Source organism: Ostrea edulis, chromosome 5, assembly GCF_947568905.1.
Source record: "Ostrea edulis chromosome 5, xbOstEdul1.1, whole genome shotgun sequence".
NCBI classification, from domain to species: Eukaryota; Metazoa; Mollusca; class Bivalvia; order Ostreida; family Ostreidae; genus Ostrea; species Ostrea edulis.
The window spans coordinates 17,849,679-17,993,857 of NC_079168.1; the positions used below are offsets into that span (position 1 = coordinate 17,849,679).

The 144,179-nt window shown below is 34.5% G+C and overlaps 5 protein-coding genes, 2 long non-coding RNA genes and 3 pseudogenes across 11 annotated transcripts in view; 2 read left to right on the forward strand and 8 right to left on the reverse strand.

The window, feature by feature from the left end:
- Positions 1–4,617: 4,617 nt before the first annotated feature.
- Positions 4,618–16,423, reverse strand: LOC125649264 (calmodulin-like). 4 transcript variants are annotated; one of them, XM_056166840.1, is made up of 6 exons: positions 16,191–16,423; positions 15,843–15,876; positions 13,444–13,590; positions 11,281–11,307; positions 7,112–7,351; positions 4,618–6,434 (listed from the first exon to the last, which is right to left on the reverse strand). In XM_056166840.1, the coding sequence occupies exons 2-6, from the start codon at positions 15,871–15,873 to the stop codon at positions 6,286–6,288; spliced, it is 594 nt and encodes a 197-aa protein (XP_056022815.1). In that variant the 5' UTR covers positions 15,874–15,876; positions 16,191–16,423; the 3' UTR covers positions 4,618–6,285. The 4 variants fall into 4 exon arrangements, with proteins under 4 accessions (XP_056022815.1, XP_048732600.1, XP_056022817.1 ...); XM_048876643.2 differs by having other exon boundaries at positions 5,712–6,031; positions 16,191–16,402; XM_056166842.1 differs by lacking the exon at positions 11,281–11,307 and having other exon boundaries at positions 5,712–6,031; positions 16,191–16,395.
- A 616-nt stretch (positions 16,424–17,039) lies between these two features.
- On the reverse strand, positions 17,040–50,145 carry LOC125649267 (uncharacterized). The gene is made up of 9 exons (XM_048876649.2): positions 50,019–50,145; positions 49,817–49,844; positions 49,453–49,596; positions 48,978–49,226; positions 33,040–33,183; positions 29,932–30,174; positions 27,125–27,268; positions 24,090–24,335; positions 17,040–17,406 (listed from the first exon to the last, which is right to left on the reverse strand). The coding sequence occupies exons 1-9, from the start codon at positions 50,022–50,024 to the stop codon at positions 17,357–17,359; spliced, it is 1,254 nt and encodes a 417-aa protein (XP_048732606.1). The 5' UTR covers positions 50,025–50,145; the 3' UTR covers positions 17,040–17,356.
- On the reverse strand, positions 35,694–40,789 carry LOC125649262 (calmodulin-beta-like; annotated as a pseudogene).
- A 3,306-nt stretch (positions 50,146–53,451) lies between the features above and the next one.
- Positions 53,452–66,425, reverse strand: LOC125651291 (uncharacterized; annotated as a pseudogene).
- Positions 66,426–71,223: 4,798 nt separating this feature from the next.
- Positions 71,224–91,834, reverse strand: LOC125651290 (uncharacterized; annotated as a pseudogene).
- A 5,488-nt stretch (positions 91,835–97,322) lies between these two features.
- Positions 97,323–98,261, reverse strand: LOC130055167 (uncharacterized). Its single transcript, XR_008803441.1, has 2 exons — positions 98,069–98,261; positions 97,323–97,682 (listed from the first exon to the last, which is right to left on the reverse strand). It is a non-coding gene; the product is annotated as an uncharacterized LOC130055167 (long non-coding RNA).
- Positions 98,262–104,933: 6,672 nt separating this feature from the next.
- Positions 104,934–117,051, forward strand: LOC125651726 (ataxin-3-like). The gene is made up of 7 exons (XM_048880454.2): positions 104,934–105,091; positions 107,820–107,984; positions 110,076–110,212; positions 111,110–111,264; positions 113,071–113,307; positions 113,630–113,881; positions 115,028–117,051. The coding sequence occupies exons 1-7, from the start codon at positions 105,068–105,070 to the stop codon at positions 115,126–115,128; spliced, it is 1,071 nt and encodes a 356-aa protein (XP_048736411.1). The 5' UTR covers positions 104,934–105,067; the 3' UTR covers positions 115,129–117,051.
- A 953-nt stretch (positions 117,052–118,004) lies between these two features.
- LOC130055168 (uncharacterized) lies at positions 118,005–120,844 on the reverse strand. The gene is made up of 3 exons (XR_008803442.1): positions 120,461–120,844; positions 119,499–119,584; positions 118,005–119,393 (listed from the first exon to the last, which is right to left on the reverse strand). It is a non-coding gene; the product is annotated as an uncharacterized LOC130055168 (long non-coding RNA).
- A 4,150-nt stretch (positions 120,845–124,994) lies between these two features.
- Positions 124,995–141,534, forward strand: LOC125650425 (ubiquitin-associated protein 1-like). 2 transcript variants are annotated; one of them, XM_048878727.2, is made up of 9 exons: positions 124,995–125,138; positions 126,104–126,152; positions 126,380–126,453; positions 126,889–126,945; positions 128,784–129,959; positions 130,315–130,338; positions 135,025–135,252; positions 136,282–136,383; positions 136,888–141,534. In XM_048878727.2, the coding sequence occupies exons 2-9, from the start codon at positions 126,119–126,121 to the stop codon at positions 137,011–137,013; spliced, it is 1,821 nt and encodes a 606-aa protein (XP_048734684.2). In that variant the 5' UTR covers positions 124,995–125,138; positions 126,104–126,118; the 3' UTR covers positions 137,014–141,534. The 2 variants fall into 2 exon arrangements, with proteins under 2 accessions (XP_048734684.2, XP_048734685.2); XM_048878728.2 differs by lacking the exon at positions 130,315–130,338.
- Positions 141,535–143,664: 2,130 nt separating this feature from the next.
- The window catches only part of LOC125651768 (uncharacterized), a 4,653-nt gene continuing 4,138 nt past the window's right edge, over positions 143,665–144,179 (reverse strand). Inside the window, exon 10 of the mRNA XM_048880523.2 lies at positions 143,665–144,179. This exon is cut by the window's right edge and continues 213 nt beyond it. The gene's annotated coding sequence lies outside the window, so the exon portion shown is untranslated.

A 144,179-nucleotide genomic window follows, 5' to 3' on the forward strand; every position in this document is an offset into this window, starting at 1 on the left:
GCGCCCGAAACATTCCGAGTATGAGCGTTCAATATTGACGTTACCGTAACGACGTAAACAAGCCAAAATGGCAGACGGCGTTCCTCCGAATCTGACAGAGCCGGTATTCGATATTTACTTTAGCAAATTTTTACTGTACATAAATTATAATGTCCCCATTCACAAAATCACTTTGCTTCATGCATTAATGACGGGTTAAATATTGAACAGTTAAGAAATGCATGCCGATATTGCACACCTTCACCTTAGATGCCAATATTGATAGAATTCTCGTCTATTTTGAGTGAAAAGGGATATAATTAAACAACTAAATACTGTAGCTATATAATAAAAGGATTATTGAAATTATATAGGTGAATATTGGCACTCGTTGGCTGTCAAAATGCACTCGCAAGCTCGTTCATTTTCACAGCCAACTCGTGCTAATATTCACCAATATAAATTCAATAACACTATGATATACATTGCATATAGTATTTGCAGTTGTAGCATACCCAAACCAAAATAACTTTCTTTTTTATGAATTAATTTACATGTATTTTATTGATACCTAAGAAAAATGAAATGTATTTATTTAATGAAAGACTTTTTTTTTTTTTAATTAAAATCTGCTTTTCAGGACTTTTAAACATGTATGTTATCAATAAAGAATTATTCTACCGAAACAATGTTCCCTATACGCACGTTCTAACACAATCGTAAACAGATAGACCGCTCCTATGGCCAAAAATAATACCTGATGTAATGGAAAAAACATTGTAATCATATCGAAAAGGCTTGGGGTAATTTATGGAGTGGAGCCGTGGAGTCATAGAGAGGAGTCTCTGCATTATTATTAGTATTACATGTATCCCCCAACCGCCACTCTTTAGTTTAGAGTAATGTAACTCTCAACATCCTCATCCGGTACAAATGGGTGTGCTGGAAGTTTGTTCTACTTTAGTTGCACACACATCTGTCAAAGCCCCTTCATCCCCTTAGGTGTGAGGATTATTTTCCTGTCACAAGCGTTAACAATGAGGTCAGATTTATGACCTGCAATGCCAGATAATCCCTTCATCATTTTAGGTATCACACCGGTAATTATTTTCACTATATATTACTATAGAGGGGGGAAAATCATTAAAAATCAGTTTACAAAATTGATGCCGAATAACGCAGTCAGACACGTTCTATGTTACCTATCTCGTCTGCCGACACCAGAAAAACAACACCCTACGCGGCATTTTCGAAAAAAAATTACCCGCAAACAAGACTACCCTCAAATCCACGTGTTTTTCACATGTGTGTAAACAGCCGGAGTGCACCTCAGGAAGTAGCCTCAGCTACCAACAGCAAATAGTTCCTTTGTATACACTTGATTATTTCTACAAATTACACAAAATTTCCTAATCAGGGGTACAAAAATTAAGAGAAAAGAAGAAGAGGAAATGAGAAAAATCGCGCAAGGAAAAAAAAAAAATTCTTTAAATATATGGAACTACAATTGACTAAGTTCATTTTGATTGGACAATTACCGGTGTGATACCTTTAATACTGTGCACTGCATGGCTTTGGCAATGGCATTTCCTATTCATGTGTTTTTATTAAAATAAGTGAGTATATTTTTATGAATTATAGATTGATATATTGACAGAAGTAAATCTAGTATTTTATTGGGTAGCACATGAGACAGATTAAAATGGAAGTGGTTTAACCTCTCTCCACTGCAGTGTAAGAGAGGCTAAGACATTACATGATTTTTTTAACTTATCTTATTTGTTTGGCTATAGTTATGTTGCATAATTAGCAGGGCCATAATTCAAGTGCAAATATTTTATGCTAATAGTCAAATTACGCTAATGCTATATTAATTTCTGGTTAAGAGTTGCAAAATCATGGTCAGTTAATTCCTTCAGTAATGCATGTAATTCTTTTATTTTATTTGTAAGCAATTCTATCAAAGTCCTGTGTTGTGGTTTGTAAATGTTTATCCTATATATGATAAACATGAATTTTATTCATGGTTTCCTACGAGTAATTTTGGAAGAATGGCCCATCGCAAATCATAAACCAGGATGCAGTTGATTACAAAGCGCTTTATACACTTACGTAAAATGTGTGTAGGCCCTGGTCATTAAATCTATGATTAGTGAATTGTTGCAATGTAATAAATGCTTATCTCTTGCAACAAAATAAAGTCCTGTGACTCGTAAAGATGTACTTACATCCTCGATTAATATGCAGCTATAAACACAGACCAGATTTTACATTTCAAAGTTGAAGGATATATACATCATACACACCCCTACGTTTAATCAGTAGAAAGCTAGATCATATACGTGTAAATGTGGTATAACTAGGAAGGCTATTTAACTCATGGCCTTTATAAAAAATCATCTTTTTTATGATAATGTTGCTCATCTTTATGGAAAATTTAAGAGACGTTAGATAGATACGAATCCACTTTATCCACAAATCGAATACCATATGCCGCGTGTCTTCACAACGTTTTCTATTACCATGCTACATTCATGTGCATTTTAATCATTACAAATATTTACAATCAAATATCAATTCATATCCCCAAGGATAAAATTTGGCAATAAAAATAAGAAAACATTTAAGATTGAAAATAATCAACTATTTGATAAACTTATGATTTTCCAGGAATTAAATATTTTTTATTCATGTATTACTCTAATATGAAATACATGTAATTCTAGTTTCCGTCATTTTGAAAGATTTTCAAAATTCACATCAAATAAAAACTTTTAGAAAATAATTTTATACTTACATTGGTTACTTTGAAGACATTGCATGCATAATATTGCATCTACCTCGGTATCTTTTCAGAGCGGCTGCAGCATCTCGAGCCAGTTGACAATGAAGTGGTCACAATGTAAAACGCCGGTACTGCTATATGTATATCGCATTGTACAGCTCTATTGATTTTCTTTTATAGTGAGCTCTGATGGCTTAAGTTTCTCAAAGCATTACGAATTGATTTCATTTTAAAAGATATGATAATATATAATAAGTATATATTCCTAAAAGGCAAAAAAATATACAAATTTGGATAAAAACATGATTTTCAACACATATGAATAAAAGACTCTGGAGGATTTGAACTCGAGATCTGCGGTTCACCAGCCCAATGCACATAGTACAGCCCCACCAGAAATATCTTCATGAAAGGTGAATATAACGAACAGTGATCAATCTCATAACTCACAAGGAATACAAAATAAAACGTTGGGCAAACATGGACCCCGTGACAAACACCAGAGGTGGGATTAGGTACCTAGGAGGAGTAACCATCCCCTGTCGACCGGTCACACCCGCCGTGAGCCCTGTATCTTGATTAGATAAACAGGCTGTATTTGCAAACAAGATCGTCATAACGACCAAATGCTGACTTTAACCCAGATTGTTTTTTAAATCCCTGTAATGTCAAGTGGTTTGTTAGTAGCCTGTCTTGATCATACGCAGAACAAGCTCTTGTATAATGAATCAGTTGCTATATAAACACCACATACAGGTGATAATGGAATGTTACTACATAAATATGGGAAGTTGACGATGGAGAATCTGAAATCATCCCGTTTGTCATAATGCTCATATATAGGCGATTTCATTGGTCAAACCTAGGAGCTTCCAGGGGCTTCGCCCCCTCGACCCCCAACAGGACTTTGCCTTGAACCCACTGGGGGCCTTGCCATACTTTGCGACCCTTCATTTTCTTTCTGGCTACGTGTCTGACAACTGTGATGATGTTTCCCATTCATCAAATGTTTAGACGACCTCATATAATGGAATTACTCAACACCCCTTTTGTAAACTAATATAGACTCTTCTAAGTGCATATAAAGCGGCATCTGAGCATTTCACTCAGTCTTAGGCACTCGGTCATCGCGAGAAGTACTATAGAAAAGGGTAACTGACTTTGATAGTACACCTTTTGTATCCAAGACAGACCGGAGTAATATACCATTCAGCGCACAGGCACTTGTGTCTGTAAACAAGTTAAGACATCTGTATACTAATAATAACAAGGCACTTAGCTTCAAATCATACACCTCTGAGAATGTCGACCAGTAAAAAGCACTACGTGATATAAAACGGAAAATCGAGCTGTAGCCCATGTTTTGTTGCAGTTTTCGGAGATAAGAGGCAATGAATGCAGTCATGTCATACATGTTTTTAGTTGATCGTAAAAGAGAACGGTGGATAATACATTTGCATCGCATATTCCCTGGAAGCTCAACAGGCCGACATTCTCAGGGGGTATCATTCGGTGCTATTTGAAGCTAAGTACTTTTTGTTATTATTAGTATACAGAGGTCACAACTTATTTACAGAAATATGTGCCTCTGATTCAGCGGCCCGAATATACATGTACATGTGACTCGGCTGTTTATTCTCTTGACTTGCCTTGCCATTCCTGGTGGTCAACCAAGACCATACTACTGACTTTGTCAGGGGATAGGTGTTCTGACAGAGACAATGATCCGAATAGAGCCGACCTGTCTCTGTTGCTTGCCTGTTAGTTAGGACGCTAAGTTGTTGGTTTTGTATTTTGTACTCAGATTAAACCACAGATAGGGAAACATATTGAATAAAAAAATATAAGTCTAATTACTGATTGAGAATAATTTTTATTGCTGAAAGATCTCTTTGTACTTGTATGACGACGGGATATAGTCGTTACACAACCTAAAATACTAGCTAGGTTAATCAAATCAAAGTACTGAAAAGCGCTAAGCTGACTTCATGAATTCTAAAATACTAGCTAGATTAATCAAAAAATGATTCGCTATCAATCATAATGTTTTTTAAGGAGGTATGCTACACCAGAGGAATCTGATATGAATGAAAAGTGGAGGATATGTGCAACAATATTTTGAAATTGAAAACTCAAATTTACTTTATTTAATCAAAAAATGCAGTTTTAGTAGAAAGAAATCTGAGAAAAATTAAAACCCCTACTGGACTCGAACCCACGACCTACAATTCAGCAGTCGACGTGCTAACCTACTCAGTTAGGAAAAGATATTTGAAATGAATAGACAAATATTTCTGATATTTATATTTTCATCTGTTTTAAAAGGAAGTCAGCCATTATGACGATGCAGAGTACCTCCATAATTGTGAATCTGAGGAAGATGCCTACAAAAACAGGAAACTTTATACTTGGACCAGTATGGATGATTTTCGAAAGGTTGTACGGGTATAAGTTACATTGAAAAAACAACTCAAACCAATGGGAACCTTATAGATGCTAACAATGTCGGATAAACATGCACGACATCGTGTCGGAGACAAACGCCCTACAATCCAAATAGAACTGTACATCATTTATTGGGCTCGAGAAATCGTGTTTCTAAGTAAACTTGCATTAATGTATGGTATATCTAAAATAGACAAAACAGTATTCTGGTGTACTTGGCATGTGACTAAGAGGATCCGAGAGGTGTGTGTACTGCAGTAACGACTACATAAAGAAATATTTATGCTACTTATACAGTGTATTACTAAATTGTGGTTAGCATGAAAGGTGAAGATAACGAACAGTGATCAATCTCATAAGTATAGGCAATACAAAACAGAGAGTTGTGCAAACACGGACCCCTGGATATACCACAGGTGGGATCAGGTGCCTAGGAGGAGTAAACATTCCCTGTCGACCAGTCACACCCGCCATGAGCCCTATATCTTGATCAGCATGTGTATTAACATTTGTTTGTTTTATTGATAATAACATTGAGGAACAAGATTACACTCGTTTTGAACTACCCTCGTAGTAATAAAGAACGACGTGTTATTCTGGTCAAACTGTCGGAATAATCAGGTGAATATACAAGAACTCCATTTCATGCAATCCTTCCCGAATGATGTACTTCGCCACAGAGCCTGACAAGTAAAACTGTATTCCACATAATATCACAGACATATTACATCTAGCGATCACATTGTCACCAAACAAACTTTGAAGTAAAGACAAAAATCCCATTGACTGCTCTTTACTTGCTGAGGATCAACTTTACAAAATCTGAAATATAAATCAAAAGTGATTTTAAAAAGCAGGGAAACTATGCTTTGTGAAGAGAAATACATTTTTAAATATAACATCGAGAAAATACTTTCATTTTTAAATTCTTCCAAGCGTAGATTAGAAGAGTATGATGAACATGCTTTTATAAAACATCCAGTTGTAGAACCCCACCCAACAAAACAAACTTATGCATGCATTTTTATTTGACTTAAAATGATTAATGTCAGGGTAAAACATTAAAGCTCCATATCTTATTTGATTTGTACAGAGGTTGACACGGGATCTTTTGAGTGGGAGGAGACGGAGTCCTTGGACGCATCATACCCTCTCACATTCAACAACCGCCGATTGCGAGAAATGAACCCAGGTCTCATTGTTAAAGCGACTGTGCTCCACTGCACTATAACATACATCAACACAAATGGCTATCTATTTTTAGAATAGTATAAAAGTAAGTAAATTAGATGGTGTGTTTGTCAGATGCTTTGACCAAAACGTAAATTAAAAAACACACCATGATTGCAGATAGATTTCCTCGTAAAAGCATACATTCAAAATAAAAAATATCTACAATGAAATTTGAATCTGCCAATTTAGATTTTTAAAAAAACAAAAAAACTTTAAACACGTTTCCTTATGATTCATATTTGTAGTTAACCTACCCTACAAGTATATGTCCTTGTATAAAGAAACAAGTGCATTATGTATCGAAGATTTTTCTGATGATGCAAACATACATTATCATACAATATACTTTTTATAGTTTTAATGGACCTTGTTCATTTTTCTAGTTACTCCATAACGAAATGAAAATTGGAATTTCTTGTTGCCCAGAGACATCAACAGCTGTTGATGAAATGCCAGATAATTTTAGTAAAAGGCTTTTATCGAAAGTTTTCTTAACTCTCGGCAATTTCCTGAACGTGACGTAAAGTACAAAACTAAAATCTCGCAAAAAGAATGAGTTTGTATTCTGTATTATATGCATTGTTTGTGAATAATTTCATTGTATATAAGTATACATATTTAAGAAATTCCAAACAGGATAGGAAATAGGAAATTATGAGCCTTGTTCACCTTCATAATGAACCTCTCCCTTGCCATCATCTGCTTCTTGAATCATTTCTGCTACTTCTTCATCTGTAAGTTTTTCTCCATGATTAGTCATAATTTGTCTGAGTTCTATCATCGTAATGTTCCCACTCCCGTCCTTATCAAACGCTCGGAACGCCTCGCGTAGATACTCCTCCGTCTCCGGGGGCTCCTTGGATTTGATTGCTAAAATTTTCATGACTTCTGAGAAGTTTAGTTTCCCATCTGTCAAAATAACAACCACATGAATGCCTGAACAACAACATGGAACACGAAATAGACATTTTGATTAATTTGAGACTAGCGCATACTAGTAGGTTTTTTGTTTTTTTGTTTTGTTTTTTAAATGATCAAACCATAAAGAATGGTGTAGTTAACATTGACATATGTGTATTTACTGAAAACCAATACCAATTTACTTCAATGTATATGATACTAAAGGTATGCAATCCTGGGTATTGTAACTTACATGTATCTACTTCTAAGTACTCTTGGCAATCCACAAAACTGACCCGTAATACATATTATACATGTACATGTAGTTACCAAGTGCTGTCATTAACAGGGGGAAACCAACTAAATCGTAAACTTGTGCCACCTGTGGTTAGTATGTTTAACAGTTGTGCAGGCGCGAATACAGAGCCACCTCCCTGTGAGATTGATAAAAATACATAATTCTATATTTGCCTATTTTGAGGCACTTTCGGTTGTAACTACTAGTAAGTGGTAATCCTTGGTATAGACTGGGCCCCCATGTAAAAGGTGTACCTCTACGGTACATGATACACCCGTCTGGAACTACATGTACATGGTGTGTTATATACATGTATAAAAGGTCAAGGTAACGAGCAATGATAAATCTCTTAACTCCTATAAGAAATGCAAAGTAAAGAATTGGGCAAACACGGACCCCTGGACATTCTAGAGGTGGGATCAGGTGCCTATGTTTGCGTACTCTGAGATCCATCTGCAGCTTACAGATTTCATGGAGCTAGGCAAGATATGATCCAAACAGAACTCGGAGCTCGATATAATTGATGGTTCCTCTGGGGCCAGTAAATTACATATTTGGGTTAGTGTTTTGTCAAAAGCACGTGCCCTTGACACTAGTTAATTTGAATTAAATAAATAAATAGATTTATGATTGTTTCTAACTTTTCTAGCATGCGTTGTCTCACGCGGATTAGCATGTTTCTTGAATAAGCTGTCTGACTGTAACGCTTACGTAATCATGAAAAGTTGAAGATAACGAAAAGTGATCGATCTCACAACTCCTATAAGGAATACAATATTAAGAGTTGGGCGAAGATAGACCCCTGGGTATAACAGAGGTGGAATCAGGTGCCTAGGAGTATGCATTCCCTGTCGTCCGGTCACACCCGCCGTGAGCCCTATATCTTGATCAGGTAAACGGAGTAATACGTAGTCATAATCAGTGTGTAAAGAACGGCCTAACAATTGGCATGAAACACGTCAGACAGCATTTGACCCAATGACAGGTTGTATTGGCAAACTAGATCGTTATAACGACCATAGAATTTGCGAAACGATGAAATTTAAACGAGACTGTTGAAACCATGAAGTCATCCAGTTGTCATAAAGTTGAAGTTGTTAGTATGCCATTAACATCTATGTTCAATAAAATATCTAAGTACGAAGCAGATGTGGAAGACACTGTGGTGTATTTTATTTCGAGTTCACCTAGATATATCGAAGCGACATATAAATGAAAATGATTATTGTTAATCGATAGATCGTCGCCTATATACCGTACCTAAATGTCGAGTAAAAGGCCACAAGAGATTTTTTCTCACAGAGAAGCTTCTGAATAAATTTTGCCTCATCAGAATATAATAACAGGTCAGTACGTTTCCATAGACGTCAAAAAGATGATTGGCTGGTTGTGTATTGTTAAACTAATTAGTGATCTACACAATGGTTAGAAGCGTCCAATGAATGTATACATCCGTGGCGCCTTTCAAGAGCTTGCCGGAAAGACCTGGGTCAGTCGTCTGGTCCAGATGGCCAGTAAAAGTCCTCGGTTGGCTAGTAAATGTAAAAATGTTATGTTCACGGTGCTACCGTTCGGGCATGCATAGATTTATCCATAACAGGCACGTAGAATAGGGAAATCTCGAAGTTATTCCAACGTATACGGACAGTTGTAAGTTAATATTTTAACACGACTATAAACATTCAATCCAAGTATTGATTGATTACGGGTTTACGGCGTTTTGGCAATATTTCAGCCATTTTACTGCGGTTAACTAATTGAAATACTTCACGGGGGAACCGGGTTAGAATAGGTCCTCAGTACTCCTTGCTTGTCGTAAGAGGTGACTAAATGGGGCGGTCCTTCGGATGAGACCGCAAAACCCGAGGTCCCGTGTCACAGCAGGTGTGGCACGATAAAGAACCCTCACTGCTCAAAGGCCTCTTTTTCGAAAATCAGGGGAACGATATTTTGCGTGCCAAGGGGGTTGTGATCTTTGACACGGGGCACTCTTTAACCTCCCATCCGAGGGACATACATGTATCCATCTATTCATTGAACGCGGGAAATATAATGCATATAATGTAAGTAGTGCATTGTGACGTCATATTTAGCTTCGCTGATTCACAAATAAAAATTTAGATTTGTTTTCGTTCTTTATGGTAAATCATATATTTAGATTTCACATTTAAAGTCAAATAAAATAATTGTGAGCTTGATCATAGTCATCAGAGCTCTTGGGGGAAAGTGCGCGAAGGTTACAACCTGCAAAGACATTGTTTGAAGGGGTCTTATAAGATGGCGGCGCCCAGGATGGGACGAAGAAACTTTTCGTTATAGTAAGTCAACTGTTATTGCTTACTTTGACTAATTCTCTCTTATATATGTGTTACAATTAGAGTTCGCTGCTCTCTCTAATACACTGTATGTATATACGGAGTGATCGTTGGACCGAGCGAAACATGACATGGTCATTGGCGTGCCCCAAGTGATTTTCCTAATTCAGTTAAGTACGGTAAATTTGAAATAGAAATATCCATTCACTTGAAAATATATATTATTTATGAAATTCCTCCTTGATAAACGTCCAGTAACATCGTAATATTAAAGGATAAGTTTGCAATTTAAAAGACAGCCGAAAATAAACAAAATTAACCAACAAAATCAAATTGATAAAACAAATAAGCGTACATGTATGTAATATCATATATTTTTACTTTAAAGAACGCATGAACTCGTTCATCTACTTAGTCATATTTCTGTTTTTCTGCCTGTTACAATGATAATCACACCATTTATTTTGAACAAATTCAGTGTTTAAATTATAAATTGCACATCAGAGTCTTGTATTTGTGACAGGACAGTAAAATTCAAAACTCGAATAATTGTTGAAGCAACTAAAGAACAAACAAAAAACATGGCGCGTCCATACGGCTCACAACATTTTCAGTGAAGGTATGTAGAGATAATCTCTTTTCTTTTGCTAATTTTGACTTTGCTCGGTATAAGTCGATAACTCAAGTGACCAGTCAATAAAAATAATAATTTCTAGCTCTGGACAATGTATAGTCAAATTCCAAACTGCGGACACAGTGACCTATCTATGGGTCACAACCCACTTTCTCCTCTAGATGGATAAACTGACCCAAGTTCGGTGGTCCTGCTTCTTGCAGTGCTCACGATATGATCCAATCACGACTTGAATATGGATTCCAAAATGAGGCCACAGTGACCTACTTTTGGGTCGCGGCACACCCATCAACTAACAAAGTTTGATGGTCCTAAACGTCAAAATGTTAAGATATCATCCGGGCACAATTTGAATATGTATAACCTTAAAACTCCAGAGGGAGTGCAAAGTAATCTATTTTTGGACCAGGATACACATTTCCGCCAAGATGCAAAAGCTGACCAGATTTGATAGTCTTCGGCCTCACAGTGTGAAAGATATACTTATACATGAAAAAAGTAACAGACGGACGGACAGGAAACCCCATACTATAATACCATCAGTTAAAAGACGGGCGAATAAGTATCATTACAAAAGATGGAACCCTTCCCTCCCAATATTTCTGGATCCGCGCATGCATGTTTTTATCCTGAAAACCTGCCCTATGTCCACCACCTGTAAAAAGGGTCAATCGAGATACAAGAAGGTTACCTTCAAGGTCGTCTTGAGTCGTGTTTTCTGAATATATACAATGTATATGCATGTAACAAAATCATAATATAGCTTATGTGTAGGTAGCATTTAACAGTTTTCAAGTGTTAATTGTAGTACGTAAAAGGACATAGTTCAGATATTAAATGGAAACGATACCGACCGTCACTTCTAACTATTCACTCATGAAACTCTCAAAAGATACTGACAACATTCTCACTGGTAGTCTTAAAAAAATTCCTAAGCTATGTACTGTATTTAAATTGCAATTCATATAAGAATGGTGCAGGCGAGAATTCTTCGATAAAACATTTTTTTAAATTTTTATATAGAGCCATTTCATAAAGCAAGTCGTGAAAAGCACGTTTTTACTCCGGATTCCTACAAAGGACATACCGGCTATTTTGAACACACTGTGTTTCAGAACATACAAAGCAGATAATGTCTCTCATACACCTTTTTGGACCCCTTTCAACAAATGAATGAAAGAACATTGCTTACTTTAACACACGTAATAACAGTGGTGGGAAATATAACTTCGTTATTTTGTCATCAGAATATTGCTTTGTTGACGCTTAGAATGAAAAACCACTTCTTTAGACAGTCATCTTCATAAGATTAATATCAATACGATATACCGTACAAACGAACACATTATCGGTATCTTATCATTGCTTGGTTTACATTTGCTTGGATATCAACTAGTCTGAACTATGCCCCAAATATACATGTACATAGTCTATAGAATGTTTCAAAATGTGTGGATTTTTCAAGTTAGATAAATTAATGAAAAACTAGTATACTAAATGCAATTAAATAAAAAGTTTTACACATTTGTTTCCCCTACACATTAGATCAAGGTGACCTTTCAAATTATCTGTGAAGGTACAGCGTGTAGCAGGGGATAGTTTCGCAAGATAGGCATCAACTTTCTTAAAAATGGAAATACCCCATATTTGAAATAATATTACATGTGTAAATATGTGTAAAATAATTTCAGGATACATGTCAAGTGTAACTTAATGAAAAAAATTGATATGCAACATGTAGGTGTCACCATGATTCATAGCATATAGATGGGTGGAAATATGAATGTAAGACACGTGGTCAGTTGCTGAAGAAATTCAGATGAAAACCTACATGGTCCAGGAAAATATTTGTAGCTGAGAGGAAAGATGGATGGCCAAAGATGAAGGGAAGGCAGATTTGCTGATTTTTGCAGTGTCTAGATCCCCTCGCACAGTACTCTGATGGGGTTTGGGTGGTGCTAAGAAAGGGATACCTGTTTAAAGCATGTTTCGTGCACCAGCATCAGTATGAATGGATGACATGCAATTCAGGGTCTTTTATTAGCTACACCAATATGAAATACAAGTATTGACATCAAAAGGAAATATGAATTTTCAATAGTCTGTCACAACCTGACTTTTATGTATACCCCCTACCCACGTGTTTCAGACCCCCCCCCCCCTCCCAATGATTCTGAAACATGTGGGTAGGGGGTATACATCAAAGTCAGATTATAACAGACTAATGAAAAATCATATTTCCCTTTTATATCAATACTTGTATTTCACATTGGTGTAGTTAATAAATTATTACCATAAATTACATGTAATCTATACATACTAGTGCTGGTGCACAAAACATGCTCTGAGCAGGTGCCCCATTTTTCCTTTGATTTTCTCATTTGGGCTAATCCGCACCACCCCCACACCATCACAGTACCAAGCGTGGGGATTTAGACACTGTGCACAATCAAGAACCCTATCTGTTCTTCTTAAAAATCTCCCTTTCATATGGGGCCATCCATCTTCCCTCTCAGCTACAGACCTTTTGCTGGACCATGCATGTTTTCACCGGAATTTCTTCAGCAACTGAACACTTGTCTTAGTTTCGTATTTGCACCCATCTATATGCTAGGAATCATGGTGACACCTTCATGTTGTATATCAACATTTGTATTAAGCACTCAGCTACATTTGACATGTATCCTAAAATTATCCTATACATTTTTACACATGTAATATCACTTCAATTATGGGGTATTTCCATTTATTAAAAAAATTGACCGGGCCGGGCCTATAGTGCGAAACTGTCCCCTGCTACCTGAGGCAATTGCAAACAAAATTAATTCGTACGCTTTTGCTTCCATTGTCTTACCGTCTATATCCCTGTACTGGTTGATAAGGTCTTCTATTTCCATTTCCGTGGGATTCATTCCCATAGATCTCAAAACCTTTCCCAGTTCTCTGACGTCAATGTAACCATCACAGTCCTTGTCAAAGAGACTGAAGATTTCTCTCATTTCTGAAGAGAAAAGGGACATAATTATTTGAAAGAGGTGGTAAAACGGTACAACCGCCCATGTACAAACCATAATGCGACTATTAAAAGATGCATTACGCCTAATTTAAGATATTTCACGTTGTACTACTTTATATACAGTATAAGATAAACTTCCATTCACAGGACTGCTACGAAATAGCCAATCAACACTGAGACAGAATAAGGAGTATATATCTTAGTAGTGTCTCTGGACACATGTTATCTCTATTTTTAAAAATAGTTCATATTAGTGAAAGCGGGGAGGGGCGGCTCTGGATTCGCAACTGGAATAATTATTTACTTTTTATCATTTAGCTTGATATCCTATTCTTGAGGTTAATCTTCCTTTTAAAAACATGTTTGATTCTTTAACAAATTACACTACATAAATGTCTATCAACTGTGTACATTGCGGGAAATTGTGCTTATATTCTAGCGACAGGAGTGTCTTTACCTCGAGATATTGAAACCCATCTAAACTTTCCCCCCATCTAGGTAAATCATATACCATTGTTTTGTTCTTTTTATTTTAAGAATAATGGAGACACTCTTCCTTTCAAGGTTACATCATATGAAAATTTGCAAAACAATATAAATTATAAACATTTCAGCACAAACGTTGAACCACGTAGATTAGATACAGGTACTTGGGCTTTCATTTCATTTAGTATTTACATTGTATTTGTACAACGTATCCCTAGAAAGCCACCATGCCCTATTCGCTTAACGATTGATCTTGTAGTATCCCCTCATTTCGGTGATGGAAAGTTTTATCAAATGACACAATATTTGTTTAATTCTTAGATGCATGCAGCAAGGTAATTTTCACTGCGAGTCTTCTTTATCGAAGTCAGATGAATTCTAGTACATGTATATTATTTTAAGGCCCTGGAATCTCTCGCAGAAACAAGTAATAAATAGAATTGTGAAGACTATTGACAAAATTGTTTACGTTAACGGGATATGTATACATCTATCGTTCCATAACAGCCAATTCCTTCCATATCAGTTTTAATAATAGATACTCCTTTTCAAATGTGACAATCCAGTTCTTTGATTTATTTTCCTGTTATAGGGTAACCCCATACCCATAATATTTGATATACCTTGAATCTACATGAAATAGTGTGTAGCATTACACCAGTATTGTGATTGTTTATTCATGTCATTGATTAGGCTACTTTGCTCATTTGAGGCCATGAGAAATGTTTTAAAGGAAAAAAAAGCTGAACCAATGACCCCATAGAGACAAAGAAACGAGTATGTGGATTGTTGAATATATTTTAGACTGTTTTATAAATATTAGAAGTTAATCTTTCCTGTTCTTAATAAAATATCATAAATACACAACACTATACAAACGAATGATATAAGGAAGTAATACTGTATCATATATAAGGAAACTTTCATATCATAGGTTTACTTTTCTGAGAGTTTGAAAGATATTTCTACATGAAAATTTACACCATGGTAGATTTTTGAAAATATTGTTCAATTCTGATTCATAGGAAGCTCATCATTTGAGCAAACACAAATCTGCATTAAGGACCCGGTCTATATACACTGGTCACTTAAGAGTTCAAAGTTCATGATTTTATACAATAATAAATATGATTGATTAAATATTGTTTAACGTCCCTCTCGAGAATATTTCACTCATATGGAGACGTCACCACTGCCGGTGAAGGGTTGCAAAATTTAGGCCTATGCTTGGCGCTTAATATATGACCTTTGAGCAGGGAGAGACTTTATCGTGCCACACCTGCTGTGACACGGGACCTCGGTTTTTGCGGTCTCATCCGAAGGACCGCCCCATTTAGTCGCCTTCTACGACAAGCAAGGGGTATATACTGAGGACTTATTCTAACCCAGATCCCCACGGGACATAATGAATATGAATTTACACAACCAGTTGAATAGTTCTAATCATTATATCAGACCACGATCTAACGTAACGTACTGTACAACAGTTTATTAAGTGAATCTGTTACATCAACTTCACTAATTATATGGAATTGTAAAACAAATGATATATATTTTTTATTTATCAAACTAAATAGATTATTTCAAAATTAAAAGCACGCGGATTGATCAGCAGTTGTGAATAAACTAATAACTTTACATTCGTCGGCTTTAACTCTATGATGTAAATGAAAAGGTTCTAATTTCAAAATGTATGGAGCAGTCAGACTTTCCAGTAACATATGTATATTTCTAGTTTGAATCGTAAATACCTGCAATTTGTTCCTCCGATAAGTTGTCCATATCCTGAAAAACAATGGAACACTAAGAAAATATGCATTACCAGAGCTGGTGAATTTCAACACACAACCCTAGTATCTTACAACGCGGATATAAGCTAATTTCAAATTGATTTAAAGTGTTCTTATTTGTTGAACAAACTTGCAATATCAATAATGCATGTAACGCATTTGAATAGCTTGTTATTTGTTTATTGATGTTTTCTAGTGAGACCTTATACCATTCGCTTGAAATAAATCAATTAGTCGAGAAAAATTGATAACCAATACAAATATTGTTGTTATGAGCACATAATGACATAGTGAAAAATTTATACCTACCACGTATCGTGTACTGTTAATATTTCTCTCTCTTGTAAAATCTTGTGTTGAAGTCCGGCATTGCTCTTTCCAATGAAAGGAAATATTGCAGCAAAGCGTGAAATTACAAAAACTGCAAATTATATGTTGTCATTGTTTGGGCCTTTTCTAAAAGAAGACAATTAAACCATTGTTTTCCTCGCTGTCGATTTGTGAAAAAATCATTCGCTACCAATTACTTTCCTTCTGTAGTCAAATACCCGGCATAATACGGTGTGCAATCATGCAATGTTTCCAAATATTGACACAAGAGCACTACCAGAATGCATCTCATTGTGATAGTAATTTCCCATAAACGTTTGTGTGTTTTTATTACAGCTCTCCGTCAACAATAGGGGGTTCGTGGCTGTCCTTTTTATGGTTAATTAATTCCAAAAATATCTATTACACTTCAAAAATTTTAGTATTCATTGATCAAAAGAAAAGATTTCATGTCAGCAATCTTTACTAAATCATGAAACGCATCCTCCCGAGTTTTATTGTGTAGTCAGGAAATTAAGATTTAAATTAAAACACTAATACTAATTAAATACCCGGACTATAGAGGTTAGTTGGTCAACTATGGAATGTATCTATTAAACTTAATCTCACCCATTTTTAAAATAGTTTCCGTGTGTATTTAATGATTTCGTTGATATGTCCATTGTCTCATTCCTCTTCAAATGAAATGATTCGAAAAAGGCGGCCCTGATGTTAGATCAATAGAACTGCTAAGACATTGGTAATGCTAATACATGTATATTTCTGAACTGGATCATAGCAGACAGGACGATTCCAACTTTCTATAAATCAATCAAAATGTACACAATATTCATGTTAGATAATTTATTGAGAAAAACCAAACATCTGGAATGTGCCAAATACATCTTTAAGCTGATTCATTAGAATAAAAAGTGAAAATACAAACAAACCAAACACTTGCATCTACACACCTTAAAACCACATGATCCGCGCCTTAATAACATTATAATTATTAATTTAAAAATAGAATAACATGATTAGTGAAGCCAGCACTCGTGTAGTGTTTCGCTCTCCGTCTAACAGAACGAAGCCCTATAGAAATTGCTAGCTCGGTGTTAACCATCAATAGCAGCGATACTTCCTCTGTTGCCTTTGAAATTTATATATCATGTACTGGCGGAAAGGTTGGAAGGTTTCTCCATCATACTGACAAATTCTACAACAGAATAAATATCGACGTGTAATATCACATTATGCCTAGTGTTAGGTGATGTTCCATGAAAGACCAAACTCCATTCAAAATATGAGAACATGTAATTTAACTTCTTCTGTATAAGACATTGCTAGCACTGTTGATAGAATCTAAGGAAATTGAAAGGAAAACAAAGAATTCAGACGTACTGTAAAGAAAACATTGTTTTTAATTCGGGTATAAAAATGATAGCTGTGTTGTAGACTTTCATAATGAATTTGGTAGATTGAGTCATGGTTTTATTTTCTATGCAGAATTTTATTCAAACTTATTAGCTTTTCCAAACATCTACATTATGGTTATAAAGTAAAGGATCAAATGAAATATGCATGTCATCTTCCACAGATTTATCACTTAAAGTATCCAAGCTTCCGTGGTATTCCTCCATGCAAAAAGATTCTTAATTGAAACAACGCATAACATTCGTAAATTATTATGTAATAAAGCCTATAAATTTGTATGATATCTTTTTCGAATTGTATAACTTGTACTTTCCCCCTTTTTTTGTCCAATTTGTCACATTTGTGTAAACTAAATCTGATAAGCAAAAGTACACGAAAGTCAACCATCAGCTGATGTCAGTTTACTACAGCAGATTAGCACTGCTATCAGTCAATACAAAGCATACATATAATCTATACAAGATTGAAAAGTCGTTAATATATTTTACATTATCATCATCATATGATGGTTGAAAAATATTTACTGTCAATATACCGCGTAGATATTGCCATTAAAATCGGCACATTCACGTCGTAGACATATTTCATCCGAGTAAATGACCAACAAAATGCATTCAATTAAAACAGAAGACCAGACATCAGCAGGACCTAAATCGGTTAAGTTTTTAGTGTCAATAATAAGCCGATGTTGATTTCATCTGTCAAGATAATCTCTTGTAGATGAGGGTGTTATTTTTTCTTTTTCTTTTTTCTTTAGACGTCAATGCCAAGAGTATCGAGTTTCGCCGGAACAGTTTTTCCCAGACTTTTATTTACGCCTCTGCAATCTTGGAAGGTTATTTTAAGAGGAAGAAAAATGAACATGTGACAAATTTTTACACTTTAACTGTTTGGATGTACCAAAGCTTAACTGATATTTAGAAACACGGGTGTTACGTGTACCTTAGTTTACAACTCGATTAAATACCAGCCGACGACCGGGGGATGGGGGAGGGGGCAGACTGTTGGGCTACAATGTAGTTGTATTCGGCGCGTCACGAGTAAACCGTGCGCTGATCGATGTTGAGGCACTCAGGAAGTGGGTTAGTTGTATTCGACGCGTCTGCGCGGGTCAGTCATAGTCAATGTTTCCCAGTGTTTGATGTGGTAATAAGCACTCAGATGAGCTTGATTTTCTTTACTTTTTAGCTTTATCGCTTGTTTTTTACGGAAGTACATTTAGCTTACGCGAATATCAAGCCCAATTAAAAGTTCGAGAAATATTTCAAGCACCAAGCTTTTTTTTTCAAAGTCAACAAACTAATGATGCTTTGTATATTTTAGCAGGTTGGGAACACTTCCCCTATAGCGAGATATTTTCGCAAAAACGCGATTATCCCTCTTTAGCGAGAAATAAACATTACCATAAACAGGTGTTTTGGCGTCTTTATTGAAAATAATGGCAAATCCCGTGCAACGCTGAATAAGTGCGACACGCACTCAACATGATGCGAATTGTTTCTATGATATTGACAACATAGTCATGAAATTGCATATCAAAGTTGCTGCTTAAGAGGGAAGCAGTCTGAAATCCAATACACATCGTGAGTGTTTTTGTTTTGATTCATATATTTGCAGAAGTATCAGACATTTTAGCACTTTTTCTTCTTTTCACGTGAATCACGAAAAGATGTACTCCGCGGGTGTTTTTCTCGGTTGTACGGGATATATTTATTCTCGCTAGAGAGGGATAATCGCGTTTTAGCGAGAATATCTCGCTATTGGGGAAGTGTTCCCTACCTGTTTAGCTATCAGTATATATTTTGCCTTCAACTGTTTATATTCATGTGCAAAATAACAATTTTAGGTGAGAGGATACATCACAGTGGCTTCTACTTTTATGACAAATATTTATTTGCTAAATAAATAAGAGTCCCTCACCTGTGTCTTCAATTTATCAGCCGTCAGACTTTTTAAATATATCAATTGTTATGTACATAATTCATACTCATATTGTTAATATAATGTTTTTTAAATATATTTACTTAACCTTTCACCTAGGCCCACGTGAAGCCAGAGCCTTCCCCCCCCCCCCCCCCCCTTTCACTCTGCTCCTTTAACAACTTTCGAATTTTTTCCAAATGCTATGTTAAACTGAAACCCTGCATAAAAGATTCTAGCTGGTACTTAATGTATTCGGAAGGGTGTGTTAAAATTCCAGATAAACTGGCCAGTATTTGTACTACATGAGAATGGTTTTGAATTATACAATACGTACATTTCTTAAGAGTAAATCCATGTCAAACCACGAACAGGCCTTGGGGCATGGATCATGCAACCACTGCCCCATCCCTTTTTTCTGATCTGGAATCAACACCTTTTTTTTTTTTACTTATGCTTTGTAAATATACATTTAAGATTTTCGTCTCTGTTGGGTATTAGTAAGGATCTCGTTATCAGTGTTTGCCATTTCTTCCTACAACCATACGTACATGTAACAGTGACAAAAGATACATTTTTAGATCATCTCTAATGCATATCTATAATTTCAAAAGTAAGAAAAGAGTGTAGACCCCAGCTCAGAAAAGGTTAGGTAGGGAGGGGGTGTTGCATGATACATGCCCTAAGTGCCTGTGTATATATTAAACTCATATTGTAACCCCACCACGTGCGACTTCTAGTGAGACGTACGATTAAAAAGAAAAATTGTGACGCTCAGACGTCACAATTAGCCGACTATTGTGAATACACTTAGTTTACATATTACAGAAATTATTGTTCTGAATATTTCAAAAGTACGAGAAACTACAGACCTATTGTGTGCTTCAACATGATTTAAATTACCGGTAGTATATGGAGATCGAGACGAGAGGAGCGGGTGTCAACATCTTGATAATTCTTTTTCTGAGGGGCAAAAACTGTTAAAACTTGACAAATTTTCAAAAGTCTTCCTTTTTATCGCACATTTATAAGAAAAACTAAATGTATAGTTATGTAGAGCATGAAGGCCTCTACCAAAATGTAGATTTCATGGAGTGGAGGTTCTGACTCGAGGGCGGGGCCAAACTTGGCATAAAGTGTGTAGGTGTAGAACATTTAAATACATCTGCTACCAATACTAAATTGAAACTAAATGAATAGTTAGAAGGAACAGGTGCCCCTTTACCAAAATTGAACATATTTCATGATCCCTGGGGCCAGGGGGAGGTGTTTTGGTTTCAGGATGGGATCAAAATTATCATTGTAATATAATTGTCTTTATCTCATACGTGTGGTGTATATTGAAAGTGAGATAAAGCATTAGCTTTATCACACGCCCGTTTGATAAAGCACTTCCGGTCCGAACTACTTTTGACACTGTCCCCGCTTGGATGACATATTTTTTATTTTCATGCATATCCATGCATGAAATAAAGCGTAAAACATATTATTTTGTATTTATTTAGAATTTCTTTAATAGCAAAATTAAAATGTTGCCCCCACTGACATATAATGCAAGTTACCGGCCACCAAAATGCCAACTCGGTCTGTAACTAGAAAATTACGATCAGAAAACAAAAATATGTGCACACTATTATCATCGACGAGGAATCGACCGCCTACTGGACAAGCCTAATCGAAAGTACCTCGACATGCTGCGGTACCAAGTATTCACAAGCACAGTTTCTTTTTTCTGGAGCTTGTTAAATGTAACAAATCTCAACAGCTTTACTTACTAGGCTAGGCCTATTTTAGATGCCTCAGGATTTCCTCTCGCCCGAAACTACGTAAATAAAATCCAAATTCACAAACACTTCTACTTTTCATTGTAAACTGTTGAACATTCTAATAACGCTGCATTAAAATATTACTTTCATCGATCGTTAATTCGTTATTACAATTGTTTATTTCAAAACGACGATGACATCAAACTTTTATCAGAAGGTCAGGCCTATGTCAAAAAATTGATATGGTTTATTTATTCGCTCGGCAAGCCTCGCGAATAAATACACCATATCAACTCGTTGGATAAACCAAATAGCAAAACACGCAATATAGATATCCTCTATTTATCATTTGAAAGTCTTATTCAATTTTGCTGATACTGTTTAAAAAATAATGCATATTTACGAAAAGCAGAAAAGAAAAAACACAAATTGTAAATTTCGCAACTCTTGAGCTCTGGCTGTATGGCGAGTCCAAAATAGTCATATATATATATATATATATATATATATATATAATATTCATTATTCTATGTAAAGTCTTTCATCAGTATGGTCACTTTCGGGGGAATTTGTGTTTTAAGAACATGTTTTATCTTATACTGCTCCTGAATATTAGAATTTAGCTTAGATTTACAGAACATGAAAATTATTATAGATTTCATAGCCCTTGGGGCTAGTGATACTTTTAACTATTACTCGGTTGACCGATTCCTTTTACGCATAAAATACCGTAGTATTGACACTTACATCTCTAAGATATAGCCCTTTGTCATTAAGATATGGTCAGTGCACTAATTTTAATGCTCCTACCAGTGATCTTGACCTTTTCCAAATGATCTTTTGACAGGGAAATAAACAGCTTCGGGTCACAAGCAAAATTTGGGTCCGGTCACAATATCATTACACAAGAAACTATTCGCTGCTGTGAATGAGAAATCCATACGTATTGTGCAGATTTTGTGTCACAATACATGCGACAAATGTGGATTCTCAACAAATTCAAAAGAACTTTTAATAAATTGGAAATCACAAAACTTTTTCCAAAAATCAACAGCATTAAACCGTACGACTTTTCAATACTTTGCACCGCCATTCCTCATCATAAATTAAATTTTGGACTTTACGACATCATAGGCAGCTGATCCTTCAATAAAAATGTAGCTTGGAAATATTCATGTTTTTTATTAGTCATCCAAAAAAAAACCACCACTCTGATTTTACACATGAATCCTCTGGATATTTAAAAAGTACCAGTCTGGACTTCCTCATTGAAAATATCTATGTTGTCTCTGATGATCAGGTCTTGCCAGAGACTGTTGAAATTCCCATGGGCACATATTGTGCTTCTTTGTTTACTGACCTGTTCTTATAATTTTATGAAGCAGAGTTTATTCAAAAGCTTCTACACGAGAAGAAAAAATATCTTGCCGTGAACTTCAACTCGACATTTAGATATATCGACGACGTTTTATCAATCAAAAATAATCATTTTCATTCATATGTCGGTTCGATATATTCCTGTAAATTCGAGAAAAAAGACACCACAGAGTCCTCCACTTCTGTTTCGTACTTAAATATTTTATCGAAAATGGATATTAACGGCAAACTAACAACTCAACTTTATGACAAACGGGATGATTTCAGCTTCTCTATCGTCAAATTCCGATATTTATGTATTAATATTCCGTTATCACCTGCATATGGTGTTTATATCCCTCAACTGATTGATATGCAAGAGCTTGTTCTGCGTATGATCAGTTTTTAAATCGTGATGGTTACTGACAAACAAGTTGATGTTACAGGGGTTTCAACAGTCTCATTTAAAGTTAGCATTTCACAAATTATATGGTTCTATGGTCCTTATAATGACCTAGTTTGCCCATATAACCTATCATTGGGTCAAATGCTGTTTGACGTATTTCATACCGATTGTTAAGCCGTTCTTGGCACGCTGATTTTGACTACGGATTACTCTGTTTAGCTTATCAAGACATTGGGCTCACGGCGGGTTTGACCGGTCGACAGGGGATGCTTACTTCGTCTGGGCACCTGGTACATTTACCACCTTTACGGCTGAAAGTAGGTCAAACAGTTTTCCGGACTTTATTCATAACGAATACATATATTGCCATGAAATTAAGTCACAAGCTTCCTCTCTGAAGAATACAAGTTTAGTTTGCAATTCAGCTGGATTGGCATGACCTACTTTAGGGCTAAAAGAAAGTCAACAGTTTTCCATTTTTAAAATTCTGTCTTCTAAATTAGTGCATTTCTTCAGCATGTATTATTATGCTCTTGGGATTTTATTCTGTGAATCTATCAAGGCCATCAAACAGAGCCTATTTTCAACAGAATCATAAAAGAAACGGTCAAGCATTAATTGTTCGTTGGCTGTCAAACCGCCTTGGGTACCTTTCCAAACTTTCACTGAAATTCGTTGATAACCGTTAAAAATATCTAAGAGTAAAATAGATGAATACATGTTGTTTCTAACGTATTTGAGGGTGACTAATCTTAGTATACATTGAAAACCGTGACACAATACCAGCGTAATAGTATACGGTAGGTATGTTCAAGGATTAAAGTAAGTGTGACATGAAAAGATTTTGATATAAAAAGCCAATATATGTGCAAAACAAAACATCTACGGAGTCCGCAAAATTGGGATATTGGTACTTTACTCGCACGCACATTGAGTAGCGTGAAAGAGAAATTGATTACAATAGATGTAAATATCTAAATAATAACATTCTCTCCTTTCCGTCTCTCTCTCTCTTACCCCGGTAATTGACCTGTCCATCGCCGTCTACATCCGCCTCCCTAATCATGTCAGCTATCTCCTCGTCCGTCAGCTTCTCGCCCAGATTGTTCATTACTTGATGAAGCTCCTCTTTGCTAATATAACCGTTCCCATCCTTGTCAAACACTTGGAACGCCTCTCTCAACTCCTCTTCCGGATCTGGACATTCTGCTTGCTTCTTCGCCATCATGTGTAAAAATTCATCGAAATCTATGGCACCATTTCCTATAAAAAGACAAAAGACATTATAGGTATATCAAGGTTTTAATAACCTTGGTTTATTTCAAAACGCAAGAATCCCGTTGGGATCCAGGTTAGAATAGGTCCTTGGTACTCCTTGATTGTCGTAAGAGGCGACTAAATGGGGTGGTCCTTCGGATGAAACCGCAAAAACCAAGGCCCCGTGTCACAGCAGGTGTGGCACTATAAAGATGCCTCTCTGCTCAAAGGCGGTAAGCACCGAGCATGGGCCTAAATTTTACAGCCCTTCACCGGCAATGATGACGTCTCCATATGATTGAAACATTCTCGAGAGGGATGTTAAACAATATACAATCAATCAAAACGCAAGATATTAAATGGACGATATAATTTGTGATCTAGAAAAAGTGCTTGATCTCCGAAATTATATATGTACAACAACGCTTTTGATTCCCCGCATTTATAATACACTGTATATAGTGAAAACTAGGTAAAACCTAAGATATGTTGATAATTTACGACGAAGAATTGGATTGCCCCACCCCACTCTTCTTCTAGTGACGGAGTAAGCTACCATCGCAACTTTATGTATCTATATACAAAAATCCAGCTAGGATTCCTCTTTAATTTCTTGCCATTAAGTATATGAATGCTAGGAAATTAAATTTTAGATATGTATATGTATTATGGTCAGTCAATAATCATAACTAGAACTTTGCATAAATGATTGTGAGTAGAAATGGGAGGGGTCATACTGTAGACACATGCATTAGTATTTTGGTGAAATCTCCGTTCAGTGTCATCTTACGAGAACGTAAAAATCGCTAAAATTAATTACTCAAGCATATGTACAACGGTAAAGGCAGAAAAATATGGTTGCAACATATTTTGTGACAATGTAGGTATAGCCAATGATTATGATAATATTTATTAAAATCACAATTGCTTGTTCTTATCAGTATTATTCTACAGTATTAACATAGCTGGTAAATTTCTGTTATAGCTAGATATAAGCGTCTTTTCTTCCGTAGTAGTATTCTGATTTAATTCGAATAGAGATCGTGTTATACTTCAACATGAATAGGGTGCGCTGCTAAATCCAGCTTAGCTTACACTATATTAAAAATCGTGACTTTTAACTTCCCCATCAACCTCGTTAGTATCATGTACATTGAAATTGCCAAATTCTTCCATTTTCTTCCGTAAACCACAAATCTGGAATTAGTTTGTATTATATATAATATAGTTATTTGTGCAATGGCAATCACATTGGTGGATAGCAGATGTAATTTTAACACCCTATTGTCTGGCTCTGAGAGAGAGAGGGAGAGAGAGAGAGAGAGAGAGCGACTTACAGAGAGAGAGAGCGACAGAGAGAGAGAGAGTAGTTGATGATTTGAAGGTGCTTAAAGACAACTGTTAGGTTGTTACCCATAAAAATTAGTCCATTTTAAAATAACACACCAATGTAAAATAGTCCTTAATCTACGAAATATATGATATACACGTATTTCTACCATGGCGTTCAACCGCGAGATCATTTCAACATTTCAATTGAGAATAATTACGATAGTTAAGGTGTACTGTATATCACGTTTCGGTTGAAAACAGTCCTGAGAGTTTAGACATAGATCGCCAGTTTCAGTTGAGAATGATCATGATAGTTTAGGTATAGATCGCTTGTTTGAGTTGAGAATAATCATGATAGTTTAGGTATAGATCGCTTGTTTGAGTTGAGAATGATCATGATAGTTTAGGTATAGATCGCTTGTTTGAGTTGAGAATGATCATGATAGTTTAGGTATAGATCGTTTGTTTGAGTTGAGAATAATCATGATAGTTTAGGTATAGATCGCTGGTTTGAGTTGAGAATAATCATGATAGTTTAGGTATAAATCGCTTGTTTGAGTTGAGAATAATCATGATAGTTTAGGTATAGATCGCTTGTTTGAGTTGAGAATAATCATGATAGTTTAGGTATAAATCTCTTGTTTCAGTTGAGAATAATCATGATAGTTTAGGTACATATCTCTTGTTTCAAATCGTCATATTCGGATATGAAATGCTTATGTATGTGACATGACAATCACTACGTAACAAGATCCTGTAATTACTACGTAACATGACACTTTAATTACTATGTAGCATATCAAGTTAATTACTACCTGGAATTATTACATAATTATTATATAACATGACAATGTAATTACTACGTAACATGACACTTTAAGTACTATGTAGCATATCAAGTTAATTACTACCTGGAGTTATTACATAATTATTACATAACATGACAATGTAATTACTACGTAACATGACACTTTAATTACTACGTAACATGTAATATACCTAACTACATGTAATTAAAATTAGCGACAAGAAACCTTTGTTAAACATGCATGGTTGCTTAATGTGAATTTATTTTTTTCTCTCTTGCTTTTGAAAGAAATAACAACACAATGAAATGTATTTACATGTATATGTAAATTTTATAATAGCATGGCCAACGATGACTGCGAGCATTTTTGTGCAGCCACAAGTGCTGACTTTTGATTGGCTAATAAGCCAGGAAAATGGATTGAAATTTCAGAACTGTCGGTATTTATACATATAATAAATGTATGCCGAATGATGCATAGTGGTTGCGCATGCGAGTGCGCTGAATTCGGACTGGGTAATGCTTTTAAAATATTTCAAAGTAATGTGCAATAAACTACTACATATAGGTATAATATTGTTAGAATAATAATGCAAGCATGAGCAGAGGACATGTGGGGGATGGGCTGTCTGTTTACTTTGAAATTAACACATACCATCCTCGTCGATTTCTTTAATCATGTTCTCTAGCTCTTTGACGGTAGGTTCCTGACCCAGAGATCTCATGACCACGCCCAGCTCACTAGTTGTGATGCTCCCGTCGCCATCTTTGTCGAATAAATTAAAAGCTTCTCGATATTCTGTGGGTAAGAAAATCAGAGACATGTCGCCTTGTTACTTAGCACAGACCAAGCGAGATAACCTTACTATAGTCTAAAACACTTTGGGCTTGAACGTCTCAACCATACATGCGTTACATTATTTTTTTTTTTTTTTTTTTTTTTTTTTTTTTTGCAATAAGTATTTAACAAATAAATAGATGCGTCACAGAGTATAAAGAAGTATTTACAGAGTGCATTAACAGGGATGTGAGTCAGCTTACCTTCAACTTGCTCCGACGAGAATATATGTGTCTGCAGGAAAATAAACAAGAAAACAGAATTGGTACAGAGTAATGTATACGGGCACTATGACTGATGCTACATAAAACGTGTGCTGAGGTACACGTACCTGTTTGTGCTCGTTTGGACTATATGATTATAGCCTATAGAGGAAATTCCCATTTTTAGGTCATGTGCGTCATAAGCACTTGATGGACAGGAAATGGGGTTTTGAATGCAATAGTAACATAAAAATCCCTGTCATATAAAGACAAAACTGTTGAGAAACTGAAAGGATAACGACTCCGAATTTGTAAGGATGACCGAATTTCAATTACCCTTAGCTAATGATATAAGTAAAGAGGTTCAACTGCACTTACCGCATCATTGATACCAACACAAATCTTGTACTTACCATGATGAATCTGTCCCGTATATAGGAAAAGGAAGTCGGCCTTTAGTTTATGAGGTATTCGAGTCCCGTGTTGTTAAAAAAGTCATTTCACACTGCATGCCCGATTATTCACAAAACTATTTTACAAGAGCAAATCGTAGGAAATAACATATCTAGAAACCGGAAATGTGTATATATCCGCTGCCCGTCTTAATTTATACTTCCATGTACATAGATATGATACAAAGCATTCCAGATTTCACTAGGGGTACATTTCAGCGATAAAACATTCTACTGCGGCCCTGGACGACTGATGTTTGTTTTCATGGGTAATAGTGGGTCATAAATCAAGCGAAAATATCCCTAGTTGCCATGATCTGGCGATTATCAACTTTTCAGTGTTATCTGGAAAAGCTAAATGGAGGAAGTGTTTACATCACTGCCATATATGTAGTGTATGTGTTTTAAAGCCGTTATATTATGCATGCCTGCATGCCTCTACCCAACACATTTTCAAAAGGAAATATTTTCGCAAACAGGTGTTATGTTGCATGATTAGTGGCGTCAGTTGCATAATTTAAATATTGAAACTGAAAATTGATCTACATTGAAGTGTGAATACGCATAAAAGGGTTTTTTTCTGTCACGCTGCCCTGTTTTGAAATTTGAATGAATCTAATACATTCTGATAAAATAAATCACAACAGTACATGTAATAAATCGAATGTATTGTATGTTTAATTCAAGCAAAAGATATTGTGAATGTCCTTCCTACTCTTAAGAAAAACTATGTGCAGATCTACAATATGTACATATACCGTTCAATCCCTCGATAAAATTGCAATCACGATAGAATATATAATACAATGATGCATTGATAGCATGTAAAGCACACTTATGAATGCAAATATGAACAGGAACTTCCTCTACAATCTCTTAAACTTTCTTTCTCTTTCACACACAAAAAACACACACATACACACGCACAAACGCGGCATGTTTACTAAAGATTAAGAATCAATTATAGGTAAAACAACATTTGACATTTTTATTGATACCAAATGACATTTTGAAGTGATACCATTTAAGATCGTCAAGTTTTCTACGAGAGAAGGAAAATTGATGTACCGTAAGGACATATCTATATTATCCAATTACGACAAACACCTGGAGATATCACTGTAAACATTGCGAACATTTGATGTGATTTCACTCAGACTTTGCTACACTGAATATCAAGAAATCTTTACAGAGTGTCAGCGTCCACCAAGAAGGAATAGTAATTCCAATCTTCTGTGTTTGGCCAAGGAAAGATTACTGTAGTCTCTTGGTGGGGCTCAGCCGAGATTTGAAGAGCTATTTTGGTTTACCACATCATGAATAGATAATTTTACTCAAGAAATAAATTTCATATTTGAGAATACAAGTACATAAAGGTATGAAATACAACGGTTCGTGCTGACATATTTTTCTTGATGCGCAATAGCGTGAGGCATTGCAGTTCATATTTCTTATATTCTACTTTCATTTCTGTCGGATAACAGACGTACTAAATTTACCAAGATTCATACGCGCATCGTTTACAACTCCAGCGCGTTCATGAGGACATGTCTTTCATTGTCAAAGGTTAAACACTGGAAATGTAAATATATCGTAATTAACACTAAGCTATCGATGGAACATATCAAAGTATACTCTCTGCTCTGATGCATGTCGATTAACAATTGTTATGTCTTCAGTATAAATAGATATCGGAGATTTGATAAAGCTGCAACCATTTATTTCTTTCCTGTCATCATCGCCACAAACTCTAAAAAATAAAGCAAATAAAAACATTATACCTCAATAAATCGAAAACCAGAGAGAACTGTTCCAAAGCACATGTGTCGCATGCGATGGCATTATTGATCAATTACATTATCGTCAAATTTGTTATGTACTTTATTATCATTTTTGTCTTCAGAAATAAATTCAGGAACTCCATTAGAACTGGAAATTCTCTCTTACAGTCTTATGCACACGCCCTTGCCTTGATAATTTATCAAGCCATCCCCGTCCAGATCCGCCTCACGAATCATCTCATCCACTTCTTCATCTGTCAGTTTCTCTCCCAGATTTGTCATTACGTTGCGTAAGTTTTGCCCGTTGATAAACCCTACATTGTCTCTGTCAAACACTTTGAAGGCTGATTTTAGTTCCTCCTCCGAATCTGTGTCTTTCATTTTCTTCGCCATCATTTGTAGAAATTCATCGAAATCTATTGTTCCGTCACCTGAAAGTATTTTTGTGAAGTAAAACAACGTTTTTCACACTCACACATATGTACATGTATATCGGACGCGCTTTATTAAACTCGATCTTCAGGTTAATTTGAATGGTGTAGTATAGAAGTAATGCGTAGTGCTGTTGGGTGTTTTACATGTAAGCAACTTCTTTGTCTCTGGTAAGCAACTGGTCGTCCCGAAAAATTGACAACTGTTTGTGTTATCGGGTCATTTTAGTGCTTCATATACGAACACAGAAAGTGTCAAATTTTTGGGATAACCCGCACCTTCCTCGGACCAAGAGTTAACCCTCTGTGGCAAACATCAAAACAATGAAAAACCAAGGGTCCTACTAAACCGAGAACCGTGGGAATTTTTATTCATTACTTGTGTGTAATAGTATACATAGTAATCGTACTAACGAATACATCTATAACCCGTTCTATTCATTGTCTCCCTTCGCCGCTCGTCAACTTCTGCAATATTTCCGATCTAATATCAATATCAAGAACTCAAAGTTTTGCGACAATTTTGAATAACTAAAATCATTCGTCGTATTTGTTTATTTTGAACATACATGTATGAAAAAATTAGTATCTTGACAAATTGCGATGTTCAATAGATTCCGGTTTTATATATATATATATATATATATATATATATATATATATACAGTGTCTACAGAAGATGGCAGAAATTAACGAGCAGCGAAAGGAGGGCGTATTGCTTCAGTAATTTGAATAAAAATAGGTTACAGGGGGATGGCAATTGTTACATGTAGTTTAATTACTATTTGCATTGTCATCAATGATCAATTTAGTCAAAACAGTTTACACACTTGATTCTCTAGAGTTCTTTGTTTAGTAGGACCGAAAAGCAGCAGTTCTCTACATCAACCTACACGTGATGTTTTTCATTGTAATTGTATGCTGACTCTAATTTATTAATCCGACGTAATTTAATCTCCCTCTCTCTACATTTCTCTCCTAGTAATTTGTTTTGTGTATTTTCGGAATCAAACAATGTAACACGCTTGCTGTACAGACATGTAAGTTCAGATATTAAAGATACATGAAGACACACAGACTTTTTAAAAACATATACACCCTGGCAGTCTAATTTCTTTAAAATTGCAATTCACCATTCAAATCATACTGTATTTTAATTTTAGGTGACGAAAGGCTGTACACACAAAAACACCTGGCTGCGTTCAAGATCGTAGCGGCTAGTCTAGCTGCTACGCTAGATATCTAGGTATATTGAACGCACTGTATGAATTAACGCTTGTTATCCCTATGTAGGACTAGCCTAGCATATCGTTCAAGATCGTAGCACTACCGAGCCCTACGTAGCCGCTACGATCTTGAACGCAGCCCAGACACTGCCTTTAACATAGGGGTGACACGTGATGGGTCATAAAACACCATCTATTTATCTCGCTCCCCAGTTTTCCATGGGTACCATGTATATTTACAACAGTAATGATTTTCTTTAATCACAAATGATTTGATTTTAATGCAAATTCTATACATTTCAGTACATTAATAAGAGTTATCTGCCCTATATAATAATTTTCACGGGGTCAATTAAATATATTTTTTTATGCTCCCCGAAATTTTTTTGGAGAGCAAATAGTTTTCGGTGGAGCAAATAGTCGCCGTTGTATCTGTCCGTCGTCCAAGCTCCTATCCCCTGAACCTGTCAATAGAAACTTATCATAAATAGTTTTTGGGATGGGGACTTTTTCACCAAGGTCATTTTGGAAAGGTCAAGGTAACTCAGAACATATACCTTATATAAGGATATGAGGGGAAAGTTCCTTATTTGAACAGGTATATCACACAAATAGATAACAGGCAGATGACTTTCAGACAAAGGACACTAGTTAATAAAGGGAACGATCACTTAGAACATATTCCTTATTTATGAAAAACCTTCATTTCAACAATATCTCAACAGTTATTGATCACTTAACTGTTGTTAAAGTATATGTACCCAATAAAGTATAGAGAGTATATACTAAAGTATTTTTACCCATAAAAAAACACGGAAGCGAAATAAATAGATGGTGTTTACTGACCCATCACGTGTCACCTATTCTTACCCGGATCCCGAAGGTATCCTTATATAAGGAAAACGTTATCTGACTCAGTTATCGAGTGGGACATTAAACATTATAAGATCAATCAATCCTTATATAAGGCATTATCTTCTGAGTAACCTTGACCTTTCCAAAATGACCTTGAGAGGCCTTGGTCAAAAAGATCAATAACAGTTGAAATATTGATATAAGCAAAAAGTCCTCTAATTCAGCAGTTCTTGAACAGGTATTGATCATATATTATTTAAATACATAATAGGCAAATGGATTTCAGACAAAGGTTACTCAAGGTCATTTTGCAACGGTAAACGTCACTCAACATACACATTATATAATATGAAAGCAAACTTCATTTCAGCAATACTTTAACAGTTATTGATCACTGTGCGAGTCATTCATCTTAGGTTATAGATGCAGTTCGGGTAATATACATCAGTTTTACGGGTGTGACCGCTCAACAGGGGATGCTTACTCCTCCTTGGCACCTGATCCCACTTCTGGAATGTTCAGGGGCCCGCCTTTGTCTTACTCTCTATTTTATATTCTTTATGGGAGTTATGAGATTGATCACTGTTCGTTATCTTCACCTTTTCGTTCCTGTTTAACATTATATGGGTATTATGTAGTTCCAGATTCATTCAAATTTGCTGATCCCAGAAAAATCGATACGCTAATTCTACCCTTATTTTCCTTACAAACATCCACTGAAGATGAAAAATATATCATTGATTCACATTCGATATATAGTTGTGCAATGAAGCCTAATTCTTACCATCCACGTCCACTTCCAGGATCATTTCCTGCAGTTCCGCTTCCGTTGGATTCTGACCGAGCGATCTCATGACCGTTCCCAGTTCTTTAGTCGTAATGGTCTCGTCACCATCCTTGTCAAAAAGACTGAAAGCTTCCCTAAACTCTAAAGGAACATGATGAAAGGGGCTGGCTTATTGTTTGAATACGGTGTCTCATTCCCCATGAATTAAATGGTAATTCACAGAATGTATACTTACCTAAAATTTGTTCCTCAGATAGCTCAGCCACCAGGTCCTATCAAAAGGAGAGACGAGCTTGTATTTGATGTGCACATGCGTATTGCCTTTTAAATTGATAAATCACACTTACACTAATATATTATTCAAATTAAACTGAAATATCGTAGAAATAAACTCCTTGTCTGACAACAATAGGCTTCATGTTTACCAAACTCAAAGGAATGACATCTCCAAGAATGTCTGACAACAATAGGCTTCATGTTTACCAAACTCAAAGGAATGACATCTCCAAGAATGTCTGACAACAATAGGCTTCATGTTTACCAAACTCAAAGGAATGACATCTCCAACAATGTCATCTCTAATATACTAGCAGTTCAATATTAGGACACAGTCAGAGAATTATGTAAAACGTACTCTTAAATTAAAAGTATGGCATCACAGTATGTGAATAAGTGTAGAACATACCATAATTCTCATCACAGTATGTGAACAAGTGTATAACATACCATAATTCTCATCACAGTATGTGAATAAGTGTAGAACATACCATAATTCTCATCACAGTATGTGAATAAGTGTAGAACATACCATAATTGGCAAAGACCGTGACACATAAACGTCATTTACTTTTTTAAAATCCACTTGAAAGAACATTCATTGATCCTAAGATTATTATGACGTAATATTCGAAAGTTCTCTGAGGTGTCGACGCCAATTTGGCATTAACATCCAATCAAGGAGACATGTATTGCCGGCGCAATGGAGTTTGTGTACATAAGTATTCACACACGTGGTGTGTGTGATGTTCAATTATATAAACATAACTGCCCTAAGTGAAGAAATATTTAATATAAAGCACAAAAAATTTCACTTTATTTTATTTGGATACCCACTTCCACCCTTACCCGGGGTTAAACTCCTGACCTACGCGGAACCAAATCTCCTACTAGCATGTAACCAGCGCGCTAGACCGCTCGACCATCTAGGCAAGTCTAAAAAAAAAACTTGATTTCGATGACCCATAGGGGTGGAAGTGGGTATCCAAATAAAATAATGTGAAATTTTCTGTGCTTTATATTACATATTTCTTCACTTAGGGCAGTTATGTTTATTTAAGAGTTCAATGCTATTTCCGTGCTTCACATCAAACATTTCAAATGCAATTCGTATCTCGAATGATCCTCTTAAAAGTACGTTAAATAACGGTATCCCATTTCCATTTTCAATGACCATGTAGCGTGTGACAGCGTGGCGAGAATTCCATCGTCATCGAAAGTAAGTTTTTTTTTAGACTTGCCTAGATGGTCGAGCGGTCTAGCGCGCTGGTTACATGTTGCTAGGAGATTTGGTTCCGCAGAGAGAGAGAGTGAGAGAGATTACTGAAGACTTTAATTATGTATTGACAATATGTAACCCCGATTCAGATCTGTAGGGGTATGTTTATTTAGTAACCTCGGGGGTTTTGTTGTGGTTTTTGTTTTGGTTGGTTGTTGTACATTTACGTAGTTATATGAAAATAGAATGTGACCATTGTAAACACAATTCTGCAAGTTCTGTTAATAACAATACTTAGAAAATAACACAAAACACGCTAGATACTTACAGCCATTATTGTTTAATCCAAATTAGTTACAATCACCTGCAAGGATCCTAAGATTGTATCTTTGGTTACAACCCTCATTCAGCACTAAATTAATTCTTGACTTATTAGGTAGTTCGTTCGGTTCATTTAATGCGAAACCTATACATTTAAATCAAGAGCATGCAATCTGTGGACAATCCAAGTTTGCAACGGGCTCATCAATTGAAAATCAATACGCTAAGTAACCACAAAGCACTGTATTTTAAATTCAGGATAACATATGACCCCTTTAAGGCAACGGATTGCTATACTGCTGGTTTGGTAATGATTATTTGGGGGGAATCATCAAGACTATTTGGACTTCAATACGAGTATTATATGGGGGAAAGTCCGATATCCTACTGGTAAAGTAAACACAGATTTATTTCATCTGACATATTTGTCAAATACCGATATCATGGTTTTAGTATGTGTCTGTGTGTGTGTGAAAAATGATGTATTAATGGCAATAGCCAATACACTATACCTCGGTGACTGACAAATCGGTAGTAAAATACCAGAAATTCGGGCTATCTATGCCATTATAGGTTCGTAATGATATCCGTCAAAAGATTTAGGTGGGCAACAAAGAGTTTGAGAAAAAATGTGTCTAGTACTTCATTTACTTTCCTAGCAGGATCTCATAAGCACACGGTCTTTAAACGCATAACTGACTTGTGACAACATTTTACAAATAGCACCTCAAATGGTTGCAGTTGTTGAGGGTTAATTTTCTCTGTTGTCATTGTTTGTTATTGAAAGTGTGAAGGGGAGATGTAATTGCAGACAATTGTGAGGAAACAATGAAGATTAGATATGGAATCATTTATTCACATGTAGAATACATTCATAAAACGACATATATCAGGTATCACAGTTCTTGATTTCTTAAAATCCCGTTCGTCTTCGACATCACAAAGGCGTGTATGAAAGATGATGAAATGTTTGAAGAATCCGGACTCATGGATTAGCATCATTCATCATGGCTACAAATTCTGAATAGACAAAAATCACGTTATTGAATTATGATATGAAACAATGTATATTTATTGAACTGATCAGGGTTTGTTTTGGGGTTTTTTTCCGTATGTAATGAATAGCATGACCGGTTCGGAGAATCAAGGTTAATATCTTTGAATTTAACATCGTATGTTTCCATCTTAAGATTCTGCAATATTTAGCGCTGTTCATTCTAGAACTGCATTATTGTACCCAATAAAATGTGATACATTTGGTTTGGAATTCTCAATGAATGTAAAATATTCCACATACATAATTATTTTGACAAGGCTTTCCTTATACATGTACATACTGCTGTTTTTCAAATTCACGCAGGGCAATGTCAAATTCATTCATGTTGGCAGTATCGAAACAGAAGTGAATATATCACAAAACAATTGACAACAGTAAAACAATCCTCCTAAAAATTTTGAACTTAATCACATTGGTTTTATAATACTCAGAGCATGATGTAACAATTTACTGAGTGACTGACCTTCAAAGTCAATCTCTCCATCGCCGTCCAAATCTGCTTTATCGATCATCGCTTCAATCTCTTCTTCGGTGTAGTCGTTGGACATCATCGACATCATCATCTCCTTTAGTTCAGGTCGGTCGATAGATCCGCTCCCGTCTGCATCAATCTCTTTGAAGGCATCTCGGAGTTGTTCAATTGGATCACTAGATCGCATTTTATGTGTCATAATTTGTAGGAAGCTTTCTAGACTTAGCCGATCACTACCTAAAAAAATCAACAAGAAACCGACTGAACAATTGATTATTCAAATGATCTGGCAGCCTAACATGGGTGATACAGAGATACAATACCGTGACGTACGTGGATATTTACATACCCACACCCTGGAGTCTGGACATGAATTTGTTCGTAAATTGCTTATTGTATATATATATGTGTGTGTGTGTGTGTGTGTGTGTGTGTGTGTGTGTGTGTGTGTGTGTGTGTGTGTTCTTGTTGGGTTTTTGTGCATATAGACAGATAGATATATATAGCTATGATTATGGATCTAAAACAACCACAGTACACATGTATAATAAATTTTTCAAATCTGAACTATTCCTAAAAGTTACACAGTTCTGAACAATCTGGTAGCAGATGTAAGGGGGGAAATTGAACAAAGCAAACTGACATAGATGATTGAACTTCCTGCATCCTTTTATATATATACCGGTTATGTTGCTAACTTGCCGAGTTATCCAAATTGACCTTGAATTCAACAGTATTACACAGAAAATGATTGTGAGCGGCGGCCGGGGATGATTGTGTCCTTATCAATGTAATCACCATCATTTAGATGAAGTCATAACACTTGTTATGTTGTAGATAAATATGTGTCAGTATTTCAATATTCTATTGTGAGTGGTAACATCGTACAATACTTACACTGACATAGTCTTAACATTTAGCACTGCTAATTCATCTTATCAAACTTGTCAAGTTAATGAATTTGTCTGGATTAGAGTAATGTTCGTTGTATGTAGCTGCAGAACTGTAGCTCTCTGGGAAAATATTGGGGCAGATCAGAAGTATGTCCCGCGATATTTTCTCAGAGAGCTACAGTTCTGCATCTACGTTGTATGTCACTCTGGATGGAGTACCTTTGCACATGGTTTCTATGATGTCCTTAATTTCATCCTCGGGCATGGGTTGTTCTACAAGTTCTAGTAGTTCCTGCAGGATATCTTGGTGTATATACCCCCGTCCTTTAGCGTACATTTCAAAGGCCTCGGAGAAATCTGTACCAATTATAGTAAGTATAGGTAAGCGAAATGGATATTTCATAGTAAGGTGCAGAAAAGTCATCTGTTCAATTTCTCACATTAATTTTGTAAAGAAAACTCGCCATTTACCTGCGGCCATATCATCTTTCAAATGGTAAGTCTGCAAATGTGAGATTTGTATTAATAATTTGTCACATGGTTTGAAATCAAGATGGCATGGATATTTTTTTTCTTTCAAAAGATGTAAAACTTGTTTCATGAATCAGACATTGTTACTACATAGCGACGTCAGACATATTTAAATTCAAATGTTACGTACATGTATGTGTACACAATGAAAGAAGGGTATACATTATGGCGCGATGTTACAAATTTATCAAAACTGAGCAATGCAAATGATATAATATAAAGGCTTGCAAAAAGCGGTCAATATTTCTTGTTAAAAACAAGCGAGAATATGTCATCAATATTGATGGGATATATAAGCCATTTAAATAAGCCTCTCCGTGACGTGAGCACAATCATTTTTTTAATAATTTGAAATACGTGTTATCAATACCATGGATCGAATTTTGAAATATTTTGCGGAGCAGTACGAGCACACTCGCACATCACTGCTACAAAAGTTAGACTTTCACAGTGAGACATACATAAAGATAGGATTTTAAGCCTGTTTTATTTCTTATAATGATGTGTGAATAATTTACTATGTGCATAACAGCAACACGCAAACAAACAAACCATGTTAACTGTGCATAGCAAGCAATCCAACTTTGTGTCAAATAATTTATATATGTTGTTCGATAAGATTAAACAGTGATCGATGTTGAAGGTGAATATCCTTTCATAGTGTGATAATTTTAAAAGAAATAATACTTTCACCAATCAACTCACGGTTTTGTCTCATGGGAGCTAATGATGAGAGCTGACAATTTATTATTCATAAGAATTTTGTATGGCAGGTTATATGTATGTTTTCGATGAATCAAATGTGCATATTGTATACAGAATCTGAATGATTTCCTTTCAAAAGTAAAGTTCTTGACAAAAATTAATTTCATTTTTTTTTTAGCAAACTTTCTTCAACTGGTATCAGAAGTTACCCATTTATGCACTAATTGTATGCCTGGGTTAATTTTATGCCTGGGTTTGCTTCTAAATCACTTTGTGCACCTTTCTGTGCAGCTTTTATTTTTGCAAGAAGAAATCGTATCAAAAGAAGTGTTTCATGAAAAATTGGATATCCATGGAAACTACAACTTTATGTCATAACGTAGAATTACGATATATCCATGGAAACCCCAACTTTATGTCATAACGTAGAATTACGATCTACATTTTACTATGATTAACAAATATTGGCGCAAAGATGCCGAATACAGGTTGTTTTTCAAAGAAGTATTAACCAAAGGCAGCTTCGTTCCTAGTCCTGTGTTTTTGAAGGGTTATCTGGTGATGGTGGTGGTGTGGGTAGGTGTGGGTGTGATAGTTTCTTTCTAAACTAATATCGATGAATATTCCGTATCAGTAAAGCAGTTTGAAATGTACATCATATACGATTACATTTTGATATTTTCACAATTAAGAGAGCAATGATGAATATGAGCAATGATACATGTAAGTACTCCGTTGTCGTGATTTAACATACAGTTAACATACATTGTATGGAAAGACAGAGTGATGTAGATAGGATATGATGTGCGTTTTTATGACATCATAAATGAACTGAAAACACAATCGTGGATTCTAAGTCTACATGTATATATTTAATGAAATTAAAATTATATATCATACATGAATATATACATATGAAAAAATACCTATCGCAACACCACCATTTTCCCCTCTTAGTATTAGATTAACTTCACACTATAAGACGAATAACAGGTTTCTGTGACAATATTTTTAAGCCTGATCTCTGAAAACGTGAAAATAAATAATAGTGATAATAACAACATCTGTAAATGTATTGATAAAAAGACGTATTTATCTGTATCGATATGTATTCGTCGTGGGACTCTATGTAGACTTTTCTACAACGGCAGAGAGCAAGCCAATTGTGACATCATTGACGCTGGCTCTCTAAGGTGACCTTGAAGGCCTCTTCATAGTCGACAACACCACAATGCATCTATGAAATTACTGTGTTCACCACTCCCCCTCCAAAAATCCGAGTATTTATACTGCAGTGTTTCGGTTAGTATCACTATGTCTGCACATACATGTGACTTTTTTATGATGTGGGTGCTTATGTGGTCCGTGATTTTTTTTTCCTTTCGCTTTTGAAAGTCAATAAAATTCGAAACTGGTAAAGTCCCCATCCCCTTAAAATGAGTCTAAGACTGTTTCTCCTTTCTTACAGGGATCTTATTTCATTTTCCTGATGTTCCCTGATATTTTGAGGAAAATTTTTAGCAAATGATTATGCCACTGTCCATCGCTTCAACTGTCTATTATGAATTAGATAACGTTAGATGAGGTCGACATGTTGTATGCACCACATCTTTTTAATATCTAGAGTACAACATGGAGTAACTTCTGTTCACACGAATGACGGACTCTAGTCGTCTTCTTAAGCGTATGATCAATCCCTGTGGGAAAGCCTGTCCTTCCTGATGCAGTCAATGTGCATCTAATGTTTGAATTGGTAGTGTTCTTTGACAAACTCGGGGATCAATGGTGTCCTAAATCTGTTCAATTGGGTTCAAATCTGGACTTAGAGGCTTACGAAGACGCCTAGAGTCAGTCATACGTGTGAATGGAAGTTACACTAAATATCGAAAAAAAAAAACCTGGTGAACAATCAATATATGTAAATCACTATAAACTCACGTAAAATTTATAGAGATCGAGTGATGCTATGGAATAGTAACGTCAAAAGAAAACTGTTATTCATATTGTGGTATGATATTAATCATATCATACTAAGGCTGCGAGAAAAAAGCTGGTATTGCGATCTTTTTGTTTTATATAAACACATTTATGAAATATGTAAAGTGCAAGTAAATAACTCTTTGAAAAAAAAAACCACATCTAGAATAAGGAAAGAAAATAGAAACAAAATAATTACACGCCGTATGTATATAAAGAAAACTAAGTAAAAACAGTTCTTGTGCTCTGAAATAATGTACCTGTTCCCCAAATGGATTTGGATTCTATAAAGACATAATTTATCGATAGAAATGGATTTCAATACACGTTTCTTGCAACAACAAACATGGTATCGATGTTTTTAAAACGGATTGCAATGTGTTTATATTATGCCATAGAAAACAAGAAATAAACTTACCGATGACGACATGTTGGTCTCCACAAAACTCAGAAAACCGTGACCATCCACTTATAGCTGCGGGTTATATAGTAGCACTAAAACGAGATGGATAATGAATGATGAATTCAGTTTCAAAGAACCACAAACCGGAATGAAAACAAATCAATGTTCTGGTTGATTGCACACGGTTCAAACTTGGTCGCAAACCAGAGATAATTGGGTATGTTTATCTCTTGTGATCGGGTTAGGGTTTACTTCGTTAAGTACAACCATTTAAAGTTGTGAAATTGGGTTATCAAATTGCCTTTTGAACAATAAAGTAAAGAATATTATTCATTAAATGCGGCATTAAGTAAGATCGATAAAAAAGCACTATGACTTACGAGTTCTGTTTTTCTACATCCAGCATGGTCCAAATATCCGTTTCTATGTATGTTTCCAAACAAAAGTGTTGTATTTGTTAATGTGTCGATGGTTCAAAATCACTGGCCTTTAAATTTATCGGCCATTCACTATCAATATATCAAGCGTGCAGGTTTAAATTTTTATTGTGAAGTTTGTAGGATGCGATTCTATTCAGAATTTGTGTTGACAACTTTACATGTCCTTTTATTCTTTACCTATTCAAAGAGTGGAATTCAGTTCGTCGACAATACACCTTTACCTGCTTGGCTTATTTGCGATCTGGCAATGTTTTCTGATCAGTCACGTAGAACCGTTATAGAAGGGAAAAAAAACGTAGAATGTTTTGATAATTTCATTTTCTGTTATTTTTATATGCAAAGGCAAAGTAAATTATTTTCACATGGAAAGTAAAATATATTGGTTGATTCCCCCACTTTTTTTATGGTATTGAATAGTACGAGGCTATGGGACTACTGAGTCAATATCACTGTGACAGAGGAACTTTTTATCAACTAATACACACTGTTGACGAATTTGAAATAAGAAACTTCTTTTTTTTTTAAAGTAATGGCTCAAAATTTCGGCTCAGTTTCGATTCATACATGACCTCTAGTACCAAACATCCTGAAACTAACAAAGGCAAGATTCAATGGACATTTAGATAGAAAGAAAATCGAAACTGAAACGTTTAAAAGCTCTTGTCTAAAATGAGGGAGACTGATGAGGGCAAACAGAAGAGGATATAGAGCCACAAGTTGTTTTCGAGATGTTAATTGGTGGAATGGTCATACTTACGGCATACGTAATGCAGCCGAGGATGTATACACTGGCATAGTTCCTTGGGGATCCGGGTTAGAAAGGCCCTCAGTTGAGTCGTAAGAGACAACTAAATGGGGCGGTCCTTCAGATGAGACCGCAAAAACAGAGGCCCCGTGTCACAGCAGGTGTGGCACAATAAAGATCCCTCCCTGCTCAAAGGCCATAAGCGCCGAGCATAGGCCTAAATTTTACAGCCTTTCACCGGCAATGACGATGTCTCCATATCAGTGAAAAATAATCTCGAGAGACGTTAACACATATACAATTAGTGACATAATTGTTGAAAAAGAATTCCTCTCTCTCTCTCTCTCTCTCTCTCTCTCTCTCTCTCTCTCAACATATTTTGTTGAATAAACAAGCGGATTGGAGACAAGTTTTTCAATTTACTGATTGTCATGCGCATTGGATTCAACAGATAAATAGCAAGTGAAGCATAATACATGTGCATAATAATTACTTAAATCTACAGGATTCATATATAAATTTATGAAATCAGGCAAAAATACTGGTATTGGTTTGCAATGAAAAATTTGCATTGCCACATAATATCAGGTTGATACCTATATTGACCATATCAATTCTAAAAAGTCGATTAAAAAGAATATTTCTAGCATTAGTATAATTTTTACAAGCAAAACAGAAATGATACAAGAACAAAGAGGACTATTGATAATGTTACGCTTGTGTAAATCATAGTGGAGTAAACAGTTATATCTTAGTTTAGTGTGTATGCCATTGATACAACGTTTACCAAATTAAAAGTCCAGTGGTGGATTGGAAACATGAGAAGTTATGTATTTGCGAAACGAGTTGATTGAGGTGACTATCCTTGCTTCTACATTTAATAAATTCCATTGTTTTACAACATCTGGTACAATAATTCGAGATTACATCTTGGAACAATAAGCTGATCTTTGTTTTGGATAATGTGTCCATGCTTTTTTGGGGACGATATCGGTAAATATTCAGCTACGTTTCCAATGTCAATTTTGAACATCGTAGTCATTTTTGCAACATAATGCCTCTTTTTATAAAGTTTCCCAGCGAGTTTCCAAGTACAGTGATTCTTTGGACACAAAAATAGGAAGACCAGTAACAATTCTAGTTGCAGATAGTTGTACTTTTTCAAGAGGTTTTTTTTTCAGCGTCTTGTATAGAGCAGCCATCCCAAACAGTTGAAACATCCCAAACAGTTCAAGTGCAGGTCTAATAAATGAAGTGTACAATTTAGACAGATTTACTCTCTCTCTCTCTCTCTCTCTCTCTCTCTCTCTCTCTCTCTCTCTCTCTCGTTTAATAATGATTTTTTTTAAAATTGCATTCAGATATATTAATGAAAAGAATTGTTATATTTGTATCTGAAAGAGCAGATGTAAAAAAGAAAAGTAATGTTTGCGTTTTGATGTGATCAGCTTATGTTCTGATCTCCAACACCTAAAATGTATCAATTTTTCTTGTCAGTACGTTATGAAACTTATTGTGATGTTGATTGATTGTTGTTTTATGTGTATCTACAATAACTCAATCAATAAATATATCATGCTTGTAGTGAATGTATTGACAGAAAATGAAAAAATTCCCAGAATTTCCCAGTATGTTTTTTATACCTTCTTTTTCATTATTGATATTTTAGCGACAAATGATGTCTATTTTATTTTTATTTTGTTTAATTTGTTTCATTCATCTATTTGCATCTCTCAGAGAGATCATTCACCAAGTACTGGATATAAAGACTAGAACCTGGGGATACACGTAATTTCCTTTTTACTACCACGTGTAATGCTCGTTAATTTCACTTTTGGTTTTTGGCGCTTTTCCAACAAAATCGATCGCTGAATGATGTTGCTTCAAAGTGAACAAGCTTTAATGCCTATTAACTTCTTAATCCGAGATGCGGAGCCTGCTTAAACAATACAAAGACTGGAAAAGGGTGTGGTGTTCGAGTGTCTTCTCTTGTTGTGTCATTGTACATGAAAATAAATTGACAAATCCCAGGAAAAATGAAAAAAATGTAGCGTTTTGATGATAATGTTTAAAGTGATGTATTCATCCTTATTATATACTTTCAATTTCATCTCTTCTTTTTTTCTTTAATAGTTTGCGGGCCCGCAAACATTACGTTACAATCAATACACAAGCAAACTACTACGTCGTTAATTTTCAAAGTTTTCGTGTTTTTCATCTTTTACTCAGTTAAATCAATAAAGAAATTGTTAAAAATAAATTATTGATAGTTTCTAAATGAAATTGAAAGTATATAATAAAAAGGTTATAGACTTTGTGTGGGGAAATATGACGACCTCGATTTTTGTTGCGGACAGACCTCGCAAGCTCGGTCCGTCTACGCGCCAAAAAACTCGGTCGTCATATTTTCCCATACAAAGTCTATAACCTATAATTATTTTTCTCTTCTACATCGCTATATCTAATCAATAACAATTACATAATACAAACCGTGGTCATAACTTTCCTCAGCATGCTTACTTTTTTATATCCACAAATTTTCAATAACGCTTCTAGCACTTGTACATTTGTAGCTAATTTTATCGAAGAGAGCATTGTCAGAGATTTACACAAGATTGAAGAATTCTTTGTATTTTACAGAACCGCAGGTGTTCAGCAGAAGTACTGATATGAATTACAAGTCCTCTTTAGTATCTTTCAATTTTGTTGAGCAATAGTGTACATGTATTACGTAGACAACACATCTTCATACAAAGACTATACACATAACTCCTTGATACATGTATGATGGTGTCGATGTGGACAGCATCACATGTCAACTTTGCTCAATTTTTTTTTTTAACTTCCATGAGATACAAGTGTAACAAATATGACAGACTCATATTATACATGTATATTGTATAATATGATGGGTATATGTATAAAGAATCGGTTCATTGAATAAAATGCTTAGGCAAGGTAATGTAATTTAAACATGCAGTCAAGCATATAAATTTGGTCACTTTCCCAGTGAAATGGCCTGGGGTATATAATTATATTTTGGCCAAATGTCCCTTGTGTCTTTTAATTTCATTGGTGTTTTAGTTTGTCTTATGTCATTGGATTGGTCTTGGAGATTTTCCCTCCAAGAGTTCTGTTCTTTGTGGTCAGTCTTTATTCAGTTTTGAAGAAGAGAGTTGATTTCAGTAGATCTGACATATTTTGACAATTAGACATAGACCGACATTTTTCCTCTTGAATGGTAAGTTAATAATTTATTACTAATACTAAACTATTCTATAATTCCTTTACTAAATGTTAAATCTGTAATTTTGCATAAAATTCCTTTTGTTGCCACATTCCTGGAATAAATGATCAGTGAGAGTGAGACTTATATAATGTAAATATCTGTGATAGTAATGTATATGATTCGTCTCACTGTGATATTATTTTAAAGTAAAAGTATGTTTTATGACTTACAAGATATTGTAGATATCATAATTAATTTATAGATCAGACCAGTTTGGTGTCATCTGTAAATATTGTTCACTCGAGCCTATTCCCATAGAATGGTATGCTCACCATATGGTTTTTATTTAATTCAATAATTAATAATGTTAATACATATTATAATGATAATTATTGTAAAGTTTTATGATGAAGTTAAAGTCTATAGGACTTGAGAGATTTAATATGTGATGTATACAGGTATAGTTATCTCCCTTGATATAGATCACCCATGTAATGCTATAATCGTATATTGGTTGTACATCAGTAATTATGTGAAATTATAGTATTCATGTTTTATATAGCATATTACTTAAAATTGTTAAACATTGTTGTTATAGGGTTTCATCATTGGACAATTCGTGCATTGCATGGTAACTCCTGAATAAACGTCTTGTCGAGAACCCAAACAGGTGTTCCTGTTATTACTTTAAGGGATCGAGAAACCTGTTACACAAACGCTCGAATGACTGGTATGAAGTGTGTCCGTGCTCGACTCACAATATCATGTACAAGAAATGTTACCTTTAGTTTACTGGTATACAACCTAAAGTTATTGCAGAAAAAATAAATAAATGTTTTAAAAACCCATAATATTTCACTTATTATAGTCTCGGTTCTACGATATAAAGGAACCCACTATTCATGTATTGCATAAGAACGGATTTTACTAGTGTTCCAAGGGACACATCAGATTGACACACAGACAGACATCAAACATTTGCAAGTGGCACAACAGAAGATGCGCTATTTTTCACACAACACAAATAAGTTTGAAGACACCCAAATATATTTACAGGCCGAGCGAGAACGCTGTATATCCTGATACGGGTTTTCAAACTGTGCATGCGTTTCTGTGGAATTAATGTTTTCGTTTCTGTGGGAGTGATGTAAATGTATTTTTAAAAACTATTTCTAAAATTAATGTAATACCTACTTCATTTGGGATTGAAGTTGCTGTTATATTAAACTTCGAGTTGTATAAAGTTTAGAAATAATTCAAATAAGAGGCCCACCGACCACATCGCTCATCTGAGCAGCAGTTCCTAGCAATAAACAAGCTTGAGCAAAACTATCATTACATGTATATACAAGCAGCTTAGTTCAGAAAAAAAAACTTTTCAAAGGTAACAACTTTTAACTCATTGATTATCAAACTTGACTACAAATCCATTAATTATCATGTGCCCTTGTAGAGGGGTATGACCTTTCATATTAAGGCTTTGTGTCAAGTTTGGTTCCCTATACATTCGCATGTAAAACATTTGATCCCCTATTGTGGCCCCACCATAACCCCAGGGGTCCTAATTTTTTCAAACTGGAATCTCCACTTTGTCAGAAAGCTATCATGTACATTTCAGCTTTTCTGGCTCTGTGGTTCTTGAGAAGATTTTTGAATAGCCCACCATAGTTTTGCATTTTATTTTATTATTTCCCTTTTGAAAGGGGCATGACCCTTCATTTCAACAAACTTGAATTTCCTTCACCCAAGGATGACTTGTTCCAAGTTTCATTGAAGTTGGTCCAGTGTTTCTGGAGATTCTCTGAAGATTTTCCTCTATACACTGTACATGTATCTCTATGTAAAACTTTGATTCCCTATTGTGGTCCTACTATACCTCCGGGGGCCATGATCCGAACAAAATTGAATTTATTCCATATCAGGAAGCTTTCAGGTAAATCTCCACTCTTCTGGCCTAGTGGATCTTCAGAAGATTTTTTTAAAAATTTCTTTGCATATTCGCATTTATGAATTTGATCCCCTATTGTGACCCCAACATTCCCCAGGGGTCGTAATTCTAACATACTGGAATATCCACTATATCAGAAGGCTTCTATGTAACTCTCAACTTTTCTGACCCAATGGTTCTTGAGAAGAAAATTTTAAAATGACCCCACCTTATTTTTGCATTTTTTGTGATTATGTCCCCTTTGAAGGGGGCATGGCTTTTCATTTGCACAAAGTTGAATCCCCTTCACCACAGGATCTTTCGTTCGAAGTTTGGTTAGATTGGGTCAGTGGTTTTGGAGAAGAAGGTGAAAATGTGAAAAGTTTACGCCGACGACGACAGACAACGGACAAATTTTGATCAGAAAAGCTCACTTGAGCCTTCGGCTCAGGTAAGCTAAAATTTAATAAACATTTGAGTTGTCAATTTGCACTGCGTTTAAAATTTGTGTTGGGTTCAAGTTTTTTTCAATTATTATTTTATATTTATATATTCATTCATGAAATATCAAAAAAGAGTATGCAGTGTTTTATGGATGCAAGACTAGTTTTGCGGATTCACACAACTAGTAATAAATTCAAGCGGTCTTGAGGTGATAAAGGGAGTTGAGTTCATACACGGGAAAGCTCCAAACATATATACATGTACATGTACTATGCCTTTTAAAATAGTTATCCCTCTGTGTAAAATTATCTCTACTAACTAATTGTCTTACTACAGCAATTACGATATCTTGATTAAATAATGACTTCACAATTAAAACTTCGTCCTGATGGGATGTACAAAATGCATGTCGTCAGTGTGGCCCGATCCCAAAAAATTATGATAAATTTGACGCTAGCGTCGAGCTGTTTTCTTGTGGAATGTGAATACGAAGACATGATGATGAAATACAACCTCTGTACAACATTGAAGTGATCAACGTTTTAGTTCTAATCATTAACAAAACATTCAATAGCTAAAGAGATTTGAAACGAAACAAGTTTACATGTACCTCTTAAACTAAAACAGGTGCCCGGTATAATAATAATAATCATCATAAATTCAAAACACAATTCATTATAACTAACCACTGTTCATAACTCAAAACATAATAGTAAACGTACATGTATACGCTAAAAATCGTAGAGCAAAATCTATACCAGAGGGAATTTCCATGATATAAATCAATTATATAAAAAAAAGTATATCATTTTTCACTGGATGTCAACATAAATATAACGTATCAGCTTTAGCCCAGAATGCAAGCATAAGAATGCGTGCAGGAGAACATTCATGATAGCCCTGCGTTTTAACAATTAAGGTTTTGCAAGAAAATAGAGAAAAATAGAATCAGTGTCATTCATAATCCGGAAAACGTTTGTGTTTTCTCTGCTTCATAGCTCCGTCATCACTTTGATAAACTCTGCAAAGGTTGATCAAGAATTGAGTTGAAATAGCGAATGAAACATTAAAACTTGTTTTATTTATAAAGTACCATACAGTAATAGAAAGAAACATTTCAAACTCTGAAAATCCTGCATAATTTCAATAATATCCCAGTTGCCTTACGTGGAACATTTTTAAAGATAACTTACTCTAAAACTTCGCGAATAGAATATATATTTTGACGGCAATAGCCTAGTGTTTAAACTTATATTGGAGTAAATTTTGCTCTAAGTAAACTGCATAATAACTCACCAATGTAATTAATATCCCCATCCCCGTCTATATCGGCCACTTTGACAGCCTCTTTTGCCTCTTCTTCTGTCAGTCTCGGCTTGTCACCCATGGTTGTTAGGATAAGTAACAGCTGGTTGGAGCTAATGGATCCACTTCCGCCATCATCAAACACTCGGAACGCCTCACGAATTTCATCTTCTGTATCCGTCTCTTTCATCTTCTTCGACATCATCTGAAGGAATTCGTTGAAGTCGATTTCCCCATTGCCTGAAACAAGATAATTAGGAATAAAGGAAGAGTTTCAATAACATTAATTCTATTATTGTGCATCCATGTGTAAGGCCGATTGAAAACAAGAAAAGAAATAGTAAATTGTGAAGTTCAGCAATCATTATAAAGGATCTCTTCAAATACAAGTCAAAATAGCTGCCGTATTGATGCCCTGACTTCAGTTACACGATACAGTAGAATTTCAAAGCATATCTTTTTTTACCATCTTGATCCACTTCGTTGATGAGTTCGTCCAGCTCAGCGGCGGTAGGGTTTTGACCCAAAGATTTCATCACTGACGCAAGCTCACCCCCAGAAATATTTCCAGAACCATCCTTGTCAAAAAGACTGAAGGCTTCGCGGAATTCTGTGTGTCAAAATAAAACAAAGTTTGTGGAAATAATTACACATAAACACATCCGCTTAACATATGAATGCAAGTATTACAACAATTTACCCATAGTTCTCAGTACAGATAATATGTAATTATGTGATATGTTTTACAATTATCCAATTTCACACAATTCCCCACGATAATAGACGCCCAATATCTGAATGTACACAACACAGGGTAAATATGTACTTACCCAAAATTTCCTCGTCCGTCAATGCATCCTAGAATAATTTTAAAATCATAATCATGCACTTATTCATTGAAGTTTAACAGTACTATTCAATGCATATCTTAAAGATTTTTTTATCAGAGCAATAAACTTCGAAAATTCTTCTTTAACATTATTTAACCAACTTTGAGCTAATTACGATTTCTTTCGTTAACAGAACACTTACCACCATGTTTTCCCCAGCAGAGTATTCAGACAATATTGAACATATGAATAGGTATATCAGTACCGATTCGGCGTGACCCACTATTGGTTTGACAAAGGATGGATTGTTTTCAGAATTCTTAAGTAACCCCATACATGATGTTTATCTTATCCAACTGTGTATTGTAATGGTTCTTTTGTTTAATGTATTATGTTATTATTTCATCGGGTTGACTAATCTCTGTCTTTATTATTCTCTACGGTAGAGGGGGATTCTTGTAATTAATATTTTAAGAGAATATTAAATGAACTTCACTGAATATAATAAATCATTTTCAAAACCAAAAACCCTCTTTTGCCTCATGGTTGTCTTTTTCGTCAGTGTTTTTTTTTTTTTTTGGTTTTTTTTTTTTTTTTTTTTTTTTTGGTTTTTTTTTTGTGGTCACTTTGTACATTGTAGGTGCATTTCTACAAATATATGTGTATGGTTACGTGCCGTAAAAGATTATTGATATATTTACTAATTATATTAAATGAAATGAAATAGTTTGATGCTTTACAGCGTTATACAGTGGAGAAATTAGTTACACATACACAATGGTATGCAACAAACTAGTCAGATAGAGATTCGATATAAAGTCTTATAAATTGATTTTAATTATAATTATAGTACTGTATTACTATTTCTATACTGAAGTGCTTTGTCTTGAATTAATTAACTTTCATGACAAAACAATACAGCCACGAATATGGAATCAACTATTAAAGAGAATTATGATTTTTTTTTTTTATGACGCGGAGAAATATTGTCGTAACAACAAAATATGGGAAAGAGGAGCCAAATGTATTGTGACGTCAATCTTAGGACGTCATATGACACCTTTGTTTATGCGATATACAACATAATTATTCAATTTGATATAAATATTAGAATGACCAAATATGACTACAGATTTATTTAATCATTAATTTGTAATGTATCATGACAGAACACACTAGAATTCGTTTTAAGACATATTCCGTGCTTTGCATGTGATATGCATTGGATTTTGGAAAACTCGGTATTCTAACGTTGTCTCTGATGGCCGTAATACAAATTGTACTCGCATATCTCTGTTAGGGTTTGACACAATAAAGAGACAGCACTCCCCTGATGCATATTGTAATTCTTGAAATCGGTAATGATTTTTCCAAAGTGTAGTCAAGACTATGATAGTGAGCCAGCGTTTCGCGATGGCTCTTACTGCGAAAATGTCCGTGCTAAAACTGAACATTCGTCTTGAATTTTTTTATTTTATTTTATTTTTTTTTTTTAACTGCAAATAAATCTCGTATGTAGATCGACGCCATCAGTTTTACTAGTCAAGCTTTGGGGCTAAAACAAATGCAGCTAGGATATCATTATATCATATAGCAAATATATTATACCACTATCAACTTCCACTTACATGTTTAGAGTGGATAAGGCTTTAATGATACCAAAACTGATTAATCTTAGAAATAATAAATTATACGGAGATTCGGTTGTAGCCTTTTAACCTCATCCACATGCGTGCATACTGCGAGTAATTGCATCTTTTGCGCTCGATCTACGGAAAAGGACGAGTGTGATCCGAATGCATCCCGACCTAGTCTCGTGCAACCAGACTTTCTGCTTTTCCCGTAAGTATCCGTCGGAGATATACGGAGAGAGCCGAGTGTCTGGTTGAACGAGACTAATCCCGACCCAGGAGTCCCTCATCAAAAACTGGCGGAGATGTCGCAAAAGTAATATTTCCTGATCTCAAATTACGGACTTACGTAAATTATCTCTTAGTTCCGTACTGATCTTGTGGTTCCCTAAACAATACAGTGTGCCACATTAGGCCTGATATAATGCATAGAGAATGCAATACCGTGGCACCACAATAAATGTGTGACGCCACAGTCTACGCTTCGACGCCAAAAACAACTGAAGAAGTGGTGGATCTAAATCAGAAGCCGAAGGGTGAATTTACCATGCACATAATAATCGAAATGAACCTTGCCACAGAGGAATTCATTATTGTACACATGTCTATGAAACATTTGACATCAAATCATCGTGATGTAGGCTTGATAATGGATTTCAATTACAACGAAAAAAGGTGTAATGCGAATGCTTATTGACATGTATTGTGTTAAATCTAAAATACATGTACGCCATTGCTTATTGATGATTTTTATTATCTAATTCTCCGTACACTACCTATTTTCCCGTTTACTTTTAAAATGATTGAACATAAGTTATTCAACTATGGGACACAATGTAGTTATTTCAGGACTAGACATTAGTTCCACTGGTAGAGGCTATGTCAGGCACGTATATCGGGGGGGGGGGGGGGGGGGTGGAGGGCCCGAACTTACCATCCGTGAGCTAGGTAGAAATGTGTAAGCACTTCCAGTTATAAAATACTATATATTAATCCATAGTTTGAATTTGACCCCTAAAGAATGCATGGGGTGGAACCCACTCCCATGGGGAAAATTTCTGAATCCGCTCATGTATACATGTGGTAGTGCTCGTTCTAACGGTAGCTCCGTCAGCATAATTATTATGATACAAAATTTGACTGTTTTTCCTTGAAAATTTTCTAACACAACACTAGTTTCCTGAATTATTGGTAGATTATTTTTCTACATTTCTGTCACGATTTAGTTACCTCGAATCGAATAAGAAAAGAGCATCTTACATCGAAATTTCAAGAACGATACCAACTATTGTAAGTCACCGTTTCCTATTAGCATAAAAATAAGACGTCACGATCAATGCCGATATTATCTACCCACTTAAGATATTTTAATCACTGGATCTTGGATCCTATGATATTACAAATTTAATAATTAGTAGAGAAAGAGTCGATATAAGAGTCAGGCCTGACTCAAGAATTATCCAATAACGTTCCAAATATAAAAATAACATGCATGTGTATTTGTTACTTATAAAGTAGTTGTGGTGAATATTTTACGAATGAAACTTTGGTATAACATAGATAGTGACGATACCTTCATATGGCACCTCTCCCCCATGTCTCTTTTATGTCACTAGTTAAGCCAAATGCATTAAATGCCTAGTTTGCACGAGATCTGGATTGAAATTACTCACAATATTTGTTGAACCGAGAGATCTAACGCGTATATGTAAAGTGTTATTTTTCATTACATAAATAACATTTACTTTTAAAATAGAAAATTATAAGCGCACATTGTATTGTTGTACATGAAAAATTAAAGGCTTTTACTCTTTAGGGTGGTGGATACTGAAAACGGAACCCAAAATAATTTTTTAGTTACAAAGATAGTACTGAAGTATCGAGTGAGAATTTACCTTCATATATAGACGGCTGTCAAATGTTTATTTCATTTCATATAAGAAAGGTCTTAAAAGGAAGAAATCTCGTTCCCTTTGTGCTTAGGTTCAATATGAAACACCACTATAAACGATCTATAAATTTATAAGTCAGAAGTAAACAAAAAGGTTGAGAGCTTTCCATTTGAAGTTTAAATATCCCCTGTAGAGAATGCATTTCTCTGTGAACGGCATTTTCAATAGCTTTGCTTGTTATAGAAAAATTATAATCAAAAGCAAAAACAGCTGTATGAACTAAATAAATTCACAATTCAATCAAGATAAGTATACATACTTAATGAATTATAATTCATGTTTGAGCCCCCTGCATCTAAATCCGCAGTCTTCTGCACAAACATATTATCAACACAAGTTGGGTATACCAAGGAAATAGAATTCATGGACATAATCAAAATTTCAAACACTTAGTAGACATATATGTAGACAGATGAAATTAAGCGTAAAGTCAGTTTAATTGTAGTAGTTGAAATCCATACATACATCCATTATAGGTATGTAGTCTGTTTTATTCGCACTTTGTACAAGGTATTCAAAATAAACATTCGAAACTTCAACAATCACAAACAACTGCCGAACATGTTCAATTTTCACATTGCTATTTTCCATTATATCTCCACATCTATTTTTTCTTGGCTGTTGTGCTGGGTTTGTGATCATGTTTTGTCTCCGTCTTGGTTTCCTGTTTAGGTGCCGTCACCGTACTTCCTGTTGCACCACTTTTCTGTGCATTCTCTGCAGCCTGTTTTTGTGCCTCTTTTTCCTCTTGTCCAGCACCAGCCAACATTTTAACAAACTCTACAATGACGTTGCATCTCTTTGTTATTGTTGCATATTGAAATTATTACCAAAATCTGTATTCTTTTATTTACCTATCCCTGAATCGTCATTTCAAACACATTTAACTTATATTCACTAATAAGTTACATAATCTCTGTATCACTGTCTAACAAAATCTCAAAACGATTATATTGATTTATCAACCCCAAAAAAATCAGTGTTTCACCAAACACACAAATATTTCACAGGTGAGCTTACCGTCATAATCAATGTCTCCATCCCCGTCCATATCCGCTTCCTGGATCATCTCGTCCACCTCATCGTCTGATAATTTATCCCCCATCGTCGTCATGATGTGTCGTAAGTACGCTGAACTTATAGACCCTGTCCCTTCTTTGTCGAACACTTTGAAAGCCTCTCGTATTTCTTGCTCAGAGTCAACGGCATTCATCTTTTTTGCCATCATCAGGAGAAACTCCTGAAAGTCGATTTCTCCATTTCCTGAAATATTCATGGATATATCCATAAAACTTGGAAAAGTTGAATTCATTCTGTCTTCTTTGACAATATATATTATCCCTAAATTATAGACGAACACAGAATTCACTCATCTGCTGTCGTTAGAAATACCGTCCCCTGGACACTTAGTGGCAAAAAAGAAGTTCATGCCCAAATACCAGACAACCGCGACAGACGTCAGACATCTTTAATCAAAGACATCATCCACAGACAGAGAAGATGCGTGTAGTTCACACTCATTATGTCAATGGTTCGTCGAGGCCTAGATTCTTAAATGTTGAACAATGTAGATCTCTGTCATCTAGCTTGAGGTGCATCTACCAGTATCAGTTGGCTTATGGTGAGGATCTTATTCGTTTAATAGCAACCACATTCAAAGTTTTAAAATAGTTTCTAATTATTAACTTTTATTCTGGGCGAAGCTAAACGAGAACGATTTCTCAGATCATTTCACATAGAATACAAATGCTGATGTTGGACACTTGGCTCTAGAAATGCCATAATCATTCACTAATTTCACCTACCATCAATGTCGACTTCCTCTATGAGCTCTGTGAGCTCTTGGTCCGAGGGATTTTGACCCAGGGACCTCATCACCGTTCCTAGCTCATCGTTTGATATCGTCCCCGATCCATCTTTGTCGAACAGTCGGAACGCCTCTTTAAATTCTACAGGAAGAAGAAAAATAAATGATATTGAAAATGTTTCTTAGATATTTGTATTAGAGTTGATTTATGCATGCTTATTTCGAACTGGTAATTTCGACAGAAACAATGTAGGTAATTTAAGAAATGAGAAATTCAACAAGACTAGGGTATTGAAAATTCCTTGTCCAGATGAAATATGTAAAAAGATCTAACCAAATCCAAATCTGATTATCACGATTTCGTATATTTAAAGCATGTACAATTAAACGAGTAATTCACTCGACGATAGTAGTACAGTGTTTTTTTTTAAACGTCACAAACAAACAATGTCATAAACAAACAATTTTACAAACGAAGAAACTATAAACGAACAATCGCACAAAAAAATTCACAAACAAGCAATCTCACAAACGATGAACAGTACAATTATATGATTTTATACTTTAATGTTCCTGAAAGCGTATTACATGTACATTAGAAAGCAATGTATATGTAAATATACTTTAAATTGTGAAAACTTGATTAGGAAAAAATCGAAACATTACCAACAAGACCTTTTTCTAAGTTATCGGAAATGTTACAAGTTTGCCTGTAGTCGATTTGTTCTTTGTACATATATTTACAATAGTTGTGTGCTCCAGATTGGTTTATGAGACTACATGGAGGTAATCGTTCTTTGTTTTAGATATCATAAATCTGGTGATCTAGTGCTTACAGGGCTCTTACTGCCCGGGTTCAATTCCCGATCCCGACACCGAGTCAACACTTAGGCGTTTGTTATAGCCTACGCCAATTCTAGTGCTCGGCTTTACCAGTGGTAGTTGGTTGGCTGTATATTGTTTAACATCCGACTCGAGATTCTTTCACTCATATGAAGACGTCACCATTGCCGGTGAGGCTGCAAAATTTTGTCCTATGTTCGGCGTGTACGGTCTTTAAGAAGGGAAGGGCCTTTATCATGCCACACTTGCTGTGATACAGGGCCTTGGTTTTGCAGTCTCCTCGGAAGGACCACCCCATTTACATGTAGTTGTCTCTTACGACAAGCAAGGGGTACCTATTCTAACTTTCCGCGGAAAAATCACAGATCTGTCGGATATGGCCTTAAAAATTGAGTTCTAGTTTGTGCAGTTTAAGCGCCCTGCATTGGTCAAAATTTGTGGCACTTGGAGTAAACTATTGATGATTCTATATGAGTAAAATAAAAATGGAACGTAAAACAACACACTTATCAACATGACTTGGTTATAATGTATGTTTGATCTTCAAAAATGCTATTTCACAATTTACGACAAATTAGAATGGCTACTTATGCACAACACTATGTTTTAAATGACTAAAGGTATTATCAAATACATATACACTATCACATATTCTTTTTCTTATGTCTCTATTCCATTCTTAAACTGTTATTGTAACACGAATGGCATAAATTGATAGTCGACAACAAGTATGATTTGAGAAATGCAGACACGGTGATAGTATCTTATTATGAAATATCTCACAACTGATACTCTAGATTTAAACCATCTGACAACTGATCCTCTACATCTGAATAGAGTGATAAGATATAGGGTTTACGGCGGGTGTGACCGGTCGACAGAGGATGCTTACTCCTCCTAGGCATCTGATCCCACCTCAGGTATATCTAGAGGTCCGTGTTTGCCCAACTCTTAGTTTTGTATTACTTGTAAGAGTTATAAGATTGATCACTGTTCGTTATTTTCACTTTTTAGCAGGGGAGTCAACACCAATTGGCATGTCATTAGAAAAATAAAGCCGTGAAGAAATAACATCTTCATATTAGAGTGCAGAAATTTTGTATACGTTATGCAAGGATATCCACAAATACTGGCAATTAATCTACTAAAGTCAAGGAAAGTGCGAGCTTTTGTTTCCCTCTGTGTTGCACTGATCATAGTGAACCTTTTGTACTTTTGTATGTCGATCTGATCCATACTTATCGCGAATACATTTACCGTAAGCTTATCATGAATGTATTTATAAAACATTAAGACCATTCAATTATGGTCTTTTCTCCTTGTCTGCCAACTTCACTATACAATGTTAAATCTGTTTCATTGCATTAGAAGAATTCTTTAAACACATAGCCATATAATCACGTATGAATTTTACACAATAGATATACACTACCTTCAATTTGCTCCTCAGTAAGATTTTCCAAAATCTCAGTATCTTCGGCGTTCTGAGAAAAAGAATTTGGATTTTATTTATCTGTTTCTTTGATTGTATTAGTATCTATAAGAATCAGTCACCACAGTTTTGTTTTACACAAGTATGTAAGAATATAGAATATGTATCCTCGTTCTAAAATAGTTTGGGCGAAACTTGATTATGGCATAAACACTTTGTTTAAAGGCCGTATTTGTTATTCAGTATAGATATAGTTGTAAGCATATTGATACGTGTATAGTGTACAGTATCTAATTTAACGGGGAAAAAACATAGTTTGTCTTCTCTTCGTGGTATCCCCTCATATTTTCTTTTACTAGTGGCGATAGAATATCATTCATATCATTTTATGCATCGTTAATATTAATTAGATGAATTTCTATTGATTACTATCAATACCTGAAGTATAGTATTACTAAATTGATATCTTACAAAAATGGGTAACCCATATATAACTCAAAGAGTACAAATTAGAACCCTAGGGGGATTATTAGAGAGTAAGAGAGAGAAATTTCTAGTATGAGAGAGTAAGAGAGAAAGCGGTATCGAATCTACACCTGGACGAATGCTTACGGCCATACTGCCCACGGGTAGAAATCTAATCAACATGCAAAGAGCCATGCATCAGCAGTAAACGATAGATATTCGTATGAATATTATACTGAAAAGAATTATTGAATATCTATCAGAAACCACCTACCAACTTTATCGTTAAACTAAATGGCACACAATAAAAAAGAAATAGTCATTGAAGTACCGACATAGACAATGTAAAGATGACGTTCTATAAACACTGCTTAATTTTAACCTAATTGCAAAATAAAGAGATTTCTATTTCAAACAACTTCGGCAAAATTTGCAGTTTCATTGTCATAACTACTGATACTGCATGGACTTCCAAAGTAGCAAGTCTTTCAAATAGTTGTCCTTAACATTTTCAGATATGAAGCTCTCTTACCGCTACATCGGGATCTTCCATTTGCAGGAGAAGAGTGAAAAACCAAGAATGACGAGGAATTACACATATAAAAACATGATTATGATTGAGTGGTATTCCTCATCGTCACTTGCATTTTTGTATGCATAGTACACTTAAAGGTGCTTTCTTTTCCTTAACAAACATACATTGATATGTTGTACAAAGAAATGGTTTTAAGCTGTTGAGTTAAATGAATTTTACTTGTGAAAAAAAAAATCCATTCCTTTTAATCAATAATGAAAGATGTGTTTACCGTGCCCGCCGCGTGAATGGTTGTACATGAGCCGTTTCACAAGTATAGATTTTTAGAGAATAATAGACAATATACATGTATACAAACCATGTTTGGTGAATTATCCACAAGAGTAATTGCATTAAAGATGGTTTCCGGACATTAAGTCATGTTTACATATGGAGAATAGTTGGGTCTTAGTATGTACTAATTCGACGAATTTTAAATTTTGGTCAGACTACCAGCAAACAATGCATGACGCGTTAGGATAGAATACAAGCATTAGGGAGTTGACCTCTTTTGAAATCAGGATCAATATTAAACCGTACAGAGTCTATTGTCCTCCATGCCAAATAGATATTTAAACATTACTAATTAATTAAGTATAGAAACTTTAGCGTGTGTAACGCGATACCTCTAGTTGGGTTTCAACATCCTCGTATTTCTGTCGAAATGATTTCCCCAAGACGATAAATTTATTTACCAAAATTGTGGCAGAAAATTTGAAAAATGTCACATGGATTCTGCATTCAATTTCCTTCGGTGAGCAATGCAATCGTTACAAATGATTAGATATAGAGACAGAGTGCCCTCTGTTCTATTTAGAGGGCCCCATGTGCACTGATCAGTAATAATACTCTGACTAACAAAATGGTATCATCTTTAAAGTTACGTGATATGAAAAGCTAATTCAAAATACCCCACTCCTAAGTCTGAGAAATTTTGATATTATCATAAACCAAACATTGTATTATAAAATGAGGAAATACTATTTTCTGATACTGTGTTACATTACAAAAAATCAACAAAATAACTAATAATATGATAGTAAACTTTTATTAAAGTCATTTCAGAGTAATGATCAAAGGTTAGATCACATAAAGAACCAACAAGTAGAGTAGTCATATTTCACCTTTCCTTTTATTTTTTTGTTTTTTGTTTTTTTGTTTATTCCGGTATCAGGTCGGCCTTTCCTTTGACAAGAATCAACGTTCTTGTTGATGTTACAGTAATTTTAAAACAATCTTCACTAAATTACAAGCATTTCTTGAGAAAGTTAGCTCCTGAGCTTTTGTATCAGAACTGCGCAAGATACTACAACTAAGTATCTACTGGTTCAATACTAATCCCATTGGTGCAAACATATTACACATCTATACTGAACCCTATCTAGTTGAAAAAATTGTGTCACTTCAAATTTTGATAGGGTTTTACAGGGACTATATTTTGTAGCGGAAGGATTGGTTAATCAAAAAGTTCTATTTCTGTGTGATATTACAGTTTCTGTTTCATCCAATATATCTTCTATTTTTATACTCCTATACCTGTATTTCAGTTTTATAACCAGAGATGGGATCAGGTACCTAGGAGCAGTAAGCATCCCCTGTCGACCGGTCACACCAGCCGTGAGCCCTATATCCTGATCAGGTAAACGGAGTTGTCTGTACTCAAAATCAATGTGCAAAGAACGGCCTAACAATCGGTATGAAACATGTCAAACAGCATTTGACCCAATGATAGGTTGTATTGACGAACTAGATCGCTATAACAACCATGGACTTTGCGAATTGCTGACTTCAATCGAAACGGTTAACACCCCTGTACCATCAACTTCTGTGTCAGTAGCTTGCCCAGATTTAAAATCTGACTATACGCAGAACAAGCTCTTGCGTATCGAATCATATATGTTTAAGAACTTTTCAATGTGCAATGTATAAAGGTTTATTAAAGATGTCCGCTCCTGAGATATGTGTAACTACTAAGATATACGTAACTACTTGTGCGGTTTTCATGAATCAAAAGATGAAGATAACGAACACTGATCAATCTCACAATTTTGATAAAGAATACAAAATTAGAAGTAGGGCAAACACAAATTCATGGGCACACCAGATGTAGGACCAGGTGTCTATGAGGAGTGAGCATTCCCTGTCGACCGGTCACATCCGCCGTGAGCCCTATACCTTGACCAGGTAAACGAAGTAATCCGTAGTCAAAATCAGCGCGTAAAAAACGGTCTAACAATTGGTATGAAACACATCAGACACCATTTGACCCAGTGACAGGTTGTATTGAACGGAGTGTGAACTATTTTTTAATTTGTCCAATCTATTTTTTTTTATTTCAATGACGCATTTGAAGGCTTATATTGTAAATATCCTATTGATACAATTGTAAAAAAAAAAAAAATTAGTGCAATGTGCAAAATTGTAATAATTTTTTTCAGCAATGTAAATATGAGTAAAATATAGACGATTTGATAAAATGATTAACTTTTAAATACAAAGTGGCAAACTAGATCGTTATAACGACCATAGAATTTGTGTAATGCTGACTTTAAACGAGACTGCTGAGACCCCTGTAACATCAACAGTACCCTGCCTCGAGTTTTAAAGAAATCATTGTATTTATCATAATTCCATTTCACCTTTTCATAAAAAGCACATATTTAGTAACATGTCAATGTACAGTGCATAAAGCTTCACCAATGATGTTCGCTCTCGAGATACAAGGGCCTACCGAAATATACATGTACGTAACTAATTGCCCAGATCTAATGAATTCCAATGTATTTATCAGAATTCCACTTTAAAACCATAGTTGATTTACGTATTTAAAAGAACAAGAGTTTCGGCTCCTTGACAGGTACACTAAGGAATGTAAATTTCTTAACTCCTTGCTGTATTATTTCAAATATTTACATTTCTAACTATTTTCTCTGTGATAATCCTTTTGAAGCTCCAATTCGTTAATTTCCCCATATGCGCAAATGGATCTGAATTTCTCACTTCCATGCAAACAAATGAACTGTGGAAATGGGCGGAAACTATGGAACATGGATGGCCAAGTGCATTTCAATTTCTATTGGACAGTATTTTTGATACTTCGATTCTATATTTTCATTTTTATTTCAGTTATAGATAATAAGAAATCACTGTCTAGTTTGTTGAATACTGGGATGATTAACTACATTGGAAATTCACATTTTCCACTGTAGTTAATCATCTCACATTCCAAACAAATTATATAGAAATTCCTTAGATAAATAAAGTTTAAGTATGATATAAAATAAACATTGTTTGGCTGATGATTTTTGTTTAATGTGGAGGTTTTTCAAACGACAAAGCTGGAAATTAATACAATTTCTTCTTTCAAGGTTGTACATTAGAGGCAATAAAGAAACATGTTGTTCCTACATTAGTCAACCTTGCCAATGAGACTTTGTTTTGTTTTTACTTGAGGCAGGCTCAACCCAACACCAATAGAAATGAAAATTGTTATTCATTATGTATATGACGCAATAAAAATATACATTGGTATATACAAAATACATAATTTCGGTGAAGGGCAAACAGGCCCCCTGGACATACCAGAAGTAGGATCAGGTGCTTAGGAGATATAACCATCCCTTGTTGACCTGTCACACCCGACGTGACCCCTATATCTTGATCAGGTAAACGGAATAATCCGTAGTCAAAATCAATATGTATAGAACGGCCTAACAATGGGTATGAAACACGCCAGACAGCATTCAGCATAATGTTTGTAATGCGACCATAGGATTTGCGAAATGCTGATTTTCAACGAAACTGCTGAAACCCATGTAACATCAACTTATTTGTCACTAGCCTTCAGCGATGTAAAAACAGAATCTGATCTTGTATCGAATCAGTTGAATGACAGAAACACCAGCAGGTGATAATGGAATACTGCTACTTACATATGAGAAGTTGACGATCGCAATGGAATACTGAAGTCATTCCGTTTGTCATCAAGTTGAGTTGTTAGTTTGCCGTTGACATCTATGTTCAATAAGATATTCAAGTACGAAGCATAAGTGGAAGACTGTGGTGTGTTTTATTTCGAGTTCACTCGAATCGACATATGATAATAAAGAAGCACATTCGTGCCCATAGAATAAATAAAATACAATATATATTTAAATTAGGCATTTCATTTTTGGTTTAGGACTATTCTCGGCGAACATTCCAGTTTGCATACGTCACGTGATCCACTTGCAGCCGCTGATCCGCTCTACTTACATAGTGTACGTCCATGTTAGTCCCTATGTTGGAACCTTGTGCGTAAATTGAAACAAGTAATTCGAGTAGTCATTTAGACTTAACGAGTTCATGACCGACTGAATTTCTGATTGATTGGATCTAATAAACTAGACAAAATAGAACAATATGTTTTCCTCTACATTCCTCCAAGGTGAATTTAACATTTTAATTTTCCAACATCGTCAACTTCCCATATTTATGTAACAATATTCCATCATCATATGGTGTTTATATATCTCAACTGACTCGATACACAAGAGCTTGTTCTGCGTATGATCAGATTTTAAATCGAAACAGGCTACTGACAAACAATATGATGTTACAGGGGTTTCAACAGTCTCGCGTAAGGCAGTGATTGCAAGGCATCACGTAGTTTATTCATGTAGTATCTAAAAAAAAAAAAAAGAAGAAGACTATTTTCGTTTCCGATTCCGGAATACGTCAAGCGCTTAAGCATCAGTAATAATGACAGACGATGGAAACAAATCCTTGTCAACTCTAACCAGACACAGCCTAGGGTAAAGTGAAAATATGTTTAGAAATATACAAATAAAATACAATACAAATGAAAAAATCCTTTATGTTTTAATTATCTATTAAATAAGTCATTAGGCCCTAAGTCTCTATGATACATATACCCCTCCCCCCTCCTGTTAATTTTCAGTCTTACAGCACGTAAATGTAATTCACAAACCACTAGGCCTATTAATATCACAATATATAATGCTATGAATTCCATAACTTGTAGACATATATGGTGTTAGTGCACATAAATGTAAAATGCTACTATGTAACGTGGATGTTAAGAGAAATCAAAAAGTGTGTATTCTGAAAAGCAACACTTACCGTTAATATCATTTTCTCAATTAGTTCAGTTATTTCTTATAATATAAAAAAAGACAGTTTTGTTGTTGTTTTTATAATCGCTTGGTTTGAAAGGAGAGAAAAAATAAAGACGTTGCATGTATCGACAACAAAATCATAGATTCATTAATTTTCAATGACCCAAGCAATCACTACCTTAAAGTCAGCATTTTGCAAACTCTATGGTCGTTATGATGATGTAGTTTGCCCATATAACCTATCATTGGGTCAAATGCTGTCTGACGTGTTTCATATCGATTGTTAGGTCGTTCTTGTCACACAGATTTTGACTACGTATTACTCTGTTTACCTAATCAAGACATAGGTCTCACGGCAGTGGGCCGGTCGATAGGGGATGCTTACTGCTCCTAGACACCAGATTCTACCTCTGCTATATCCAGGGGTCCGTATTTGCTCAACTTTTTATTTTGCATTCCTTATAGAAGTTTTGAGATTGGTCATTGTTGGTTATCTTTGCCTGTCATCGGACCAAAAATAAATTGGGTATTTCTAAATTGATATCAATGTCTTACGATGACCGCTTAGATTAGATATCATGCTTGTAGCCGATTTTGATGTTTCAAATAAATCAATCATATGATAAATAAAGCCTCTCGTCTCTTCTTACTTTCGACTAGGTCTTGTACTCCAGTTGTATACAAAGATAACCGATGAGGTATCATTTCGTAGGTCCTGGTAGCCGCTTTCGATGTTTTGAATTACGTATTCATATGATAATAGAATTATTGATATGTTCTTGGTAAATATCATGCTTTAGCTATCATTCTCAGGTAGCTACATGTAAATCATCGTATTGACCTTAGAAATGTCAATATTTGTGTAATGTTTAAATACATGTAATTCCTATAAAGAACAAAAGGAAAGAAATCAATGACGATCTGAAAAATATGTTTACTTCATATCTTCATACCTACAACGCATGCATACAGACAATGGTCATATCTTAACTTTAAAGGGTTGTCCCTCTTTAAATACTGAGTAAATCTTTAGGTAACACCACATTCTTGAATTACTAAGATTAAATTGGCCAGTGATGTGTTAAAGTATTTACTTGTAAATGATATTACAGGGTAATTAATGTACCGGTATTCAATGAACATATTTTGTATAAAGACATTTCGGATTTAAAACAGATAACATCAACGAAAAGCATATTTTTTCATCTACCAATATGTCAAGACTCCTCACCGAATAAAACATTATAAATTTCATTTACACAATGTCAGAGGTTTTTCGAACGTATCTTTTGCTATTTTGCCAACATCATTTGAACAAATTCTGCAAAAGAAAAAAGTATAGCATTTGATCATAATATTGATAAAGTTTAATTCGACATATGCGCGTCAGATTTGTTTTATGCTAGAATTAAAATCGATGTATACTACTTCTGCCCGATAAACTGTGCCCAAAGTTCGTACCTTCATAATTTATATTTCCATCGCCGTTTACATCTGCTTCTCGGATCATTTCATCAACTTCTTCATCTGTCAATTTTTCTCCGAGACTAGTCATAACGTGACGTAACTCAGCAGCACTGATTTGACCATTTCCGTCTTTGTCAAACACCTTAAAAGCTTCTCGCATTTCTTCATCCGAGTCCTCGTCCTTCATTTTCTTTGACATCATTGTTAAGAATTCCGGAAAGTCTATCGTACCATTGCCTGATGAGAGAATAATCTTTTTATTTCATAACAATGGTTTGAATTCCATCATTCATGGAATTGCAATCATTATTTTAATGATAAACCTTTTGTTGTTGCTTTTTTTCCTTCATTATGTGTTACATATATTTCCTGAATACATTGGGGTTTTTTTCATTATAACTTATCATATTGAAAAATATTTATACGAGGAATGAAAATATTGTTTATATTATGGAGTATATATGAACAATGGAAACATGTGGATAATGTCTGTACAATCGCCATCTTCCATCTTCCAAACTACCGTTGGTTTTATACCCAGGATAAATAGTCTTACACATTTTTTCCTCGATTAAAATGCAACCTAAATATGTTTATCAAGATGTAAATATTAGATTATACACATGATCATTTCAAAACTATTACCATCAGCGTCCACTTCGTTGACCATGTCTTGTAGTTCGGCTTCAGTAGGGTTTTGACCTAAAGATCGCATTACAGTGCCCAATTCTTTGGAGCTGATCGTTCCGTCTCCATCTTTATCAAACAAACTAAAAGCTTCCTTGAATTCTACAATTTAAAGACATCATTGCTGCATGTTTGTTTTTACGAATAAGAATCATTTGTCGAAGTAAGATTTACTTTAGAATTTGATTTACTTTAAAAGTAATTTCTAGCACCATAATTTTTCCGTTGTTGAAATGCTTTCTTCGAAAATGTTGGTTGTCTGTTGCCAAAGGCATAGTGGCGCAGTGTTAAAATGGAGTCATACTGTTTTCTATAGCATTCAATGTTGACAAACTGGTTAAAAAACTTTTCACGTTCTTTACTTTCAAGGTTGATTCATGTGATACATCTTTGGATTTATCGCATTCTGTTATTACAGGTATACACTCGGAATGCATACATTTCTGGACTTTATCATAACAGAATTGACATTAAGAACAATGCACATGACCTCACTTATCAGAATATGTATGCATCAACTTTGGCTATCGGCATTCATTTTCATGAACTTTGAATAAGTAGTTGTAAAGTTTTCTGGGAAACACAAACCTGCGATCTGCTCTTCTGTGAGTTGTGCCTCCTAAGACATAAACATAGACGAATAAAATCATCTGGGAGAAGTACACATATATATTAAACCTAAAAGTATGTTAAATAATACAATAGATGGCATTGAAGTTTAAGAATCTTTAGAAGAATATATGATGTGTAAATCACTAAGATATATAGTGTATGATAATGCAAACGTTCATAAGAAATTGGATGGATAGTTTTCTAAATTTGACAACATTACGTATTAAATCCTTATGAAAAGCTACCATGCAGAATCCCTTGTTTCTTGGTACATGTCTATGCACAGGGACGCATAATGTAAAACTTATACGGTACCAATGTTGATGCACCAGATGCACATTCCGACAAATAATGTCTCTTCAGTGATGCTCAACCGAAATGTTTGAAATCCGAAATGACAATGAAGTTTTAGTTTAAGTGAACTTATACATAAAAACCAATTCTAAATACTATTTTGGTCACACATATAAAGAATAAATGTATGGTAGTGGATATAAACCAATGGAAACATGGGATAATTTCTGCATAATTAGCTCACCTGATGCTTCTATTTGTATTATATCAATGTCCTTACATAACAGAGAATATACAATATTTATAACACTTATTCATGTGTCGAAACAACGAATACATGAAACGAGTTTAGATTATAACAGTGTTTGAAAAATATTACTTACCATGTTAAGGTTGTTCTAACTACTAAAACCGTATCAGCAGGAGAATCAACACGCTTTTGTCTGGTTTGTGGGTTTTAAATTTGGAGGTGATCCACCCAAATTTGTCATTTTGTAACAAAGAGGCCATCTCTTGACGTTTGTTTCAGAATATTTAATTTGTTTGATATCAGTTAACTTTAAAAATTGTATTATAGTATGGGGAGTTTGGGTCACATTATCAGATGTTCTAGTATTTGTTAAAGGACTCTGTAATCAATGACGTGAACACCGTTACAGATTTAATTATCATTCTTATTTGTATTGGTTGTTACGTAACAAACGCGTGCAATCATTGATGCAATGTACTGTAACGGCGACAAAGTTTTGAAATTCCAAACTATATATGTGTGTGTATCAGTTACTGATATTCGTTTTGAATCTTTGCTTATATTAATGGCAAACAATACATATCTTATACAGTTAGAAGATTTCATCTTTTTTCGAGGTGAGGTCAACTATTGAGATACTTAAATTTTCGATTAGATTTACTTTTATGCTTATTTCTATGATATCTTGAATGAAGCGTTTCGTATGTAACTCTTAAAGCGTAGAATAGGTCTAACTTTGTGTAACTTCGTCTGAAACTGGTGTTGTCTAAACTCTCGAGGGAACGTAAAACTTCAAAAAATCAAAGTACTGAAAGTACTGAAAAGTTCTAAGCTGACTTCATAAATTCTGTTTGTGCTGTTAATGAGCAGGAACAACAGGAGAAGAAGTTCATGCATTATTCTTTACTTTTGCACAACTAAATGATACATTTTCTGTAAGGAAATAACAAATATGGATGGCAAACAATGTTCCTGAAACTTTTCACCACATTGAAATATAAACTTTATATGATGTTGTTAAGATAATGGTCACTATGATAATTTGGTCCCACCCGGAACTAAAACCATGTCCCTGGATCATGAAATTTTCAATTTTAGTAAAGGACATCTGCTCCTTTTAAATATTTATTTAATTAGAATTTAGTATCGATAGCATTACCACCGCCGCGGTGGTCTAGATGTGGAGCGTTCGCCCCGCTAGCGGAAGATCGGGGTTCGAATCCCAGACGCGACAAATCTAAGTCGTTAGAACATGTAGTGACAGTTCCCTCGCCAAACGCTCGGCATCAGGTGTGAATGTCACGGGTCCTCGGAGATTTCCTTAAAACGGATGTCCCATGTCACAGTAGGTGTATATGTGGCATGCTTAATGACCGCAAGCGCCAAGCATAGGCCTAAATTTGAATCCCTTCACCGGTCTTGATGACGTCTACATATGAGTGAAAAAATCTCGAAAGGGACGTTAAATAAGGTACAATCAATCAATACAATAATAGCATTAAAGGCAATGTTATTGAAATATTTTACACTTAAACAGTTTGGCCCCACCCTGGATCATGAAATTTACAATGCTCTACATGAATATGCAATGCTTTTTTCTTACAGCTATGATATTGCAGAGAAGAATATTTTTGGAAATTGGTCAAGTTTTGGTTGACAATTTGAAAGCAATGGTAAAGGTGGTTTTCGGTTAAAAGTGTTCAATTATTATCACACAACGGACGCTGATCAATTACTATAGAAATGAATGGAAACTTTCAAGCCTATCATCATTCACAACAACTAATATCTAATAAATAACTTACTACTGTGTTCGAGTTTAATAGTGTATGAAACATTTTTAGAATACAACTAAAATAAAACAAATCAATAGTTTGATACATAGATGTATGTCAAACAAGAAAGAAAGGAATAAACAAACAACTGGACGAAAAGGAAAAATACACATACATGTAACTACATATACTAAGTAACAAGTGCCACAGATATTCATGTCAAAACACACCGACATAATTATGCAGGTCTATGAAACACTTTACATCTATTTCATCACCTTACCAGAAATCCTTTTAATGTATACATAAATATTCGAGATGGCAACGGTTAACCGATTAATTCGCAATCATATACAAATTTCATAAGCGGTAAGTCGATGCTTTTTAAAATATTTGTAATTTTTTTTTTTACATTTGTAATATTATTTTTCTTTTCAAAAAGGAAACTAGATAACGTCTTTAAATCTGCAGGACTGAGAGCTAATTAGCAAGACACGCCCACTATCAAAACAAATGTCCATAGTGTAGTCATTGTCACCAGAATACTCATCAAAATTTAAGTGTCCTCAAGATTATGAAAGTTCCAATTCATGCTGAGCAATGTTATTCAGCTTAATTGTTCTCATGTTATCAATCGCTTCGGAAATTTGCAATTCATTCAGCAAAATTGCCATCAAAAACATCGGCAGCTTGGCGATATTCTAAGAGAAAGCGGGACAACAAAGCACTTAAAAGTTACAAAAGTAATTTTCATACGGTATTATTGAAACCACTCTGTTATACGCAACAAAGCTTGACAGTGGTTCCCTAAGAAAAAGATGCAAGGTGAAGATAACGAATAGTGATCAATCTCATAACTCCTTTAAGCAATACAAAATAGATAGTTGGGCAAACACGGACCCCTGGACACACCAGAGGTGGGATCAGGTGCCTAGGAGGAGTAAGCATCCCCTGTTGACCGGTCACACCCGCCGTGAGCCCTATATCCTGATCAGGTAAACGGAGTTATCCGCAGTCAAAATCAGTGTGCCAAGAACGGCTTAACAATCGGTATGAAACACGTCAGACAGCATTTGACCCAATGCGAGGTTGTATTGACGAACTAAATCGTTATAACGACCATAGAATTTGCGAAATGCTGACCTCAATTGAGACTGTTGAAACCCCTGAGATCTTGTTTACGATTATGTTTAGAATCGGGGTCTCAGAAGGGCGATATTGCGTAACTGATTACACCTACCCCGATACTATAGACGATACATATACATGTATATGTAAGTAGGTCAGGAATATAGAGCATGCAACGGTGTTAGGCTTACCTTACCATTTCTAAACGACCAAGATATCGTCAACACAATCAAATTTGATTTCGTCATTTTTAGTTTCAAAGATGAGAATGACATTATAATCACACGAATCAATAAACAGCGATCAAGTTTAGGTATACACAGTTTCTTTTTCCGCTAGTATATTTACATTTTCAACAGATTTCTCTGTGATAACCCTTTGAAGCTCGAATTTATTAATTTCCCCATAAACGCAATGGGATGTAAACTTCTTACTTGCATGCAAATGAATGAACTATGAAAATGGGCGGAAACTATGGAAATTAACTTGGAATACCACGTGTGTTTCAATTTCTATTAGGCAGTATTTCCGACAAGTCGCCTCTGTATTTTCATTTTCATTTCAAATATAGATATACGAAATCACCGTCTAGATTGTTAGCTACGTGAGATGATTTACTACATTGGAAAACGGAATGCGAATGATTACGCTTTCCACTAATGTTAATCACGCCACATACCCATAAAACTAAATTGTGACTCTTTAAATAAATGAAGTTCGATTATGGTGTACTATAAACATTGTTTGGATGGAGACTTTTGTTTAATGTGGAGGTTTAAAAACATTTTAAAAACGCAAAGCTGGAAATTAATACAATTTCTTTTCTTTTTTCGCAGTGCTTTCATTTCTTCGATTTAGAGGCAGTAAATAAACATTTTGTTCCTACTTTAGTTGACCTTGCCAAGGAGACTTTGCTTTGTTTTTACCGGAGGCAGGCAAAACCCAACACCAATTGAATTGAAACTTGTTAATCATTATGTAAATGACGTTATGAAAATAAACAATGGTATATACAAACTACTTAAAACATATATGGGGAGCAGAGGACTAGTAAACATTTCACATATCAATGTTACATTATAATCTATAAGCTGGTCCCTTATTTCACCAAAATACAAAAATATTGATAATAATACGGTAATAAAACATGTAAAATGCTATAGAATAGCTGCCTGTCCTAAACAAAATATGGAAAGCAACCAACCAAAGGCTATACAAACATATATATATACGGCAGAGGTGATGGATCGATGTTTTAGCTATCATTCTCATGAACATGAAGCTAAATCGTCGCATTGCCTTTAGACATGTCAATACGTTTGTTATGATTAAATACATGTAATTCCTATAAAGAACAAAAAGAAAGAAATCAATCACGATCTGAAAAATATGTTTACTTCATACCTTCATACTTACAACGCATGCATACAGACAATGGCCATATCTTAACTTTAAAGGGTTGTCCCTCTTTAAATGTTGAGTAAATCTTTAAGTACCACTACATTAATCAATTATTAAGATTTGATCGGACAGTGATGTGTTAAAGTATTTACTTGTAAATGATATTACAGAGTAATTAATATACCGGTATTCAATGCAAATATTTGGTATAAAGAAATTTAAAACAGACGACATCAGTTAAAACCATATTATTTCATGTACAAATATGACAAGACTTCATAGAATGGAAGGTTATGAATTTTATACACTCAATGTCAGAGGTTCTTCGTACGTATCTTTTGTTATTTTTGAGTCATCATTCTAACAAATTCTGCAAAAGGAGAAAATGAAACATTTGATTATAAGTTTGATAATGGTTAATTCGACATATTATAAATTACACGTCTGATTTGTGTCATAGTAAAATTAAAATAGATAAATATAGTGTACTTCATAATACGAATCTGTTGTATCTTTGGTTAAACTGTGTCCAACGCTCGTACCTTCATAATCTACTTTTCCATTGCCGTCAACGTCTGCTTCTCGGATCATTTCATCAACTTCTTCATCTGTCAATGTTTCTCCAAGACTCGTCATAACGTGACGTAACTCGGCAGCACTGATGTCACCACTTCCGTCTTTGTCAAACACCCTAAAAGCCTCCCGTAGTTCTTCTTCCGCGTCCTCGTCTTTCATTTTCTTTGCCATCATTGTTAAGAATTCAGGGAAGTCTATTGTACCATTACCTGATGAGAGAATAATCTTTTTATTTCATAAAATGGTTTGAATTCCACCATTCATGCAATTGCAATCATTTTACCAATGATAAGCCTTCTTTTTTTCTTCAGTATGCAAGGTGAAGATAACGAACAGTGATCAATCTCATAACTCCTATAAGCAATACAAAATAGATAGTTGGGCAAACACGGACCCCTGGACACACCAGAGGTGGGATCAGGTTCCTAGGAGGAGTAAGCATCCCCTGTTAATTCCTGAAAACATTGGTTTTATCATTAGAACTTATTATATTGTTTGCTCAGCTCTCTATTTTGTATTGCTTATAGGTGTTACGAGATTGATCACTGTTCGTTATCTTCGCCTTTCATGATGAATAAAAATATTTCTTATATCATGGAGTATACCGGGATAGGAACCATGGAAGCATAGAGGCAACCCTCAATCATGAAAATTATCATTGATTTTATACCCAAGACAAATCGTCTTATCCCTCGATACAATTTCAACCTAATTATATTAATTTATCATGATGTAACTATAAAATGATATCAATGATCATTTCAAAATCATTACCATCAGCGTCCACTTCGTTGATCATGTCGTGTAGTTCGGCTTCAGTGGGGTTTTGACCTAAAGATCGCATTACAGTGCCCAGTTCTTTAGAGCTGATCGTTCCGTCTCCATCTTTATCAAACAAACTAAAAGCTTCCTTGAATTCTACAATTTAAAGACATCATTGCTGCATGTTTTACGAATAAGAATCATTTGTCGAAATAAGATTTACATTAGAATTTGAATTACTTTAAAAGTAATTTCTAACAACATAATTTTCCCATTGTTGCAATGAAGGGCCTCCCTCCGTGGCTGAGTGGTTAGAGCATAGCGCTCAAAATCACACGGACTCTCACCTCTGTCGGCGCGGGTTCGAATCCCGCTCGCGCTGATAAGTGAGAAAGTTTCCCAGTTTACTTTCGGAAGGTCGGTGGTCTCTCCGCAGGTACATTGTATCTGGGTTCTCTCTTTCACCAATAAAAACTGGGCGCCACCAGATAATTGAAAAATTGTTGAGTGTGGCGGAAAACATCAATAAATCAATCAAATCAAATCATTGTTGAAATGCTTTCTTTGTAAATGTTGATTATCTGTCTTCAATGACATGGTGGTGCAGTGCTTTAAAGGAGTGATATTGTTTTCTATAGCATTCAATGTTGACACTTTTCACGTTTTCTACTTTCAAGGTTGATTCATGAGACAAATCTTTGGATTTATCGCGTTCTGTTATACCAGTTATACAACTTCGAATGTATAACGTTTTGGACTTTATCATAACAGAATTGACAAGTGATAGAATATTTAAAACAATGTGCATTACTTCACTTATTAAAATATGTATGCATAATGGTTAACTATCGCATTGATTTTCATGAACTTTGAATATTTTTTTTTTTTTGAAACACCAACCTGCGATCTGCTCTTCTGTGAGTTGTGCCTCCTAAGACATAAACATAGACGAATAAAATCATCTGGGAGAATTATACAGATATGTTAAACCTAAAAGTATGTTAAATAATACAATACATGGCAGTTAAGTTTAAGAATCTTTAGAATAATATATAATGTGTAAATCATTAAGGGCACGATATAGGGTATGATAATGTAAGTTGACAAGAAATTGGATGGATAGTTTTGTAAACTTGAAAATATTACGTACTAAATCCTTATAAAAAGCTACCATGCAGAATCTCTTGTTTCTTGGTACATGTATATGCACAGTGACGCATAAGTTAACTTATACATAAAAACCAATAATAAATACTATTTTGGTCACACATATAAAGCATAAATGTATGGTGGTGAATATAAACCAATGGAAACATGGGATAATTTCTGCATAATTAGCTCACCTGGTACCTCTATTTGTATTATATCAATGTCCTTACATAACAGAGATATACAATACATGTATTTACATCACTTATTCGTGTGCCGAAACTACGAATACATGAAACGAGTTTAGATTATAATAGTGTTTGAAAAAACATGCCTTACCATGTTGAGGTTGTTCTAACTACTAAAACCGTATCAGTTGGAGAATCAACACGCTTTTGTCTGGTTTGTGGGTTTTAAATTTGGAGGTGGTCCACCCAAATTTGTCATTTGTAACAAAGAGGCCATCTCTTGACGTTTGTTTCAGAGTATTTGATTCGTTTGATATCAGTTAACTTTAAAAAGACATTATAACACAAGGAGTTACATTATCAGATTTTGTAGTATTTGTCAAAGGACTGCATATTAACGGGAAATTAACAACTCCATTTTATGATCAACGAGATGATTTCAGCTTCTCCGTCGTCAAATTCCCATATTTATGTAACAATATGTAAAACTTGTACGGTACCAATTTTGATGCACCAGATGCGCATTTCGACAAATAATGTCTCTTCAGTGATGCTCAACCTAAATGTTTGAAATCCGAAATAACTATGAAGTCTTAGAGCTGAATATAGCCAAAAACAGCGTGCCAAAAAAGTGGAGCCAAATTCGTCCAAGGATAAGAGCTACCATTATCACCTGCATATCGTGTTATATCTCTCAACTAATTCGATACGCAAGAGTTTGTTCTGCGTATGATCAGTGTTTGAAACGAAGCAGGCTACTAACAAACAAGTTGATGGTGCAGGGGTTTCAACAATCTCGTTTAAAGTCAACATTTCGCAAATTCTATGGTCGTTATCAAAATCTAGTTTGCCATTACAACCTATCATTGGGTCAAATGCTGTCTGACTTGTTTCATACCGATTGTTGGGCTGTTCCTGACACACTAATTTTGACTACGGATTACACCGTTTACATCTCAAGAAATAGGGCTCATGACGGGTGTGACCGGTTAACAGGGGATGCTTACTCCTCCTAAGCACCACCTATCTCTGATATATCCTGTTGCCCGTGTTTGCCCAACTCTATTTTGTATTGCAAATAGGAGTTATGAGATTGATCCCTGTTATCTTCACCTTTTCTTCAATGGCGTGTACACCGTTACAAATCTAATCATCATTCTTATTTGTTTTGGTTTCTACGTAACAAACGCGAGCAATCATTGATGCAATGTACTGTAACCATGAAAAAGCTTTGAAATTTCAAACTACATATGTATCAGTTACTGATATTCTTTGTGAATCTTAGGTTATATTTATACTGGCAAACAATATATCATGCAGTCAAAAGATTCCATTTTTTTTTTTTGGAGTTGAGGTCAATCCATCGTCCATGGGTTTATGCATCTGCTTACTTGATGTGAGCTTATCAATTTTACTCTCGATCCAAGTTTTTCTTTGGTTATTATATCTATTGGGATTACAATATGGCCAACGGTTGATAACATTAAATGATATGCTAAATATACTTTCCATGATGCAGACACTCACAAATAGCACTCCCGTGGGGATCCGGGTTAGAATAGGTCTTACCCCTTGTTTGTCGTAAGAGGCGACTAAATGGGGCGGTTCTTCGGATGAGACTGCAGAAACCGAAGCCCCGTGTCACAGCAGGTTTGGAACGATAAAGATCCCTTTCTGCTTAAAGGCCGTAAGCAACAAGCACAGGCCTAAATTTTGTAGCCCTTCCCTGGCAATGGTGACGTCTCCATGCAAGTGAAAAGTTCTCCGTCGGGACGTTAGACAATAAACAACAACACGAACAACATGTACACTATTCCACCTTAGTGTGAATTTGAAGTAAAAATAAAGCAGAGGTACTAAACTATTTAATGCAACGTTCATGTCAAGTTCACGACAACGAACGTGTGTATATATATTGTTATTTTTTATAGTGTGAAATTAATCATCATACGTGTACATGTACGTAGGCTTTGAGAAAAGAGGCTTGTGATGCGGTATTTTTTTTCCATATCTATATAAAGCTCAATTAGCCGAGTTAGAAAGAATCAAGGGATATTAATCTGAGAAGGAATGAAACATAGCATGTTTCAGTGAAGTCTGTCAAGATGAATGTTGCTCACATTTGTGTCTTAATGAGCGATAAAAACACAACGGAGTTTTAGGAGATAAGTGTAAACAATATCTTTCTTTTTAACTGTGATTGTCCTTCCACCAGGTTGTCTCAAAGTGAATGCCATGAAGTCGTTCAAAAGATAAAGAAGGGAATAACTATTTTGATGACATCATTCCAACGAATTCTGAAAGAAAATAAAACAGAATTAAATGTTTAATGCATTTTAGAATTACTTAGTTACAATAAACAGCGCATTTGAAATAATAAAAGAATAGATATACCAAGATATTGTTTACTTACTTACAAACCTAAATATTGAGTCTAAAGTATATTTGTAGATAAAATGAGAATCAGGAGTTCACATTTTACTTGATATATAAATTTTCATATGATTGTTTTGGAATCCGAAAAAAACATTGAGGAGTGTAAATAATATTCCGTTATTTGAGGTTTCAAAAACTCCATATAGTTTTATAGTTTTGCTAAGTTTGTTATCGATCTTCGGCTGATTTAAATTGTTAAATTTTCATGAATAGGAAAAATTTAGAATTCCTTGTCATGTTATCATTAAATCTTGGAAATCATACTGAATTTATCGAACGGATGATGAATGGTTTTCATTATATATCAATACAGTTCCGATGGCAGAAATACATTATTATTTTGCATGGCTAAAAGCCGACTTTATGGACATTTCTACATGTGTTTTAATTTTAAAGCAATTTCAAAGTTCATCATCTCAGAATACATTAGTCCTTTTGAAATTCTATATTCCGATAAATTTGATTATCCTTCATTATTGTCAAAGATAAACATTGCTTGATTTACCTTCGTAATTAACTTGTCCATCTCCATCTACATCTGCTTCTCTGATCATTTCATCAACTTCTTCATCAGTGAGCCTTTCTCCGAGATTTGTCATAACGTGACGTAATTCTGCGGCGCTTATGAATCCGTTTCCGTCTTTGTCAAACACTCTGAAGGCTTCTCGTAATTCCTCTTCTGAATCTGTGTCTTTCATTTTCCGTGACATCATTGTTAGAAACTCTGGGAAATCTATTGTTCCATTGCCTATCATTAATAAATTACTATAATGTATTACATTTCTGTGTATACCGATTAATATGGTTATCTAGAAATGGGTGTTTTAAAATATCATATACTAACATTAAATGTTCATGGTATTTTTAACTATATCTGAGGTCTGGAACAAAGATATTTTTCTAATGAAGTTAATTGATTTTCTTAATTCACATGTTAATCAAAACAACAAACTTACAGTCGACAGACAATTTAAATCACAGATAAAAAAAAAAAGAAAACATGACCATATCTTTTTTACGAAATCAATAGACCTCACTCAATATTTTAGGTGTCATTAATCAATTCTGTAAGAGATAGTGTTGTTCCTTTGGACTTAATTTGGTTTTTGCTGTCGAAAAGAGTAATAAAGCTTTCATTTCTGAGATACTTTCACGACTTTTCCGGAAACCTCAGACGAAAACTATATTTGTTATGACGTTCATATTTGGGAAATGATTACTCAATTATCTTACATGATCAGAATATCTACGGTTAATCCTTGTTTTTTTCTCAGTATTGCATAATCGGGACTGTTTGATTTAATATCAAATAGTCTATATTTATTTTGAGACACCCCGTATATTAGGTTTATGTGATTGAACCTGCATACTACGTCATCTACATCACAATTTATGCTCCCTGGGAAAGACCCCAATCATTAAGCAGATTCAATCCGGGCACAAGGAAATATGAACCAAGATGTTTATCTTATAATCATAATCAAAGGAACAAGTATTTATTTGCTTACTGAAAAATCTTTATGTAGTGCATAAGATGTATACATGTGTATATATGCTCTTTAAAGTCAAAATTCAAGTTCCGGTGGTCGGTAAATACATGTACCAATCATTGTGGGCATCTTCGGTTCACACCCGAGTTGAAACGGAACGGAAAATTCCAACTCTTATATGGCGTATTGTGACCTTTGAACTATACCCAACTAACTCTGCCTTCTAAGAGTGTCAGTGTGTTACATGTAGCAATACCGCGCATGTGTCAGTTTTGAAATGATGGATGTGATTGGTTGGACTATTATACATGGGAGTAAGAGAGAACATTGGAATTTCTGCTTTACTAACTCGGGTAGGATCAGATTACGTTTTATAAACCGCTATGTAGTAAGTAAGGGAAGTTTGTATTTCATAAACCACGAAATTGTTTATTGAAACATTGTACTGCTCCAACTATCCCTGTGAACTCGAAGTCCTCCACATCTGCTTCGTAAATAGATATTTTAATGGGGATGGATATTAACGGCAAACAAAAAGCTCAACTTTATGACAAATGGGATCATTTCAGCTTCTCCATCATCAACTTCCCATATTCATGTAGCAATATTCCATTATTACCTGCATAAGGTATTACATCTCTCAACTGATTCAATGCATAAGAGCTTGTTCTTTGAATGATCAGCTTTTAAATCGAGGCAGGCTACTGACAAACAAAATGATGTTACAGGGTTTTCAGCAATTTCTTTTTTTAAAGCTAGCATTTCGCAAATTCTATAGTCGTTATAATGATCTAGTTTCCCAATACAACCTATCTTTGGGTCAATTGTTGTCCAACTTGTTTCATACCGGCTGTTAGGCTGTTCTTGGCACACTGATTTTGACTACGGATTACTCCGTTTACCTGATCAACAAGAAGGGCTCACGGCGGAAATGACCAGTTGACAGGGGATGCTTACTCCTCGTAGGCACCTGACCCCACCTCTGGTATATCCAGGTGTCCGTGTTTGCCCAATTCTTTGGTTTGTTTTTCTTATAGAAATTATTAGATTGATCACTGTTCGTTATCTTCACTTTTTCATTCTATGTAATTTAACAGATAATTATCAAGAAAATCCTAATTTATATGAACTTTCATTTTCTGTCGAAGGGTGCCTCTAGTCTTTCCATTATAATGTTCCCCGCAGCCACAACACATAATTGCCTATACTAAATTGGAACCGATGCAGGTTAGATAGATATAAATATATTCCATTATTGGGTGTATACACCATCCGGTGGTGCTATTTTATGTTCGCAATTAACTGAATAATCGAATCTTATCCATAATGACGTATGTCAAATATTGATGAGATTTTGATAACATTGCCTCTGTACCAATAACAGGATTTCAGCAAACGTTTGCCGTCGTGAGCATCTGAGTTAGTACTATTTAGTGTTTACTACTAGTATGATTGTTTTTCCAATGGGCGGCTGAGTGAGAACAGTATTTCTACTCTAGTTGTACTGCTACTGTTTACGTTTGAGAATCAATATTGTTTAATTCTGAAGTTATTTCAGTATCCCCGGAGCATCATAAAACATCTACAACATCTGAAGTCAGAATGCCTTATTCTCAAACTCTTTATTCTCTAGTATATTCTATCATTCTATATCTCAATATGGAATTACTGCTTCATATGACAATGAATGTAGTCGGTGTCTAGATCCTTTTTGTATGCATGAAAGGTGAAGATAACGAACAGTGATCAATCTCAAAACTCCTTTAAAGAATACAATATGGAGAGTTTGGCAAACACGGGCCCTGGATATACCAGAGGTGGGATCAAGTACCTAGGAGGAGTAAGCATCCTCTGTCGACCGGCCACTTCCGCCGTGAGCCCTATATCTTGATCAGTTAAATGGAGAAATCCATAGTCAAAATCAGTGTGCCAAGAACTGTCTATCCATCGGTATGAAACAGGTCGGACAACATTTGACCCAGGGATAAGCTGTATTGGCAAACTAGATCATTTAACGACCATATAAAAAATTTCCGAAATGCTAACTACGCGAGCCTGTTGAAATCACTGTAACATCAACTTGTCAGTAACCTGCCTCGGTTTAAAAATTAATCATATGTAGAACAAGCTCTTGCATTCGAATCAGTTTAGAGAAAAAGTTAATTCCACCTACCATCGGCGTCCACTTCGTTGATCATGTCTTGGAGTTCCGCCTCTGTTGGGTTCTGGCCAAGGGACCGCATTACAGTTCCCAGTTCTTTGGAACATATGGTTCCATCTCCGTCTTTATCAAAAAGACTGAAAGCTTCCTTGAATTCTGCAGTTAATAAAGTAATTAAAAAATGACTTGCAAAACTCATTGAAAAACGATGGTCAGTATAGTCTTTCTGACTATATTTCAAATATGTTGATAAGTATGTTTTTTAAGAGACGGGTAGTTTTTAAAGATAGAACAAGGATATCAAAATTATACCAGGTTTGCGTGGAATCAATGTTTCATATAGAACTTACGATCAATACGGCAAATCAATTCTGTCAAATGTAGACATCAGGTCATATAATAACATTGTTACCGGTTGTTAGCTCAGCAAATAAGAAATGCAAAATTAATTCTTTGGCAAATGGTAACAGGAAAATACAAACAGGGGGATTTCTGAGATCAAACGGAACTCCACATCATTTATGAACGGATTTGCTAGTAGGTCATAGCTGTAATTCTCTGTCTTAGATTGGTAGTACTGTAGTAACAGGACGGCTATTATTTGAGAATATTCATAAGGAGGTACAGAACAAAGCTTCTTACTACATGGTTCATCCTTCCTCTATTTGTGTAATGAGTTTTAAATTTTTCCACACGTCTTGGGTGATTTTCGGATATTACTTCAGCTTATACCAGTCATACACAGCTGACACTAATTTTCTTCATGACATTAACATGGTCCAAATCAATCAAGTTACATTTACATTATACACATTTCTCTGCAGCTGTAGCTATATAAAATCGAAATATAAGTTTATAAGCCAAAAGTATGCAAATATGTTCTGGGACGTTTGTTAATTTTACGCATTTCAGGAAATATAGTTTATGCTTTCTCATTACTATACTGCAAAAATTACAACCACGAAAGGCAAAAACGTTACAAATGGATATTACAATATAAACAGTTATAACACGTCTCATGGTATCTTTTGTCATTTCTAACTTTGCCAAATTGTACGTGAATATGGTAATATTTGCGTGCTGCGATCAGGAGAGATCCATCGTTTGATCGACTGCCCTTTTCTTAATCGTCATCTTTTCGTGTAGTCCGTCATTAGTTCACGGACAATGAAAAGGGTTTTTTCTTATATTGTCAGTATTGAAATTCAATGAATATCTCAAATTTTCCGGAACTTCGACTCCAGGTCCATTGAAACTCCGGAAGTGTATGACAATAATTTTCTTTTACTGCTGTTGAAATAACAAACCTGCTATCTGTTCCTCTGACAGTTCATCGGCCTATGGAACAAAAATGATATAATTAAGTATTGATCACAAAAAAAATGTCTGATATATTGTAATCTGGAGAGAAAATGACGGTAGTTTACAAAAATATTAATTACAAATAAATTAAGTCTTAATCCATATTGCGATCAATATCGTCTTGATTACTCTAACAATATAGAATTCGTGGAGGCTATTCTATTTAAATTGAATTTTCTCTACATTTTATGAATGTTTCTTAAAGGGTCCACAGTGAAAAGCAAAAAAAAAAAAAAAAAAACCATAGCCTCAATGGATAATTCTCAAATTTTCCAATGAGTACATAGATCTTTTAAAACCTGTCAAGCATAAAATTCTTAACATCGTCTGCTGTCTCTCACTAAAACAATATATCGATATTGTAGAATTCAATACTAGATAAAAGTATTACTCAAACGAACAAAAAATGATGTGCTCTATAAAGAATTGTCATTACGAGTTTGATGTATAGTATGCTTGAAAATATAGGATAACGGTCACTTAAATTTCAAAACAACTTAAAACCGTGAACATAATATGAACAACTTCTTTCAAGATGATGTCTTAGTAAAAATATATAACCACGACCATAAATGTAACTGTCTAAAGCCACACGACTGTCACGGATTCCTGCAGATTCATGGTTTCAGAAAAGATGACATATCTTTGTTTTAAGTTTACATACATTTTGCTTAGAAGCACACATTTGTATATGTACCATATTTTGGTGTACAAGTTTGATAGGTAGGCAAGGGTCATTTTCCCGCGTCAGGGGTTTCTGATCCGCTTCGCTTCATATATATGCTTCAAATTCGGAATTTTCATTAATTTTGTGATTTTCCTGTGAGCTTGGAATGTTAGAAATATGTTAAAATTAATATCTATTTAGAGGTAGGCATTATCTAATTACTGAATAATGGTTTACAATTTTGTCCATAATTAATTCTCAAAATGAGTCTGTACATGTATATGACCCTTGCTCTACCGTCTGCTTTCGTACATAGCTACATTTTTAAATGATAGTAATGATATCCCCTACAGTTTAAAGGATGCGTTACCAAAGTAACTAAAACCTGTCAGCTACTGTTTTGTTTGCAGGCCCCTTCTGAAACAATTCGCTGTCATGGTGATAATAGTAGATAGAGGAAGTCATGTTTTGTGGTAGCATTTCAATCCTAACGATTTCATGTGGGTATTCTTATCCATGAAATATAAGTAATACAATGATAAAATCAATTAAAAAGCTTTACTTTAATGTTTATTTAATATATACATGATAGGATTGATTTTCTTTTGGACAAACATTTTCAAATCATCATCAAGAATAAATATTTGGAATGTTTACTTACCATTTTTGTGATATATGTGTCTGCTTCTGTGTAACACCGTGCCTCCTCAGAGATAAAGTTCCTCAGTCCAAAAAAAGCACAGTTCGGAGCTTTCTAATGCGTGAGACTGTATTTACATAGTCTGGTCCTGTGTGAATTTAGAAATCGACTCAATAATAGCTTCCAAATGTATTTAGCTAAGCCTGCAATCGTTCCATGTCATCGGGTTTTGTTATAATTGATTATATTGAATACCACGTAAACAAACTGATACGCCTTTATTTTGAAATCGTATTCCTTTCTCTCTGTTTCAGTCAAAGAAGTGCGAAAATGACCTCCTTGGAAAGATGCTTTACTGACCCTCAGTTAGTCTGCTTCCGTGACTGAACAGACTGCAACAGACACCGGCCTGTATTGACATTTTAGTCCAATGAGCTGAACTCGTCGGTCATGGAAGTGCATTCCTTTGACGTTTTCATCATCTTCAGTATCGTATTAAAATAATCGATTCCGGCTTTTATAATTTTTCGTCATTATTTTCAGATTACATTATCTTCCTTCTGGCCATCTTCATTGCTTAAGAACATAGAATGTGGCCGTTTTTCTTTGCATTTCTTTTTTGGAACGGAGTTGCATTTTGATGCAATAGGCTGTGCACGTAAAATATGAAAATCATGCACCAATTTGAGACATCAAATTCATTCAGTAACAAATTTATTCAGTCAATTCAATTTTTACAAGCCATATAGGATTAGTAAAATGGAGAAGCTAGTCATCTTTGTTTATAACACCAAAGATGTATCTTTTATCACTTTTATGTTTGTTTCAACTTTCACTACACAAAATACATCACATATGAGATCAGTTAGACCTAAGTTGTAAATGTATTAGCATATATGTCAAACTTGTAAATCAAAACTAAGAAGAAAGAAGTATCAATACACTTTTACATATGCCCCACACCTTAGGTACATGTAAGCACTTTGTGGAACCTGCTCAACATCTAGATATTACTTAATGTACATTTCAGTGCCTGTCTGTTGTTGTACACGTGTCTTGTGGAAGTTTTTGAGAATGAGAGATAGGAAAAGACAGGTATACAATGAAAATTTGACAATGGATATGATATTTTTTCAGTTGTTATGAAAAAATGAAGAGGTATCTCCCAACCAGTAGTTTACAGATACACCATGTGCACAGAAAATCACGGTTTATCGCAGATCTTCTTTCGGCGAACTTCATATTCATCATATTTACAACCATTTAGTAACAGGTATTTCTCTATCATCATTCTGTCAGTAACTACTCCTCTATAATATCATACCATAGCCTTTTCATATACCATCAACAAATAGCAAATGATCAATTGTTTCAATTTCTACCCCACAAAAAGTGTATGATGGGAATTCAATGCTACCATGTACTGAAAGGGAAAACAAAATGTACAATCATTCATAGTTTACAACACAGAAGAAAAAAGTATATTTGTGGAAACTAGTAGGAATTTTTGAAATACGACTTCCATTTTTTGCAGATTTACGAGAACCCTTGTGTACGAAGTACAGCTATATGTACTTGTGTCAAATTCGTTTCCTGTTGCTTATCTAGGTGGGGTTTACTGGTTTTGACCATAGATCTGATGGAAACATCATTTGTAAAGATATTCAAGATTAACAAATTATATGGTATTGATAATATGTGACAAAACAGACACATTAACTTACGACGATGAAAAGATTTATCTTCAAACGAACAAAATAAAGGACGATGAACTACCACATGTTTGCAGAGCTTCCTCATATTAGGAGGTATTCAGTAGGAAAATGAATCCAATGGTTCTGATTAACACACGGGACAGAATATATCAGGTAACTGAATTATTCCCAAACATTTCCATACACAATATTTGTACAAGGTATTTACAATTACTGCCATTACTGTTGCTATCTTTGGGTCATCATTGCTTCAAATTCTGCAAAAAAAACAAGAAATTCATAACAATACGTAAAAGTGTCACTTGCTTTGAATAACATGGTAACTTCATACTTTAACAATACAAAATCCTTTGTTTTCATATTTTGAAAAATACCTATAATTGTCTTAATCCTTGTTACAAGTACTTAACGATGAAATGTACTGTATTCATTGTTTTATTTATAAATCAACGTAGGAGGATGTTACTATTAAACTAGATACTTCAGTATAGAATACAGTAATTGTATTGAACCTTTTGACTCTCTACTTCACATGTTTAATCTGCCAAAGAAAAGGGTATTGGCCTCTGACGTTGATCGTGGTGAATATAATTTCCTCAGATTAATAAACCCAGGTAGTAATCTTACTAGAATATATTTTATAATTATAATGAACTAGATAAGCCAATGCTATCATAAACTTCCATTACACCACCTAATATATGATCATGTTCGGTGTCATAAAATCGCCAATTCTTCGATACACATTACGTTAATGTCATGTATAGGCATTGCAATTTCCACTATCCAATATAAAATACCAATGTCCTTTACCTTTGTAATTAATTCTACCGTCGCCATCTTGGTCTGCTTCTCGGATCATTGAGTGTACTTCCTCTAACGTAAGATCTTCTCCCAGTTGTGACATTACTTGCAAAAGTTCTGTTGCCCCTATAAATCCATCACCATCTTTGTCAAACACTGCAAAGGCCTCCCGAAGTTCCGCCTCTGTATCGGCGTCCTGGACCTTACGAGACATCATCTGAACGAACTCACCAAAGTCTATTGTACCGTTGCCTTTAAACAAGCAAATAGATTTAATATCAAAATCCGTCATTGTTTTGGCAAATAGATTGAGCTTACGTCAAATGAAATGACTACTTCTACTAAACACATATTTAAGTTTTTTCATCTGTTATAATTCTATACAGTTTCATTGTACGTGTATTTTATTTTTCATAAATGGCTTTTCAAAACTATATCTCTGAAAGAACAAGTTGAATTACAAAATAATGTCAAGCTTGTTAGCATTGAGGGAGATATATAAACAGTGGGAATGTGGAGTAATTTGCATGATTGGTGAGTGTAAAACATCGCAATTCAAACAAACTAAACACTCGTCTAGCATGCCTGTCCCAATAAATATACTGCCTAATCCTAACCCTCGGCTACCCCTACCCTCGCCACGCGAAGTAGGGACCTGTATACTAAAAACTACCCTGTTCCTGAAATGCAGGAAAAGCGTTAAATTATCATTGAGTGTGAAATTAGCAAACTCTGAATGTAAAACTTATACGGTACCAATTTTGATGCACCAGATGCGCATTTCGACAAATAATGTCTCTTCAGTGATGCTCAACCGAAATGTTTGAAATCCGAAATAACTATGAAGTTTTAGAGCTAAATATAGCCAAAACCAGCGTGCCAAAAAAGTGAATGTATTGTTTCAGATAATGTATACAGTTACATTGATTTCAATTTTCTTTTCTTGTTTCCAATTCATATTATCACTCGAACGAAGGCAATTTACTGCAGGGTGTATCTTTCTTGACAGAAATAAGATGGTAGTATGTGATTGTTGTGCCATAATGATGTTCAAAAGCATCACGAGATAGCATTACCATCTTCGTCCACTTCGTTAACCATATCCTGAAGTTCTGCTTCTGTGGGATTCTGACCCAGTGACCTCATCACTGTCCCCAATTCTTTTGTTGTGATGGTTCCATCACCGTCTTTATCAAACAGTTTGAATGCCTCTCTGAATTCTGAGATTGATATGAAAATCGTTATAACATATATTACAGACGTATTGATTTGTTCTATATTTTCCTGTAAAATATCTTGAAAATATCTCTATATGGTAAAAGATTTATACTTGGACGTTGTGATGAACATTTATGAAGACAAAAGTACCTGACCTAGTTTTGTATACAAATTCAGCAGCGAAATGATGCTCAATTTTATATAGACATGTATATTCATCCAAGTTTTAATCTCATTTTCTTACTACGTTTGAAACCTATACTAATTGTTGTACAATGAATTTTTCAGTGCTTGAAATTAAATCATTTAATCGTTGTTGTTTGATCAAACACATTGCCATGTATTCTACAATTTTTGCCTGAAATTCTTTCACGAGTCATCTACAGGGAGCTATTCTTATTGACTGTACTTTAATCATTTAGAAAACATGATATTTATTCTATGAAGTCCACTTAAACTCAAATTAAGCAAAGTTTGTTATGAATGGATTTAAGTTTCAAAAGGTTCACAGGGGTTTATTTCGGGGAGAAAATATAAAGAATGTGAATCTGAATATTTTGTCTAGATAATTTTGTATTTGATTCAAGCGAAGTCCTTTAAGAACACGTTTTTAAAAAAAATCTATGGAATCCTGATAAAATTCTACTGGGATTCTCGTATTCCTCCTATTATATGATATTTCATATTCTTTAGGAAGCTTCTTTAGTGCAAGAGTTTGTATTTTGTTTAAATTATCTTTTCTAGGATTCGAGGGATTCTAATTTTCCCTATAAATTAAGGTGAATTCCTCGCCTATCTGATGAGAGCGCACCTGCCACAAAGGTAGTTTTGGGTCTGTTGATGATGGTGTATGACGTTTGTTGAGATTTCACGTAATATGTTTTCAGAAATTGTTCATTTTATCATCTGCTTTTGTTCTTTTATCTTTCTTTTTTATAAACCAAAGCATTGTTTAGAACTTGCTTTTGATTGCAAATGATCTGGCGACTTAAAATCATAATAATTTGACATTTTTACTGATGCATATATAATTGCAATGTATTCACGCAGTTTTTAATGAAAGGAAAAGAATTTTACAATATATCACAAAGTTAACCACACACTCTTTATCAAACTTCGCTTTATACATCCACAGTCATTTTCGAGAGCCAAATCAGTCCCTCGCCGTATACATATATTAAGTCACTGAATAAAATGTGTACGTTCATTATAGATATATAGTTTGATCTGTCATCCATGATTTGTATGTTTACATCTTTTTTTCTCTCTTTCTTCTAATTTCCATATTTAAAAGTTGTATAACTTGTATCTCTGACCAAAACTGTATGTTTGAAAGTTATTTATTGTCCTTATGTACCATATATCATAAATGGTTTCTAGGGAATTTATGAACAAACTTGGATTATGTATATATATATTCTAAAACTCATACCTATGTTTGTCAAAGCAGTAACATGTGCATAGTAGATCGTAGATATATTTACTATGGATCACACCTGGACAATATTGTTCAAGTTTAACATCTATAGTCTTTGGAATCATGATCTATCATGTACAATCGAAACCAGGCCCCGGGGTCATGTAACGAACTCAGACTTAAGTCAAAATTCCAGTCACCTGCAACATGTTCATTACTTTTGAACCGCAACTCTTAACATGCAGACACTAGAAATTTGAAGTGATATTGAATAACAATTTTATTTTGGAATAATTAACTTCTCAATCATTTCATCACAATATTCAGATTTTGACTTTAGATGTTTCCTGATCCTGGGGCCTTTTAAGTGAGGATGTCCTCACAATGTCTAAAAGTATCTATTTACTGGGAAACTTAATTTCCGCCCATTTAATCAGCATAACGGCCTCAAATAAGAAATGAAAAGCTGGTTGATTCCTAGATGTAACTCACGTAATAACAACCATTGCAATAAAACAAATTGTCATGACAAAATTTGAAACTTAAAATTACAAAAATGGTAATATATGTAATAACATTAATCGTAATGACAAAAATTGTGTTGTATGTGATAACATTAACCGTAATGACAAAAATTGTATTGTATGTGATAACATTAACGTAATGACAAAACTTGTATTGTATGTAATAACATTAACCGTAATGACAAAAATTGTATTGTATGTAATAACATTATCTGTAATGACAAAAATTGTATTGTATGTAATAACATTAACCGTAATGACAAAAATTGTATTGTATGTAATAACATTAACCATAATGACAAAAATTGTATTGTATGTAATAACATTAATCGTAATGACAAAAATTGTATTGTATGTAATAACATTAACCGTAATGACAAAAATTGTATTGTATGTAATAACATTAACCGTAATGACAAAAATTGTATTGTATGTAATAACATTAATCGTAATGACAAAAATTGTATTGTATGTAATAACATTAATCGTAATGACAAAAATTGTATTGTATGTAATAACATTAACCGTAATGACAAAAATTGTATTGTATGTAATAACATTATCTGTAATGACAAAACTTGTATTATATGTGATAACATTAACCGTAATGACAAAAATTGTATTGTATGTAATAACATTAACGTAATGACAAAACTTGTATTGTATGTAATAACATTAACCGTAATGACAAAAATTGTATTGTATGTAATAACATTATCTGTAATGACAAAAATTGTATTGTATGTAATAACATTAACGTAATGACAAAACTTGTATTGTATGTAATAACATTAACTGTAATGACAAAACTTGTATTGTATGTAATAACATTATCTGTAATGACAAAATTTCTAATATATGTAATAACATTATCTGTAATGACAAAACTTGTATTGTATGTAATAACATTAATCGTAATGACAAAAATTGTATTGTATGTAATAACATTAACGTAATGACAAAACTTGTATTGTATGTAATAACATTAACCGTAATGACAAAAATTGTATTGTATGTAATAACATTAACGTAATGACAAAACTTGTATTGTATGTAATAACATTAACCGTAATGACAAAAATTGTATTGTATGTAATAACATTATCTGTAATGACAAAAATTGTATTGTATGTAATAACATTATCTGTAATGACAAAAATTGTATTGTATGTAATAACATTAACCGTAATGACAAAAATTGTATTGTATGTGATAACATTAACCATAATGACAAAAATTGTATTGTATGTAATAACATTAACCGTAATGACAAAAATTGTATTGTATGTGATAACATTATCTGTAATGACAAAACTTGTATTGTATGTAATAACATTATCTGTAATGACAAAACTTGTATTGTATGTAATAACATTATCTGTAATGACAAAACTTGTATTGTATGTAATAACATTATCTGTAATGACAAAATTTGTATTGTATGTAATAACATTATCTGTAATGACAAAACTTGTATTGTATGTAATAACATTATCTGTAATGACAAAACTTGTATGTAATAACATTAACCGTAATGACAAAACTTGTATTGTATGTAATAACATTATCTGTAATGACAAAAATTGTATTATGTGTGATACATATTTAACAACGATTGTGATAGCAACAAGACGTTAAACAAGAGACTAAATCATGGAAGTATTTTAAGATTATTTTTGCACTATCAGTGATATTAGCACAGGAATGTGTGTCATAGAAAGGACAAGTAATGGCAATTATCTATGATTATCTAAGTTCAATTTAGAGTGGATTTTTTCCGCTGGTTAATGTACATGTAACTTATGGGATGATTCAAAACACGTTAAGTGCAAAATTACGGAACTTATTGAAAGTGAACATGGTCAAAGTTAATTCAACTGATAAGATTTTTTTTTAAACGTATTTGAAAGGAATTAATTGATCAATAAGTAATTATCATTATATACTTCAATTATGCCATCACTGTTTTTAACAGGCAGAAAATTATCTATGAAAGCTCACAATTTGGTTAATATATTAATCGCATCACATCAGCACTAATTTACTCACCAGCCACTTGTTCAGAGGTTAAAGAGTTCTACAGTACAGATATACAATCAACAATTACTCATGTCAATAATTTTAATTACCTATCAGATAATTACTCATGCCAGTGTTTGTAATTACCTATCAGATAATTACTCATGCCAGTGTTTGTAATTACCTATCAGATAATTACTCATGGCAATGTTTGTCATTACCTATCAGATAATTACTCGTGCCAGTGTTTGTAATTACATATCAGATAATTACTCATGTCAATGTTTGTAATAACCTATCAGATAATTACTCATATCAATATTTGTAATTACCTATCAGATAATTACTCATGTCAATGTGTGTAATAACCTATCAGATAATTACTCATGTCAATGTTTGTAATAACCTATCAGATAATTACTCATATCATTGTTTGTAATTACCTTTCAGATAATTGCTCATGTCAATATTTGTAATAAGCTATCAGATAATTACTCATGTCAATATTTGTAATTACCTATCAGATAATTACTCTTGTCAATGTTTGTAATTACCTATCAGATAATTACTCATGTCAATATTTGTAATTACCTATCAGATAATTACTCATATCATTGTTTGTAATTACCTATCAGATAATTACTCATGTGAATATTTGTAATTACCTTTCAGATGATTACTCATATCATTGTTTGTAATTACCTATCAGATAATTACTCATGTCAATGTTTGTATTTACTTATCAGATAATTACTCATACCTATCAGATAAATATAAATGAGTACCATGATAACAACCTAAAACTTTCGGAATTTGATGAAATAACTAGAACATCTAAAAGTGATATGTATCTCTATGATTATAAAATCGAAATTCAATGAGCAAATTGTCTCCACTACTGTATTTGAAAATACACAAGACACTACATGTAAGGATAATATCTCCGTCAGGCATAGCTCTGATCCTTGGACGAAATTGGCTCCAGTTTTTGGCACTCTAGTTTTCCTTTTAGCTCTTACATGTTTATTGTTATTTCGAATTTCCAAAATTTCGGTTGAGCATCACTGAAGAGACATTATTTGTCAAAATGCGCATCTGGTGCATCAAAATTGGTACCATATAAGTTTTACATGTAGAACCAGTTGATATATTTACTCAAATGAGCTTTAAACTATGAATGGCGTATTCAGTGCATAAAAATAGATACTTTTCATGACTGCGATGAAAAGCAATGATATGAAGATATATTTTAACTAGAAAATAAATTCATTTAAACATAGATGCCCTGTACTGTAAATGAAAACGCACAAAGAACTAAAATCGTTAAAATATAGCAAGCATTCAAATCTTACCATTTTAACTTCAACCGGAAATGGCAATTCTGTGTCTCTAGATCAAAACAAACCAGCATTTTGTCACAGGTTTCATTGTCTGTTCCGACACCTCAAATTGATCAGATCCCCTACAAAAATAAGGACGATATACTTATCATATAGACTATTGTCTTTAATTCTGAATGGTATCACCACAACACATCTCGGTGTGGCTTACCCATAATGAGTTTTGGTCTATCTTTGTTGAAGAAGTCAAGGTTGAGGGGTTAGATTGTTTGTGAGCAGCTAGCTCTATAGAAGCTGTGCATCTAACTTATTCGTGTCAGTTGACATTGTGCTAGTGTACCGTTTCTGTGCCTTGAATGGTCGGCCTCCAGAATTTGAATCGAAGGTCAGAGTTAGTATCAAATATTTAATCCGTGCGTACTCTTGGATAGGTCTTATTCATTACCGTACTTTATTTTGCCTCACAAACTACAACCCTGACTATCAAATGTACTGATCTGTTAAGCATCATACATATATATACCAGCATTCGTCCGTGAACTGATTTAGGATTTTTTTCAATACATTACAATTCGGAGATACGATTCCTGCATGGGATTTTCTAATTAATATGTTTTATACATGTATTCATATCTTAACAATATTTAATGACATGACACTTGATCTTGCGGTCATGCATTTTTTTCAGAGATTTTAGGGGTTGATGTAGGTAAATGGTTTACTTACCTATCTACTGATAGTCCAGACTTCAAAATCTACAGTGAGAGCCAACTAAGTAGGCATTAAAGTATTTCACATTGTACCTAAGTCTTAATCTGTAAAAGCAAATGACTTGTGCAGTTAATACTTATCGCCTTACTTATATATGTACATGGAGTGGTAGTGCACAAGTCAAAATGATGTTGATAAAAGTACACAAATTCTAATGTACTTCTGTTCAGTCCACGACATCGAAGAGATTAAAAAAAATCACGTGAAATTTAATAGACTGTCACTACCATTTCCAGGTACGAAGCAAACCTAAAAGATGTTCTCTGCCCATGCTTAAAAATTCTAAATTCGTGGGGGATGGGGGGGGGGCTTAAAAATCACTACCTGAGTTTTCAATTCATCAGTCCTGATTAAGCGTGCCTGATTTCCGGTTTAGAATGTTTCGGTTTATCTTTACGAACCACATGGGTAACCTCTCAATCTCTCTCCCTCTCTCTCTCTCTCTCTCTCTATCTATCTATCTATCTATCTATCTATCTATATATATATATATATTCAATGCTATAATGTTTCTATATAAACATTGCCATAGCAATGTAAAGAACACGATAAAAACTTTTACGATAGCATTTTCTTTCATGCGGCAGTGATGACCTCAGATCTCAAAGATTATCCATCAATTAAAAATGCAAAGCAATTAGTCACAAGAATCTATCTAATTTCAATTTTGTTTGCTATTCGACATTCGCATAACTGATATCCTGTGTAACAAAATTGCATTTCAATATAATGTGCAGGGAACCATGCACAAGACAAGGATGAAATTGAGATCATCCATGCACTCATAACTTGGGTCATCGATCTCGAGGTGTGACTTTACGAGATCAGAAACGACGGCCATTAGGATTATTGGAGGGTTTTTTAAAAGTTGAAATTCATTGTACATATTATTGGCTCCAATTTTCTTTGTCTTAATCTTTATTTAGATCTCGTTACGGACCGCTCAATAATTTCACTGTTGTCAACACAATATACACTTGAATAAAGCTTATTCATTCAATAAATAACATTTTGAAAGATCAGAGGAGAAATATTCAATTCTATTAATGCAGGCAGCAAATTGTTTGCTGAATTTCTTAATCAAGAAATTTATTTTTTTTTCACAGTGAAAATAGCATGGATTTTTTTCTTATGTCAGAATTTATTTTCTGATATCAAATAGTCTATCTTCTGATATCAGAATTATATAATTTCTTGATATCAAAAATGGATTTCTTGATATCAGAGAATAGAATAAATTTTGTGACATCAAAAATTAGAATATCAGAATATACAATATTATACATTTATTGCATGATAGTGAGGGAGATATGAAGATTTATTCACCCAAGAAAAATCATATTCCCCGAGGGCAACCCTGGCACGTGACCGTCTGGACCAATCAGATTACGCGTTGCATGGAATTCTCATACTGAGGTATAATAATAAATCTACGCATCATATGAATTCCCATAATTTGTTCGTTTGTGTTCGAAACAAATAAACTGGCAGTATGAGTGGGTCATCATCATAGCATATTCACTCAAAATTTTGGTAATCTATTAACTGTCATTGATGAGATTCCTGAAATCATATATTCTTTATTGCTCAATACGTACATCTTATGGCAAACGATTAAAGTACAGATAAACAATGTGTACGGCAGGATATATAACATTGGTGATTTTATAGACAGCGAATACTATATAGGAATGTCATTACGTAAATCAAAGACGCAATAAAGACATTTCCTGTAAATATACAACTCTTGCATTTTTTTAAAATCTTAATAATTGTGTAACTTTAGAGAAAGATATTTTTTCAGTAGTACACCTTGATATATATCTTCTACGCAATTCACTAAAGTAAGGACATTTCAAAACAAAGTGGAACTCTTCCTCAATATCTAAATGACACAATATACAATATCGGGGTTTTTTCCTTGCTACATTCATATGGCGTCCACTTTCAATGGCAAGATTATGTGAAGACATTCTAATTCTACTCATTTGTTTCTTATTTAAACATGTGACATTGACTCCATCAAGTAAGATTGCAATGAAAAATAGTCATAATGTGCATAATTACCAGGCGTAAATTTTACACCTTGGTGAGGAGGTGATTTGTTCAACAATATTTTGCATGAAAATATCTATAATTTTCTGCCTCGTTATTAGAAAATAAGTATTACAATATATATTTGTACCCGTATATTCTTGATTACACCAAATGTGACCCAGACTTATATCAAATAATCTGTCTTTTATATGGGTAGCCCAATTAACCACATGTCTCCCAAAATTTTAAAACATGTGTCAGGTGTGATGAGAGATATGGGTGTTTTGTCATTCACTCCCTGTCTAGAAATACCATATATAGGATTGTGCATGGATCTTGCAGAAAATTGTGAACGAATACCGAGAATAAAAACTGTACAAGCTATGATACTTTGATCGTAAAGGAAATACACCAGTGCCTGATTTCTAAGTCTTCCGTTCATCGAATAACAAGACGTCGCTTTCATGTCATCAAGTTGAAATGAAGTCTAATAATTAATGAATGAATAAAGTTGCCTTATAGCAATCAATACCTGATGGATGTAATCTACAACCAAATTTTCCGAAATGATTAGGTATTCAATCGTAACAGTTTGCCTATTTCAGTTTGAAGAAACTATTATACATTAAGTCTTAAACTTTCTTTGAGCTCATAAGTAATTGTCCGCTAAAACCAATGAACTGATCAATACAATGCAAGCCGGCAACTGCAACAGAAAGCCATTCCTTGTTGCAGCACAGAAAACCTGCACGATGGCACCTAAAACAATGTACATCGACAAACAGCAAAGAATTTCGGGTCAATTTTTCGATCCATAAATATGTCATTAGCCCAATGTTATTGTATCTTTAGTAATAAACTATGTAAAGTAACTTCATTCATACTTGTCCAGTCGTTATAGCGATATGCCGCAATGCGACACCCAAAATATTTACAGTTTATAATTTGTGTTGTGTCTCTCCTCTTGGTGGTCTGTTTCATTGTGTGTCCTTCATCGATTAAATCATTATACATATGCTATAGGATTCCTTGGCAGATATCTATACCGTTTTACGTACTAATTCAATTTCTTCCGTGTCCCGTCAGTAACGTCTTTCTTATTTAATCTGTAGTCTAGAAGATAAGATGGTTAACCTTTTTACAAAAATGGTTTAGAATCTTTCAATGTGGAAGATCGTCTTCCATTAGAATATGTTAAATTTACATTTGTCAGTGTTTCACGGGTCAGTATCAATCAGTCCCTTTTATTGTAACTATGGGGAAGCATTAAATAGTCGCTGCATCACCCTATATATATTCACAATTGTTCTATCATCTACAATAACGCGTATACATATACAGCTCGTTAAGATTCACTTGCAAGTCATAAGAGACGATGGGTCAATAGTTACTGAGAGTAATTACAGAGGAGATGATGGCTACTTTCCCAGCAATTTGTGACCACAAGCAGTCAACACTTGACACTCTCCGTCTCATAATTGCTAAATGGTCCATCGTGTGCAAATGGGAAACCCTCGTCTTCCAATTTTATTGTATTTCTGGAGGTTCGTGTTGGTATACTGGTACATGCAATAAGAAAGAAATATCAAGATCAATGTATTCGTGAAAACTAATTTGGACTTCGATCAGACTTAGGAATCCAGCACCCGGTTGTCTGTTGGAATTGGAACATTGGTAAAATGTCTGTTTCTGATCTACCTGTCTTTGTATTTTATGTTTATATAAATGTTAATCAATTGTTTCATAAAAGACAAATTTGTGTAAACAATTAAGACCACAATTGAATAAGGCTTTTATTTCGGTCAAGGATAACTGTTCGTGTCGCACTGCGACATTGGAGTGATCGGTTTATCGGGCCATCGATCTCAGCGATCGATATCACTCGATGTATTCCACTAATCCGTCCTGTCGCATTGCGGATTAAATTTGTTCAAAGGAAGCCGAGATAACTTCTAATACAAAAAGTATTCTGAAACATCAATTTCATTATTCCATTGAATTAAAATTCTATTTAAACCGTTGCAGCCAGTCATGCAGGTTACAGTTCTCTCCCATTCCCTTTATCACCTTTCTTTTCTTTTTACATTTCACGTAACATTGAAATTCATCTTTTATTGTAATTGATACAAAGAGAATGCAAAACAAGGAAACAAGTTCTAACCGATAGATTTCTCTTCCTAAGCCCTGACCTGGCAATAAGATCTTACATAAGAAAGCATGTATCAGACGGGGTGAATAACTTTACTTTTTACCGCTTGATCTTTTATTTTCAATGATGAATTCATGCTAAGCATAGGTATCGGAAGCAAAGATGAATGTGTGATCCAAATCAGGAAAACGAAATAGGTGGTCTCCGTCGTGAAACCCCATAGGATCCAGAGCAATGTCCTATTAGTGGTGTAGAAGGGGGGGGGGAACGGAAAACCCTCCGTGTTTGAACATATTGCATGGTACTTTGATTTTCGTGTAAAGTCAGTTATCAGCGACTCAAATTATGAAAACTGCGTGACCTAGTAGGGTTCTGGGGGACGAAGCCCCCAAAAGCTTTAGGGTGTTAGCACATGCTGTAATGATGTTGGGGTTTTGTTTTGTTTGTGGGGGGAGTGTTTGATTTTTGTTTTGTTGTTGTTTTGGTTGTTTTGTTGGGGTTTTTTGGGGGGAGGGGTGTTGTTTGTGTGGTTTCGTTTGTTTGTTTGTGTGGTTTTTGTGTGTGTGTGTTTTGTTTGTTTTTGTTTGTTTGTTTTTGGGGTGGTTTTTTTGGAGGGGGGTGGGGTTTTTTTTTGGGGGGGGGGGGGTTTAGGGGGGGGTTTTGGTGGCTAAAACATGTACTTTTTTACTTTTTGACGATTCAAATTACGTTTAAATCTGCGTGACGCGATCAGTTTATTGAAAACGATGTAACCTAATGGGGGAGGTGGCAGGAACGAGCATATAGGCAAAGAGACAGATGCCTACACATAATTTTGGAGTAATTACAATGAATGAGTGGTTACACTTTTTTATGTAAGAAAATAAAACAAAATTTTGAAGGGAAAAAAAGCGTTAACGCAAAACTTAAAATTTCACTTCGATAATAAATGTTCTTGTATATCATCGTCTTCATAGATATATATATATATCTTGCATCATGTCGACGTTGTACCAGTTTACTGCTCCTGTGAGAAAGTCAACAATGATAAACATGAAAAAATATTTTAGTCACATGTGATTAAGATATATATGCAAGTGGATGAAGTGAATCATTACATTCTTTTTAAATGATAAAGGATATATTGTGTGACCTATTTATGATAGAAAATGAAGTTTGGCCGGGAGCAAACTTTTTTCGAGGCAGTGCAATAGAGACAATGCAGTAGAAGTTCTAATCCCCCCACCCCCTAAAAAATCGAGATTTTTTAAGTTGGTGTAAACCTTTTTATTTCTATATTTGCTTTTAAATATTTTTTGACAAACCAAACCCCCCCCCCCCCCCCCCCCCCCAAGTGGTAATCACACCTTTTACAAAATTGGGCTATCACAAATATGTAGGTAATAACTGTACCTTTGCCAAGCATCCAACATCAGAAGTGAAAATCGCGAATCTTTCGGACGAAGGTCCCGTGTGGCGGTAGACTGATGGCACGATAGAGAACCCTCACTGCTACAGTCGTAAGAGTCATAGTCAAAAGTAGCATTTCATGAGATCACCTACAACTGATGAAGTTTCTACTATACTGAAAGATGACATGCACGTATCTTAAGAACATACAAACAAACAAACATACAAACAAACAAACATACAAACAAACAAACATACAAACAAACATACATACAAACAAACAAGTGTTCCAAGTGGGAACATAATGATAATATACACATCATACTCGACTTTTTTATTTATTTACATTTTTTTTTTATTTATTTATTATTATTAATTTGGTCATATTCTGGATGGTACATATAGGTTAAACTCAATATCTTTATCTGTATTCGCCCCCTCTCCCCATTTTTGAACTGGTTGTCGGTGTACGTGGAAGTATAATTCATTGGCGGATCCAGAAAGTGGGTCCGGGGGTTACGACACCCCCCTCCCTTTCTAAGGGACATCTATGTAGTTAATTTTTTTAATTATATTTTTTACATTACAATGCTAATTTGTAGGCAATTATTTTTTTCATCTACAAGTTAAATATTACAAGTCTCGTATCAACTGACACTGAATGATACACGTACATGTATTTATTTTTTATCGAAACATTACATTAGTCTGGTCCCCGCCCCGAGTGATCAATAAGTGGCGGGGGCGGGGACCAGACTATACATTAGATATGATCTAGTGCAGTTTCTAGGTCATCTCTCTGGAACCCCATCTCTCTGTAACCACCTCCCCCTCTCCGAATCGCTGGATCCGCCTCTTTGATTACACTGGGAAAACCTACCACCACCACCCCACCCCCCATAAAATGGCAATATCTACCAAGAGTTGTCGCTCTTATCATAGTAAGGACAACATTCATATCTATTTTATTCACTCAAAATCATGAACTGGTACATATTAGTTACTAGAACATATAAATTTACATACGGGCATATAGTGTGATATATATATCAGGGACAAGGTCATTGATTAGAACTACATGTATCAGCGTACAAGTATCATGGTCACAAAATGTCCATCATCAAAACTTTCTTTTCAAATAATGTTTGGGCAAAGGCCAATAACTAAAACAATTGGAATTTTCTCCAACTTGATTTTACATAACGTGCACAACCTTTTCACTTGAAATTTAGAGAGAGCCGGACGGAGGGCTTTTTTTATTTATTTATTTTTTTTTTTTTTTTATTTTTTTTTTTATTTTTTTTTTTTTTACGTGTTTGTCTCATAAAAATACAACGCTGGGTTTGGGGGGGGGGGGGGGGGGGGAGGGTCACCGTGGCATTGCAACTCTTCTCAGTTTGAGCACAACCGTGCAGGATTCTATGTAGAGCTAACTGTATAGGTATCGGTCCAAACATATTATGTATTTATTACTTAAACCTATCCAGTTGAAAAATTTCATGCGGATTCAAACTTTGAAATGGTTTGTTAACCTGTCCGGCTTTATCCTATATATCGTCAATATCTATTCTCCTACAGTGCGTGTATTCCAATTTTGTAATTCATGATACAAGCAGTAAATCGACCTGAAAATAATTCAAATGTTATGAATTCATTAATTTTTTTGATAAATTTTCTCAAACAGAACATCGATTCTTGAACGTGTCTATCTTAATTTACCCGAAATTTTGTTTGAAAAAAATATGTAGTATTTTGGCCAATGGTTAAAAAATTTGATCATAACTCCCAGTTTTTTTAAACTTTCATTGAAAAATGACATTACCCCTTTTAAACTCTCCAATTCAAGACGGTGCGTTTTTCCGTATCTTAATAAGTGCAAAAAGGTTTTTTTTTCTAGCATTAAACTTTTCTATATCAATAGTGTTAGAAGACATGAGTATGTTATTATTTGATGTAATAATTTAAAAATTTGCATTGACGTCGCGCACGGTACTGGTGTTACTTTCATACGTGCATTAGAAAATGTTTCCGCTATGTTTACACAGTTGTATATTTTGTGGATTATTAAAGTCTTATACATCAATGGCAAGGAAAATTTATAAATAATGATAATAACTTATATAAAATATAATTTACACGCATTTCATTAGCAATAAATACACGCAGATGTCGTCATTTTTCGTTGTCCCGCGTTACATGAAATACGCATACGCTTTATCCACAGATTAATAAAATGATTGATTTTGTCCCAAATAACGTAAGAATTGGTGTATGATTGTGACGTCCTTATCTAAAAACCATAAACCAATTACTTTAAACATTTAGTTCATAGAATTGATATAGCGACCTTAAAAATGGCAAAGACAGTGCCTGTCAGTGGTGTCCCGTGTTTGTAGATAGACTGCAAATGCAAATCATCATGACCAGTAGCACGCCTAATACAGGGGGAAGTTGACTATCCTTGTTACATTTATAATGTACATGTATCGTAGAGCACAATGTATACCAGTATTATAAAATTCTGAGTATATCCATGAAGTAGATTGATTTTTTCGGTGTCCAGTGAAATGTCCTTATTCTACAAATACCGCGCTTTTTAAACAATTCTACCATTTTATGTCTTATTTCTAAGCATTATTCCAACGCGAATATTTTAATGAATATAACTTACAGAAAGTACATAAAATTTACTATATAGAATATACAACATTTCATTTTATCCCGCGTCCATTTAGGAAAACGAAAAGATACTTAGTGTCCAAATAAATGTCCCATGTGATTTTGTCGCGCAATGACGCGACGTCAATGTACACAACCTACGTCTAGCTAAAACGTAAAATGTTGCTTTTATTATTTTTAAATGATCTAAATTAAAATGATTTTTAAAAATAGTATACAAGGTATTTAAGCTATAGCATGTGTATCTCATAGATATATTTTGCTCTAGATCTGGTACATATACTTTAATTGACTTTATCAACTGACAATTGTACAGACTACATTTTGTTGCATGTACTACTGTATGTCATCGTCGCAAACCACGGGTTATTGTTTCATTCTATTTCACAAACGTTTGTGAAATAGAATGAAACAATAACCCGTGGTTTGCGACGATGTACTGTATGTATGCATATAAAAATTCAGCATTGAACAGATACACTTACGGTGTGTAAAACGTTGCAATATTATACAAATCTTGATTTATATACGAAACTCTTTAATCATATTCGATAATCTTGTTATTTATATATGAGAAAATTTTAATTATATTCGATAATCTTAATATTTATATGCGAAAATTTTGATTTATATTCGATAATCTTGTTATTTATTTACATTTGGTAACCTTGTTATTTATCTTCGATAATTATATAAATCTCGATTTATATTCCATAATATTTTATTCGTATTTGATAATGTTGATGTACACATGCTAGATGTACGCATGGATTTAGTCATTATTGATTGTAGGTGAAATGCATAGTTTCAAAAATTGATAAAAGAATTAGCTTCATTGACCATGACCTGACCTCGGATGTCTTAAATTTAACTGGAGGAGCTACTCTGCTAAAATTAAACTTTAATAAATATACAGCACTACCAGCCGTGAGACATTTGGCCTGAATTGAATAGTTGACCTTGCCCTAATATGCTGAATAAACCCAGTAGCTATGTCGAAGCTTGGGTGGCTGCCCTGTAAACCCCAATAGGCAGCTTAGCTAGCTGGATTAACAAGAGTGATACAAATTTGAATATTTATTAATCGTAATCAGAAACAGGGTGCAAATTTACATATATGGCGGAAAGGGTCGCGTGCAATTTTTTGTGGGGAACTGGGGAGGCGGCCAGTTTGACTACCAACGTAGGGGCAACACAGGGGGCCCTATGTGGACATATGTGCCTGGACCTGAACGGGTGGTCACGTTCTAAGGGGGAAGAGATCTCTGCGCATCTCACCTGTCTCCTGCGTGCTACCTGGTTTAAAGAGCAAGTACAGAGCAAACTGTGGACCCTCCTACAGTTTCCAACATGCACCAGCCTGTAGCATTCCCTAGGAGGTGGATGTGAGCACAGGCACCAGAACGGTGGATATATATAGCGTGTTAAATCTTATGTACCCCCCTTCCAATGAATGAAAGATATATACATAAGTCACATATTAAATGAATTGAATGTCAAAATCTTGTTAGAGTATCAGTGACATGTTGAACAACCTCACTGTTGTATTTAGGACCCAGGTGATCTCTGGCGGGTGTGAGCGATTGCCCCTGGAATATTTCGCCCACATGCGTTGGTACTCCAGAAGAGTAGAGGAAGCCTCTCTCTCTCTCTCTCTCTCTCTCTCTCTCTCTCTCTCTCTCTCTCTCTCTCGTAGAGTAAAATAAAAAAGAATTCGCATATGAATATCAAGATTTCTCACATATAAATCAAAATTTCCGTCTGCATATAGATATCAAGATTATCGAATACAAATCAAGATTTCCGCATATGAATAACAATATCATTAGATCAAAAGTTCAACATCTGACAAAAAAAATCTAAAGTCACACGGTTTTCACGAGACCACCCCTTCAAAACTAAATATGATATATATTGAAACTAACCGATTCGCAAGTAAAACATACGAGTATAAATAACACTCTGTATACCTTTTCTACTGTTTATTCACAAATGAAAGTGAACATTAAAACGTTAAAATGTAATATTATTTGGAAGTTTTTAACTCTCACTTCAACTCACCGTGGTTATTATTATTCATTTATAAAGCGCAAAACTACATATACTTTCTATGCGCTGGTTGTTGGGGTTTTTTTTTCCCCACTATCTTCAGAGCGTGATCGATGTAGATCGATGACAGAAACGTACGGGAGTTTTTAACCCCCCCCCCTCCCCCTTCCGTGTTTGGTATTAATAAAAAGTATTAAAGAGAGCAATGATTATTAAACATAGAGACTTGAGCAAGTCTAAAAAATCCTAGAAAAAACCAAATCTGATTTTTTTTACTGTGTTCAAATTTCTCAGAGGTCATATTCATAAGAATTGCAAGCCTTATTTCATGGGATGGTTACCTGTAAAATGCGAAACGAAATCGAAAGGAAACGAAATCTACCGAAGCAAAACGAAACCTACCGAAACGGGTACCCTTATTTCATACGACATGCCTACTGTTGTAGGCACGGTGAAATAAATACAGTACGTATACTTTGGAGTATTTCTAAGAATTCATAATTTTTATGAATGTACACTATACACGTACAAAGATTTATTTTCAATTTTTAAACATTAAATCATGCATGTGCTTTAGTTATGATATTACAGCTTGGAGATAATGAATTTGTTTAAAATGTGACGTTGCTTTCGTGATTATATTTTGCCACAATTTATGACGTTATAAGTGTAACGTAAAGTGACACCATTACCGTGCGCTTAGTGATTGCTTATGTTGTGTTGACAACGACAGACAAATCGACTTTATGCAAATAAATCATAAATAGATTTTAAGTGCAAAAAGGTCAAGTTTAACACACTATATAGCACAACAACATCCTGTTTTTGTTTTTGTTTTCATGATTCCCCTTCAATGCAGGAAATCAAAAATATACTTCACTAAAAAAAAAAACATGACAGTGCATGTACTCCAAAACTCGGGAGCGAACTAGCTCTATACTGACCAAAAATTACAGAAAACAAATCCGAAATTCAACACGGGATACAAATTCAAATAATTTAATTTGAAAGTTTCACCATGTTGTTTCAATCTTGTCAAAAACTCAAACATCCACTTTTTGCATAAATCTACTTTCAGAAAACCCGAGTGTCGTACTTTAGTCCTTCGGGTCTTTCGTACATGTACGGTATGATAGTTTTTGGAATTTTTTGGAATTATACATTTACATGTATTTCAAAGTCACTCAAGATTTCATTTCATTTCTATCCAAAATACTTCATTTAAACAAAATTTTTCGGTGGGGCAAGACTCTAAACCTCCGTAGAGGAAGTATGTCTTCGATCGGTACTTTGGCACTCATTCTGTCCCCACCCCCACCCCCACCTCCACCCCCTTCTTCGGTACTTTGGCACTTGTCCTCTTGACACCCCCCCCCCCCTCCCTCCTTGAAAAAGCCTGGACCCGGCTCCTAAGGTACCAGTTTTCTGTATTCTAAAATGTAATATGCGATAAACTAATTCACATTTTAAAACTTGTTATTTAAAGCATAAATGGAAGATAACGCAGTTAAGTTTTTTATGAAACCTTTTTTTTTTTTCTTTTCTTTTTTTTTTTTTTTTCTTTTTTTTTTGCAACCAATATGTACGGAAGCCGATATGTGCCATGGTATAGAATTGATATTCATTTATCTGGCGGCCGACAACTCCTCTCTCTCTCTCTCTCTCTCTCTCTCTCTCTCTCTCTCTCATATCTCTCCAAATGAAAGGGGTGCCATCCCTGTACATGTAATCTCCCTTTCCAATACTTAGTAAAAGTGGTAACCGCCAGGGTAAAAGATACATTTAGTCATACATGTATTTTCAAAATACTAGTTAAAAAAAAAAAAAAACAATGATAAAAAATGAATAAATAAATATACACTGTATTAGATAAATAAAATACTAGTAAAATAAACTATCTAATACCCGTGAAAGTAAATAAGATAAAATTCCAAAGACCAACAAATAAATGAATAATAATATCCAATAAGTAATAATAGAAATATGTTAATGATTAAAATAAATGAGAAGAAAAATGGGAAAATGAAATAGTCTCCTACAACAAGGTAAGAAATAGTCTATCTCAAGTATTTCTACGGAAGTCGATAGGTACGCTAAAATCGGTAGATATGTCAAGAAATCAGAGCAGTTTCCCCGAGTGGTAATTTTGTAACCAGGTTACAATAGGGACAATATTTTTGTCCCCTTTAGCATATGAAACATGTGTCTTATAGTGCTAGAAAGCTCGGGATCGAAGTTCGTATTATTCGTAAACAATGTGAATAAGGGAAGACTATGGAAGCAATATTTCATGAAGAAGTGAGTTTTTGTTTTTGTTTTATATACATAAAGGCATTACGTTCTATCACAATCAATGCAACTGGGTCACAAGTCTTAAACATTGAAAAGTTAACAAAACAAACTGTTTTGAAAGCTCTCTGTTGATACAGAAGTTTAATACTAGGTTTGCATCTTGCATTCTGCCATTCATTTGAAAATCTAGCTAACGATTATATACACCCATCCTTTACAAATGAAACATCTTCAATCGTAGAATTGATTATTGTAGACCAATTACTTGATAAGATTAGAAAACATGAAATAAATGAATGATTCACTTTTGATGCCAGAAAAGGTTTAGAATTAGATATCCAATCCATATCTCGGCTGAGATTCGGCTCGGCTGAATATTTGGATTGACGCCTTCACCGAGCAGTCCTTCATAATTCATGTCTGGAAACTTACTTTCAGCTTACTGCTGTTTACTTCAAATAAGTTAGTCCACTGTTTAGTATTAAACCAAATCTGTATCACTATTTATTATATAGCTAATAAATAGTCTATTATAAAATCTGCGTAAAATCTAGAGAGTGTTAGTGTTCAATATCCTGAGAATTTATTGAACGCTAACTTTGCATTGCGTAAATTGTGTGTGCCCGAAACATTCCAAGTATGAGCGTTCAATATTGACGTTACCGTAACGACGTAAACAAGCCAAAATGGCAGACGACGGTCCTCCGAATCTGACAGAGCCGGTATTTGATATTTACTTAAACAAAATGTTTTACTGTACATAAATTATGATGTCCCCATTCACAAAATCAGTTTGCTTCATGCATCAATGACGGGTTTAATATTGAACAGTTAAAAAATGCATGCTGATAATACACACTGCCAATATTGATGAATTCTCGTCTATTTTGGAGTATTTTGAGTGAAAAGGGCTATAATTTAACAACTAAATACTTTAGCTATATAATAAAAGGGTTATTGAACTTATATTGGACGTGAATATTGGCACTCGTTGGCTGTCAAAATGCACTCGCAAGCTCGTGCATTTTGACAGCCAACTCATGCCAATATTCACGTCCAATATAAGTTCAATAACCCTATATAATTACAGGGTTGTGGATAACCACTCGTCAATGCGAGTAATATTTGCTGTGGGCGATTACATATTAAAAATCGGCTTACCCACATGGCAACCAAAATTTTTCCTTAGAACATTTTCATTTAAACGTTAGATACTAACCCTTTCAATAAAAGTTATATTAGCCATAATTATTCATATCGTTTGCAAAGCAGATGCTTGGCATCTAAATCATTTCAAGCATATATGTGACTTAGACTACCAGCATATCAACAATGTGGCAATTTCAAAATCCCAAAAGAGAATACTTACATAGACCATTACTAGATCGGACACACAGAATTGGCTTGTTAATCGGCCATGGCTGTCGCACATGGCAAGCTAAATGATTAGTTGGTTGTATATTGCTTAAAGTTCCATTTGAGAATCGTCACTATTGTCGGTAAGGCTGTAAAATTTGTAAGGCTGTAAAATTTAGGCCTATGGTCAGCGCTTACGGCCATTGGACAGGAAAGGTTCTTTATCGTGCCACACCTGCTGTGACATGGGGCCTCAGTCATTGCGGTCTCTTCTGAAGGACCATCCCATTTAATCGCAAGGGGTACTGAGGACCTACTTGAACCCAATCCCCATGGGATTGCAAGCAGAATGATTTGCCACTATAACAAAAATAAAATCTCTTGATATTTGGTCTTAACTGGTAATTACTATACAATGTGGGCCCGTTGATCAATTGGGCTCATAAACTTTCAAAAGGCAGGGGCCCACTTTGCCCCTACGGTTTCAACTGTTAACCACAACCCTGAATTTAATGCTGTATCACTTACCCTCTAAGTATGTAAATTCCATTAAATAAAATATCACTAAATTATTCGTTCAAATGAAGACTGACGTGGCACAATATTTCATCTCCCAAAATTGAAAGAGTTCCAATACTTTGTTATTTAAATTAGCGATATGCAAGTAGGTATGTGGAGTTACAATGTATCAGTAACTAGATAAAGTAGACTATAGGAACTCTTCAATTTCAGGAGATAAAATATTGTGCCATGGAAGTCATCATTTGAATTGGAAAATTTAGTGACTATTTTCATTTTGGGATTTTCATACCTAGATGGTAAGCAATACAAAATTAATAGTGATAGAGAGTTAGTTTAACAGTCAACTAACTTATTTGAAGTGACCAGCAGTGTCACCTAAGTGCACATTGCTAGAACCGGCCGAAGCTGAAAGTAAATTTCCAGACATGAATTATGAAGGACTGCTCCTAAAATTCAATGTGTATTTGCATCAAGTTTTCCCAATGGATGGAAAATTCTTATGCAAAAAGCAATTCAAATCCCATGTTTTCAACAATGTTTGGTTAAGTTTTGGCATCCTAATTTCTTATATTACCCAAGTCTGTGTAAATGAAATCCATTAACTTATATGCATTTTAAGTGTCTGTGATGTTTACTGAAAATTGCAGCACGATATACCATCATCTTACATACAATGTATTATATTGTATTACTAATAACAATGACAAACTGCGTATCAACATGGGAAACCACTTTCAGTCTGTCAACAAGAAGACTGCAGCTCATCATGATGACAAAAGTTTACATTATGAACTACTTAGGGAGAATGAATTTAGTATATTTTGCCACTTATAAATTTTTTGGTATGATTTTACAGCAAGAGGGATCACTATGTGCTCAGCACTGTTTGAATGCATTGCTACAAGCACAGTACTTTAGTGCAGTGGATTTGGCAGACATTGCCCGCCAACTGGATGAATCCGAGCGTCTACAGATGGCTGAAGCTGGAACCCAGAGTATTGAGTATCAGAGATTTATACAGGTCTGTTGTAATAGAATTACAATATATCTGTGTTGAGATAATACAAATTTTAATATTGTGTTTACATGATGTACAATTTAGAAATATTTTATTCATCATATCAGTAGATCAGAGTATTGCAGTCTTCCTCACGATATGATACATATGTCAGATTCAAGCATGTGATATACGTATCACAATACTCTTTTAATGGCTTAAGATTTCTTACATTTATGGTGTTTATTTTGTTGTCGTAGTACATTTTATTTAGTATTATTTCCAAAATAAAATCACAAGACCTCATGTATTAATATGTATAGTTCATTAAATGTATGAATGAAAATAACAAAAGAATGAGGGTTAAAATCGCTTTTAAATTTTTTGTGACACTTGGAATCACTCTTGGTGACAGATATGCAAGTTACAACTGTATCACAATATCATATTGACAATACTATCAATATATTGCCATATGGTTACACCTCTAATAATCAGTCTCATCCAATAGAGTTTTTTCTTTCTATATTTACTGGATAGCTCTTCTATTAGTGTACCGTCACAGCTGTGCAACTAAAATCTATTGAAATGGATGAAAAATTAGCATTTTTGTAAGTCACGGTGACAATCATGGTATTGGTATTTCCATTTTGTACATTGTTGCATGTATCTGAAAGTAGAAGCAAGATGATTTACCACATGTATTAGAGAAAACCTTGACTGCTGATCAGTAGATGATCACATGGGCAAAACAAGACAACTTATCATTGGATCAAATGCTGTCTGACGTGTTTCATACCGATTGTTAGGCCGTTATTGACACATTGATTTTGACTACGGATAACTCCGTTTACCTGATCAGGATAGAGGGCTCACGGCGGGTGTGACCGGTCAACAGGGGATGCTTACTCCTCCTAGGCACCTGATCCCACCTCTGGTGTGTCCAGGGGTCTGTGTCTGCCCAACTATCTATTTTGTATTGCTTATAGGAGTTATGAGATTGATCACTGTTCATTATCTTCACCTTTCATAATGAGCTTTATGCATTATTCCTCTAATTATGCCCTCCTTTGAAAAAGAGGGGGCATATTGTTTTGCACCTGTCGGTCGGTCTGTAGACCATGTGTTGTCCGCTCAATATCTTGAGAACCATTCACTTGATGATAATGATATTTCATATGTGGTTTAGTTATGAGTAGAAGAGGATCCTTATTGTTTTTCAGGTCCAAAGGTCAAGGATCAATCTACTCTGGACATAGGAATATAAATTATATAATGTCCGCTCAATATCTTGAGAACCCTTTGCTTGAAAGACATCAAACTTGGCACACTGGTACATCCTAAGGAGTAGATGACCCCTATTGATTTTGAGGTCATATGGTCAAAGGTCAAGGGTCAAACTGGGCATAGGAATATACTGACCATTCAATGTCTAGAGAACCCTTTGCTTGACAGACATTGAACTTGGTACGCCAGTACATCTTCAGAAGAAGATGACCCCCATTGATTTTGAGGTCACATGGTCAAAGGTCAAGGGTCAAACTGGACATAGGAATATACTGTCCGTCAAATATCTCAAGAACCCTTTGCTTGACAGACATCAAACTTGATACACTGGTACATCTTCAAGAGAAGTTGACCCTTATTGATTTTGAGGTCACATGGTAAACGGTCAAGGGTCAAACTTGACATGGGAATATACTGTCTGCTCAGTATCTTGAGAACCCTTTTCTTGACAGACATCAAACTTGGTACACTGATACGTCTTCAGGAGAAGACGACCACTATTGATTTTGAGGTCACATGGTCAAAGGTCAAGGGTCACACTAGACAGGAATATACTGTCCGTTCAATATCTTGAGAACCCTTCGCTTGACAGACATCAAACTTTGTACACTGGTACATCTTCAGGAGTTGATGACCCCTATTGATTTTTAGGTCACATGGTCAATCCACTCTTGACATAGGAAGATATTGTCTGCTCAATATTTTGAATTGATGATACTACTCTCAATTAAATGATGTGTGTGTGTATAACCCTTTTCAATTTTGCACCATGGGGGGCATATGTGTTTTACAAACATCTCTTGTTTTATCTTTTGATTTATTTCATAGCAAGCATCCTCAAACTTTGATGACAGTGGATTTTTTTCAATACAAGTCATAGACAAAGCATTACAAGTATGGGGATTAAATTTAGTGCAATATAACTCTCAGGACCCCATTGCACGGGAAGCGAGACAGAGCCCAGTGTGAGTATTCTATATGTTCTAGGAATGGAAGCACTCCTACACTGCTATCAGTTTGCACTGCTAAAATTTCATAAATATGTGCTTATACAACAAAACATGGTTAACAGTGAACATGCTTATGATGAATTCTTACAGTGAAGTGATTTTCATTCATTTGTTTTAAAACGTACATTATGAGCTTATTTGATGTAATGAATTACACTTATGATGAAGTAAATTTGTTCGTCCCCAGGACTTCGCTATAAGCATGCATTACTGTAACCTTGATTTATACAGTCTTCTCTGTAAATGTTGATTGAAAGTGTGAGTTTGTGATGATAATCAAGTTTACTTAACTTACTTTCTTTCATTGAGAAAATGAACGATGAAAGTTTCTTTTGTGGTGAAATTTTGTATCATGAATTATTCTCATAGAAAATATCTAAAATACTGTGGTTTTATCATTTTTCATTGAACACCAATTTTCTTTATTTTCATTGATTTTTTTAGGCCATGAAACCTCATGATCAGCAAAGTACAATATTTGCTCAAATACAAGTAAAATATATATAAATAATGGAATATTAACTGTCCGTGAAATTATGTATAATGAATCAGTATGTTTTGACAAATCCAGGTAATTTCATGCTCATGAAAATAGATATTTCACTTTCAATTTATTTTCACCTATTTCATCGTTATCCTAACTGGACATTTTTAATTGATAGAAATTCATTTATCATTTTAAATGTATAAAAAAAACATCTTGGGTGAATTTAAATGCTGGGTCAAATCATTTTAAGTCATCCTTGGTGATTTCTCAGTGATTATCTCAATTACTGACAACAAAAACGACAAACCCAATAGCTTTAGTTAGCAAATAACTACCTTCTTAAAAGCATCTTTTTTTCATTTCAGGGCACAGAATGCATATATCTGCAATTTCCGTGACCATTGGTTTTGTATCAGGAAGATTGGCAAGCAGTGGTTTAATCTCAATTCTCTCCTGACTGGTCCTGAACTTATCTCTGACACCTATCTGTCTCTGTTCCTTACCCAGCTACAACAGGAAGGCAAGTGATTCTATTGAACAGTGTAAACTCAGTAACCAGGAACATGTAAAGAGAGTCAATCCTGTGGTTATCAATTACAGAAGGGGAAGCACTCTTAAAGGCTATTAAACATTTAATTTGTTCTTTGTTTCCTCTCTTAGAGCTTCACATTCTCTCCTGTAAGTCATTACAATAGATTTTTTGAATAGGTATTTTATTTTCAAAAGAGAAATGACCAATATTAGATCAAGGAATGGTTTAGAAATTTGTTTGTAGATAGATATGACTTTTAATGGGGCATGGACATGATTTGAGCTGAAAATTTTCAAATAATGACATTCAAGTTTTCGCTGACCATTAGAAATACCTTAGTTAAGGAAGTTAGCTCCTGAGCTTTTGAGTACAACTGCGCAGGATGCTACAACTAAGTATTCACTGGTTCAATACTGATCCCATTGGTGCAAATATATTACACATCTATTGCTGAACCCTATCCAGTTGAAATTTTTTGTGTCAAATCAAATTTTGAAAGGGTTTGACAGGGACTATATTTTGTGGTGGAAGGATTCATTAATCAAAAGTTCTAATTCTGCATGATATTACAGTTTCTGTTTCATCCAATGTATCGTCTATTCTTATACCCCTATATGTGTATTTAAGTTTTATAATTTATGATACGGGTAATTGAGACTTGTAACTAGTTCAAATGTTGTAATTTAATAACTTGATTAATATATTTTTCCAAACAGAACACCGATTCTTAAAAAAAGTTTTAATTAATTTACTCGAAATTTTGTATAAAAATTCTGTGTTTTCGCCAATAATTCAATAATTTGATCTCCAACCCCCACTTTTTTAAGTTGCATTTTAAATTGGAAAACCAGACCTTGAAAATTATGTAAAATTTTAGAAATTGACATTACTCCTAACATGTCCTTTTAAACTCTCAATTTTGATATCATGAAGTTTTTCGTATATCAAGTGCATAAAGGTCATTATTTATTTCCTTTACTAGTATTAATTTCTTTTTTCATCTGTAGTGTTAGAGGACATGGTTATGTAGCTGTTTTATGTAATGATTGATTTGTGTTGCTTATGTTGTGTTGACAATAACAGAAAAATCAAGTTTAATTGAATAGATTTTAAGTGCAAAAGGGTCATGTTTAGAACACTATAGCTCAATAACAAGCGTTGTGACCCCAGTTTTTCTTTTAATTTCCTAATTTTCCTTCAATGTAAAAATCAAAAATACACTTCCCAAAAAATTGACATTACTCCAAATGTGAGGTGCGAACCTCTTTAATAAAAGTTGAAAACGTTTAGTTCAAATTATGTTCATGCCCCTTTAACAACTAAACATGTCATACACCATGATATACCCAATGGGGCCATGTGTACAGACACAAGAGGGTACAGTGTAGTATTTAAGAAATAAATTTCATTTTTGAAAATACATGAGGGTATGAACTGAACAGCAATGCTTTACATTGGCAAACTTTTCACAAAGCATGATACATTATGTAAAGATATTTTAAAAAGGCAAAAACATTGGACAGGTAAAGATTAAAACTTGCATGGTTTTTAGACTGAATTGTAACATTGGACAGGTAAAGATTAAAACTTGCATGGTTTTTAGACTGAATTGTAACATTGGACAGGTAAAGATTAAAACTTGCATGGTTTTTAGACTGAATTGTATCTGCTTGATTTCTAGAAGTTCTGGTACACCATGTAAGTTTTAATGAATATATAATTCAAACAAATATGTACACTAAATTCAGATTTTAGTACTGAGCTAGTTTTATGTAATCACTCTAATTTCAACAGGATACTCTATATTTATCGTAACTGGTCGATTACCAGAGTGTGAAGCGGACGATGTACTTAACCTGGCTCCAGCAGTGCAACTCATCAAACCTCGCCTGATTAATGAGAACCAGTCTATAAGTAAGTCTGACACTCAGACAGATGATCCCGAGTTACAGCGAGCTCTGATGGAGAGTCGATGTGAGGAGGAGAAGGATGATAAAATGTTACAGAGGGCTCTACAAATGAGCTTAGAAGGTAAAATATCGTCTTAAACAAGTAGTCATAGAAAGTGAAATATTCAATGGACAAGAAGTGAAGCTCATAAAAGTCAAATCTTTTCCTAATTTTAGAAATTAAACATGGAGGGCGATATGTGCTCTAGAAATCTGAATGTTTAATGGGTTCTAATAGAGACTAGTACAAATTCTATTTTATCACTGAATATTTTTTTTTCAAATCAGTATTAAATATCAGTATCGTATACATGCACATGGGTATCAGTGCATGGATAAAGATACAAATTACATGTACAGTATGCATACTTTATGTATTATCATGTTTGCTCACTATATACTAGGGTATGTAATAGAAGACAGCAATGACCCAGGACCAAGTCAGCAGACAGTAGAGTCCAAGTCCACAGAACTCACCCCTCCTACACAGGAGGAACTGCGACTGAAGAGACAGGCTTTTCTGCAGCGGTTAGACCAGACAGCTAGAGGAACCTCTGACTCCGAGACCACAGATCAGAGAGAGAACCAGCCAGAGGACAAAATCCAACCACAGGAGAGTGAAAAATCACCAGAGAAAAAACAGAAAGAGTGTGAAGGTAGGCATAAGATATGTTACTGGGTAAATGTATGTGAACATAATGCCAGGGTTTAAAGTTTTATATGGGAAGGTGTTGCATCTTTGATTTGACCTATGGGCTTCTTGTTTTATGTTTAGCTCTCTGGGCTATAAGCTCACGTGATCTTTTCTGATTACCCATCCGTCTGTCTGTAAACTTTACACTTTTTTATTCCCGATATCGAGGGCATAGTCTTTGTCTTGTCTCAGTCAGTCTGTCTGAAATTTTAACCTTGCTCATAACTTTTGATGGTGAGTGATAGAACTCTCATATTTCATGTGTGCAGTCCTTGGGACCATAAATAGACACCAAATTTTTTACTTATTAGCTTTTGAATTTTGACCTACTTTTAAGAAAAGCTAACTTGGGCAATATCTTGTGAACAGTTTGAAGTAGGGCTTTCATATTTTGTACATGTATATAGATTCTTTATGAAAGACCTTTCATTTGTTTCTATTGGGTTGGGAGGGGGGCATAGTTTTTCACAAACACATCTTCCTTGCTTCTTATCTAGAACAAATGAGCCAATTTCATCTAAAGTTGGCACAAAGCACCTTTTGGTAAAGGGCTTATTCCATTTCCAGAAAAATATAATTTTCAAGAAGAGAAAAATGAAGTGGGTGTCGTGAAAGATATTTTTTCTCAAAAACCACTGGACTAGAAAAGATAAAACTTATGTGAAACCTCCTTCCTGACATAGTGTAGATTATAAATGTTCAAAACATGACCCCTGGGTATAGGATGGGGTCACAATAGTGGATTAAAGTTTAACATTGGAATGTATGAGATCGTGTTTTAAAAATCAAGAGAACAGCAAGGCCATGAATATTCACATTAATTTATATATACATGTACAAACATCCTCATTCCTCATGGGAATAAAGAGGGATGATAATCTTTTAAAAATCTTCTGTACAACAGCAGGGTCTGGGTGACTTAGGTGAGTGTTGTTGTTCATGGGCTTCTTGTGTTTTAACTTGTTTTTGTTTCAAATTAAAAAATATACTGCAAATGTGGAATTTCTTGTCCTTTCATATGTGTACATATTTCAAAAATGTTGTAGATTTTGGATTAGAATCTTGTAATAGTGAATCTGGTATGATTAGTAGTTTTTATGTTCTCCAGGGGAAGTCACAGAGGCGGGGGAAGTCACAGAGTCGGGGGAGGTAACTGAGGATGAGATGCTGAAGCAAGCAATAGCCATGTCTATGGAGGGTCAGGGATAAGGAGCATATCCATGGAGCTGAAGAAATCCAAGTGATGGTGGCACTGACCACCCAAGTTTATCGGTCAGAAAAAAAACTTGACCACAGCTGACAGTGCTATAGTGCCATTTTTGCCTTCCAGTAGATCTCCTTATCTGGTACATGTGTACTAATTTTAGTTCCCTGTGATGTCATCTGATGATACTCGCTACAGATAGCTGATTTTATCATGTGGTCTGTAATAGCTACAGAAGTCTTTGGTGCTTCCAGTGTGCTGTTTTGCTGCCTTTGTGGTGCTGTAACAACTGAATACAATGTAATACATTTAAAATTTCACCCCTATTTATTGTTCTTGTACACTTTAGCATTACTAGATATTTCAGTATTTCACATTACCTAACAGTGTGTCCAAATCAATCATAGTGTTGTAATTTTGCGTCAGTTGCACCAATTTGTAAAACAGTTCATGAACAAATTGTATATCTAAAAACACAAAGGGGTGCGTCTATTAAAGGTCATTGTTTTATAAACCAAAATAACAATGTGCTGTTTAATGAATGAATTATAAATTTTTTTTTAGTGTTTCATAATTGATGGCCCTCAAAATAACAAATCATGTGAATCATTTTTACTGTTTTTTTTATGTGCCATATACATGCGTATTTAATACATTGAAATATTCTGAAATAAGTTTATATCATCTATTGGAATGTATCTTTGTAATGTAGTCTGTATTAGGACATTTGGTTATATCTGAAATGAAACCTGTTACGTGGCATTCATTAGCTCACCTGGGGTGAAAGCATTTCTGATCACATTTTGTACAGCAATTATCTGTCAATCAACTTTTAACATTTTAACTTCTTCAGAACCACAGGGCCAATTTCAACCATACTTGTGATAAAGTGTCTTTGGGTAATTGTTCATATGAAGAGAGTCACTTCCTTTTCAAAGGGGGATAATTAAGAAATAGTGAAAAAATGGTGGATCTTCCTCCTCAAGAACCACTAGAACAGAAAAGATAAAACTTTTGTGAAACCTTCCTTAATGGATAGATATTCAAACTTATTCAAATCATTGACCCAGGGGTTGGATGGGGTCACAATAGGGGATTAAATTTTACATGATATATAAGAAATACATGTATCTTTTTAAAATCTTCTCAAGAACAGCAGAGCCTTGATTAGTCTTATTAATTATAAAGCATCCTGAAGTAGTGGAGATTCAAGTGTGTTCTAATCGTGGCCCTGGGGTAGGGTGGGGCCACAACAGAGGAACAGAGCGGGGTAGGGTGGGGCCACAACAGAGGAACAGAGCGGGGTAGGGTGGGGCCACAACAGAGGAACAGAGTTTTATATGGGAATCTTTTACTCTAGAGGAACAGTGTCATTATTAGTCATATTGATATGCAAGCATCCAGTTATTCATGTGAGTGTATTGGAAATTTGAAGAAAAAATTCTTTTCAAGAGTAGCAAGGTCACACTAAATCATTTCAATGTGCAAACATTTTCAAGTTCTCAAATTCATTTTTTTTTTCATTGACCTGGAATTAAGTTGTGGTTAAAATTGGGGTGAATTTTTACATAAATTATGAATATGGAGTGGGGATTTTTAAAGAAAACCTTTTTCTCCAGAACGGCAAAGCCATGTAAGTCATAATCCATGTGTTGTGTGGATTAAAGTTTGGTAAAATCATAAACCCAAGGGCTAGGTTAGGGTCATGTTATGGGGTCAAAATTTGTAATGGGGATTAAAGAGGATACAAATGTTCTGATGAAAAACAATAGGGCCAAGTTGACATACGTGAGGATTGTGGCCCATGGGCCTCTTATTTTGTGATACAAAGGTGTGCTTTCAACCACATCTCTCATTCAGCCTTAATTCAAGATGAAATAATGTTTTTGGTTGTGTTTACGTTCTAATAAATTTAAATCTCTACACAATTTAGTTATGTTTTTATCTTTCACACATATGGAGATGTCACCATTGCCGATGAAGGGCTGCAAAATTTAGGCCTATGCCTTCTTTATCGTGACATGGGACTTTGGTTTTTGCGGTCTCATCCAAAGCACCATCCCATTTAATCGCCTCTTACTACAATCAAGGGGTACTGAGAACCTATTATAACCCGTATCCCCACGGGACCCAACAATAGAAATGAAAAAAATTATACAATACATATGGAAAATACATGTGTACAATGAAAAATTATACAACATAAATGGAAAATGTAGAATACAAATGGAAAATATACAATACAAATGGAAAATATATCGGTTTTGCAACGTTTGACATGTCATACCCTGCAACAAAAACAAATACGTTAATGAGTATTGTGAAAAAAATTTGTACAGGGTATTCCTTGAAACTCCTCTTGAGTGATTACATGGATATTTCATAACACTTTTTCCCCTGCTGCAGGATCTGTGAAGTTGCTCAAACTTCTTGGAAGTTGTACATTATTGGGGGTAAGGGATCGCATACATTTCATTGCTAAAATGTTTTTGATTTATCGCTTGATGTTTTTCTATTGAACCTTTTAAGTCGTGACATACCTTGAAAATTAAAACTTTTTTCCTTAAGAAACTGAAATTCATAATCTATGTAAGAGTACGGATTTGTACGAAAGCCATTAGGTGCCAGGGTATAGAATTAAAATTCATTCAACTGGCGATCGCCACTTAATTTAAGGTAGCTATTGATAGCTAGCCCCAAAAAAACCGCTCATTGAATTTTTTTCAATTTTATTTATTTTAACATTTTGACTTTATCCTAAAACATATCAAAAAATCAACAAAAGTAATCAGGTTAATTTTCGAGGAAAGCGAGATTGAAATCCCCTCTTTTGCAGCCCCAAAAGGCAAAAAATGCTAAAATTGAGCAAATTAACACAAAAGCCAATGAAAATTTTATTGACACCAGAAATATTGTTTGTCATATATAGTTATGTAAATTAAACACAAACAGATAAAAAATCAACATGGATTAGATTTTCAAAATGCATCTAAGGAAAACATTGGCATGATTCGACTTGGCAATTGGCCAAATTTACCCTAAATATGGCGTTTCTCAAATACTATCAAGCATACATTTTTTGACAACAACAAAATTCTGCTCATAAAATTTCTGATTTTATTTCATTTTTACAATAAGTCAAGTAGTATCTAAAATATTGAATAGAAAAAAATATACCAAATGAGGTTTAATCTGAAACTATGTCAGATTTTGTAACCCTACCCCCTCCCTTCTAGAAATGAATTTTAAGAGATACAGTCAGGAGAGATAAACTATTGACCTTAAATGATTAAGCATTCCCAAATTACCATATTGAGCATTCAAACTCGCAATACTAGAAGTTTCTATGAGCCATTTAAGAATGATATATAATGTGTGCTATTGCAGTTGACCTTTTTGCACTCACAATGATTGCCTAAATATTTAGTTATTTTTCATACAATTTCTTGTAATAACTAGACCAAATCTATTACCTATACATATTTTTTGATAGAAATTTATATCACTATACAGTATAATACACCAAATATGTTTAAATAACCATTTCATATTTCAATAAATAATTAATATCAATGGAAAGAGACCCATGGACTGCCCATGGATCACTACAATTAAGTCCATCTGAGTCATCTTAGCCTCACAGATAGGTGTGTCTTTCATAAGTTTAAGATTTCTAATTGTAGTTTCACATGGAACTATTGGATAACTGAGAATGCATGTACATGTATATTGCATTAACTAACGGAAGTTTTCCCCAGGTGAAGGTCTATGTTCACTGTATGTATAGGGGGGGGGGGGGGGGGGTGAATTAGTTCCATTATGAAACTTTTCTAAAAATTTTATATACATTAATGTATCTATGATGTATATTTCAACTAAATTTTGAATTACAAGGAAAATTCAAACACATTGATTGAAGTAATAAAATTGATATTCTATCATGTGCACATTTTTTACTAATATATCTAAGAAAAAATAATCAACATTGAAATTTCCTTTACATCTATGCAATATTATTGTCTTTCAAAAGGCATGTACTTGTAATATACGAGTACATGACATGTACTTGTTTTCCCTTAAATTCACAATTTAGTTTAAAGTATGTTGTATAACATCCACTGCTCTGAGCTCATATAAGTGAATTAATGTTTTTCATCCAGTCCCAAATTTTGCAGTAGTTCTTTAATCTTCGGAACTTGATCAAACATTTTTAAATTTGTGGAGTTGTGGGGGTCCAGGGGATATGTCATCATCACTGTAAATGGAGTACCTGTTCAAAATATAGATAAATATATTTAAATATAGCAAAAAAGATGAATATCTGATATACTCAGAATTGTCTTTACAAATGTTTATCAAAAAAAAAATATAGTACCTCTCTTGCTGTTATACTTGTTGACTCGAAATCCACTTCAACCTGCACTGGTCCTATCTAACCTCCCTCGGTCTTCAGGCTGATGCCTAGAAAAAAGATCATCATAATTGATATTTGCACCGTTAGGTCTATATTATACCATTGAGTAATTAGATTGCGTCATACAATGTGAATTTTAGAACTGTGTCTCAACACATATTCAGTTAAAATTTAAATACTGATGTTTCAAAATTATAAATTGCAATGAGATGACATGTATATATGTTTTCATAAACTGCCATAGACTTATCATATCTGTTTTATTTACAAAATGTGGGTCAAGAGAAGGGCATACGTGTAGTATACATATCTTACTTATACATACAATGCATACATTTGCCTATGAGAGGGCATATGGAGACTTGTGATTAATTTACATTATTTAAAAAGGTTTTGCCAACCTACATGTTTGTGTGAAACACAAAACTTCAGGTTTGATATATTTCTTAGGTCACTGAAATTTCAAAGTAATAATATATGTATACTATAGTCTAGGGAATTATAATTCAACACATGCCCCCCCCCCCCCTTCCACTTTTTATCCGGTTCCCTCATACCCCTAGATAGTAGGTCTATACAGATATTTGTTTTTCATTACTTTTATACATGTAGTTCAAGGTATGTTATTTTCGTAACAGTTATTTTCATAACGATATTATTATTTTCTTAATAAAAGAGTTGTGAGAGCCCATGTTTACAAATGTGGTATACATTTACATGACATCCGTTCGTTTACAATCACTGGCACAGGTGGGAGTTATATTTTATGCACATATGGAATACATATATACATACAAAATAATACATCTACTGTATGTCGTGTGTTTAAACTTACAGATGTTATTATAAATCGCGTTGTGAAATAGCAGAGGAAATGTGAGTTGAACTTTTGAATACAAATTTATGGCATTTTTTTCACTCACCAAACGAAACTATGATTTCGTTGTCCAACTTGAATGCATCCACCAACTTCCTCTTCTTGCAAGAAACTCTGTTAGGTCTCTCAATGACTGTATAAACAGTATTTAATCTCTCAGCATGCAGCACTCGGACATTACGATGCATCAATCAACAACTTTGTTTACGTAGCGCATCTATGTACATGGATTGGTGGTTGGTTTAACATTTCGATTAGCAAAAAGTTTCACACAGATGAAACATTTGATCTACCATTATTACAGACATTGAGGTATACTTATGTGGTATGTGCATATTTTCTGTAGGCGAGTCAGTCACAGCAACAAAACACTTTCGGAACCCCTTTTTGTTTTTCCACTATTCTATGACGGAGTAAGGAATTCCGGAAAATGAATTCACGTGAAAATACACAATTTTTACTGATCACGTGGTTGCTATCCGTCGCTACCTTAACTAGCGGCCACAACTTATTATCTGGCGGCCACCACATAAGTTATTAAATGGCGGCCACCAGTTAATCTATATGTTGCCGCCAGTACTAGTTATTCAACTCTCTCTCTCTCTCTCTCTCTCTCTCTCTCTCAAACTGAAAGGGATGCAATCCCTGTAGGTATCACACCGGTAATTATTTTCACTATATATTACTATAGAGGGGAAAAAATCATTAAAAATCAGTTTACAAAATTGATGCCGAATAACGCAGTCAGACACGTTCTATGTTACCTATCTCGTCTGCCGACACCAGAAAAACAACACCCTACGCGGCATTTTCGAAAAAAAATTACCCGCAAACAAGACTACCCTCAAATCCACGTGTTTTTCACATGTGTGTAAACAGCCGGAGTGCACCTCAGGAAGTAGCCTCAGCTACCAACAGCAAATAGTTCCTTTGTATACACTTGATTATTTCTACAAATTACACAAAATTTCCTAATCAGGGGTACAAAAATTAAGAGAAAAGAAGAAGAGGAAATGAGAAAAATCGCGCAAGGAAAAAAATATTTCTTTAAATATATGGAACTACAATTGACTAAGTTCATTTTGATCGGACAATTACCGGTGTGATACCTGTAATCTCACTCTCCAATACTTTGTAATATGTATGTGTTATATACAATTAAGAGCATTATTGTTTGTCGATTGTGCTGCTAATTTACAAAGTTATATAAATGTTCAGGATATCAAATTTGCGCACGAGAAAATCTTAAGGTTTACTTAATATGAGAAAGTATCAGGCATATTTCATTTTCTGTAATTTTCGTATGCAAACTACGGTTATTTTCACATGCACAGGGCTGTTCGATATGTAATGTGTATTGTACGATATCTCAAAAGCATTCTACTCAAATAGTGAAATGAACATTACATTCCTTCAAAGTATTCTCCGCGATTTGAAATACACAATTTCAATCTCTGAATCCATTTCTGAAATGCGTCACGGTATGCTGATTTAGGTAGAACTCTGAGACACTGACTGATGGCTGAGCCAAGGGCTTGTAGGGACTTGTAACGACGACCAGATAAGAACTTTAAGTTTTTGAAAAAGGAAAAATTCGTCATAACTAAAGTGAACTATTTTTGAAGAGATTTTCTCCTTTAGGGACAGGGATGTAGAATCAAGAGAGAGAGAGGGGGGGGGGGTCTTTATTTCAAATGATAAAAATTGTCCATTATTTTCACTTCTATAAACATACATGAACATTTGGAAATATTAGCTTTTTGCTGGGTGAGGAAAATTCGCCAAAAAATGAAAGCACCAAATGATGCACTTGTTAAATGAAAATGCACCGAAAACTGAAGCGCTAATATTTCAAACTACATTTTGGTTTAGAAAAATTGGCTAAATATTCCTGACGCCAAAATCTGATACACGGGTGGTTTATGGATAGAAATTATATTAACTTTAGTCAACGGCTGATAAGCAGAATTTTCTCTTTTTTATCACTTGTTAGTGAGGGTGTTTTTTAATAATGTCCCTTTAAGTTATAGGACAAAGATTTATTATTTAAATACTTATCTAGTTTTGTGTTTACCCCCCCCCCCCCACACACACACACACACTTTTTTTTTTAATAACTACAGGTCTACGACTCTAAACCAAATTGAACTTTTTTGTGTGTGTAGCTATTGTACGACTGTTCTTTGTATAGTTTACGATTCAAATCTAGGCAGTTTTACAACTGTTAATCAAAGATAGTGTGAACCGTAGTTACAGCCCGATTGGAGCTGAATCTGCACCGACATTTTTCATCAATTCACAGTGAAATATCTATGTAATGGATTTGTTATTGTTAGAAGCCGTCTCTTTAAAGAAATACAGTGTAAAATTTTGAGCTGAAAAATTTTGAAATGAACTTTTAAAAAACGCGGAATGTTTAATAGATGGCGCGAAAGAAGCTGAAGAAGACACAAAGTATGGGCAGCAACGGGTATGACTGAGTTCGCATTTTGTGTTGACTCCTCTCTAAGCTAACAGGTACACTTGTCTATGGTTTAAGGGTATCAATATATTGTCAATGACGTTAAACTATGATCGACTGATATTAATTATCTTTATACCATATAGTATTATGAAAATTATATGATTTAGTAATCGTGAACTATAATTTACGCCTCATAACTGTAGTTTACAATTGATAAACCTAGTTTATCTAACGAAAAACCATGTTTCTCTTATTTTTGTGAAGTCTGAGTCTCTTTACTAAAATTCTACAACTACAAAATTAATGAAAATCAATTACATTAATCAACTTATACATGCACTATAATGCTTTCTCATTCATTTCATTTCCAGATAATGTCCGTCGGATGGGATGTTAAAAGGTGCCCCGTGTCAAGGATCACACCCCCATGGCACGCAAAAGACCGTTTTTCTGATTTTCGAAAGAAAGTAGGCTCACTGGGGACCGTCAGGGAAACTCAAACACTCACAACCAAAAATATTCCAATTAGTTAACCGCCGTAAAATGGCTGAAATATTGCCACAAGGACGTAAAACCCCAATCAATCAATCAATCAATCATTTCTAGATACAGTTAAATATCAGTCATGGTAATTACGCATTTACTGCCGAATCTGTTGAAAGTGCAACAGCTTTTGCTAGTGAATTATTTGTTTTAAAAGCTAGAATGATCTCTCTCTCTCTCTCTCTCTCTCTCTCTCTCTCTCTCTCTCTCTCTCTCTCTCTCTCTCACATCTAGTGCTACACATTTTTTTAAAATGCATATTTGCGACAAATATAAAGAACTGATGAGAGTAAACACATACGTCCATATTTTCACAATAGTTCAAACATAAATGGGTTCTAAAATATCTGACCAAATCAAAAATACATTTCTTAGTTGGGCCGGCATGGACAAGTGAACATCAACGACTTGATACAGTCTTTCTCAATAAGTAGGTCCAAATGGCATAATAAAAAAAATCGAAAATTAAAATTTCATGTTATTCATAAAATAATATGCCATTTTATATGCCAGGTTTCACAGAATCTGGAAGTAAAAATTTTATTCGTCTTTGTGTAGCACCGTGCTGAGTTAAGGTACCTCAAGGATGATTTTTTTTTTTTTAGCCGCGAAACACCCGTTACCATTGGGTAATGTCAACATACTCGTTAACATCAATTAATCATTTAAAGCTGATTTACATCGTGTTTATCTTATTTCTTGGTTACACAAATACTTTTTGATGAATTTAATGTCAGAGTTTGGTTAAAAGTATACGACGACATATGAACATTTTGCGAGGAAAATTTGATAATTGTACCAATTCATATTAATGTAACAAAATTGGAAAAGTGAAATTAAATTTAGATATTATTTTCAAAGTCTATCTCGATACTGTAGAACTTCTTGAGCCAGAAAATTATGAATTTTTTAGCATGTCATTTGGGCCTACTTATTGAGAAAGACTGTAAATTGAATGCATAATAAAATTGAGTAGAGATACCTCTTTTGAAAATCGTGAAACTCCAGACCCTGGGTCAGGGATTCGGACTCACCACCACCCCACCCACCCACCCACCCCGGACTTGGCTGTGCCCCCCCCCCCCCCTCTTAAAATAACCATTCAGAGCGCTGTGCAGAAAAGCTCTTCCTTGACAAAAAGTTCAGGGATTCGGGTCCCCAGGACTTCAATCTCTCTCTCTCTCTCTCTCTCTCTCTCTCTCTCTCTCTCTCTCTCTCTACAAAACTCTTGCTTGACAAAAATATTTCTTATGACCAAAGAGTTTGATATTACCCCAAACTAAGGTCACTTGGTCGAGGCGCAAGGCGAAAATCAATAGTTAAAGAAATTCTGTGGGCAACAACTTCTTTATTCAATAGTTGAGGGATATCAAAAAGTCAATTCATTCAATGCTGCACTTTTTCACAAATTGTACACGGAAATGGAAATATGTTGGACGTATCAGAATAATATTATTAGCCGTTAGACCTTTTGTAAAATGGGGTTCCAGGTGCCTGATAAAGCCCATGGGTCGCTTCTGGGCTTCTTATTTTAGCTCGGGATCGGTATACAACTATGAACTCATTGATATTTACAGTGATTTCCCCTTTTATGCAGCTGACAATGACATCACGAACATGGCAGATAATAGAACGAGGAATTACTTGGAAATGTAATCATTTAATGTCAGGGAAAACAGAATCTGCTTGTTGTCATTTTATTAACACGTGTAGCAAGGTAAGTATCAATAAAAGTAGTGTATCTTATGATTTAGGTGGCAGGAAGAGATAGGAGGGACTAAATAAGACCATGATAAACACCTTACTATCCCTAGATTTAACTACGTATGAATTTATACAGGGACTTAATGATATATGCTTAAATTGTCCAAAAGTAGCTTTATTTAGCGATTTCAACACAACCAGAAATTTTTAAAAGTCGGGCAAATTTTGTTTAATTTTTTTTAAAAAGTCACATTACAGCTAGTTGATAATAGACATTCAAACGGTTATGAATCAAATATGAATAAAATTCTCTTGTCATTAGAAGAATTTTAGAGACGATTTATTGTTTAACAATTAGTCATGCTATTTGATAACAGTTACTCTGAAACTGGTTCTCTATGGATCCCAGTTAAAGTAAACAAGGATGGTCATCTCTTACTTCCACCATGTCCATTCACAACAATAGGGGATAATCACACTTTTCTATGGTTCAGTGCATGCAGAGTCTCATTCAGATTCTTGTGAAAATATTATATTGAAATACAGCTTTAATTATGTTAAAGGAATATTTTATACATTCAAGTTGAATGTACTCGCTCAAACCACTATAAAATTCATAATGGTACATGCAGTTATAATGGAGAAAAGACTAAATAAAATTCATAAATTTTAGCAATAAACAAGCATAATTTTTTCAGGGAATTTACATTCAGTTTTCACAAAGTTTCTTAGTTTAAATGTCATTAACTACTAGAGTAAGGGGGTACATTCAGCTGCAGTGCTGCACACTACTGATTGTATTGGACCTGTTGCATTGAAAAACAGAGCTAAGTTAAGGTCTTCTATATTTTACTGCTTATTGATATAGAATTAAGAAAAAACCATGAATAAATGGCTGTGAGAAGACATTCCATTCTGCATTTGTAAGATTATCAGATAATCAATATATATCATGTCTTCATTATTGCTTATCAATAGATGCAGATCTGAAGAATGGACAGAACTTTTCAGAGAGAAAACAGTGTTGGTATGTTTTTTGTATATTGTTCTACTACAGGTATTCCAATATCTGATTATCAAACATACTAGAATAGATTAATCATTATTCTGTAACATTCAAGTATTGACTAGGAAGGTGATAATTTGTACCATACACAGGTAGATGTCACCTAGACTCTATGAATTTCTTTTAAATTTCTACATGTTAAAACTATGATTTACAGATTTTTAACATGTATATATCTTTCTTTGTAGTATATAATTCCAGCTTCTCAATTTTGGATGGCATACCATTTAAAATTGGACCAAATTTTACTCAAAAGCACAAGGTATTTGATAATTTTTTCTTCAGATGATGAGCACACAAGTCAAATGTATGTCCCATTTTGAGAATTTCAACCTCTTGATATACTAAGCCTGTGTGGAATTAGAAAAAAGTAATAAATTTTAAACCAAAACTGAAAAATTGCCCTTTTGTAGCTGAATACATGTATGGTGACAAATGCATATTTGTGGTGTAAAATAAAATTCCATGATATAATTATTCTTAAATCATACTTGTTGAAACTATCAATGGCAAAAAATTTAGATAACATAATCAAGACAAATATAAAAGAAGACAGAAAAAGAATTTATGTGAGTGTGACATACAAGAATCATGTACAAAAGTTGAAAACATCAAGTAGAATAAAATTAAATTGAAGTAGAGGTACATGTATCTATCAAATCTGCAATATATACATGTATATGATACCTTATTTCAGATTCATAGCTCCTCAGATTTGAAGAATTTGACCAGAAGACATAGACAGGAGGAAGAGGTATTTAATTGGCATGCATAGGGATAAGATTTGTAGCTATACGTGTATTTACTTTGCTGAATGTTAAAGTCATTGTGTAATCCATGTTTTGGTATTCCTGTCTTGTCAGTACAAAAAATGCTTAAATGTAATGATAAATTAGCAGAAAATAGATGTATGAAGGTAGAAGAGACCAAACGATAGTGCTCACAATTTGCTCGAAAGGTTATAGGTATGATAAGCAGATTGGCTAAATAAGTATGATTTTAGCATTACATGTATATGAAAGTAGGAAGACTGAATAGTGCTCATTGAACATTGTTGAATTAATATCCTTCTATGATGCATACATTTTGTGTATATGATGCCGTCATTCAGTCCGGTTTCCAGCATTTACGCCAAAACCAAATGAAATGAGCAATTTAATCTCAAGTTTTGCTTCAGAAAAAGGAAATGCATGTGTTTAGAAAAATCCTATTAATATCCTTGCATATGGGTGTTATATTGTGTTTTAATGTTCAAATTTTTGTTATATCAGTTTGTTCCATATTTTCTAATAAATAGAAAAAAAACTGCTATGCAAAGTCCAGTTTTTTCATCAGTTTTTACCAAATTATGTATTTACATACATTATACATGCATGTGTCATATCCAAATGATACTTTAATATTTCTTGGAAATAGTCTAATCTCCAGCCAGCTGGAGGTTTCATGGTAATATTTTACCCTGTGTTAGGCCTATCATATATATGTATGTTTTTGTTTTTATTTTCATTGCGTTTTTATTACCTCACCAGAGCCGAAGGCTCAAGTGAGCTTTTCTGATCAAAATTTGTCAGTTTGTCTGTCGGTGTTTGTGTTGTCGGCGTAAATTTTTCACATTTTCATCCTCTTCTCCATAACCACTGGGTCAATTTAAACCAAACTTTGCACAAAGCATCCTTGGGTGAAGGGCTTTTTAAGTTTCTTCAAATGAAGGGCCATGTCCTCTTCAAAGGTTAGATAATCACAAAAATGCAAAAATAGGGTAGGGTAATTTCAAAATCTTCTCAAGAACTGCTGGGCCAGGGGAGTTGAAATTTATATGAAAGCTTCCTGACATGGTGCAGATTCAAGTTTGTTCAAATCATGGCCCTGGGGGGTACGATGGGGCCACAATAATTAAGGGATCAAAATATTACGTACTAATATATAGAGAAAATCTTTAAAAATCTTCTTCTCAAGAACCATTGGGCCAAAGAAGTTTACATTTACAAAGCTTCCTGACATAGTGCAGATACAAGTTTGTAAACATCATGGTCCCCGGGGGTAGGTTGGGCCACAAGAGGGATCAAATTTTTACATGCAAATATATATGGAAAATCTCTAGATATGAGCCAAGGTGTAAGATGAGCAATGTGGCCCATGGGCCTCTTGTATTTCATTTTTATCTTAATTTATTTTATTATTGATATTTTTTTGTACTGAGGTTTATAAGGATTGTATGGATGTTTACTGAGGCTCTTACTGTTAGGAACAGGGAAAAGGCTTGGATTTCATTTTGTTGCGTCTTTAATGTTTTAAAACTAAATTATATGACATAATCATCACCTTAATAATTTTTAGCTGAAAAAAGTTACTACCAAACCTTATAGTGTTTAGTTAAGCGGAGGGACCTGCCACCATTTCTCAGGGGTGTTAGTATAACACCAGCATCATTCCTTTACATCCAATCCACATATGAACTTTCAGAAATACAATACTACAGTTCTTACCTTGAAGTTTGAGAAATGATATTAATTGTATAACACAAGATAGGTTGTTGATTTAGTTTCTATAATGCTTCATTTGATATCTGCATGTATACATATATTTTTGCAGTATGACTTTTCTGTGGAGGAGGGAGTTTTAAAATGGGCTGATGAAAGACAGAAACAAATTGCTGCTCAGCAACGTGCTGAGGAAGAGCGCCTAGCACGAGCACAAGAGGAGGCTAATGAAAGCTTGGACTCGGATATCTCTGACCATGAGTACGAGAATGATGGATGGCAAAATGCTACTGTCACTGCTTCACCACCATCAGTGACACAAGCCTCACCAGCACCTGTGTTACCAGCAATTTCTAATGACATTTTGACACCTGTACATGTTTCCAATCAGAATGGCTCTTCTAACAAACCAAATTCTGATTCGCAAAAGTCTGTGGATTTTTCATTGTTCGAAACGGAGGATGACCCCTTTGATAGGTTTGAGAGGTTGACACTAAATGACTTGACGGAACTGAAAAATGTGTTTGACAACAGTAGAGGAAAAGGAGAAAGTGGAGGATCCAACACTTCAGAAGAAGCTGTGTATGAGAACACAAAAATATTGAATAATCCTCCAAATGGTATTGTGACTTCAAGTTCTACTGTCAATTCAACAAGTGATGTAGTTGATGGAGGGGATTATGTCAAGTTAGATCCTACCAGAAATTCAGAACCGACTAATGGAAATGTGAATGGCAAAATACGGAGGAAGCAAAAGACATACAAGGGTAAAGTAATCCCTCCCGTTCCTCCACGACCAAGTCTGGTCGCCAAGAACCCCCTCCCTGCCATAGGACTGGGGGTCACTAATGTTAGTCCAAAGCCTACTGGTACTGGAAAATCAACAAATCCCTTTGAAGCAGATCCTGTCGCGGATGTCACTCGTGGAGAACCTGTGCATAAAAATGAATCCAGCTCAAACACTTACGAAAATGTAAGTGCACACACTGATTATCAGTCTGTCAGCTTCTCGAAGACTCCGACATTTGGCATCACTAATAATGTTGATAGTTCAGTGTCAAGTAACAGTCCATTCCTGTGTGCAAATCAAGAGTTACGAGATACAGCATCTAAAAAATCCCAAGACTATATGAATGTGGCTCCAGTCAAACCTATGGGGGTTCCTATGCCAGGGATGACCCAGCCCATATCAATAGCCAGTGATATAGTGGGTGTGTCAATGAAACAGAGTGAAGATTTACCCCTTCCACTCACAATTTCTCCTCCTCCTAGACCTTCCTCCAAACAGGTAACATATATATATACTGCTTTACACCTTTCCAAAACTTATGATAGTTGATTGAGCACTGAGTGATGTCATTCTCATTTTTCTAACACTGTGAAAATATTGGTTTGGTTTTGGTATGTTTGTTGTGATTTTTTGTGAATATGTTTCTCAGCTGCTGGTAGAAATCACCGATCACTGCTTATTATCATCAAAGCAATGAAAGTATTTTAAACCTTATACTGTACGTGCACATTTTGTGTATCTTTCTGTCATAAAAGTATATAATGAATATAGTAGCTAGTGGCCACATTGTCAGACATGTGGATGATGGAACCTGTGTCTGTTATGTAGATATTTCATTGTGCCTCTTTAACAGGAGCCACCTGGAAATGCACCACCTGTAAGTATCAAGCCTCCACACTCCGCAACTTTAATTTCCTGTCAACATTTTTCTTTATTTTGCATTTACAAATACAGTCCTGGGGCTAGATATATGTATAGACAACATACTGTATAGTTAAGGGTATATTATTTAAATGATAAGGTACATTTTATATACACATTTATAGCATATAGGGGTATCATTGTGTAAACTGTGTACATGTGTCTAGCTTATCTAGGTGAACTAGATGGTATATTGTATACATAGGGACACGTATGGTGGTGTATAGCATGTGATAAGTGTATATACAGTAAAATATCTCTATCTCGAAGTCCAAGGGACTTCGAAAAAACTTCGAGATATCCAGGGGTTCGAGATATCCGAATTCGATCTTGAATATTTTTTTTAATGTAATGATGAAGCGTGTATTATCAAATGCGTTTTCGTAATTATGGGCATTACTTTTTTTCAAGCGTACTTCGACAATTTCGTTCGTTTATCTAAACCACATGTTAATGATATAGCGTGTATCATTCAATTCACCGTCCCTGGAATCGGGCGTGTTAGTTCATAATTGGCGGTGGACTTAATCCGTAATGTGGGAAGGCCTCACTAATTACCCAAGCTGTTGAACCAATGATTGCGACCTGGGTCTACTCGAAAAAGACGAGCGCGGATTAGCAGTCGATTGGTGGAGCCGCGGGCGTGAATGTGGGACTTAACGACACCAGGTATGGTAAGCAGAGCGGAAAATTGACTGCACTTCGAGATAAACCAGGTGAATTTAGGGCATAGGACCTTGAAAATACTTCGACATAAGCGGGGTATTCGAGATTACCGTGTTCGAAATATTCGAAGTTTTTAAAATCATTTATATAGGGAACACGGCCGCGACCAGCGGTCGACTTCGACTCAAGCGGGGTATTCGAGATAAACCATATTCGAGATACAGATATTTCACTGTATATGAAATAAAACAAGGGGAACCATAGGATAGATTTCGTGTATATCTATATGATACCTTCAGGGTTCGAACCGCGACACTTCATGTCTGCATACTTCTTAAAGCATGTCAGTGCTAATCATCATAAGTATGCCGGTGTGAAGCGTTGCTGTTCATACCCTCCTGTATTTTCAAAACTGAAATTTAATTGTTTTATTTACACTCTACTTTCATTTTTGTTGGAAGTCCCAGTCGTTAAAATAGACATACCATATTTATCAAGATTCATAGGTGCAAATGTCCACAACTGCAGAATATTCATGAGTAAATGGCTATCTTTACAATTTGTAAAGCTATCAAAGACAAAAACATTGGAAATTTAAATTATATATATGTGCATGTGTATAGCATGTTGGGAAACTATGGGTTATATTGTATGAGACTATGCACATGTATAAGATATAAGGTACTGTAGGGCAAATATTGTATACATAGAGGAACTACATTATACTATATTCATTTGTGTCTAACATATAGGGGGCAACTAGGGGGTATAATGTGTACACATGTGTTTAATATATAGGGGACAACTAGGGGTATATTGTGTACACATGTGTCAAATATGTAGGGGACAATTAGGGGGTATACTGTGTACACATGGGTTTAATATGTAGGGGGACAACTAGGGGGTATATTGTGTACACATCATCATGTGTCTAATATGTAGGAGGACAATTAGGGGTATATTGTGTACACATGTGTCTAACATAGAGGGACAACTAGGGGTATATTGTGTACACATGTGTCTAACATAGAGGGACAACTAGGGGTATATTGTGTACACATGTGTCTAACGTATAAGGGGCAACTATGGGATATATTGTCATGTGTACACATGTATAACATGGAGGGGTACTATAGAGTACATTGTATGTGACTGTCTAACATACAGACAGACTAGATGGTATATTGTGCACATATATTTAGCCCCAGGACTACATATCACTGCATGCTGGCACAAAACTTAACAGCAAGTTTTCCCAAAATATGTTCCCAATGCCATTCCTAACTATACTTTATACTATGTACTAAAATACTGTATTATGATAATTTTTTTTTTTTTGGAAATACACATACATTTTAAAATGGTTTTACTAACTAATTGTAGTTGCATGTAAATAGATCTGTTAAGGCCATTACTGTAGGATGAGATAAATCTGTTAAGGCCATTACTGTAGGCCGAGATAAATCTGTTAAGGCCATTACTGTAGGCCGAGATAGATCTGTTAAGGCCATTACTGTAGGCTGAGATAGTTCTGTTAAGGTCATTACTGTAGACTGAGATAGGGCTGTTAAGGCCATTACTGTAGGATGAGATAAATCTGTTAAGGCCATTACTGTAGGCCGAGATAGATCTGTTAAGGTCATTACTGTAGGCTGAGATAAATCTGTTAAGGCCATTACTGTAGGATGAGATAAATCTGTTAAGGCCATTACTGTAGACTGAGATAGATCTGTTAAGGCCATTACTGTAGGATGAGATAGTTCTGTTAAGGTCATTACTGTAGGATGAGATAGTTCTGTTAAGGCCATTACTTTAGACTGAGATAAATCTGTTAAGGTCATTACTGTAGGCTGAGATAAATCTGTTAAGGCCATTACTGTAGGATGAGATAAATCTGTTAAGGTCATTACTGTAGGCTGAGATAAATCTGTTAAGGCCATTACTGTAGGATGAGATAGTTCTGTTAAGGTCATTACTGTAGGATGAGATAGTTCTGTTAAGGCCATTACTGTAGGCAGAGATGAATCTGTTAAGGCCATTACTGTAGGCTGAGATAGTTCTGTTAAGGTCATTACCGTAGGCTGAGATAGTTTTGACTTTACACCCTCATTGTCATTTTAAAAATGGACACATGAATGTAAAATGGCATTTTATAGCATAGGATAATTCAATATAAGATAAAATCATATTTGCAAACGGCAAAGATAAACCTAAATATTCCAGATCCCAATAATGAATAATATATTCAATACTAATTTTAGGAATCAGTTTCAAAGCTAATATAGTGATTCCTCTCCAATGTCTTTTGACTATTTTTGTGTTCATATTACATTTATACAATTACTAAAATATTTCTAACTACATATGTAAATATTTTAAAAATGACCAATGTCTAATAAAGGATTTTTAAACATTTGAAATATATTATTTACATGCCAATACCACTTACATGTAGAAGTCGTAGATTCACTAGATTGTCTTCCATACTGCTCATGCAGTGCTAAGCAGAAAATGAAGTTTCAACATGGTCTATTTATCATTCCTTACAACAGAGTTGGAAGAGATGTATAGTAACATAGTGGTGCATGTATGTGGTGCTTAAGATGTTTGAAACTGAATGCTTCCAAATACACACTGTAGAAAACATGATTCAAAGTAATAACTGGCTCACTTCAGCTGAAAGGTCGGTGATCTTCTTTGATCAAAACATGTCCATTGACTCAGTCAGAATGTCTGTCATCTTCACATGTGGGGCTTCTCCTTCAGAACCATTGCACCAATTTCATCCACACTTGGCATGAAGTATTATTCTTGGGGTAAATAGGATTCAAATTTTTTCAAATGAAGGACCATGTCCCCCTTCAACGAGAGATTACTGGGATAGTGAAAATAGAAGATGTTTAAAAAAAATTCTCAAACAATACTAAACTATGCATGTGAATAATATGTACTGTAGGATCAAGGTGACTCAGGTGAGCAATGTGGCCTCTTGTTTTATTCAGAAATTGCATCATTTTTTGGGGTATAAGCTTAGAAACAATATATAAGAACACGTAACATCAAAACACAAAGAACTTGTGTTGAATGAATTACTGTTTATTTTTTAGGTACTCTGACTGATAATTTCCGTATAAGTACATGTATAGTAATCAACAAACCTGTTGTTTAATTTGGAGGTGCATGTACATTGAAATATGTATTGGAAAAAAACCTTTATGATAGAGCACATAGACGTGGATTTATCTACATAAAGCATCATTTTTATGCCCTGGTCAGAATTGAATATTACAAGCTATCTTTCTTTTCATATGCCTGCCTTTTCATAACTCAAACATTCTCAGCAATAAGTTGTCAGCTAGACAAGATCGAGATCTCTTACATTTTAATCAAGAAAAGCTGGATGTTAGATAAAGGTCAAATTGATATGTGTGATAAGGTCAAATTAATATGTGTGATAAGGTTAAATTAATATGTGTGATAGGGTCAAATTGATATGTGTGATAAGGTCAAATTTGATTTGTGTGATAGGGGCAAATAAATATGTGTGATAAGGTCAAATTTTAAACTTTGCCATAACTTTTTAATTAAAACAATATTTTATTCACAAGTAAGTGAATGGGATTGGGCAGCAGGCACAGCCTATTTTACTAACAAGATATATAGCCTTCAACAGTGTTCAATGTATGTTTTAGGCAATTATTGAAATGTCAGAATCAAAATTTTATTAGATATAAATCATATAAACAGCATGTTAACTCTGCCACGGAAGGACTCGGTCACAGACAAGTGGGCCATTCATGTTTAAATGACTTTTCTTGTTTAAATCTTTAAAGTTTGAAATTTCATTATGGCACTTTGATATATTTACCCAGTAAACATGATGAATGTTGTATTGTTCTTTTGCTTGACATTTGAACTTATAATGTGACTTTTGAGAGTATGAGTCCGTGATTCATTGATCCTGTTTCTGTTGCAGTCCTGGAATCGCTATTCTCCCTTACCTCAGCCTGGATTTGGAACTGGAAGTCTAAGTTCCTTGTCATCGGCAAGTTCCATAACTGATGTAAAGACAGTCATTGATGTTGATCCATATGATAAATTACCACCAGAATCCAAAAGAGTGGTTGACAGTGTGGTTGGTATGGGTTTTCCTAAGCCTCGCACAGCCAGGGCAGTAGAGACACTTGGTGCAGATGAAAAAGAGGTACAAGAAGGAACTGTTTTAATTTCTTAACGACTATATATATATATATATATATATATATATCTGTGCATCTAATTATTGTTTACATAATATTTTGATAACTCAAACTATAATAAAATCACTCACAGATGATTGAAAAATTTATTATAAGAATTTGCTTTTAATTTTGATAACTGTGGTTTCATTGATTTTCATGGTCATAAGATTTTGTGCTGTAACCAGGAATACAATTTTTATATGCCCGTCTTAAGACGGGACGTATTATGGTATGGCGTTCATGTCCGTCCGTCTGTCTGTCCGTCTGTTAGCTTTTTCGTGTCCGACCCGTAACTTAAATACTACAAGGCCTAGAATCATCAAACTTTGTCTGTAGATACATCTTGGGTAGGAGGTGTGTCGCACATTAAAACCAGGTCACTGTGACTTTTCATTAAGAAGATATCCGTCTGTCCGTCCGTCTGTTAGCTTTTTCGTGTCCGACCCGTAACTTAAATACTACAAGGCCTAGAATCATCAAACTTGGTCTGTAGATACATCTTGGGTAGAAGGTGTGTCGCACATTAAAACCAGGTCACTGTGACTTTTCATTAAGAAGATATGGCCATATATGGCAAAAACTTGTCCGGCTCATAACTTGAAAACTATTAGACCTAGAATCACCAAAATTGGTCAACTAATGCATCTTAGGTAGAAGGTGTGTCGCATCCTACTTTAAGGTCACTGTGACATTTAATTAAATTGATATAAAAAAAAATGTTTTAATGGGTACAATCTATACTGTTAACAATATGTGACGGGCGTATCATGTGCCGTGGCGGTGCACTTTATTGTTAATATATTAATAATTTGTGGAGAGCTGCCAATATAAAAATTGTATTTCATTGATTATTTAATTTCATGGTCTTGTTCAACCACAGAAACAACAGAAATTATGATAGGTTTTCAATAAATAATGATTAATCTGCAGTATGAGCATTATGCTGGTTTTCACCGTGTAAAACTGCTGACTAGGTACTTTGATTTTACTAGGTGATTGACTATCTCTGTGTTGTTGGGAAACTTATCGACAAGGGACATGAAGCCTACCGTGTAGAAGAGGCTCTTAATCTGTTCAAAAACAACCAGGAAAAGGTTTGTAACTCAAATTTGATTTTAAAAAATTGTTTATGTAATATTTCAATGCAGACACCCAGTATATGTACATTGAGTACCAGGCGTTTGTGACACCTGTGTTTAAGTGCAGGGCCGCGTTCAAGATCGTAGCGGCTAGCCTAGGGGCTAGGTATGGTGGCTGGTTTGTGCCATTTTGCAATGTGTTGTTTTTTTTTGTTATTTTGAGGCGAAAAGTACCTAATATTATAATTTTGTCGACTTTTAGTGATTTTAGGATGAAAAGTAGCTAAATATCATTTTGTTGTCTTTTCGCCTTGAAATAACAAATAGACGATAAAGTGTAAAATGGTACAAATCAGCCACCATACCTAGCCACTAGTCTAGTGGCTATGATCTTGAACGCAGCCCAGACATACATGAATGGCTTCTTGCCATGCTATCTGTCTGTTGGTAGGAATCATTAAAAACATTTGACAGATAGATGATTATGATGATAAAGATGGTGATGATGATTTATTTCAGAGTGAGAGGTTCCTGGCTTTGTTCAAGCAGTTTCAAGAGCTGGGGTTCAGTGATCTCAGAATCAAAGCAGAACTTGTGAAGAATGATCTGGACAGTGATAAGACACTGGATTCCCTCACAGCCTGAGCAGTAGAGAGCTCGCTAGAGAACAACCGGCGGCCATGTTCATGGGATAGCTATTGTAACCTCTCTACCAACAGATTACTCTCTGTCGTCTTGCCAGATGATAAAGTAATTTGTATGACTGTCTAACAAAAGTCATTGTTATTCTTGGACGGGTACAGGGTTTCTGATATATTCACACTGTAACAAGGGATTGTTTGCTAAACAGAACCGTCACATTGGAATCAGGTTATTTAATATTTACTGATGGTCAAATATAGCATGTATTTCTTGTATTATTGATTTATTTGATGAGTGCAATGATTATTTTTAATTACATGTACCTTGATTTGTTATGAACATGGAAGTTACCTGTTATGTTTTTACGCATTTTAGTAAATATGTATAGAGTTAAGTTATTGACCAGACAAAAAACATTAACAGTATTTTCCATTAGGACAAGTTCTATTTTATTATTTTATTACTGTGAAAGTGATCAACCTCAGTAGTATTACATGAAAACACAATTGCATGGTTTTGAAAGGAAGTTATGTTTTGCATATGAACACATTTATTTTAGTATTTTTCCTTTAAAAAAAAAGATTTTTTTTTTGCAAATGAACAAAATTCCATATTTTGATCTTTTACATTAACTATCATTTATCATTAATTGTTATCAAAGCAGTTTGCCTTAAGGATGTGTTCACAATTTTTATTTATTCAGTTGCCATATATTAAACTACTAACACATGTACATATATTTTGTAAACAATGCTAAATTGGATTCACTAAATTACAAAATTGGCTTTACAAAACTTCCTGTTATGGAAAATGGAAAATACAAGGGTTTAGCTAAATGCCTCCTCCCACCATTATCAATAACAGTGGAAGTAGGTTTTGTGGGTTTTTTGTTTGATTGGTTTTTCTGTGAGTTATAAATCACCTTAGTAGTACTGTGGTGACCTATTGGGATTCATACCTGTCAGTTGTGGGATGTGTCATTTTGATTTCCTCATTTCCCCTCTTCCCCTTCCTGCAATCTTTAAGAAGGGTGCTACAAAATGGGCATCCCCTAGCAACACGGCATACATAAATGTGTTAAGACCTTGTCCTAAAACCAATCAAAACTCATACTGTAGTGTAAGACAGCATCTGTACAAGTAAAGTTCTATATACATGTATATTAAGTACACTTGAAGTTATGCACCATGAAAAGTACCATTCAGTTCAATTTTATGAAGGCAGTGAACAAAATCATTATTTCTTGTACAGATTTTCTCTTGAGTGACCTTCACCATATGTCATTGTCCTTGAAAACCAGTAGAGGCAGAGATCTTCTTGTCAAATCATTACTGAAAGTTGACAATTAGGTTAGAAATGTACATGTAACTTAAATCTTGTACACAAGAAATATTTGACTTTTCCTGACTGACTTTTTGGTTTTGACCTTGAAAATGAATAGGATTCAAGACCTTTATACTAAGTACAATTCCTACAAGTTTGATAAATGTGGCTTTAATCTTAAACCCTCACATTTTTCTTTCCAGTGACCTTGGCCTTTTTATATATATGACCTAGACAATGAACAGATCCAAGATCATTTGTGCAGTTCTGATAAAAATCAATGGAAAAATATGGTCAAATTATTGTACACAACACCAAACCAACAACCACTTAATAGAAGACTTGAACACAGAAGCAACTTATGATATGTACATGTATATTTCCCAGACAACTTTATAGTGAAGGGAGGAAATCCTTTTTACCTCTAAATATCTAGCTCATAAACTGGGTCTGTATAGTTATAATAAGTATGGAGGCCTCTACTGTGGAATTCAGGGTCTCTCGATCAAGGGTTCATAACCCAGGATATGGTGCAGTATAGATTGTGTGTAAAAAGTGCGTTAAATCATTAAATCTTGTCTCTTTACTCCTGAAAATCTTGATCCAGCACATAAACTCGATACATACACATACTCCTGAAGGGTGTAGGTCATTCAAGGTCATTAGTAAAAAGGATAGAAATATTTGTGTGCACTATAACTCTGTAATTGTGACTCATTAATAATGTAGCTAAACTTGACACGGAGGATGCTTTTTACCAAACTGGGTTTTTTTTTATCCTTAAGCCAACTTTACCATAACATTATCATGTGAGTTTTCTGTGTGGGATACTCAGATGTTTAGACACTACATTTCTAGCTTAAGCAAGTACAGAATAATTTTATCCAAACCCGATGATAGTTTTCTAATTTGCTCAGTTTAATGGTACAGCATAATTTTCACCATAATATAATTTTCTAATTTGCTCAGTTCATTTGTCTCACTTTGGCATAATTCTAGCTATGCTATTGGATTAGTAATGGTTGGAAAAATTAGGCTGTTTTTTAATATGTCTTTAAAGAACTCCTTTGAAAAATTATTGCACAGTATGAAACTTAGAATTTATCATACAGGCTCTTTTTTTTCCAGACTTGTAGAAATTATGTATGCAAAGGTGCAGAATTTTTGAAAACAGATGTATGAAAAACTGAAATGATATCTTAGTGTGTTGGAGGTACCGGTACTAGATCAAACGAATAAATGTGAGGTGTCATTACGTACGTGTATGGATGTTCAAAGAAACTGATATTGTACTTTATCCAAATTTCTGTGATAATCGATACCTTTTCTCATACTATGGAGACAATATATATTTATTGTACATGTACCTAGAATTGTGGAAAACATTTTGGCAGTTGAACATTTTACAGACATGACTAATTTACAAGACCAGCTTCATTGAACATTTAATTTACCTAGTGTCCAAATGAATACTCGTGCTTCTGGAGGATTTGACAACCATGTTCCAAAGTAGACATTGCTCAATTAATGAGTGCACAGTCAATGTCGGACATTTGAACAGAAATTTCTAGTGTTTCTGTCTCAAGTACAAAGCCTATGCATGTCATAATTACCAACAAGTCTGCCAGTTTTCCACCATTCTGACGTACCATATTATATACATTGTGTTTCACATCTGACATATCAGTGCTCAGTTTTGTATTTGTTTTATTTAATGGAAAACAAATGTATTGTTCATATTGATGTGCATTGTTTTCTCCCCGACTTCACTTGTAATGCCAGTTTGTTCGCCATAAATCCATAATCATCATTTTTCTGTGAAAGCCTTGCTTTTTAGCACTTCATTATTGTAAATTCTGTTGTTATTTCTGAGATAAGTTTCATAAACAATTGTGTTAAATGTGTATTCATATACATGTGTGTACATCCTTTGAAGAAAGATTAAAGTCAGTTTCATTCTAAGAAATTTATCTTGTATCAGTCAGATGGCTGGAGTATTGAGGCATTATTCTGCTTTTTGATTAGTAAAATTGTTTGGATTTGTAACATGTTAATTTTCATTCTGTGTGCCTTGGGTTGCCACTGCAACATGTTTTTTTTATGCAAGATGACAGTTGCTGCAATGCAGTTTGACAATCTGTAGCCTTGTGTTGTTTATTAGAAGATTTGAAATGATTTAATATATATAAGTTTCTGTATAAAAGTTTAAACCCCTGTTGTATCGAAATCCTAACCCCCGGGGCTCAAGACTTGAATCAATTTTAAATCTGCATTACATACAGATGCATGCAAAACTTCGAACCTATATTGCAGCTGTATCATGACCAAAGGGGTCATGATTTTAATAAACTGTTATAGACATTATGCTAGTAAGCTATCATACAAGCTTTATTACTCCTGATCCAATGGTTCTTGAGTGGAAGATTTTCAAATGACCCCACTCTATTTTCAGTAGTTACCAATTACATACATGTATCTCCCTTTGAGAGAGGTTGTGGCCCCTCATTTTGGCCCAATGATTCATAGGATGCTGAACATGTGAAAAGATATCACAACTGACAAATGGAAAAGCTCATTTACACTGTCGTTCATGTGTGCTAAAAATGATAATGCGTTTTAGTAGTAAATAAAACTAGAATTTATAATTCATTTTACAGAACAATGTACATGAATCGGCAGAGTTGTGTAAAATGAGATTACAGTAAAATTACTGCTTCGTGCTTGTTTACTGTATGAACGTAGTACATGCATCAGTACTTAGTCAGTTGAACTGATCAAAGTGTTTAGCAGTTCATCTTGGATTAATATTATACTGACTGAAAATTGCTTACTGATTTTTTATTTTTACTAGAATCTTGTACCATTTATTATTGTAGACATTTGCTTCTTTAAATTTTTCCCGTTGAACAGCACACATTCATGCATTGTTAAAACTGGAACTACACTGCTGGTCGTGTTCAGTTAAATCTGCAAGCTAGAGTTCATGTTGATGCATTCCGAACTAGATATGTTTGAAGCTTAATCAGATTTTGTAGTCATGGGTACCATGTTTTATCTCCTGTGTGTATCTCAGAAATCGGCATTTCGTAACTGTTGTGTTGCATTGATTTAATGGAATTGTAATGCGCAGTGACGATTTCATGAACATTGTTATGTTTTGTAGCTCTAGTGTACTGAGATTAAAAAAATAGAAATCTCCCAGCATTTAGTTTTCAGTCTCTGAAATACTGTGTTGCAGTCATTCAATGTATTTCCAAAATCAATGCAGAAAGGACTGGCCAGTTTGACCTCCTGCCAGTATTATGAGGAATACAGAGTCCTAATTAAAAATGGAGTCCATTGAGGAATTATATATATTTTGATATTTCCTATAATCTAAAAATGTGGGTATAATGATGTAGGTTAATTAAAGCATCAACCTGAACTTATCAATTAACATATCAACATGAACTTAACTAATAAATGTATCACCTGGACTCGCCAACGAATGCTTTGATCTGAACTTACTAATCAATGCTTCAACCTGAACTTACCATCACTCCGAACTTGCCAATTAATGTATCACTCTGAACTTAACAATTAGTGTATCACTCCGAACTTACCAATCAGTGTATCACTCTGAACTTACCAATTAGTGAATCACTCTGAACTTACCAATCAGTGTATCACTCTGAACTTACCAATTAGTGAATCACTCTGAACTTACCAATCACTGTATCACTCTGAACTTACCAATCAGTGTATCACTCTGAACTTACCAATTAGTGCAACATCTCACCCTGAACATTAAAATAATAGTGTATGTAGTTGAGGGTTTTTAACTTGAGAAACACATTGTCAACCGAGTTACAGCTGAAGTTGACAATGGTTTTCGAGGGTAAAAAGTTTTCATTGTTTTTATCTTCAATTATGATGCAGTACATATATTTGTTTCATCATACCAAATGTCATGCATTCATTGCAGATAGATAACAGCATGAAAATTTACAACCACTTCCTTTTCTAAATTGGAGTCAACTTGATAAAATTTACTCGGTGTTATGAAGTTCACAACATTACTTTCTGCGAAAGTTAAATGCATCTACGAGTGTCTTTAAAGCAACTGTTTTCATTCAACATATTATTGTAATGCATTACAGACAATGTCGATTTAAAAGCTCATATGTATGAAACCGAGATCCTAATCAACATAAACTCAAATTGAAGATATCATCAATTCTTTTGATGCGTGCAATGATTCATTTACAGTTCTCTTCAAATCAAAATTACTGAGCATATTAATTGAATTTTGAAAGCATTAATAATTCTGCTGAATTGATGAGCACGGCAATTGAATTGTTCCTCTCTTCAAATGAACTGATGATACATATGTACTAGCTATTGAGTTGATGTGCACAATAATTCAATTAATCTGCAGATCAATTCAATTAATGCACACACAATAATTGAATCATTGTTCTCTTCAATTAATTTACTGCATGCATCAATTTAATGTGTGTGTCAATTCAATGCACATAATGAATCATTGCCCTCTTCAATTGAATTAATGATATCATTAATTTAATTGGTGCATGCAATAATTCTTATAGAGCGAGTCATTATTTAATAAGAGATATCTTCAATTCTACATATCCACAAATGAATTTACGATCTCTTTAATTGAAATGTTGCTCTCTTTAAAAGAAGAGATGTGCGCATTAATTCCTGATACAAAATTGAAAGATAACTTCAATTTTATTAAAGAGATCATGTATACCAAACTCCAAATTAAATTTTAGGAGATTGTAGGTGATTCAATCCCATCCATTGTCCTTTTAAGGAGGTATGCTACACCAGAGAAATTTGATATAGATGAAAAGTGTAGGATATGTACAACAATATTTTGAAATTGAAAATTTTCAAATTTACTTTTAGTCAAAACATGCAGTTTTAGTCAAAAGCAATTCGAAAAAAATTTAACCCATGCTGGACTCAAACCCGCGACCTACAATTCAGCAGTCGATATGCTAACCTACTAAGCCACTCAGCTAGACGTTAACTTTTTAAATGAATGGACAAATATTGCCAATATTCATATTTTCATCCATGTTTTAAAAGGAAGTCAGCCATTATGACAATGTAAAGTACCTCCTTAAGAAATTTATACCAGTCTGTGCATTTTGTCAATTGTTTCACTTGTGATATTTCAATCATTATTTATATGAACTGATTGCACAAATGCTACATTTGACACGTGTAAAATTGAATGTCATTCATTCCACAGCTAATACTCAGAAAACGATGCGTAACTGCACTCACTGGCATTTCACATGTTAATTCTTTGAAATCAAATGTCATTCTTTCCAAAATTTTATTTCTAAATACAATGCATTTCAACACATCTGCAATTAAACTATCAAAACGTATCTAAAAATACAAATATGATGACTACTTTACAATATGCATAATAATAAACACTGTCCGGAATTTATGTTGAAAATTTTGAATTCAGTCCATCTCAAAGCTATTTTACAGGCTTAAATCACTGATTCAATGCAAAAATTATTTTGAAGAATTTCAGTAGTAAAATTTGAATTCAGTCCATCTCAAAGTTATTTCACAGGCTTAAATCACTGATTCAATGCAAAAATTATTTTGAAGAATTTCAGTAGTAAAATTTGAATTCAGTCCATCTCAAAGTTATTTCACAGGCTTAAATCACTGATTCAATGCAAAAATTATTTTGAAGAATTTCAGTTGTAAAATTTGAATTCAGTCCATTTCAAAGTTATTTCACAGGCTTAAATCACTGATTCAATGCAAAAATTATTACAAAGTAGAAGTCCTACAGTTTATAAAAAAATATG

Excerpts from the sequence above, each read along its gene's own strand:
- LOC125649267 (XM_048876649.2), bottom strand. Across the intron at positions 30,175-33,039 it reads CCTGGAAGTGGACGTGGATG|GTGACGGAACAATAGATTTC; the intron begins GTAAGAATTAGG and ends AAATACTTTCAG. Across the intron at positions 24,336-27,124 it reads TAAAGAAATCGACGAGGATG|GAAATGGTGCCATAGATTTC; the intron begins GTATGTGTTAAT and ends GTCTTTTTATAG.
- LOC125651726 (XM_048880454.2), top strand. The coding sequence starts at position 105,068 with ATGGAAGCAATATTTCATGAAGAA. Across the intron at positions 107,985-110,075 it reads AGTATCAGAGATTTATACAG|CAAGCATCCTCAAACTTTGA; the intron begins GTCTGTTGTAAT and ends TTTATTTCATAG. Across the intron at positions 111,265-113,070 it reads TACCCAGCTACAACAGGAAG|GATACTCTATATTTATCGTA; the intron begins GCAAGTGATTCT and ends TAATTTCAACAG.
- LOC125650425 (XM_048878727.2), top strand. The coding sequence starts at position 126,119 with ATGGACAGAACTTTTCAGAGAGAAAACAGTGTTG. Across the intron at positions 129,960-130,314 it reads CTAGACCTTCCTCCAAACAG|GAGCCACCTGGAAATGCACC; the intron begins GTAACATATATA and ends CCTCTTTAACAG. Across the intron at positions 136,384-136,887 it reads TCAAAAACAACCAGGAAAAG|AGTGAGAGGTTCCTGGCTTT; the intron begins GTTTGTAACTCA and ends GATTTATTTCAG.
- LOC125649264 (XM_056166840.1), bottom strand. The coding sequence starts at position 15,873 with ATGGACAACTTATCGGAGGAACAAATTGCAG. Across the intron at positions 13,591-15,842 it reads ATCGGAGGAACAAATTGCAG|AAATGAGAGAAATCTTCAGT; the intron begins GTATTTACGATT and ends TTTTCTCTTCAG. Across the intron at positions 7,352-11,280 it reads GACTCAAGACGACCTTGAAG|ATGGGAAACTAAACTTCTCA; the intron begins GTAACCTTCTTG and ends TTATTTTGACAG.